The 144,179-nt window shown below is 36.5% G+C and overlaps 1 pseudogene across 1 annotated transcript; it reads right to left on the bottom strand.

Moving 5' to 3' along the window:
• Positions 1 to 25,514: 25,514 nt before the first annotated feature.
• On the bottom strand, positions 25,515 to 136,793 carry LOC308506901 (metalloendopeptidase OMA1, mitochondrial-like; annotated as a pseudogene). Its single transcript has 3 exons — positions 136,605 to 136,793; positions 26,106 to 26,693; positions 25,515 to 25,960 (listed from the first exon to the last, which is right to left on the bottom strand). The product of its transcript is annotated as a metalloendopeptidase OMA1, mitochondrial-like (transcript).
• Between the last annotated feature and the right edge of the window lie 7,386 nt (positions 136,794 to 144,179).

Raw genomic sequence — 144,179 nt, 5'->3', positions numbered from 1 at the left:
GGCTAATTCACATAAGAGAGTCCTTCACTCAGTAGATGGCACATTAGGTGCTCAGCTGGTTTGGGTCAGTTCAGCTGAGAGCATTCAAGTCAGGAGTAAATTTCTGATAATGTTGGTCAAACATCTGGTTATTTTGGCGTTATCCAGACATGTTGGATTGACTCTTCCTTTCCAACCAGATGTAGAATCTTTCACTATCCATCTAGATGTTTGATGTTGTGCAGACACACCAGAATTACATGTTTAATTAGGAAAGGGCAGCCAACAGCACACCGTCTAAATAGATATGCATGCAAAGACAAAAAATAACAAATTGAACCTAAAGCACTTCAGAAGCGCTGACTCTCTTTTTTCTACATGTAAGGGTACCAGGAATTTTAATTTGTGGAAATGCTGAAGAGCACAAATTTGACTTTCAAAGTAACTTGTGTAACACTCAACCTACTGTGAAAAAACTAGGACTCAAACAGGGTGGATAATCTGAAGGACAACGTGGCGCTACTAAGTGCTAATTGTGCATTTCAGACGAGTGATTTGAAAAAGAAAAATATGTATTAGTATAAAGTCATCAACTATAAAATGGTAAGTGACACAATCTTACTTCAAACTGGCTTGAGCCATAAAGAATGTAATGGTTTATGTAAATTTTTAAAAATCAAAAATTAAATGATAGATCTGCAGTCAGTCTTGACTAGAACCAAAGGCTCTACCACTATCACCAGGAAATGATCTTTTTCTCTCAACTTTTTTCCCCCCCATTTAGAACTTTACTTTTAGACACATTCTCCTCTTGTTTGGACAAGACGGCTACCAGGAGCTATTCTGACTTCAACTTTCAGTTGCTTAATCATATCACCAGAAAAAGAAGGATTCCATTTCTCAGTTGTAGGGAAAGTCCTGGAATGTAGCCAATTGTCCAGGCTTCAGTCAGATGCCCTTAACTCTAGGAGTTGGGTGGGGCTCATTCATTGATTGACTCTAATGTTATTTGGCAATAAGTTGTTAACAGAAAGAATATTATGTCCACTTGAACCAAATGGACTGAGAGTAAGCAAAAGATTCTCTAAAAAAAGAATAATGGTATTATCACTACAACAGGTTGAATATATGTCCACTGTAAACTTTTTAACTCAGACAAATATCTTGGGTGAAAACTTAGCACGTAAAAGATACAGAAGTCTAAAGCTGAGCTGATTTAGGAAGGGATGGAGATCTGGAGTTCTGTCCCCTCTGTTACTTGTCACCAGTCTCCAAGATGCCCTTCTGATACACTTGTACCTCCTCAGATCAATAAAGAAATAATTGCAAATGCCTTATCTCACCTTACACTTCTGGCTCGATAGTATTTGCTCGCAATTAAACATGTAAATTGTCTAGAAAAATGCCTGGCATATAGTAAATTCTCAATATATGTTAATCATTAGGGTTATTAAATCTGTGTGATTAACTATGTAATTAATTATAATAATCCTTCTTAATAATCATACTGCTTTATTATTATTTTACTCAAAAACTAATTTCAATATTTCTATGAGTAACAGGTCACTGAGCGCACTCTTCAGCATCTCAAGTAACCATTAGAAGGATAATGCCAATTGGTGCCAGGAGAGCATCTTTTGGGAACATACCATCTAACTTCAACTCTACTATGCGTAAATTACATGCTTTTGCAATCACTAATACAGGCCCTTATGTTTTAAAGTCTTCAAGACATAAACTCTAAAACATGATGCCCTCAACCACCCCAAATGTGCACATACACCATATTTTATTATTCTTTGCTATACATTTTCCTCCAAGATCTTGTGCTTCAGTCTACTTCTTCATACCTATCCTTGATCACTTCACATAAACAGCCGGAGTTTATATTGTTAGATACTCCTGCCAACCCCCAATAAGTCTAGTACTTTCTAAATGTTATTAATTATGCTGTGACTTTTAAAGTCGTCATACCCATCTACTCTCCATATCCTAAAAGGCCCATAAAGGCAAGAGCAAAGTAAACAGAGGTTAAACAAAAACTTTCCCTGTTGTCTGGAAGTTCTGACTGAGGTTCCAATGGTGGAAAACCCTGGTATCAAAGTCTCTTACATTCGATAGAGAAGCTCTCAAACTTATATGCAGAAATTGCTAAGAGGTGGCCCAAACAACTTCTTTAGTCCATTATCTATCACTCACCTCTGTCTTATATAGAAGACAAGCCTTGCAATTCATGAATATTTATGAGTAAGTATTTCTGGGAAAAATTTTCCAGCCTAGTAGGAATTGCTGTTTTGTTTTTTTCCTCTGTTGGGAGTAAGAATACACAGGTTTTATCCCACCATCAAGGAAAGTTAGGTGGGGGGAGGCGTGGGGAGTGTGTGGAGAGGAGGGATGAAGGGACTCATTTGTAGAATGGGGACTATTAGAAAGAAGGAAAGCTAGCATCTCTCTTCTTTTCTGCATATTTGATAATCAAGAAATTTATAGCTTCATTTCAAGTCACCATCAGAGAATACAGTAATAGAAAGACATTTTTGTGAGCAGCTTGCACTTCCAGACTAAAAGGGTAATGTCTTTCTTGACCTAGAGTAATCATAGAAAGTGCAAGATGGATTGCATTTGATCCATCTTGACAGTAATTTGACCAAAAAGCCTGACTTCTATGTCTAGATCACTTTTGCAAAAAGAGTTGATATGATCTGTCTCATTGGAGTAGAAATTGACTGGAAATTGAAAAAAGGTAGCCAGATATGGCATCCCTTCTTTCAGGGAACGGTGAAAGTTCTCAGCTATGGCGGTGTTAGTAGACTTCAAAATCCTATGACTGTGCTAGTGTTTGGATGTCTGCTTGAGAGAAGTCATTCAAAAGATGAGAGAGAAGTGTGACTAACATCATGTAAGTAAAGGCCATTTTTGTCTTTTTACTTTTCTTCCTTATTCTTGCTCAAGACTTAGAGGACCAGGAAATAGTAAGAGAATGGGGCAAGTGGGGATGAGGTGGGGAGTGTAAAAGGCCAGAGAAGAAATCAATCACATTTTCTTTCCCCACAAATAATTGAGCTTGGATCAGACATATGTTGGGAAGAAAGTGAGGGGATAAAAAGCAAAACAGGAGGCAAGAAGAAAGAGCAGGAAATAAACTAAATGTTATATTGAAGTATAACTATTAGAGCACAGTCTACTGGTAATATATTCTCTTTTTTACATACTAAAATAGAACTATTATAATGACAGAAAGTAACTCAACATCTTATTGCATTTTCCTGATATTCTCACCAGGGACAGGGGTTACGTCTGAAGGGCTATGTTGAAGAAAAATAAAACTATCGCTGATTAAACCTCACCAAGACTTCTAACATCCATATGCCACTTACAAATATATCCAGAAATTTTCTAAGAAATGCCCACTACATTCATGATGGTTCTTCAATAATTCACATTTGCTCTCAATAACTTTGGCAGAGAAGCACTTACTTCTCTGTACTATGACATTAATAGGTACAGGTACAAGGACATCTACAACATTTTCGATGGTGAGCTGGAGCTGGCTCACACTGGCTTGCAAGAACCAATTGTTACATTTTCACAAACTTTGCGAACCAATAGTTCAATCCAGCCATAGTTGAAAATTAGATTATGTTAGGTGTAAGCTTACAATCAAATACGTTATATTAAGAACAATGGTATAAACATTCAAAACTCATCACTTTTGAATTATTTTTACTACTTTTCATTATTATCTGTGTTATTGAGTTTATTTATGACAACTGTATTTATATGGTAAAAATACTTTATAACACTGTGCTACCACGCTTCTCTTTCCAAATCCATGTTCAATGACATCATGTTGGTAGCTTGAAATCAGTGGGACCATTTATACCACTGAATCAGCAAATGCTACAAATCAGGATTTGTTTGTTTGTTTGTTTTGTTTTTTCCTGAAAGCTGGTTTTTAAATCTTTACCAGCACACCACTGGTGATTCCTGATTGATTCTCTTTTAAGAGTTCTTTAATAGCTCTCTATTGTTTCAAGCATTGCTCACTCATTTTGTTCTTTAAAAATATTTACATCTCCTTCCACCCCATGCATACTAGATCTCAACATTCCCTCTAAGAAGTAGGTGAACAGTCAGAGATTATACAACAGAGGAAACTTCAGTGAATTAGGAACATTTTGGTATTCTAAAAGTACATTTAAGTGGTTCTTAAAGAAAAAAAATCTTAACTTTTAATAAAGAAACATATATCTGTTATGTTTTACATCATTGTCAAACTACTAAAAGCCCAATATAATTGAACAATCTTAAAAACAAGAGAAAATGATTATCAGAAAAAATAAATAGCAGAAAACATATATAATATAATGTATAATACAAATAAAATAGACAAGTTTCAGAAATAGGCAAAGTTTTGAGTACTGGTTGGAAGAAGTCAGGAAGGCTTTTCTTGACAAGTGTAGTTAGGGTTAGGGAAGAACATCACAGAGTTTGGGAGATCTCTGTGTAATTTGGGAGATCTTAGAGATCTTCCAAGGGGCAATGATAGCAGATCGTCTCTGCAGTGGCTGAGGGAACACAACAGGAAGTAATGAGAAACGAGGTTGGAGGAGAGAAGGGGCTAGAAAAGAACAACTGATGAGTGCCAGACAACCAAGTTTTAAATGAAAGATTCAGGCTATTTCTTAAAATGCTCCTGTTTTAGCTCTAGGCTTGAATGTCTAATTATTAATTGGAAATACTCTAGAAAGAGGTTAGTATTGATTATATAAATTTGAGATTCACTCTTCCAAGGTAATACTTAAAACTACGAGGGATTAAATTGTGCAGAAAAGAAGAGTAGAAAGACAAGAGAATCTAGGGAAGAACTTTGTTGTCGAAGTCATTGATTATGGGGCAGGAAGTGAAGACAGGAAGGGTCCATTAATAGAATGCAAGAAAAGTGGGATGCAGATGTCCTGAGTGGGAGTAAAGAGTGAGAGAATTTGAAGAAAAGAATAGGTTAGAAAAAGCTATATAGGCATTTGCACATTTAAATGTAGAACAAATCAGAATGATTCTTAGACCATGGATATGGACATAGAAATAGTCACTGAAGTAGAGTGACAGTGACAACCTCTGGTGCTGAGAAAGACAATGAATAGAAAGTGTACTGCATTGATAAGTTATTTCTGTCATATCCTGGTAATTCAGGATGATGACAGACTTTTGAGTAAAGTAGTTAGATTTTCTCTATCTTCCATGTTGTTAAAGAATGAATAACATTCACCATATTTAAACTGAGTATTTGCTAAGTGGCAGACCCTATTTTAAGGTACTCTCAATTCAGCAGTAAAGTGGGATGAAAGGTTTCTGATTTCCTTGCACTTATATTTTAAATGCAGAATGAAATAATGCATGAATACACATGAAAAAAGTATCACATGGTAATAAGTTTAAGTAGAATGATGTGATACAGAGTGATAGTCTGGCTTCTTTAAGCTGGTGCTCAAGGAGGCCTCTGCACATATGAAAACGTCCCTTTGGTTGATAAACGACAATGATGGCTTAGGCAGAGTGTGGCAGGAGCCACAAAGAAAGATGGGTTCTGGTCTTCCAGTCCTGCCATGCCAGGAATCATTCCAGGAAAAATGATTCCACCCTTCCTTTCTGAGACAGGACCCATCAAAATTTTCTTAATTTGGTCTCGCTTAGTTGTAAGTTTATATACATACTATTATGTTCCTAACAGAGTGGGACTAGATGACCAAATACATTTCAATCAGGAAGAGGAATAATTGCTCAATCTCTTTAGGAATTCTAGACACCTACATTATCGCAAGTTACATAGTTTGAGTTGGGCACATTTTTCCATTAACTTTAAGAAATGAGGAAATTGAGTTTCTGGGAAAAAAAATAGAGTCATTTAAGGCTGTATGTTGATTCTGGGGCTCAGCCCAGGCCAAGGTTAAGATTTCTGATTCTAGTTTAAAGTGTTGGAATGGTCAAAGTCCTCTAACTAAGCCACAGTGACACTGCTGGCTAATTTTGTATTACATATTGAATGTCCACATTATAGTGGTGATTGGATGGATTGACAGACATTAGACAGGCTATTAGAATATGCACTGACTAACCGCTAAAGTAGAATCAAGGAAAACAATGCCAAATATCCAGAAGTACACAACTTGGATTACATTTTAAAGGCATATTGTGGGCACATCCCAGAGAACCAAACTGGCAGCTTATCAAAAGCACATTTATTTGGGCTTTGGCCACTGAGAAAAATCTGGGTTCCAAATGCAGTCACTCAGAGCACATATGGTTTTTTCCCCTTGTTTCAAACCCTCTCTGTGATTGGCTTAGTTATCAAAGGTAGCATACACCAGCAAAATCCAGCGTGCAAACAGCATCATATAGTAGGTAAACACCAGAATCATGCTTTCCAGATTATTTAGAGATGGTGAAGGCAAAGGCTATCTCTGTTTAACCAAAGACAGTCAGTGCTTTAGCAAAAGTAGTGATCTCTGCTGAGAAAGTGACTTAATTATTAATAATCTGAAAGCCCAGCAGAGACTTAGATAATGATAGAAAGCATGTGCTCTTGATGTTTATTTATGCAGATTTCAAAGGGTGTTTGAAATTATTGTCTTAGGGTTTTTGATGTGCTTGAAACCAACCAACCAACCAAACAAACAAACGAAAAAACAACCAAGGAAATTGGGTATTATTAGGAGCCTTTCATTACACAAGAGAAAAAACGAAAGATTTAAGCTGAGAGTATTTTGCTTGATTCAGAGAAGACCTCTAATAACCCCAGCAAGAGGTATTCATGTTCCCAATTGAAATCATTTAAGCACCTTAAAAGAATGGATTGAGGATGGGAAGTGGTCAACAAATGTATACTCAGGGCTTCCTGTGTATTTATTTGAGTGCTTGTAATAAACAAAAACAAGTTAGACTTGGTCTGTGCCCTTGGGAGCTTACAGCCAAAAGACAAAGGTGGCTTATAAACAAGTATTTTGAATAAAAGATGAACAAGAGGATATCAGAAGTTTGCTGAGGTTGTTAATAGAACCTAGAGGAGAAGATATAACTTAGCTCAGAGAAATCAGGGAAGATTTCCTTGTGACGCCTTGTACTGGTATTAGCAAGAGTTTGTTAATTTTTCCTCAAATTGTTTTTGTATACGTGATATAAAGAAAATTGAAATCATAGTGTCAATCAGTGTTTAGAATAGGGAAGAATATTTAAAATCATATGTTGTCCTCAGGTGCAGGGAGGTTTAATCCAAGAGCCCAAGAGAGTCAGTGAAAATGGCCAAGACAAATTGAGCCATTACATGGCATGTGAGGTTCCAAACACATTTTCACAGGTCCCTCAGGGTAACCAGGCTCACTGCTTAGCAATGTACTACGTTTGATTAAATTTCCTCAGCACTATTATGAAGAGTCAGTGAAGCCAGTGAGGAGAGAATCATCTTTCCCCACTAGGGGTGGGCCTCAAATGTTTGCTGGGGCAAGTCGACTCTTTTTAAAATGTAGAATTGTCTACCCTGTTCCCTCAACAATGTCCCTGTCTGTAGCCTTCAAAACTAACTTCATTCAATCTCATTTACTTAAGTTCTTATTAAACTCTCCCAAATCTATCAGTCAAGAAACAATTTTTTGGCATAGAAAAACTTTCCGCAGATGATCTTTAGTTTAGGTAGAAAGGAAAGCTTTGCATATTGGTTCAGGATCGATTAAAAAATAAATTGATGCCAAAAAATGCGTACACATTTTAAGAAGGAAAAAACTGTATTAAAAGTGTAATACAATGAATGACGCTAGCATTCATTTGATTATCGTCATCTTTTGAGCTAACGTCATACTACACATTGCTACCGTAATTCAATTCAAGTTCGAAAAGTAAGACATAGATAATATCTCCTAAAATGCGTACATTTTTTGGCAACCACGGTATATATTTTTCTCTGTATACTGGTTCTCAGAGGATTATACAAATGTGTTTTTTATACATATCCCAGAATGTACTTGATATCTGCTTTCTCTTTATGGGACTAAAGGATTCCTTCAGCTCAAATGTGCAGGTACAATAGTTTGGTAAGATGTTCACGTAACTACATGAGCCCACTTTGATGTTTTAGGTACATCATTTTGGGGTTTTTATCTGGCTTTTGACTTTGGAAACTGAAAAAAAAAATCCTCTCTTTTACATATTGTATTAGTTTCGTATTGCTGCTATAATAAATTATCAAAAACTAAATGGCTTAAAATAATACAGGTTTATCTTGTAGTGATGAAAGTCAGAAATCTGAAATGAGTCTTACAGGGCTAAAATTAAGGTGTCAGAAGTCTGTTTCTTCTGGAGGCTCCAGGAGAGAATTAGTTTGCTTGCTTTTTTCAGCTTCCATGGCTAATGGCCCTTCCTCACTCCAATTTCTGCTTTAATTGTCACATTTCTATCTCTGACTCTGCTCCTCTGACCTTACTCTTATAAGGATGCTTGTGATTACAGTGAGTCCACCCAGACCATATCCCAATCTCAGTATTTTAAAATTAATCGCATTTGCAAAGTTTCTTTTCTGCAATGAACTATAAAATATCCACAGGTATGGGGGATTAGAATGCAGCCTTTTTAAGGGGTCCTTTATTCAGATACAACACACATCAATAAGAAAAAAAATATTAAGAAGGATGAATAACCTTCAAGGAAGCAATAACTTGGAAGGCAATAGCTAATATAGCTATGAAGGATTTCCTTTGTTCCTTTTTTCCTCAAAAAAAAAAAAAAGGAAAGGAAAGGCATCTGAGTGTCTTTATAACCAACACAATATGAACACAATACAAATGAAATGTAGGATTTTAAGATTTTTCCAAAAAGTAAATGAACTTTTGCCAAGTCATCATTTCTAATTTCTAGTATGGTCAAGGACAAATAAGAAAGTCACCCCACTATGTAAGAAACTATTTAATATACACATAAAGAACAGCTCATTTAAAAACACATTATCTGCCAAAATAAAATTGCAATTTTAACCTACCAACCTGAAATTACACAGAAATTTCAAAAGTAATTTAAAGTCATGAGCTAGGAGGAATTACAGGCAACATAATATCCGAAATGTGCAAGACAGATGCTTCTTTTTGCCAGAGGTCAATGCTCAGTTATACTCTGTGTGTCATCAGCTGAGCCAGATAAAGGGAGGATGCTATCAGGGGGGAAATAAAATGGAAAAGGAAGATCAGATACACACAAAAAGGGAAGAAAGTCAAATAAATTTAAAAGATCTCTAAAAGAAACCAAAGAAGAAGAGGAAGCGACACAAAAGAAAACAATACAGAACAACTAACAATCATTTACTACAGGGACAATTCCTGAATATACAAAAACAGGTAAGACACTGACATTTGGGGCATATTCTACCAGCATTTGACACGAATCCTGCATTACTTAATTTAATTTTTTTGGAAATCCTGTGGGGTAGACTTCCTTATGCCCATTTTATAGATTAGGATCCTAGAGAACAAAGATGTATTGATGGGTTGACAGTCACATAGCAAATTTGGCAACAGACAAAACATTATAAACTGGGTCTTTAGCTTCTACTCTCCTTCTTTAGAATGTTATTTCCTTCCTGTTTTCTTAAATTTTTCTAGAGAAATGCTTCTGTATTATGCTTCTTTTACATCAGAAGACACAACAAAGACATAGAGTATTTTCTCAAGGTAACTAAAGTGAGTTTTTAAAAATTCTTATCAGAGATGATATTGTGGTTGGTAGATAGGATACATAATACTATATGTAAAAAGAAAAAAAGCTGACTCTTGCTTATATTCTCAAAACAAACAAACAAACAAACAAACAAACAAACAAACAAACAAACAAACACAAAAACTATTCAAGAATAAAACAAATCAAAAATCCCTACCAAGTGCCAGGCACTGTTCTGGGAGTTAGAATTCCAGGGATAAACATGGCATACAGAGTTCCTGCCCATTTGCTACCCACTGTTTAAGGAGGGAGTGAAGGCAAATGATTATATTAAATTGATAATGAGGACAGATGATTATCATGATACGACAAATTTGAGTTGTAGTGGGTAAGGAGAGCAAGCACGCCTGACTCAATTTCTAGAGAATCCGGGATGTCTTCCCAGAAGAAATGGTACATGGACTGAAACCCAAAGGGTAGAGAGGAGTTAACTAGGAGTAAAGGCGAAGGTTGGTTAGGAGATATTATCTCATGAATCTTTGTATTTCAAGCATCCCTAGTCCAGTGCCTGAAACTTTTAAGTATTCAATGAGTACTTGACAAGCTGATTTTAAGAAGGAAATTTAAATGGTTTGTACAATTTATCTTGGCACTGAAGAGGGTATATGATTAAAGCCTATGAGGATATTGAAGCTGTGATAAGGGGAAATTCAGAGTTCTTCCGCACGTCCTTGTATAATAGAACTAGGTAGGGCTTGCTACAAGAAACTCTGAAAAACAAACAAAACCCACTTTTTTATGTTTTTAGTGGCATAAAGGGGCCATGAACTTTAAGACACTATAGACCCTCGGCTTAGTAAGACATATTTTACATATTTACTACACATATTTTAAATTTCCAGTGCATCTCCAGCACAAAGCCACGTGCTTAACTGGTATCACTTTGGCTCTTGTGGTACTGTTGTCCAATAAAACGTATTGCAATGATGGAAATGTTCTCTAAGCCTGCATTATTCAGCATGGTATCCACCGATGCCTGTGGATCCTGAACCCTTGAAAAGGGGCTGCTGTGAATGAAGAGCTGAATTGTCATTTAATTTTAAGAAATTTAAACAAAAATAGCTATGGAACAACATCTATCTACAGTGTGACAGGATGATAGAACATACTATTTCCAAGAAGAAGCTTAGGTTAAAAAAATGTAAAAGCGATCAGATGAATTCATAGTTTTGTTGTTAACGTAGTTTCTGTTGAGATCAAGAGAACTATCACGTTCTCCCACAATAGATTTCAAAGTGTCAGAGTCAAGGACAGAGTATTACCTAGGAGACAAAACATATGCAGCCCTGTGGCAATTTAGAAGGCCTAACACTTATCTAAGTGTCCAGCAATACGGCATCATCTTGGATTAAACTCCATACAGACCCTCCGCTTAGTATCTATACATCTTTGGCAAGTCTCAATCTCTCTGAGTATCAGTGCCCTAACCTGCAAAATGGGAATATTAATAACCATAAAAAATAGCATATGTTATTTGACTAGTTCAGTATCTGTTATACATTAGGCCCTTATGAGAAAGAAGTTGATTATCCTTTCCAGAAGTATATAACTCATTTGGAAGAAGAGTAACTTGACCTTGGGCCTCATTTCATATTTGAGGATTCATTTACGGGTACTTTTTGACAAGTCAATGAAACACAAATAGGACTGACTATTAAGATGTAAACTGTGAGGAAAGAACAGGGCAACTGGCTAATTTCACACGACCGTGAAGAGCCAAAATGGAACAATAACTGCATTTATCTATTACAACTCATGACTGAAGTTAAGCTGCTGCTAATCCTTGGAACTATTCAGACTTTCCAAGGGGGGCTGGGGATGGGCGGGAGGATAAAGAAAGAAAGAAAACCCACACAGCTCTAGCTAGGTAAATCTTTGCAACTGTGTATAAGACTAAAAGGAACTCTCTATAGAAACCAAATATAAACAGCATATGTTATTAAACGCAAAACACATGAAAAAATAAAAGAAAGTCGCATATATTTTCTCAATGTGACAGGGTCTGAGGCAAGTTTCGAGGGAAGTTGAATACGGCCACAAAAAAGGCCTTCGCTTCTTTCAAAGATCATTAAAATAGGTAGTACCCTCCTAAAAAATGGAGTTTGCCTCTTTAATATGGTTACCTATCAGAAGTCCACAGAATACGTTCAATTCTTAGAGCACACATCCATTGTCTTGTGGTGGAAAACAACTACAGCTGTATAATGTAAATTTGTAATTGCAGACTGAAGATTTTTCCTACTGAACCCTTTGGAACAGATGGGGATGGTTCCCTGAACTTATTTTTCATTTTAATGGTTTCATTACAACTTCATTAAAGAAGACAGTGAATATTATTTATTTTAGTATTACTTCTTACAAAAGAGTTTATCATCTTATACATCAGTTTTCTACTGTTGTATAACAAATTATCACAAACGCAGAGGTATAAAACAATACCCATTTACTCCTTCATAATTCTCTAGGGTTCTCTGCCTGGGATCTCACCAGGCTGAAGTCAAGTTTGCCTGACTGCATTGTCATCTGGAGTTTGGGGTCTTCTTCCTAGGTGATTCCATTTGTTAACAGAATTCAGTTCCTTGCAAAGACTGAGGTCCCTGTTTCCTTACTGGCTGTCAGCGAGGGGCCCTGTCATGTTTTTAATGCCACCCACCTTCCTTCTCATATGGTTCCCTCCATTTTCATACTAGCGATCGTGAGTCAAGTTCTCAAATTTTGAATCTCCCTGACTTCCTCTTGTCACCATGGGTCAGAGAAAACTCTAACCTTTAAAGTGACTCATCCAATTAGATGAACCACCCAGGTAATCTCCTTATCTTAAGGCTAACTCTCTTGTATAACTAATATAATCACCAGAAAGATATCTCATCAAATTGCCACTTTCCAGGATTAAGGCATTGAATCTTAGGTGGCATTTCTGGAATTCTGCCTGTCATACCCTCCATGGGACTCAACAATTCATTTTCTGTTTAATTCAAGTAATATCACCAGCTTTAAAATACTGTCCATAGAGTTGCTCTTTTATTTAAATAAGTATTGCTAATGTAATCCCTTTTCCTGTATCACATCACTCCCAGATGTGGGTTAGATTGGCTTCTGGGTTAGTTCTTCTAGTTCTGAATATATTAATTTAATCAAAATTATTGAGCTGCACCCGGGACCAAGACATGTGTTGGGTTCTCTGATACCAACTTGAAGAAAATAAGTTCTGATGCACATGAGAAAGTTGTATTTTAGTGCAGGAAATGGATACACAAACCACTATGATAAAATGGGATCACTATTGTGCTGAAGGTTTGTGTGAAGGGCCATCTCTTTGCAACTCTTCATAGGTGAGTAACAGCACCTTTGATAAAATGTGATGGAGTATAAAAATTATGCATCTTGGGGACCACAGAGGGGAGTCGTAGATGAGTTTCACCACTTCCTAGTTATTCAACGTTGGGATATTTGCTTAAGCTTTGAGAGCCTCAATTTATTCAACTCTTTAGTGGAAATAACCAAACATATCTCACGTGTTTTTTGGAGGATTCTGAGTAAAATAATGTATATGAAAGCACACAAGTAGCTCTTAGCAGGTGTATGTCTTTCTCTTTCAGAGAAACTCTTTATAATCTCTACTTCCATGTCAACTACAGACTTTCAGACTGGGTGTGCCAAAAACAAACAGCTATATTTTCAAGCACATGAGAGTCCAGGAGAACTTCCCCATAAACTGCCCTACCTATTGACCCCTCAAGCTCCCATCTGTGGGATTTTGACTAAGATTTAATGAATGGTGTTAAATAAGTTAATTAGAGTATAGGGTGGAACAATATATAGTTGCATTGTTTTGTCTTTCAGAAGCTTTCACATTACTCACAGATAATAACCACCTAGCATGTGATGGCAATTATCTTGAAATAATACAACAATTAACAACACAGATCTTTAAAAGGGACTTCCAAACAGTTGGTCAGATGTCTCTGTAGAACTCTTATTTGCACTGTTGATTTGCTTATCAGGATTTTCTTCACAGACAGAAAAAAAGATATATTTCACACATAATATCTGAATGACACTAGATTGTAAATCAATGGGGCCTGAATCAGTAAGATTCAGTGTACGTGTTCTTTCAAGCAGTTTTTACTCTGGCTTTTTGTGAAATTGCAGAATTCATCCTGTTGAAGACAAGCTCTGAATTAGTCTTAATTCTGAGAATTACAAACTTCCTGTGTTTATAGTAAACATTGGGAATTTGAGAGGACTGGCTTCTTTGTCAATCTCCTAATGAGTGACTTTGAAAAGGTGAACAGATCCAAATGTAAGATAAGGTCTGGAGAGCTAGATCAAATATCCCAATGGCCTATACTTTATCAGTCTGTGAGATTTAACTACAAAGGTTATTCACGGTTAACCACTGTGGGAAGCTAATAGTAACTTGATGGTCCTTAATTTAAAAAGAACTTCAATTAAGAAAAAAAATCTTAAATTTCAATGTTTAATCATATTAAAAATCTTTAATCATATTAAAGATCTTTAATCATATTAAAACACACACACACACACACACACACACACACAGAATTTTTAAAGCAGTATGTAGATGACCGATGAGTGCTGCTCTTAAATTTCAAGGCTCCCTACAACTTCAGTACAGTAGTTTCCCCTTATCCACAGGCAATACGTTCCAGGATCGCCCATGGATGCCAAAATTGGCTGTACAGAACCCTACATATACTCTGTTTCTTTTGCTATACATATTTGCCTTGTCACTGAAAGGAAGCACTTTATGGCTTCTCTTTGGCATATCTGAATTGCCAGCATCACTACTCTTGCACTTTGGGGCCATTATTAAGCAAAAACAGGATGACTTGAACTCCAGCAGTGTGATACCGTGACAGTGGATATGATAACTGAGACAGTTACTGAGTGACGAATGGGTGGGTAGCATACACAGTGTGGAGATACTGGACAAAGGGATGATTCACTTCCTGGACAGCACATGGTGGGATGGTGTGCGATTTCACCACACTATTTAGAGTGGCACACTAAAATTTAAAACTGATGAATTTCTTTAATTTCCCATTTAATATTTTCAAACCACAGTTGACCAAGAGTAACTGAAAGGGAAACCTTGGATTACAGTAGTCTGCAAGGTAATCCCACTGATCTCTTTTATTCTACTCAATAGATGCTCAATAACAGTTTAATGTAGAGCTGTTGAATAAGAAATTAATGTTTCCATCATTTTTATTGCCTGGAGAAAAGTGTTAATCTACCTGTCATTTTTGCTATAATCTTCTACAGATAAGGTTATATGTATGTATGTATATATATATATATATATATATATATATATATATATATATATATACACACACATACATATATGGTAACAAATACCTAATAAAATGAGCTTTAAAAATACATCTCTCTCCTCTAGAAAATCTCTGATTTTTTTAAGGGTTAGTCAAGGCTACACCATGTTTCCATTAATTGTCTCTGAAAACTATCATATCTCTTTGTTTATTTTGAATTATTTATTTGTTGGAGTATCTCTCCTATAATTCAATAAACTTATCCAGGATACCATTTACTTTGTATTTAGAATTCTATCACAAACACATAGCCCAGAGACTTGTTTAGTAAAAGTTTATTGAACTGAAATGAAACTATGGTCAGAATTCTACATAAGCAGCAAATTTTATGTATCTGAGTCAATCAGCCAGTCAAACAATACATACTTATACATTAATTGACTTCTATATGGCCAATTTACCAATACATTTCTGAGTCTAAAATGGAAAAAAATATATATTAGAAATGTGAACTTTTATTATCAGCCTGAGAAGTATATCGTCTTAGATGAGGCTGGATTTTAGACAAAAATGCCCCAGATTCTAGCAACACTTGGTTACAGCTACTCTCTCTTATCAGGGATTGAATATTATCAGTTGCGGTTTAGATAAGCCAAAAGCATTCTCCTTGTCTTTGCTCATAAATTGTGACCACTTCATTGCTAAGTAGAGCATTTTTCCATAAATATTATTACTAGCAACTATAAATACAAAATAGTAAAAATGTGAACTATTTTAAGAAGACAGTGTATCATGGGACAATTGAATGCCCTAGGTAATTTGTCTGTGATACGATTATTTAGCAATACGTACCACAATTTTTTCCCCCTTCTTCCACCTCTCCCCACCCCGCACTCCAGTTCAAGCTGTTGTTTCTCAGTCTAGTTGTGTAGGACACAGCTCCCTGACCCAAGCTTGTATTATGAGCCTTGAACATGACAAGTTGTCATTTATTACTATGAGTATGTTTACATGTTATAATTTTATTTTTAACATTTTTAGTTTTAGATTTTCAACCTAATAACCTTTCAGTTACTAAGACACCCTGATAACCTAGAGCCACATTAATAAGAGCAAGAACATTAGTCTGAAAGTGCGTATTCTTCTTTGAAACGAAACAAACAAGCAAAAAACATGGTTTTGTCAAAATTCCTGGGTCTTCATAGGACCCTTCTGTTGCCACGGGACAGGAGATGAATCTGGTGGTTTTATTGATGCCAGAAAGGGGGGCAGTAATGCTAGGGAAAGAATCTCTTCATCTTTAAGCAGTTGGCATATTGTCAGTCCAGGTTGGGACGAGCGAGCTCATGAGAAGCTTCAAAGATGGAAGCAGGAAGAAGTGGACTCATTTTTAATGGATAACTGTAGTCCAAGCAAAATAATTTCCTCGCAAGGTTAAGTGTTACAGTGGTTTGTTCCATAGATTTCAGACTTTGAGAATTCCTATTTTAAAATATATTGTATATTTATGACATTTGTAAAACAAGTTACCATATTTTTGAATCATTTACATGAGCTTTATTACACAGCTTGTTGTGATTGAGCATTGTGGGAGAGAGGCTGCAACTGTTCCTCTCTTAACTCAGCCCAAGTTCCCATTATTTATTTTTGAAAATGCCCTACGGACTCTCTAGTCATCAAATATTATTGAAACCCCATGTAAAATAACTAGAACATTTGTATTTAGTTTCCCTATGGATTATGCAGGGGTTTCTAAAATAATGCCAAATATATTTGGCTAGTTTGTTTTGCACTTTGTGAACCTAACATTAAAACAAACCCACAAAAATTAACAGTTTTTTTTTTTTTTTTACAATATATAAACCTAATAGACAGCTGCTTTGTCAATTAAGCCACGAATAAGGAGGAGATATAGAACCAAAAGTCCAAAGAATGGATCTTCTTTAAATGGAAAAAAACCCCACAAAATTTAGCACTCATTTAGCAAGTAGAATGATCACAGTCAGAAAACTACTTATAAAACAACATAGTGTAGTGAGTAAGGCCTACATTAGGGTCAGAGAGACTGAGGTCTCAGAACTGCTCTACTTTTTGCGAGCCATATCTCCTGACAAACTTTTTGTACTTTCTAAGCCCCACTGTTATTTTTTCCATGTATTAAACAGGAATAATGGCAATTTTCATTCATTTACATTCCACATGTGCTGAGTGGCTATTATGAGCTACACACTCTACTGGTGCCAGGGAAATAGCAATGAAGAAAATATTGTGTTTCCCCCCAAAATAAGACCAGGTCTTATAGTAATTTTTTCTCCATTAGGGCTTATTTTCAGGGGATGTCTTATTTTTTCATGTACAACAATCTACATTTATTCAAATACAGTCATGTCATCTTCTTCTGGAACAGCGTCGTAATGTACTAAATGTGTCTGTCTGGCTGACAATCTTAACTGGGGCTTATTTTGGGGGAAACACGTTAGACCATGAGTCTCTGACCTTGTGGAAACTCACTTCTTACTGGAGGTGGGAAAATAAAAGATAGGCATAATAATTAAGTGAATGCTCAATATACTGAAAGATGAAAAAGAGCAAGGCGGGAAGATAGGGAGTACTGAGGAAAGGTATTTTAAGTAGTGGAGTTAAAAAGAGCCTTACTATTATAGTAACATTTGAAGACCTGTTTTGAAGATGAGGGTACAGATATACAATGGAATACTACTCAGCCATAAGAAAAAATGAAATAGTGCCATTTGTGACAACATGGATGGATCTTGAGATTACCGTGCTAAGAACAATAAGTCAGAAAAAGTCAAGAACTATATGACTTCATTCATATGTGGGATATAAAATTGCAGGCAGCAAAGGAACAAGACAAACAAAGAAACAAAAACTCATAGACACAGACAACAGTTTAGTGGTTACCAGAGGGTAATTGAGGAAGAGGGGGTGGTAGAAGAGAATAAAGGGGGTCAAATATACGGTGATGGAAGAACTGACTCTTGGTGGTGATCATACAATGTGATAGATACACAGATGATGTATTACAGAATTGTACACTTGAAACTTATTTAATTTTTACTAACTATTGTCACCCCAATAAATTAATAAAAAGAAAGATGAGAGACTGAACATACATTCCCTACATGAAGACATTCCAGTGAGAGAATGTATATCCCCTTTTTTGGCTACTCTATGCTGCTGTTTTCCAAAATAAGAACATTTTGCTCTCAAATGCAATGTCCCATTAGGATCAACTTGGAAGTAAGCCTCAGTAAGCCTGGATTCAAGGACATCCTTCCTACAGGGGGTGGAGTAAGAGGCCTCTCTACGTGGGAGATGGATGTTGCTGTTAGAAGAAAAAGTCACGGCATGTGACCAATATATCCATCACAAGCATCATAGCAGAGAAACAGTTTAGAAATCCAAGTTCAGAAATGGGATTTGAAATTCTTAGGTTGGCATTTCTCCTAATGGATAAATCAGACATGAGAATAGGAAAAAAAAAGAAAAAAAATTAGTAATGTGGTTGTGAATGAGTGTTTAAAATTAAACAGAATCACAAACACCAGGCTCTACTGATTCTTTTTCCAGGTTTTGTCCTTCACAAATAAGTCATTTTTTGATTCTCCAGAAAAATCCACACTATGAAAGTCCACATTCTAGAAAGTCTACTTTATTATCATTAAGTTGAATATTAAATTGATCATTTAATATGCCTATATTATATAGTCGTATTTCATTTTTTCACCTCCATTTTTGATATGTAGGGAAAGCTTGTGAAATCCCAAACTTATTTGGCTATTTCTCCACTGGTTATTTAATGGGACCCTTCTATGAATCACTTTGTTAAAAAAAAAAAAAAATTAGTCTCAAGTCCTCTGAGTGCTTAGATATTTATATCCTGGATGACCACCTGTTTCTCCTGCAGGAAAAGAAAGCTAGTCACTGTTTCTTTTTTTCACTCTCTCCTGCCCAGGCAAGTTACTGTATGGCCCAGGGAGGCACTAAGTTGAAACTGCCACTAGAATACACTGCACCCATCATTGGGGAAGTGAGTGATGGTTGACTCGCTGACTGCTCTGTTTCAGCATCTCACAGAGCCATTCTGGTGAATAAGAGGGTGAGTAAGCAGTCCATGTTGAACAGCTCATGTTCATGACCTTGGGAACACAGGAAGTCTGCTCCACCTCTCCTGTCCAACATGAATCCAGGTATATATGGATTTTGCTCCCTGCTTCCTCATGGATTTCTCTTTCACCTGTCTCCAGGATTATTTTTCCCTCCAAAGCATACCTGCTTGATCCTGTCTTTCTCAAGCTTAACCAAACTCACTTTCCCTGTGCAAGCTAAATTTGAGGGAAGTTCTTCTTGTGCGTGCAAACATGACAGAAGCAAAAGCAGAAGCCACCTTCAACATTGTACTGGAATATTTGTTGTCCCATGCAAATAGCTCTCTGTGAACTCGTACTTAGCACATATAATACTTTTAACAGAGAATGCACAGCATTCAACAGAGAATAAACAGCATGTCAGCATGGAAAACTCAGATTGGTATGAGTTAATATACAGTTTACTGGGTTAATGCCACTTTCATCCATCCACTCACTCCACCTTTTTTGGTCTTAAATGAGCTACCATGGAAAAACCACATTCCATTCGTTGGCCTGGTCTCCAAGATATTGCTCTAATTTTCACTTATTTATAATTTCAAGTTATAAGAATTATGCCTGAATGCTATTCTTAAATTTGAGAGCTATGCTATGAAGATGTCCGCACTTGCTCTAGCCAGGGCAATGATACAGGATGTTAATGCCTTCATTTCACCTGCCTGAAAGCTCACCTGATAATTACAGTTAGTTTACTGGGAATTTGGGATAACGATGGCTGTGAATTCCATGAAGGACAAACTTTCAGCACTTACATACAAGGGTTAACTATATAAGAAATTTAGTAAAAATTCTATTTCTAGTCCATCAAAAAATGTTCTAAAACAAAAAGTTAAGGCAAACCCACAGTCAATTTTCAATAGCCATCGTGTGCCCTTCTTTTTCTTTATTTCCTATCTTTGCTATTACATATGTATTTGATCATACTTGTATGTATGTGATGTGTTGTCCATCAAGAGGAAATTGCAAATTATCCATGAAATTTGGTCTAAGCAGTGTTAAAAACATGACTAGTGCCAGGAATAATGACTTGATTAAGAAAATATTCAGGAAACATAAGATAAAAGAGAAAGAGAGAGTACAAAGAAAAAAGGTAGGGTATCTATTTTTTATTTCTTATTTTTGCTTCTCAATGCAGTTAGAAGGAACAAGTGCTTTCCTGGAGTGACACTCAGCAGAAGAAAGAACACGTTTTTCAATTATGTCATTATCCTTTTTTCATAGTTCTACTCAACACTTGGCTTTGTTTATATGCATGTGTGCTTGCATTTTCTTTTTTGAACAAATTAAGCTTAATATGCAAAGGAAAAGGGGGAAGCAGCAATACTGCCTGGGAAGGGACGGGAAAGTTTCACACAGTAGGTGAAGCCTGGGTTGGATTCCAAACGATGATGCCTCCAGGTGGACAAAAATGGGGAAGGATAATCAAGGGAGAAGGAATTAAGATTCTGAAAGCAGAAAGAGTGAACATTCTAGGCTTGTTCTAAAAAATGATGTAAGTTGAGCCTCAAAATACAGCTTTTCGCTTTGCTGTGATGAGAGGAAGAACTTTCTATCTTACTTTTGGTTAAACCAAAAGAAGATCCTGAGGCAAAGATAATAGCGTACACAGTTTATTTGGCAGGTGATTCCAGGAAACACATTTAGGGGAATGTGAGAGTAAATAAGGAAGGGGGGGAAAGCCACAAAAAGATGAGTTATGTAGTCATTTATCACTGTGGACAACTGGAATTCAATCCTGTTAGGACACTTTGGAAGAATGTGTAGAATATACTTCAGAGTTTGCCAAGGGCTAAGCAAGCTGGGACGGGAATTGACTAATTACCCTCTCATCATTGGATAAAAGCACTAGCTCTGGCACTTCTGGCTTGTTTTGTGCGTGGGTCAAGTATTTTGTAGCAATGAGAAGCAGCCCTTGGTCAGAGTCACTGTGGTGTGTACTAAGCAGCTTGCTGTGTATAGAAGTAAGTTTGAGGTGATATGAGTGGGCACCTACAGTTTCTGCCCAGCCTTCTTTCTTGTTACCTTAACGTTATTCTCCTACTCCTTCCCTCCCCTCCCCATACCAGCTCTCTACATTACTTAGAAAAGCGTCTATCAGGGCTCAATATTGTACTATAAACAGAGATGCAGACATGCTTCTCTCATCTCCCATAACACATTGGTCTCTCTCAGGAGGAGATGAAGAAAATAACAGTCCAATAAACTCCAAACCCCCCAGTCCACAAATTGTTTTGGTTTGCAATCTTTCTACTAGATCCACTCAAAGATCTGTTGAAAGTTGAAGTAATACAATATCTGGTGAATTAAAAACAAATAGAATAAGCTCCCCTTCTATAGAAGACCTCAGAGATTGAGAACTTCCTTTTTATATGGTTTTTGATGGTCCCCTCTGAAACAACCTCTGGTCAAAACACAGTAGCCCCGGTATATGGACTAGTTTAAGAGTAAGGTATCTTATACTATTTTTAGATTTAAAAAATGAAAATGAGCATTTACGTTAACTCCAAATTCTTTTTTATTTCCCCCTTTCTAGTTAAAGTGGGGTTGAAAGATCAAGGGCCCCTGTCTCCCCCTTCCTTGAATTGTTGTTGAGTGACATTTTGCTAAAAAGCTCAAGGAAGCTTCTGGTACGTGATTACATCAAGTGGTTGTCAGCTCAAGTACATCCCAAGTTGACAGTTTATTACTGAAGTAGACAGAAATTTAGAGATCTGAGTTTGAGTCACAAGTTGACTTCAAATCACTTCATCTTCCTAAGGGTCAAGTTATTTATTTATAAATGGGAAGAAAGGTAACACACTCACAAGATAGTCAAAAACACTAGATGAAGTGTTTTATGCGTGTGTGTGTGTATCCACACATTATTTTATTAGTTCTACTTCTAATGCTAGGACTGGCTTTGTTTACCTTAAGTAAGCGGTTTAATCTCATAGCTACTAAATCTGCAAAATGGATTGGGTTAGATCAGTAGTTCTCAACTGGGGCAAATGGACATCTGTCATTGTCTAAGGACAGTTTTGTTTGCCACACTTGGAAGGGGTGTGCTACTGTCATAGAGTAAATACAGGCCAGAGATGTTGCTAAACATCCTACAATGCACAGGACAGCTCCCCACAACAAAGAATTATTGGAGTCAAAATGCCAATAATGCCAAGATTGAAAAATCCTGGATTTGATGATCACTGAAAATATGTATTGAAAATAAGACCTTCCCCACCCCCCACCATGATATTGCTTCAATAAATTACATGTATCTGTTGAGTACAAATGGCTTCCCATTACAGTTGAAGAAAATCAAAAATCTTGGCCACGACTTACTAAGCCCTGTGTGATCTTGCCCTAGCCTACTTTTGTGTCCTCAAGCTGCTCACATTTGTGTTCACTCTGGTCTGATCACACTCGCCTCCACGCTGTTCCTTTAACATGGCAAACACCTTAGGGATTTGGGTGCTGCTATATGAGAAATGTTCTCAGTTTTCTTTTTGTCTTTCACATTTTATTCACATTTGTGCTCAGCTCTCAGAGATGTTCTCTAACCATCTGATTCGAAATGCCACCATGCTTCATCTCTTCATGTTTATCTCCTTATGTTTTGGTCACTTTATTTTTGTGCACAGATTCATCCTTAGTGCCTGGTACTGAGAAGTTGCTCAAGAAACATGTATCAAACTAACAAATGACTTGGGGTCCTACGCCAGACATGTTTCTAATTGTCCATAATATTTTAATCCTTTTCCACTTTTAAACGTTGATTTTAGTCTTATAATTGTAACATGGAAGTTGACATTTTTAATACAAATAAAATCTAAAGGAAAGAGGGTCTTATGGGATTAAAAAGACTGTAGATTTTCTTCTCATGGAGAAAAAAACAGCAGGTTTTCTTTTGTATACTTTTCATATCTACACACATAAAGATGTTTTCATTAAGGAGACAAAAACTTATAGGAAAAGGCTCAAGGTTGTATTGATTTGGGGGATTAGTGATTGATAGAATGATAATTTTCTGTGTGTTTATTGTGTTTTGGTTTGTCTTAGAGTGGAAGTCTTTTTACCCCTGGCAAAACAATTTCCTTGTGATTAGAACTCTTAGGATTCACTCTCTTAACAACTTTCATTAATAGCACACAGTCATCATGTTGTATATATTGCATCTGTGGCACTTGCTTATCTTATCACTAAAACTTTGTACCTTTGGACTACCTTCCTCCAAATCCCCTCCTCACTCCCCCACCCCCTTCATCTCTGGTAACCACAAATCTAATCTCTTTTTCTATGAGTTTTTTTTTTTTTTTTTAAAGAATCTATATCTGGAGATTTTGTATGTCCTTTGAGGTTATAATTTTGACTTCTGTATGCCAAAAATGTCTAATTGTCTTTATCAGCATTCCTACAGATATCGAGAACCAATAATTGTCCAGCTTACTTTTCCAGAGTGAGCCTGGCCTACTTATAACTGCAGAAATATCCTTTATTTTTATTCTGGGATCTTCTAGCTTGTCCTTGCCTTTAGCCTGGAATTAGAGATTCTTTAACTTCCTATAACGCTGAAATTCCTTTAAACTCAATACTAAGAAAATGAACAACCTGACTTTAAAAATGGGCAACAGATCTGAAGAAACACCTCACTAAAGAAGATATAAAGATGAGAAATAAGCACATGAAAAGATGCTTCACATCATACGTCATCGGGGAATTGCAAATAAAAACAATGATGGGATACTCCACACCTATTAGAATGGCCAAAGTCCAGAACACAGACAACACAAATCCTGGAAAGGATGTGGAGCAACAGGAACTCTCATTCATTGCTGGTGGGAATGCAAAGTTGGCACAGCCACTCTGGAAGACAGTTTGGCAGTTTCTTACAAATTTTAACAAACTCTTAAATCATACTATCCAGCAATTGCCCTCTTTGGTATTTACTCAAATAAGTTGAAATGTTGTGGCCACTCAGAAACCTGCACACAAATGTTCATTGCAGCTTTATTCAGAATTGTCAAAATAGGGAAACAGTCAAGATATCCTTCAGGAGGAGAGTGAATAAATAAACTGTTATATCCAGGCACTGGAATATTGTTCAGCAGGAAAAGAGAAAAGAAATAAGCTCTCAAGCCATGAAAAGACATGGAGAAGGCTTAAGTACATATTACTAAGTGAAAGATATCAATCTGAAAAAGCTACATACTGTGTGATTCCAATTACATGACATTCTGGAAAAAGCAAAAGTATGGTGACAGTAAAAAGATCCGTGGTTGCCAGGGGTTATAAGGAATAGACAGAGCATACCGTAGAGGAATTTTTTGGACGGTGAAACTATTTTATATGATATTATAATGATAGATAGATACCATTATACGTTTCCCCAAACACATAGAATGTACAACACAAAGAGTGTATCCTAATGTGAACTGTGGATTTTGTGTGATAATGACGTGTATGTTCATTGACTGTAAAAAATGTACCACTCCAGTGTGGGATGGTGGTGGTGGGTGCTGTGGTGTGTGAATCAGGGCTGTGTGGTGTCACTGTACTTTCCACTTGATTTTGCTGTGAACCTAAATCTGCTCTAAAAATAAGGTCTATAAAAAAATTAAACATAAAAAATAAAGAAAAGGTATCGAAATGGTGGGTTTCTTTTCTCCTCCCCCTCTGGGCACAGCATTTGGGAAAGAATAGCTACCGCCCATTGAAAAGTAATGCAAGAGGAATTTGGCAAACAAAACACATAAGGAAAAACAGGTTCTGGTAAAAACTCCAATTAAACGATAAATATGGTCTCTTGCAGCAGTATGTTTTCACTGAGGTGGTCTTGTAATTGATTAAAAGACTTAATTTTGAACGTGTTCTTAAATATCAAGCCAATACCCCAAGGTATCTTCAGCTTTTCCTCCATTTTCATGCCAGGTATATGGTATATTTTAAATGGAGGCTGAACACTGAGCAGCTTGATTTTTTTCAGTTACCAAGTAACAGGCTTTGTGCAAGGATGGATTATTTTCTGGCTCACTTTCCCCCACAGAGTAATGATTTGCACGTAGTAGGGATGCAATGAGTGATTTTTAAATATGAAATATAAACTTATTCTATGACATTTCCCGCATTGAAGATATTTGTAAATAGATTAAAATACCTCAATATTTCATGAAAAATAAATACCTAGTAGGAGAATTTGGACAATACCTGCAATATACATGATTTGACCTTGAATATCCAGTTTTGTTTTCATTCCAAACATCCTTTTTAAAAAGTGACATAGAAATGATAAAGATTGCTGCATTCTTTATATGTCCTGCGTCTCATAAATTTTAATTCAACTGCCAGTTCTTTTCTCAACTATAAATGTTAACAGTATTTGCTCCTGTTTTTCAATAGGAAGAGTATCCATTTTCTGTTTCTTAACAGTGATATGTAAGTCTCCTTTCTCTAATTTTTCAAGAAAATGCTTCATTCTGAGTTTGAATAGTAATCGAAGGTCTGGTCCTGAAAGTGGTGGGGCAATTACAGATGGCTCTAATTCTGAGAGCCTGAGGTACAAATCTATCCAAGTGCTCAACTTAATTTCCGTGAGAAGGGTAAGTGGATACCCATTTTGGCAAGTTGGGATGACCATGGGAGTTATCTGTAACTTCTGTCAGTTGCCAAAATGCTGAACTAGCTCCAATGTCCACACAAGCCTTTGCAGCAAACTGCAGTTTAACGTTGTCAGCTTCAGCCTCCAACATTCTACTGTATGGTCTACCAAAAATATATGTACTCCTGCGATTTAGACTGTATCCACTATCCCCACACTGACAAACTATCTTGAGGACAAATTGCCCAAATCATTGTGTGAAAAATCAGACCCAGAAATGAACCAAGCTAGTTTTTTTTTTCTTTTTTTCTTTTTTTTCCTCCAGCATGCCCAAATACTGAATGTACTATTTCATGGCCCACAAGGAAAGAAAGTTGATGAATATCAGTTGCACTATTTGAAAGCCTAGGAAAGATAAACACATCCATTTGGAAGTATCAAGGCATTTATATATTTGGGGAATCAACCACATGAATAACCCAATAGATCTCAGAGATCCGTGAGATATCTTTATTGAATTCAATTAGATGATTAACCATTACTTTAACAGTCAGGTATTGGCATCTTTCAGTTAGCATATCATCTTAAAATTCTTCCATCCAGTTCTGATAAAGGCCTGAAAAGTTCTTTCCCCAATAATAGTATTATAGCTTACTCCTTCCTGTGACTGGACTCACAATGCCAGATGAGTAAAATAAAACACTACAAATAGGAATCCTAAACTACTCAAACCAAGGAATAACTTCCATCTATTCTTCCTTATACTTTCTTTAACCAGTTCCTTCTTGTTAAGGGGAATTGCCCACCACCATTTCCTTACACCTCTGCCTACATTGGTGTAAGTAATTTCTGCACTGGTTTAAGAATTATCAAGAAGGGAACAACCAGAGCAGCTTGAAAGCAGGACTTCTGATGTTTCTTATGGGAAAACAGTTTAGAGGACACAATACTGAAAGAGTAGGAATGACTACAACTTTTTAAATCAGTGTCTGTCTTGAAAAAGAGTCATTTCGTATAGCACATTTTGTGGTAAAAATCTGAATTGTCTTGTTTTTGGAACTCAAGAGGCATCCTGTTCTTTTGTTATTAAAAGTCCGATAGAAATAAAAATTTCCAGGCAGAAAAGCCAACCTATCACCAATTTACTCCCAGATCCTGATTCTTACTTACTATAATATATGGTTAATTTGTATTTCATGACAGTGGTGAGGTTAGAGCTTGTGTGCTATGTTTTTCTCCAGTTGGTAAGTGAATTAAATTGGAAGAAAATAGTTTCTAGTTGCAGGCTACAGTCCACAGATGAAGCTCACTTTTCTTTTGCTTGATTATCCTAGCGGTGGCAAAAGAGAAGATGACATCTCCCAATTAGTGATTGTGTGTGCTTGTTTATTTGCTTTCCTGGGCGAGTTATTAAGCATTGCGATTGCCTCTATCTTTTTATCCCCTACTAAAAGCTCAGTGAGGGAAGGGAGTATGGCTTGGTTACCATTATAAAACCCACATTAAGCACAATACCTGCAAATAATAGATGCTCAGTAAATATGTTGCAAAAAAAATGTGTGAGCAAGAAAATCTGTTTCTTGAATGCCCATTAGAGCACGATGGTGTAATGAATTCTATTTTTATTATCTATCCTTTCAAAAATCTTCAAAGTTCTGAGACTTAATTTCCCTGTCTGAAAAATGAGCAGAAATCAATCTGACCTGCCCTTTTAAGACCTGAGAGGCTCTCTCAAGATAACGCAGATGAAAGCACTGTGTGTTTTAAGCTGCTGTATAAATGCATGATCAGACATGACAGGTCACCCTGACACTGATCAGCGAAATGATTTATAAAGTGAGCAGGGAGTGGAAGAAGGTAGGGGAATGCTTAATTTGCCAGAATTCTCAAGGGAATGTGTTATGTAGTTGGAAGAAATGTTTAATAAATGACTTGAGATACTAAGTGGGATCCCTTATCACTTCTACCCTAAGAGACATGCTCCACTTTCAAATACTGCTCAATGAAGCTCTTCTCTAAGAAGGAGACAAGTTTTATTAATTAAAGGTCTTTTGAATATAGAATGGGACAGAAGCATGGAACCAGAGGTGCGTTGCTTGTGGGACAAAGGATTAACTTTTCCTGGAAGTTAATCAGACAAGATTTTATTTCTTTAAATTAAAACTTTGAGTTGATGCCTGCTTACCAAAAATACCAAATTAAAAACGTGGCTGCGATGTACAAATATCTTAATCCAACATAATGCATAATCATGTCAGAATAGCACTGGACTTTATTGGGACTAAAGAAAATCTGCTGGATATTCTATAAAGTCAGGATATGTCAATGTAGGTGGGACCAAGTTCGATCTACTTAGTCAAAAAGTGAATCTCACATAGTAATGTGGGGACAGACCTGGAGTCCGAACTCAGTATTCTACCTCATGGTATACCAAATGTCTTCTAAGGGATGATCTTTTAAATATTGATTCAAAAGCATTGAACAGATCAGTTATTTGCATCACATTTTTCCATCTGTCTCTCCTAATGGATGGCCTATATTGAAATTAGGCAGATGAAAACTGGTAACAGCTTGCTAATGGATGTCAGAATCTTAGCTCATTTTATTTAAGTGTTCCTTCATTTATTCCTTAATTCATCAAGCATGTATTAGATGCCTAAATGGTCCAAGCATCTGGAGTTGCAAAGGGAATTATAGTAAATACAAACAAACATTGTATGTATGTGTGATCTGAAATGTTTACTAGTTGTGGTATGAGGGGAAAAACATACCATTAAAACAAAACATTTGGCTCCTGGGCTAATTTCCAAGAGAGATTTGGAAAAAAAAAAAATGTTCGTTTTCTGTGTTCTCTTTTCATGACTGTGTTGAATCAGGAATACAAAACAACCAGAGATTTGACTGTAATATTTCATTTCTCTTATACTACTTAAATAGAATTCTGATATTCAAATTATGCCTACAGCCATCTTGATACTTTTCCAAGGTTACCTGAAAAGTTTTAAAACAGTTAGAAATAGGCTCTCCTATACATTAATTAATGCAGCAAACACTTATTAATACCATTATGTGCCAGGCACACTGAATTATTACTGGGGAGTTCAGACGTTACAAATAAGACTGCCCCAGAAGAACCCATTATTTGAAAATAAGCAGCAAATGAATATCACAAGTCAGTGTGATAGTACAGCTATCTAAGCTTCATCTAAGCTACAGGGAATGCACAGAGGCAGATGGAGGAGGGAGAAGGTTAATTGGACCTGAGTGTTCAGAAAAGGTTTCCTGGAGAACGTTAAGCTTAAATTATATTTGGAAAGAAGGGATGGGTACATCAGAATGAAGGATCGGCATGCACTAAGGAACAGAAGCCTACAACAAAATGTGTGCCCTGGGAAATCGAACCAACTCATGACTGCTGGAGCAAACATTGCAAAGGGATATTTATGACACGTTGTTTTGGATATCACTAACTCAAGTATGACAAATCCATCTCCATTTGTTGAAATTCACATGTCGTCTGCGACGTTCTCTGTCCCTCCTCCAGACTATGTTACCTTTGTGATCATATAGTTAGGATATGGTGAAAAACAACAATGACTTTGTAAAAAAAAAAGTTTAAAAAAATATATATATATATATGACCGAACTAATTTAAAATTGACTACATGACTACAGAGATAACATTGGGAGGCCATTTTGGAATACCATTCTACAGACACAGTAAGCTTTTTCTAATGTCTTTGTCTCTCCTTAGCAGTTCTCTCTCTAGTGGCATTCCAGGCTCAACTTTCTTCATCCTATCTCTAGCAGTTTCACGTAGATCTGCTCTTTAAATTGGGGCTTTGGACAAATTTTCCTTTGAAAATAAGCTTGTATGTTTCATTTCATTTTAAAATCATGCCTTTTTGCCTGATTCCCCCCCTTTCTTTGTTTGAGGCTAAACTGAGGCAAACAGAAAAGTGATAGTATCAATACTATTGGTATAGCGACCTACATGGAACTACATTCACGTGTGAGTCTTCTATTCTCAGATGCTCGTCCATGAGGTTATTCCAATGAGGTTATTCCAGCACGGGTACTGTTCTGCCACATTGCCCACTGCAGGAAAAGAAATCCCCATCTGGGAAGTGCAGTGACGTGAGGGTCCCATACGCCTCAATCTTCCCCTCAAATGTAGACTTAACTGCCTGCTAATCTCCTTTTAGTTTTAATCACCGACGCTCCGTCTATAATTTTCCATATTTAATTCAATTTAGAAAACATTAACTATAAATTTACTATGCTTGGTCGTGGAAACAAGGTATATATATATATATATATATATATATATATATATATATATATATATATATATATAGACACACACATACATACACATATGGTCTTTGAAATGAAGTTTCTCATCAGCTTCTTTGGGGATGGGGGCCATAGACATGCCTACATCTGACTCCTTTGGTGAAACCATATCTATGCTAGGGACATGTTGCTATGGGTTGAATTGTATCCTCAACAAAAAATATGTCAGAGTCCTAATCCCCAGTACCTCAGAAAGTGATCTTATTTGGGAATGAAGTGGTGGCAGATGTGACTTACGTTAACATGAGGTCACACTGGAATAGGGTGGGGCCCTAAAGCACCATGACTGGTGTCCTTATAGGAAGATGGCCGTGGAGACACAGATTGAGTATCACGTAAAGATGGAGGTAGAGGTTGGAGTGAGGCATCTACAGTTTGAAGAACACCAAGAATTGCCAGCCATCATTAGAAGCTAGGAGAAAGGCTTGCAATTGTTTTCCCCTCAGACGCCTCAGAAGGAATCAACCCTGATTTCAACTGCCTGATTTCAGATTTCAGACTTCTAGCCTGCGAAGCAATAAACTATTGTTTTCAGCCAGCCCACTCAGGATGCTTTGTTACGGCAGCCACGGGAAAGTGACACACATGCACAAAGTTCACAGAGGAGGAAGCCATTATGAACTACGCTAAGTGTCTGGAACACAGCTAGGAGTACGCGACGCTTGAGTTGAGTTCTCAGGGGTTAGTTGGAGTAGTCCTTTGGGAAAAGGAGGGACGTACATTCACAACAGAGAAGAAAGCAGGAGCAAAGGACAGGATTTGGAAAGGTCTTCTGGTGTTTGAGCAATGCTGAATAGCCCTGTACAGCTCCAGTGTGGAACATACGGTGCTTTGGGCAAAGATTGTTGCAATGCCCTTTTGCAACAAGCAAGTTTACTTAAATTAAGAAAAACTCTAAGTTTTGGAATCATTGTGTATTGTGTGTGTGTGTGTGTGCATGTGTGTGTGTGTGTTTAAATATATATTTATCCCCAGATGGCTTTTCTTTCTTTCTTTCTTTCTTTCTTTTAATTTCTTTTTAATTATGGCAGCTATTCTCCAAACATGTTTTTGTTTATCTCAAACTAAGTATACAGTTTCAACATATGGAGCATATTTTGTTTTACTTCAGTTTATCTTAAGAAATCAGCTTTCCTAACTCTTGTTGGCAGTGGACCCAAATGATTTCTTACTTTCTATTTCCTTCTTTATTTTCTCCTTTTCCTTCTTTTCTTTAGGTTATGGGTTACGGCTTATCTGTATCTCTGTCCATCCTGCTTTCTCTCCCTCCCTCTCTCCATCCCTTCCTGTTTCCTTTTTTTCCTTCCTTCCTCCTTTTTCGTTTTCCTTCCTTCCTTCTCTTCCTTTTCCTTCTTAAATGTCACAAAAGATTTCCCATGTTGATGAACTGGCTCATTTAGTGGCAGGAACCAATGGCTTCTTGGCTGTTGGATATTTATTCAGCCTAGAAAATACACAAACTGGAAACAATAATAAACAAGTCAGGGGGGTTATTTGCTCTTTTATTTATAGTGTCATGAACCTGACATTCACCTTTCTTCATAATCTGGGTCCAAACTATTTTATCAGCTTTGTTTTGTGTGATGCAGTATCAAACCTCAGTGCATTTGGTTCCCCTACTCTTTCTTAGAAAGCTTGTTTTCATCTCCTTAGCCTACTGCTCTCCACGTATCCTTCACGATCCAGCTCAAATATCCCTCCCTTTTAACACATTTTATGATGTTCCCTGGCAGAATTCATCATTGTCTCCCCTGGATTCTTCTAGAACTTTGTATATTTCTCTGTCTTTGCTTTATTGGGATTGGTATGTATTTTCATCTGTGTCTCCTTCATTAGACTGAAGTCAAAAATGGTTTCTCATTGTTTTTAAATCTGCAGTGTCTAATAGAGTGGTGCAAAGTGAGCACTTCATAAATTCTCACTGAAGACATGCCTGACTGAAAAGAGATAGCAATCCTCCTACAAGGAGTAAAGGCAAATCATTTTGATCAGGAAGGAGATGGGTCCCCATCTTCATCTTTGGCTATGAAGAGAGGGTGTGCTCCAGTCCTCACTAGAAAGGACACCTGGAAGAAAGGTAGGTGAGACTCCCATGTGGGAATGTGTTGTATTTTTCCACAGGATCAGTCAGGTACCAACCCACCAGCCATCCGCTCCCCCTCTTCTTCTACTTTCCAGTGGGAAAAATTCTCCTCTGTTTTCTGGACTGTGAGACAGCCTGAGTTTCTGTAGCTCTCCTCTCTTCCGCCAGGAAGCACACATTCATAATTAATCAAACTACGAATGCGTATTGTCAGTCTGAGGGTGACTTCTTTACAAACAGCCAGAAGCTGCCTATTGAATGCTCTGAAGCACATTTTCATCCCAGGAGTTAAGCTAACTGTGTCTCGAGCCTTGTCAGTGTTGAAACAGAAGCTCTTCTGTAAACCCCAATTTCACGCCATGAAAAGGTTTTACTTTATGCTAAGCCTTTTAGAATAGTTTGGGGGAAATGTTATAGTCTTGTAAAAATAAGAAACCAGCAAAACTCCCACAAACATTCACATTAACATAGTGCTTTCTAATTTACGGAGCACTCTCCGTTGGCTGGCCTTTGCCTCTCTTTGACTTTAAACCACAGAACAACCGCATTGGTTAGGAAGATTTTGTCAAGGAAATCTCCCCCACGCCCTATCCAGCTCCATTGGCAACACTCAGAGCCTTGAAAAAACCATGCTTGTTTTGCCACCAGCATCTGTTCCCACTACTTTCTCTGTCCAGATTTCCTAAAGGAACCCTTCCCACTTTCTCCCCTTCTGTTCGGTTAACTTCTTATCCTTCAGTTGCGAATTTTTCAGGGAAGTCTTCCCTGACTTTCCCAACTCCCAACGTTCCTTATCTCCATAGGAATGAAACATAAAGTCGTGTTTCTATTTTCCCAAGTATTGGGGATCAGTTTCTAGTTATTCATTTCTTCAGTATAATTATTCAAATATTTGTCCCCCTATTAGGCTGAATGTCATTTCTGTGTCTAGCATACTGTTACTCAATAACTACTTCAAAATGAAATCAATGACCACCATCTTCCTTCCTTTTCAGTTGAGAAATTTCTAGTTCAAAGCAACATGCCACAGGTCATGTTGCTGAGAGTTTTTGGAGTCAGAGAGACTTAAAATTTCAATTTCAAATTTCAGCTTTGCAATTTACTCACTTGGGTGATACTCACTGAGTCTCTGGTTCTCTTTTCTTTTATCTGTTTAATTCAGATAGTAGAAACTAAAAGGATAGTTGTAAGTTCTACAAGAGATAAAGTATGTATAGAGCTTGTGGACTCTTAATAAATCCATTTGAGTCTTTTAAGTTTATTACCTGGACTACTAGTTATAGTCAATGAAACTATTTCTATATTGTTCAAAACATCAATATCTCTTCTTACAAGAGGAAAACTGGAAGTAAAAGGAAATTCAGTCCTAAATGTAGTTGTTTCCTCTTTTTCTTTTCTCCTTTAGCTCTTAACATTATGACAGAAGAGAAGGCATTTGAAAGGGAAGCAAAACTAATATTTATTTAGTTTATTTAGCATCTTCCTAAATGCCTGCTATAAATGCTAACTGCCTTCTCATTTATTCCTATTAATAAGGGTTATTGGAAGTCCAGGCCCAAGATGGAGATGCAAATGTTGTAGAGGAAATGAAATGAGAGATTTCTAATGGTGAAACCAGTGAGTGAACGCACAGTGTTTTTAATGGTGGATTTGCTAAGAGATGGAGCTAAAGAAACAGCCAAGATAGCAGTTAAAGAAGTTGTCCAAAGAGAAGGCTTATGTAATTAACAAAGAAGGAAGGAAGGAAGGAAAGAAAAAGGAAGGAAGGAAGGCAAGAAGGAAGGAAGGAAGGAAGAAGGAAAGAAGAAAATGTGTAATGTGATTTCACTGTGATGAAAGAATGTACTTTTTATTATTGAATTCTTTTCTTTCTTTCTTTCACTTTTTTTTTTCCAGAATGTAGTCTATCTTGGTAAATTTTCTTTGTGCACATTAAAAGAAATTTATTGCACTATTGTTGGGTAGAGCAGTCTAAAAATGTCAATTAAGTCGGTTGATAGTATTGTTCTAATCTTTTATATCTTATTGATTTTCTATCAATTAATGAGGAAATCATCTTGAAATCACTACTCTAGTAGTGAATTGATTTACATCTTCTTGAAGTTTCAGTTTTCTACTAGTTTTTGCTTCATGTATTTAGAATTTCTGTTGTTTGGGTCATAAACATTTAGGATTATTGTGTCCTCTTGATAAATTGTTCCCTTGATCATTATGAAATTGCCTTCTTTATTCAACTTAGGATTCTTTGCTCTGAAATCTATTTTGTTTGATAACAATTAAGCTACCCTGCTTCCTTTTATTAGTGTCAACCTACTATGCTGTCTCCCATCTTTTTATTTTATCATGGATTTGCATTTATACATAAAGTTGTTTATTATAAGATGTATGTAATTGAGTTTTGCATTTAATGTAAATGTTTCTTCACTGTCTTCTCCTTTGCATTGTTTCCAGTGACAAAATGCTGTCTTCCTTTTCCTTGTTACTTTATATGTAATGCATCTTTGTTTTCATTTGGCTGCTTGAAGATTTCTTTTTTTATCACTGATTTTAAGCAAGTTGATTATGATAGGATATGTTGTCATTTTATCAGGTATGTTGGTATTCATCGAACTTCTTAGATATGTGAAGTTACTGTTTTCAGCCAGTTTGGAATATATTCAGCTATTATTTCTTCAAAAATGTTTCTGTCTCTCCTTCTCTCTCTTTTTATTTAAGGATTACAATTATTCATATATTGTGCCTCTTAAAGTTGTCTCACAGCTCATTGATCATCTTTTAATATTTTATAGTTTTTATTTCTATAATATTTAACTTTATATAGTTTCTATTGCTATGCCTTCAAGTTCGCTAATCTCTTTTGAGATTATTAATTAATTAATACTATTAATCCCATTATATGTATTTTTCATTTCTTCATATTTTCCCATTAATTAATACCATTTAATACCATTAATACCAATTATAACCAATTAATATCATATTTTCCCATTAATAAATACCATTTAATACCATTAATACCAATTAATACCATTTCCATATTTTCCCATTAATTAATACCATTAATCCCATTATATGTATTTTTCATTAAAGACATTGTAATTTTAATCTGTAGAAGTTCAAATTCAGTATTTTTAAAATATCTTTTATTTCTCTAAATTATATTTTAAATATCTCTCCTGGCTTCTTGAACATATGAAGCACAGTTATACCATCTGTTTTAATGTCCCTATCTACCAGTTTTATTCTGTATTCATTCTGTATCAGTTTTAATTGATTGACTTTCTCCTCAGTATTTATTGTATTTTCCTGCTGTTTTTGCAAACTTAATTTTTTGTTGGATGCCACACATTGCTAATTTTATTTTTTTGAGTATTAGATATTTTTGCCTTTCTATAAACATTCTGGAGCTTTATACTGAGATGTGATTAGGTTATGTGAAAACAATTTGTTTCTTTGAGTCTTCCTTTTAAGACTTGTTTAGCTGGCATAGAACAGTCCTTAATACAGGTTAATTTTCTCTGCTACTGAGGCATTACCATTTTGAGTATGTCACCCAATTCGCAGAGTATTACAAGGTTTTCCTCTCTGATGGGTGGAAATCCAGGCACTATTAATAGTACTATGTGAGCTCTGGGTATTGTTCCTCCTGATTCTTTCATTGATTTTTTTTCTCTCAGCCTTGGGTACTTCTTTTACATGATGTGCTAATCAGTATTTAGCTGAGTATTCAAAGGAGACTCTTTATGGATCTCTGATGGTTTTTGACAGGCTCTCTCCTCTCTGCTCCTCTGCCTTATGAGCTCTTTCTATCTGGCATTTCCTGGACTTCCTGTTTTATCTCCCCAACTCAGGAAGATACCAATGTTCTGCCGGGGCTCTCCTTTATTGCATTACAGCCTGGAAACTCTCTCCAGGCAATAACCTGAGATGATCAATCAACGCATTCATTACATTTTCCTCCCATCTTTCAGTTATCATTCTCCTTCATTATAGTATGCCCAATGTATTGAGAACTGTAGTTTCACATATTTTGACCAGTTTTCTATTTTTTTTTTTCTGGAGTTAGGATAAATTATGTCCCTTCCATTTGGCAAGAAGTGGCCATCATAAACTAAATCTAGCTTTTAGTTCCAAGTTTATTGTTTATTTATTTTGAAGAGTCAGTAAACACACTGCATGCTTTATTGGTCCAAACGAAGATTAAATATCTACAATATTTAAATTATTTTTTTTTTTTCCAAATCAGATGTAACATTAGTGTGAGTGGCTGGAACCAATTGGCAGGCAAATAATAATACTGGACTCTGTAATGAGTCAATATATTTTATTCTTTCTTCCCTTATTTAGAAAGTTCAACCATCTAGGAAAAATCATTTGAAAACTGAAAAAATTGCAAATGGTTTGAAAACTGAAAAAATTGCAAACTATGCAAATGGTTTAATTTGAAATTAAATTTTAAATCTACAGTTATTTTGGTATTTTGTCTTTATCTTCCTAGAGGAAAATCAGAGTAGCCTACATTGACATGCATGGACAGTAGCAAAGAAACTCTTTGCTGACTGAATCAGGAGTTATATTTCCTGTAAGCACTTCTCTTTGAGTATTTTAAATTTTCAAATGTAAAAAGTAATTATAAAAAGCAACCCAAAAGGTTTTGAAATTTTACAAAATAGTAGATTATGGTACTGTACTGCTTAAATCATCCTAATTCTACCTGTTGAAATTTGAATTCAAATTTCATGTGAATCATGTAATATTGCCCTATTGTTTATCTTAAAGTTTGAAATCTGCGTGACCTATAAGGTCTTCCATGATCCAGCTGCCACCTATCCAACCTCATATCTTATTCTTCTTCCCTTGGTGCGTGAGCCTTCTGTTTCTTGTACTTATAAAGTTATCTCACATAGTAGAGCCTTCACAATTTCTTTCCGTGATTATTATATGGCAACTGCTTCCCAACAGTCAAGTTCAACACAAATATTACTTTCCTAGCAGTCTTTCTTGACTATGCTAGTTAATGTTGTGGACTTACCCAGTGTGGTAGTCAGAATTCTAAGATGACCTACAATTACACATATTCTTGTATAATCTGCTCTCTTTGAGGGAGGATAAGACGTGTGAATGTATTTGGATTTCACTGTCATAATTATGCTATTTATTACCTCTATATGTTATTTGGCACAAAAGAGTATGGAGACATAATTAAGTTCCCTAATAAGTTGACTATAAATTAATTCAAAGGTTGATTATCTTGAGTGACCCTGACCTAACCAGGCAAGCTCTTTGAAAGCAGAAGTATGCTTCTGTTTATGTGGAAGAAGTAAATGATCATTTTTCAAGAGTCTGTGGAGGAGATCACATGACAGGGATCTGAGGGAGGTCTCAAGATGCTGAGATTTCCTTTGGCCAACAGCTATCAAGGAAGCAAGGACCTTAGTTGTACAATTGCAGGGAAATGAATTCTGCTATCACCATGAATGTGATTTGAAGAGGACTTTGATCTCCACAGGAGACTGTAACTCTGCTAACACCTTCATTTCTGCCTGATGAGACCTTGAGCAGATGGCCTAGTTAATTCACACCCAGACTCCTGACCTATGGAAACTGTGAGTTGATAAACTGCTGTTTTAAATCGATAATTTCTCGTAGCTTGTTATGCAGAAGTAGAACATGAAAACACCCAAGGCGATTTTCTATCACACTACAGTATTTTATTTTCTTCATAACTTAAAACTCTTTGAAATTATTCTGTATATCACTTGCTTATTTCAGTATTTACCCCTAGATTATATGTTTTTCTAGAAAAGCAATTTTGGTTGTCATTCTGCCAGGTTGATTCTGGCTATTCTGTTCTTTTAGAGGACGAGTGGAAAGAATGATAAATCTCTTTCTATCAAAAAAAAAAAAGGAAGAGCTAATATAAACTATATAATATTGAGATTTTCTCACTGGGACAAAATAATCTTTCTTTGGTATTCTTCAATTTTCAAAATAATTAAATATGAAGGAAAGACTGAAAATTCTTCGAAATAAGAGAAGCACCCAGCCAACATTTCACATAAGTCACAGGCGTGCAATTCTGTTATTTTTCAAATAATACAATTGTTTGTGGAAGCCATGCAACATTTCAGCACAGAATTTTATTTTGCATTAATAAATATATTTTTTTCATCCTCTGTAGTTATTGTGACCACATGTGGTGATGGTGCCAAAGCATTCCTCTCTTGTGTGTTTCATGACCAAAGTGATCGGCATACTCAGGGCTTCCAGCAGATCTGTGTTTTGTGAATTCTTGCTGCTATCCTGAAAAAGTAATCAGCAACTGCCTGTGCCAAAGAGGAGGGAGGGAGAGTTCTACTGTCGTATTTTGTCCATCCATGGCAGGACCTGAACACCGGGGCACTCTACTGAACTAACTAGCAAGCAAGCAAAAAATACCTTTCCTTGTTTTTAAATCATCATACTTTCAGGTAACATAGTTCCTTGGGTAAAGTTCCTCAGGTCTAGAATTTTGTGGTCCATTATATTCATGTTCAAAATCTTAGAACACAACAAAGAAAGGTGGCATTTGTTATTATTTTTAATTGAAATGTATTGCAACATCTAATCTGTACTCTTCCTGAATATCTAATGTGTGTGGCTGTTATCATCTGTAGATTTGTATCATATGCAATGTCACCTTCAAATCCTAGGTCTTCAAAATGTTGTAAGATTATACTGGATAAACTTTCTGCCTTCAGCTGGTCAACCTGCTTGGTCAATGTCTTAAATCCCAAACTCTCCATCTAAAGCAGTTTCAACAACATCATCTGAATCCATTCCAAGATTTCAAACATGGCAAACAGCTTCAGATATGTGTATAGAAGTATTAGTTAGTGTCTTTTTACTATGAGTTAACAGATTCTAGAAATCACCCCCTTCAGAATTAATGTATCTCCCATTGATATTCATTAGCACTTAAAATTTTACCATCATCATTATTATTTTTTTAAATTTTTTGTGCTCAAGATATACTTCTGACAAAACAATGGCGGTAATATACCAAGTCTCTCATATATTTGCATTTTGTCCCCTGAAACAGAAATTCAGTTTAACCTGGTGGTAGAAAAGCATATTGGAAAGAGAACAGCCAGTGAGTCCAAGTTTAAACCTTATCTCCATCTCTTATTAGAACAGTCATGGAAACTTCTGGGCCAGAGTATCTTCAAATGTTAAAACCAAAACAATAACAATTACCATCCTAGACTATCATAAATATATCAGATAAAGTAAGACAAAGACTAAACAAAACATGATTATTAGTAGCTAGTATTGTTACTATTTTAGGTAAACTGCTAAGGCATTTATTGTCTTTTATATGCAGTTCACTATAGATACATGGAGAGGTAATGGGTTTGTTTTATGTCTTTCAGGATGAAATCAAGAATCAAATAAAGAAACTATAGGGAGAGACAAATTCATTTCATTCTAAAGAAAAGAAAAAATAAATTATTAATCATTTTAGTATTGTTTATGTTATTATTTATTGATTGACCAATTCCTATAGGAAAGAGATTGTGCTAATTGCTTTCATGTATTATTTCATAAAATCTCCACAATCCAATATTTATTACCATTTTATTACCATTTTATGGAGAAACATACTGACCAACTTCACAAAGAGCTATGGAACTATGTATGATTTGATCTCAGGTGCGTTGAATTACAGACAAGATAACAATGAAATCTGTAGGACAACTGACTGGGAAGGACAAGGAAACTCAATTAGACTTTGCATAACTTCTCAAATTACTAAAGATTTATTAAGCTACATAGAGTCTGGATTAGATGTCATGGAGGTCTTACCTGATACCATGGCATTTATTCCACATGTACATTTGGAGAACTTTGGGGGTGTCATATTAATTACATTGTAGCAAAATTCGGGAGTGTTTTGTGATATTGTGATTTATCAGAAATATGTATTTGGTCTTGTCCCCTTTTCTGGCACAGAGCTCCTAAAACCCTTGGAATGTCCTAAGTGATGAGAGCATTAAAGATGTCTTTTGTTATGTTAATGAATCTTAGAGAGCACCTAAGGATGATGGCTGGTTCTCAGTGAAGCCAACCATGTGATCAAAGAGTTGGCACTTTCTGTTGCAACCCTTTGACCCCCTGGGAGGTAAGAGGGGCTGGAGATTGAATCAGTTCCAATGGCCAAGGATGTAATCAATTATGTCTGTGTAACAAAGTCTCCAGAAAAACCCAAAAGGACCAGTGAGGAGAGCTTCTGGGATGGTGGACACGTGGAGATGGGGAGAGTGGCATGCTCAGAGACAGCATGGAAGCCCCTCAAGCTTTCCCCCATACCTTACCCTATGCATTTCTTCCATGTGGCTGTTCCTGAGTAACATCCTTTTATCATCAACTGGTAATCTGGTAAGCAAAATGTTTCTCTGGGTTCTGTGAACCACTCCAGCAAATTAATTGGACCCAAGGAGGGTATAGTGGGAACCTGTAATTTATAGCTAGGTGATAAGAAGTACAGGTAACAACTTGGGCTTGTGACTGGCATCTGAAGTGTGTGTGTGTATGGAGGAGAGGGTCAGTCTTGTAGGATCGAACCTTAACCTGTGGAATCTAATGCTACCTCTGGATAGATGGTGTCGAAATTGAGTTGAATTCTCAGGTATCAAAGAATTGCTTGTTGGAGATGTGGGGGAATGCCCCCACATTGGAATTGGGTCTCAGAACACCGAGAGAATTTGCAAAAATAATTGAAGACAAAAAGGGCATAGTCATGGATCAGAAAATTACCATGAACAACAAAAATAATTATGAATACATATTAAATAACATTTAAAGGCATCCCATGTGATTAGTTAAAATGACTTAGAAAGTTATGAGTGACATTGTAAGAATTATACTCACAACAACCTCTAACAGAATAGTTAACTTAAGGCAATCAATAGTATATAGAAAATAATTTTGAAAACATGTCATGTGGCATGAGATTTGGAGTTACGACACGTGCATTAGAAGACTTATTTTGCTAAGTTTGCTAGCTATGCTGTGCTGTACTATTTTGTTCGTCTGTGTGACCTTACACAAGCCATCTCACCTACCATGACGAAGTTTTCTCTCCTGTAAAATGGAAATATTGTCCTGACTAACTCATGTAATCACTGACAGGGGGAAAAAAAGAGAATAAGACAGTCTATATGAAGGTGTTTTATAAATAACCCAGTGACGTGCCAATTTATGGGGTATTGGAGATGTTGATGAAGGTGGTAGTGAAGCTGCTGCTGCTGCTGAAAGTAGAGACACTGGCTAAGCAATTCAAACCAACACCACCCGGTAATATTAAACTTATTTACCTGTTTATCTATCTATCTGTCTACCTGTCTACATCTATCTACCACCATCTATCTATCATCTATCTATCTATCATCTATCTATCTATCTATCTATCTATCTATCTATCAATCATCTATCTATCTATCTATCTATCTATCTATCTATCTATCTATCTATCTATCTATCTATCTATATCTTCCCATCCATCCATCTATCTATCATCTCTCTATCAATCATCTTGGGGTCCAGAAAGGCCTATATGAATGCTAAAAATTGAGTATGATTCTATCTAGCAAGTGTTTAGTAAATCCTTCGTCAAATTTTATCCACAGAGGGCAAGATACCACCACCCTTGGAGGTTCTTTTCATATCTTATTCCAAATTTGATCTGCACAGTTCTGGCTACAAAGAATAAACTTGAGAGAGCTGGCCTGGGCACTTTTCTTGGAGGATCTTATGAGTTTTTGCACACCTGATTGGGCCATTGCCTGGGGTATGAATGGAAGTACACCTCCATGAACTCACGTCCTGCAGAAAGCCTTATGGTCTGCTGAAATGGTAGTACTGAGGTTATATTAATAGAACTTCAAGTTTTAGGTCAAGGTGCTAATTCTAATAAAGACAGATATGCTTGATTGTTCTTCTGGTCACAAACACAGAGATTTCATTGTTTTTGTTCCTTTTCTAAAAACAATTTTTAGGGGGGAAATGGAAAGTCTAGTGGAGAGGAGAGAATTAGAAAAAGAAAGGAGTTGGCATTTTCAGAATGTAGGTATAGGTGGCAAAACTGGAATTTAGTGGAAAGAAAATACTGGAATCAGACAGCTATTGATGCAATTCAAGTATTTTAGGGTTTAAATCCCTGAATTCTAGCATTGCTTTAGGCTACACAGTAATCTATTAAAATGAAAATTTCTATATCTTTAAAATAAGTAATAATAATGCATATTTTTGTATTTATAGAGATCAAAAGTAATAGTCTATGAAAATTGCCTTCTGCAAAATGTTGTTTACCCTACCTTGCCTAAGATAATTTATTTTCTTCTCAACTCTGCTGAAGACTTAGAAATTATTTTCATGTATCTTACATTCTTCTAACACACAATTTAATTAGGCTATTAATTTTACATTTATTACAAATATATTTTATCCTGTTTTCCTATGTTAACATTATCTTACTTTTAGTGTTATCATTTAATTGCTAAGCATTTATTTGTTCTATTACTAGATGTTGTTGCTGTTGTTTGTGAGTGTAGGATGTGAGAACAGGACATAAAACAGTAGATGTCTGAGAAATATGTGTTTTAACGTGATGATCAGATATTGACAATGACTGAACGAACTTCTTAAGGCTCACATTTGATCATGAAAAATGAGTCTAAATATGTGGTTCTTCCAAATGTGGTTTTTTTTTTGTTTGTTTGTTTGTTTTTGCGTAAGCTGTGAAAACTTACAAAGTCATGAGATTTTAACCTTTAATTTGAAAGACACTTGAAGCATTTTGTATAACTCCTCAATTTATAGGTGAAGAAAAACCAAGGCCCTATATCTATAGATATTATCTATTGTCCAAGTTCCAAGAGAGAATATGTCGTATGATGTACGCTTGCGTATAAATAACCATAGGTAGTAATCTGGAAGACAATATGCAACATGCTAGTTGAGCACAGGGTAACACCTGGAATGCTCATCCCCACTCCTCCCTTGCGTTCTTTAAATAAATACGTAAACAAAGAAAACTGTTCTTATATTTATGATTTCATGATTACTGCTCAATTGTTCTTAGAGAAGTTGTCCCTGGACCTCCTGTCTATGTCTAATCTCCACAAGGCTTTATAGAGTGGAACGCAAATAGAACTTCTTTAGTTTCAGATTTCACTTTGTCTGTCTGTCTGTTTGTTTGTTTACTGTGAAAAGATCACCTTGCATGAGATCAACTCTCTCGGCAAGTATTTATGTGCATACTCTACTATTGTTTACTGTAAATAGTGTTGCACCAGGGCAGATCTCTAGGGCTTATTCATTTTGCTTGACTGAAACAGGATGCCAACTAATTGTAATTTCACCTTTGCATATATTATCCTCTCATTAATGTTTGTATCCCCACTAGGCCATGTGTTCCAATAGAGCAAGAGTGCTGCCAGATGTTTCTCACCATTGAATTCCCAGGGCTGAACATAAATATTGGCTCACCGTACATGCTCAATTAATATTTAGTGAATTAATAATACATAACAAGCAACATGCAATCATATGCCGTTTTGAAATATTCTAAGAATTCTCAAGTTTCCAGAGCAATTTTTCTGACTACATTTGTCATCCTGGTGGTCTTTAGAATTATGTCAGTCTCCAGCTGATTTCGAATCATAAAAATTTCTGGAAGAATACTGAGAGACCTATTCTGTCTGTATCACAGACCATCTCTCTCTCTCTCTCTCTCTCTCTCTCTCTCTCTCTCTCTCTCTCTCCACACACACAGAGAATTCTCAAGTTGAGAGAGAGAGACAGAGAAAGAGACAGAGAAAGAGAGGGAGAGGAAGAAAGAAAACAAGAAGGAAAAGAGGGAGAGAAAAGGAGAAAGAAGAGGAGAGAAAGAAAGTGTTAAGAAGTAGAGATTAACTTCTAAAGAAGGGGTCTGATTTAATAAAAGAAAAAACAAATGTAATTTGTGGTGAAATCCTAATATTAAAGACATTAAAACATAAAGTATAGGGAATCTATAGATAATTGTCATTTGAGACTCACACAGGAACCTATATCATATAGGACAAAGGATGTGATCATACTGTTTTTCTAAATATAAAATAACAGTAATAACTCTTATTTTTAAAAGTTTACTCAGGGATACATATCCATTCTCAGACTCAAATCTCTATTCTTATTAACCCTATTTCAAAACAATAAAGCGAGGTTAATAATAACTCGTGTATTGTTTAGTATATAGTCAGGTACTCTTGCTAAAGTATACACATGTATTCACTTATTTAATCTTCACAAAAATCTTATCATGTAGGTATGATACTTTTCATTATCCTAAAGTAGTGACTGGGCCTTAGAGAGGTAAATTGAGCTTAATGTCACAAAGCTATTTGCCTGCTTATCCTAAATTTCTTCTCTGCCTCCTCCTTCCCACCTACAGAGAAATGCAGTATAGCAACAACGGAACCATCCTTGAATGCAGAAATACAAGCCACATTTTGAGGATCGCAGAGCCCTGCATAATCCTGGAGTTTTGGATAACTTGGTAGAGTGGAAAAATTTATGCACATTTGACCAACCACCTAATTTGGGCTGTTACATGTGAGGACTGAAATTTTGATCTTACTTAAGTCACACTAATTAGAGGTGAATTTATTATAAGACATTACCTGTGCTCTAAAACAAACAAAGAAACAAAGACCTCCCCCCAAAAACCATGGCTTCTCCCCAGTATTTTGGGAGTGGCTAAAATGTCTTGAACTAGATAGAACTGAAGTTTCAACTAAAAGAAAATCCTCATAAGCAACAACGTGGTCTTGTCACAACAGCAAAATCCTGGCTTATCATTTCTTCAAGGAAGAAATATACTCTCTACTGAATGTACCATGTCTGAGAACCTCAATATTGCAGGCTCATATATCTAATTTTGTCATGACACAAACAGATCCCTTTGTTGAGATAGATTAAAATGGGCCAAGATTATGAGACTGTTGTATTTTTTAAAACTATCAATTTTTGAATTTACAATGAGAAGTCATTGTCACACAACCAGAGATACTCAAGTTCATGAAACCAATATAGTTTCTTCATGTAGTCAAGGTAAACAAGATGCCAAATCGTAATCAGAAGCTACTTTACAGTTTTATGAGAACTGGATCTACTCAAAATCTATATAATCAGCCCCTTGAGTCCCTATAGGCAGATGTATACGGGAAGCCAAATTTTAATCAGAGGTTGCTTCATGAGCATGGAATCAGATGTAAGGAGTCTGATGATTCAAATGTCACACAGTGCAGCTCACAACTGTGATGCTCTTGGCAATGGGAGCAAATATGCTATTGTACAGCTTTAGCTAAGACCACCGTCTCAGTGGTAAGCCATCTGCATTTCCAGATTTGGAGTGACCTTTTTCTTAAAGATTATTTTTTTAAATGTATCTTTCAGTTATAGTCGACACACAATCTTATATTAGTTTCAGGTGTACGACATAGTGATTAGACATTTATGTAACTTACGATGTAATCCCCCATTAAGTCTGGTACCCATCTGGCACCATACATAGTTATTAGAATATTATTGACTTAATCATGAGAGTCAGAAAAAGTCAGAACAAGAGCTAAGGATTCCCCTTGACTGCTACACTGTTTCCACATCATGTTTTTGTCTCCATTTCCTAGGATTCGTCTTCTGAGCCACTAATTCTAGTATTTCTTTTTAGCTCTGTTACTACATTGCTTTGAACTAACTTGCCTTGCTTTTGCTCCAAATGAGTAGATTTACCACTTTGTTCTCAAAGGACAATCTTATTTCAATCATTTCTGCATTTTGAGGACCCCTAATTGGAGCTTCCAGGTACTAATTATAAAAAAAACTTTTGAGAAGTTAATTTTTAAAAGAGAAACATTAAGGTCAAGTAGTATAGACTGCCAGAACTTTATCACTCCTTTTTCACCCTATTTTGAGATTTAGCTTTTTAACTTCCGCATTGCATTTGACCATGCATTGCTTTATAATTCGGTAAGTTTTATACCTTTAGAGTTTACACTTCAGTATGCAAGTGGCTTAGGGGAGTAGCTATTTGGGATTCATCATCGCAGTCACTTCAATACTCAGGACAATGTCTCACAAAGACCAGTTCAATTGACATTGAATAATTGATTTCATACAAAAGTTAATGGGAACAATTGAGATGAAAAGTGTGCTAAGTTCTATCTGTCCATACCTGATAATGAGGGCAAGTGGCTGCTAACATGACACTATTTCTTAATCAATACCCATCACCTTAGATAAAACACTAAATGCCTCAGAGGACAATAAAAAAATCATGCTGGCATGTTTCAAATTTCCGGAAAAGTTGGGGGCAATGGTACTGGTGGTGGTAGGGGGTGCAGTTCTCTTCACCTGGCAGCACAACAAATGAAATACACACTTCGATTCAACTATTAGAAATGCTCAGTGAGCAGTACAAAACACCCTAAGTCTGGGTCACATCCAAGCAATAAAATCAGAGTTTCTGGAGGTAGAGCTCAAGCAACATTTTTTGTTTTAAATTTACCTACTATATAGCCAGGTTTCAGAACCATTTAAAATTCCATTCAATCACTCTAAGGGTGTGTTTTTTTGATGCTAAGAAAAGTCATCAAGATATTTCTGTAAATAAATGGAGTCTCTTCACCAGAGAAATGCCCTCTTCTCCTGACTTCCTGCCTTTAATAAAAAGCATTTTCCACCATATTGGGTTGATTTATTGTCTCATTTCTATTTCCTATGGTAGATTCTAAACTCCATGAGGACAGTATTAGGATATTTATTTTGCTCATTATTGCTCCCCAGGGAAAAAAAAATATATCCCCTAGTGCTTGAGGTATATTAGTAACCCAATAAACATTTGTTAAATGAGTCAAAAATGTACTTAGAATTTAAGAAAATTGGTAACAAGAAAGAATATTTCATCCACTTAAAAACTGACGTGGAAAGAAAAAAATGCAACACATTTTTATATTAGTAGATAACATTTTTATTAAATAATATACCTCCATAGGAATTTAGGAATATAAATTTACGTTATGAACAACTTTGATTTCTCATGAAATTATCATACTAGATCACTAAATTTAATTGTAGGCAAAAAATCTAAGAGGAAATAAACTATCTTTAATAAACTGCCTCTAGTCTTTCAAACACTGACTGTTAGAGTGGCTGGAGTAGAATTCAGACAGTGGGGAATCTTATCAAATATATTTTCCCAACAGGAACTAGGCAGATAGATTTGGAAACTTCATCAGGAAGCCTCTAGCAAACATTTGCTGCCATATGAGAACTGGGAAAGAAGACATTGGGCAAATCCTTGTGTGATGTTTATGTGGGTATCCTTAAAAGGGAGGAAGGGAAAGGACTTTTTCCACAGCTGAATTCCAGATGTATCTAAAGGAACACATTTTACTCTCACTGATGTCAACCATCTCCTGAATACTTTCACTAATTATTACAGATTGGGCATTGTAAACCCATGTCATTTCAGGCAACAACTCTCAATGTTCTTGGTGTACAGTGCCAGTCTGATCTCTGTCTCATAGCTTAATGATAACAATAATAACAAATAAGAGCTGCCATGTAACGAGTGCCTGCTGTTTGGCATGACTTTGCGTATACAGGATTTATTGTAATCATCATAGCAAATCGAGCAATAGTGATTGCCATCTACATTTTAACAGATAAAGACACCACGGACCAGAAAGTAGTAAGGAGGTTGTTTGTATTCACAAAGTTAGTAAACAATTTCATAGAGACTTAAACTAAGTGTTTTCTTGTGGCAGTGTTTTCTGCAAAACCTAAGAAAGAAACCCTTAAAGAATGAAGGTCAAGATTAAATGGGAGCATGTTAATTTCAGTTCTATATTTTAACCCCGTGGTCTACGTAGGGTCCAGGCCACAGCTCTACTCAGATCAATCTTTGGACCAGTGACTCATCCAATTAATTAACCAACAAATAAATGATGGTCACTTTGATCTTTGTAGGATCAAAATATATGGTTTATTAACAACACAGTCATCATTTCATTGGTCCTAGCATTGTAGTTGACATAAAATTATTAAATAAATCGGAACTATAATATGATGGTTTTTCTGTCTTCTATACCTTATTTGGTCTGTATTCCTTCAGAAATTTGATGGTTAAAAAATCCATTAATCTTGTCCATCCAGAAACATGTTTCTAACCTACTGTCTAAGAAAGGTTGCAGACATAAGAGGCAGGGAGATGGCCAATTCAAGCCTTCTTCCAGATGTTTGGGCTTTGAAACAGCCAGTGCTTTTGCCAGCTGGAATGTAATTGGATTTGGGAAAGTCTAATTTCCACCATGAAACTTGAATAAGTCATTATGTTAGCCTTCAAGACAGGATCCCTGATAGAGATCTAATCCTAAAACTCTAAAGAAAAGAAAGAAAAGTGCTTCTCCTGAAAGAATGGAGTACACTGGAGGTCTGATTTCTCATAGAAAGTGATTCTGAAGGATAAATTGGTGAGACACAGAAAATTAATTATATGTTGAGTCTCTAACCATGATGGACAATTGTCATTTTCATAATTCAGTGTCCACAGTAGAAGTCTCAGCGAGGCTTCTTGCCCTTTCCTACCATTGCTTTCCCAAACCTGAACAGTTCAGCCTAATTTACAGGCTTGACCTGGCCCTAGTCCTTAGGGATTTTCCTAACTCAAGATAGAATACATGTAACTAGTGCTCTGGGGCTCAGCCTCCAGCTCTGATTATTACCCAGTTCTCCCCCATTTCTAAGACCTGGTCCACATTTGTACCTCATATTTGGTAACCAGATCTCTGTTCTGCCCCGTGTATTTGCTTTTTATTGGGTTTCCTATGCCTCTAAAACTGGGATCTGGATTTATTATTTTCAAGCCAGTTGCCAGCAACTAAAATTCTGGCCCTGGCTCCTTGCCTACTATATGCCTGAGACATTTTTACCCAATTGCAGATTTTCCCTAATATCTACTAGGGACCTATATTCTTGACCATCTCCTTCTCTGAATTCTATACCCTCAGTATGCCTTTATATCCATTTCCTCCAACCCCTATTTCATAATAAATGTCTCCCGAATACAATTTTGTCCTTAACTCTTTGCATTTGGGGTGATGTTTCTGGACCAGACTTACTCCTGGTATTTGTGGCTGTTTTATTTCCTGCTCCCACCTCTCCCAGAACCTTTCTGTTTGCCCCATCCCAATGCATCACTAAATTTTGGGCAGACATATGACACACAGGATCCCATAAATCCCAACTGCCGAATATGCAGACAAATATCTCATTCTGGTCTGTGTGTGGAATTGCATAATTCCACATGCCATATAGCACTGCTGGCACATTTTCTTGCAGGAACAATTCCTCTTCCTGGAAATAATCACAACCAGAAGCATTAAATTTTGCAACACCCTGGGAAACCACTTGAGTTATTCCATGAGAGTGAGAAAGATATCAAGTGTCAGTCCCGGAATCAACTTTTGTTAGAACAAGAAAACTGTGTTTGTGCTCTCTTGATAACAGCAATTTTTCCTGCATATATATATATATATATATATATGCATATATATATATATCATATATATCATATATATGATATATATAATCATATATATATATATGATTGCATTACTTTATATAGTCACTGGTAGGTGTTTAGTGCCTAAATTTCCCAATTCAACTTATGATTGCATTACTTTACATAATTAGGTGTTTAGTGCCTAAATTTCCCAATTCAAATTGTGAGGCTAGCAGGGCAATGAAACTATTTACTTCTTTAGAAGTGTTTAAAATTAGGATAAGTTCTCAATTTGGAAAATTTATTAGGTTGGTGCAAAAATAATCGCGTTTTTTGCAATTATTTTTAACCTTTTAAACCACAATTACTTTTGCACCAACCTAATAGTTCAAAAGCAAAATTCAACCTAAATTTCTGGCTCCATATCAAGTCCTGCATCTCTAGGTTGCATTTTGGTCAAGTTCATTTTGGCTACTGAAGGCCTATTTTACATATAGCACTTATCATTAAAATTATGAGAATTATAAATAAGTAAATATATGTATATAGAAAGACATGTTTATGTAGTCACGTGACATTTTACAAAGTGCATCTGCGTATAATATTTCTTTAAAATACTCAAAATTCAGTGCAGATTAAATATTACTGCCATTTTATAGCTATAGAAGCAGACGTGGCTAAAACCTCTAGGAAAACCAGGATCTGAATTTGGGTCCTTTGGTTCCAAATCTCACACTATTTAACCAGACCCCGTTTACCTATTTCACTACCTTGGTCATCACCCCTTCTTTTGTTGGTCACCACTATGGAGTACATTACACTTTCAAATATATGTTATAAAAGGAAGACACAGGCCCAAAATTTCAACAAAGCATCCAGTCTGGTAAATTATAACATTTTATAATTTACCTATCCTTGAGGAAAATTATTGGCTTCCGAGAAACTCTGCAATGGAAAATTCTATTTCTCCTTACCTAGAATGGCAGAGGAAAGTAGCAGAAACATCAAACAACTGTCTTTGAAAAGGAAGCGTTGATATTTCATTCCTTTACTCGTTTACTCATTGAAACAACATAGTTTGATTGGGTATCTATTAATTGTCAGGCACTGTGACAAAAATTGAGAGTACAAAGATAAAAAAGAGCGTGTCTACTTCAAAGTGTGTCATAGTTTAGTGGTGAAAACTGTACATGCTTTCAATTGAGGTACCCACCAAAGGTGCCTCAGAAAGGGAGAACCCTGCTCTGTTTCTGGAAGCATAAAAAGCTTCATTAAGTCAAAAATCACTTTTAAAAAGGCAAAGGAGGAAAATACACATCTGCTGAGTGAGGAATTCAGATTGAAGGAAGTCTATATATTAAGGCTTAAAATAATGAAATTATAAAGAGTATTCTGGAACTGGTGTGTCATGGAGAAAGAAAGGTTATACATGCATCTAAAAGTTAACTTAGGATCATGTTAAAAAGAATCACAGATGTCACCCTGAGATTTTTCCACTTATTCCACAGGAAGTGGGTAGCACTTCAAGGTTTATAAGTGGGAGCATGGATGGAAATCCTGAAATCTCCTGGCCAACTCCCTGAATTTGATTTCTCTCAAAAGCAAAGCCTATGACAGGGACTTGGGGACCAGTAGTTTATTTGGGATACAATTTCACAGGTCAAGGTGAGGGAATAGAAAAGGGAGATGGGGGAAAAATAGTAAAACAATTAGCGGGTGCCAGAATGAGTGGGTTATATATAACGTACTCCATACTGTGACATCTAAGGCTTAATTCAGCTTGGGATTCACTGAGCGAGCTACAATATCCCATAGTGTTGCCCTACCCGTGTGAGGAATTTGGGCCATTTATCCACAGACTTTACTCTTCACCCATTAAGGGTAAATCTTAGGGCAATAACTCCCTAGAACTTCTGGCCTGACTTATATTAAGAGGACGTTCATGAGAGAAAGCCTTTAGTTGGAGAGAGAGAGGAAATATTAGCGTGTGGGGAAGCCCTGTGTAAATGACCTCTTAGGTGGACCGAGTTTGATAAGTAGGACTAAAAATAGGGTTCTGTCCCTCCCCCCGCCCCCATGAAGTGTGAAACTAGCCTGTTCTGTGTGGGAGGCATCAGTGGAGACCCCTTGAGATGGGGTTTTCTTCCGTGTTGTCTCCTTCAGGGAGTTCTGCCTCCATGGTAAATCTGAAACATGCCCAAACAGTATCCCACTGCCTGTTGTGAGGGTTGGCTTTTAAAAGCTGGGATATCCTAATTGCAGTCAACAGGCTGCTTTTGAATGCCTATGGGGCTTGGAAAAGCAAATTCTGTGGTTGTTATTTGTCTTCCCTGGGATATACAGTGTCAAGAAACAAAGCCCACCTTCCAGGGCTTCAATCTCTTTTGTTGCCTCAGATTGCAAATGACATCTTTGTGTAGGATGCATTAAGATCTTTTGTGTCCCCATATCAGCCCAAGACCTGCTCAATGTACACCCTGGCAGCTCTCATTAGGAGGAATAATAGTCAACATGTTTCTCTAAGATTTGTTATCTTTTCTCACTCAGCCCCAGCCAATGTGTCTGCTGGGCATTTTCTGGGCCCTGCTTTGGTGCAATAATGTGCAAGGCAAGATAGCAGAGCAGCATTTGTTATGGGATCCCAGCTGCAAACCTAACATCTGTTGAGTATTCTGTAACTTTCTTTGAACATAATTAAATACAATCACCAGTCTCCCCCTTGGCCTCCCACCATAGACCCCATTAAAAAAGGGGAAGAATCTGACATGAAACCTACGTGGAAAATGCTGTCCAGTGAGACTAATTAAACCTCGATTTATCCGTCCATTTCTGCGGAAGAAGCATTTGAATCATTATTGTCCTGAAAAGCTTCTGTTTTTCTTCCTTTCTTTCTTCCTTCCGTCTTCCCTCTCTCCCTCCCCTCCTTCCCTCCTTAGCCCTCCCCTCTTCTCTCTCTCTCTCTCTCTCTCTGTCTCTCTCTCTCTCTCTCTCTCTCTCTTTCTCTCTCTCTCTCTCTCCCTCAGCCTTGCTTTAAACAAATAATTATTCAGTACATTCCAGTACCCATGCAAGATAGACATCTGCCCTTATGAGTTTAAAATTATCATGTAAAACAAGCTGAGAAACACAGAAGCATGGTTAGTGGGAAAAGCACTGTCCTTGGAGTCAGACATACCTGGGTATAAAGGCTTGCTTCTCAACTGTTTCCTAATTATTTCACCTCCCTGGGCCTCCTTTCGTCATCTATAAAATCACTAATGCAATTTTTTAACCTTATAAGATTGTTGTGATGTATAAACTAGTTAGTAAATCCTAGCACATAATGCAACACATTATAGCTTTCTTTGTTTTCTACTTGCGTCAGGTAGTACTTAGAAAAGGCTTAGACACTCCCTGTGTTCTGAACTAGCAAATGTCAAAAGAAAGAATATAGGACGGTGGCCAGACTCGTATGTATTCCCATACTCATAGGAGCATTTCAGAGCCAGAAAATACACTGTCATTCTATATAGACTAGGAAATAAACAACTGTAAGCAGTATGCCTAATTGAAGATTTAGAGTTGGCTGACACTGAGTCTCATCATGACTTCTCTTTCCAGTCCTCCTTCCACGTCGCTGCTCTGAAGAGTCAGTTTGAGAATATAGGTAGCCAGCACAAGGGACAAGTGGCAACTCTGCGACTCTGGTCCAATCTCTGTCACCCCTGGATATATTCTGCAACTAGATTCATTATTTTGTTTTCTTTCTTTCTTTCTTTTTTAATATGATTACTACACACTCATTATATTTTTCTGGCAGAGAACATCAATTGCTCACACAGCAGTCCTCCATCCTCTCATGCTTTTCTGAAAATGCCTCCATTCTCCACTGAAGCTGAAAAGGATAGCTGCTTCCTACCCCAGCCTCTCCTGAAATCAGGCCATGGTTATGGAATTAACACAGGCTGGTGGTACATGAGGGGACGTGTTCTGACACTTGCAATGTACAAACTATTCATTAAAAAAGAGAAGCAAAAGTAAGAAACCAACCTATAATCTTCTCATGTTATTATATTTGTTTACATGTCTTTGCTCATGCACATACGTGTGAGCTCACACATACTTATACGCAGATATACGCAGATGGTCATTTGTTAGTAATGTTTTGAAATTTTTTTCATATAGTATTATAAAATTCCCATACAATGTAAAATTCTTCCACACCATTATTTTGGCTACACAATTGTTTAATTTACCACTAATGGATGTTTATTTAAGCGGCTTTCTGTAACAACAGATCATTTAGCTTATTTCCAACGTTTTATATTAAAAAATAGAATTTCCATGACCATCCATGAAGATAGAGTTGATCTTCTTTCCCACAGCACATTAATTTTCTCAAAACACTGCATTTATAATGGCATTGCTTTACTGGCATTGCTTATAATACACTTGGGGAAAGTGGCAAGTAAATTGATATTTTCATTATCTTGTGAAAAATGTAACCAAGGGAGAATGAAGGAATGGCTCTTAGATCAAACAGGAATACTATGAAAAGCTTCCTAGAAAACATAACAATTTAAGGAGAGGTACTCCATATCAAGCTCATAATTCTTACTGAGGTGCTTAAAGTTCCCTCTAATTAATTTAAACCTCACTTTATCTCCACTCCTTTGGAATTAGAATATTATATTTAAATAAGGTAGAGTTTTTCCCTGTCTTTGTCCATCAGCCCCTATTCTCATCCTCGACTCCTTGAAAACACCCATCCTCCTCCCTTATGTATATAATTTGTTGTTTTACGGGCACTGACTCCCACTTTGCACTCATCACTTGGAATCCCATTCAAGGTTTACATCTTTCATGAAATCAGAATCAATTCCCATTGCCTCTGCCTGAGAAATACAGAATTTTTATAGAACGTTGAGGAAGATTATAATCCCATCCTGTAAAATTGTCTATTCTCTGACCACAATTAAAGACACACAATTAAAGATTGCCTACTGGTATCACAATTAAAGAAACACAATTAAAGATTGCCTACTGGTATCAGTTATTGTGCTTTGGACTAAAGTTACAGAGATATTTAGGGTATGGTCACTGCCAAGAGAAGGTCATTGTAATAGTCCAGGGAGAGTGGGATGGTAACTGCTGAAGAAATGAGCTCTAGATATGTCCCTTTTTCTTCCCTCTTACATATTTCTGTCTTTGTAGCTTTCCGATGCATGAGTATTAAATGACATTGGTCTTGCAGCTGAATTTTCTGAATCTCCTCAGAAGCTTAGAAGAGCTTCACAACTAGGACAAAATATCAGAAGGCTGAAGAGATGCCACTCAGAGAGGAGAATGAACAAAGCTGGAGAATAGAAGAATGTCCTTCCAATATGATATCAAATGAGGCTCCCTGAGAAGGTGTTGATTGACAAAGAAGTCCACTCAAGGGGCTCTGCTTTTGGAAGCCACTTCCCCTGGACTCTCAGAGATTTCTAATAATGCTTGGCAACATTGTTGCTATTGGAAATGGTATTTAGTTTTATGTCAATAGACTTTACTGTAATTAAAATCAATCGAAGCATTCAGGGGATTTTGAAAACCTTCCTGTCTTTGGCATGAGATCAATGCAGTAGAGAGAAGGCATTTTGGTTGACAGCTAAACCATGCTCCTAGAAATATCTATCACTCAAGAACTCAGGATTTTTGGCACTGAAAACGAAAGTACTTAAATATATTGCTGAGGGCAATTTCCATAAACTGGATCTGAGTTGCTAAACCATCATCAAGCGCCAAAAGACAGGCAAGTTAGGCAGGCCATTAAAGGTTAACTTAGCAAACGTAAGTTTAAGAATTTAGCTATAGAAATCTTTTGTATTCTGGAGGACCTGACCTGTCCACACAGGGAAATACATTTAATTTTATAATAAGTACTTGTATTTGTTTTCTATGTTGCATAACAAATTACCACAAATTTAGAGGATTAAAACAATACGCATTATTATCCTAAAGTTTCTGTGGATCTGGGCACAGATAATCTGGCTAGTCAGGGTGTAATCAAGGTGTCAGTTGGGCTGCATTCTCATCTGGAGGAACAACTGGGGGATGCAGAATCCACTTCTAAGCTCACATAGGATTTTGGCAGAATTTATTTCTTTGTGTTCAGACTGATGGCTTCAGCCTCTTATTGGCTGTCAGCTGGAGGCTGTCCTCAGTTTCTTGACATGTGAGTTTTTCCAACATGGCTCTTAATACGTCAAGTGAGCAAGGACAGTCTTTAGAGACATAGGAATGATGTCAGATTCCTCCCATTTGCCATATTTTAGTGATTAGAAGCAAGTCACAGGTCCCTCCAACACTCAAGGAGAGGAGCTTGCACAGAGCTGTGATGACCAGCAGCCAGGGATCACAGGTACCAACCATCTTAGATCTGTCTACCACTATAACGAATAAAAAGCTTCATAGTTGCATGGATACACTGAGCTCTAAACCCAAGAATCATCTTTAACTCTACACCTTCCTCTCTGGGCTATTGCTACAGCCTCCCTCCTAACTGGTCTCTTAGCTGCTCGTTTTTCTTCTAAAAATCATCCTCCAGAGAACAAGGTCTATTTAAAAATCTAATTTTTACATGTTACAGACCTGCTGACCCATCACCACAAACTGCCTTCAGGTTAATTCTGGAATTTTTAGAATGGAACTCTTGAATGGATACAATATAGCTCTTCAGTTTTACTTCTAGTCGCGTTAGCACTGCGACTAGAAGTAAAACACTTAACACACTTCTTAAACTCTTAACACACTTCTTGTACTTCCCTGAAACAGTTTGCTATTTCTTTCCTTAGCCTTTGCCTATGGTCACTACTTTCCCTCAAATAATATCCTCACCTCCCCCAGCACTTCCTTCGTCTGGAAAATTCTAACCTGTCCTTCAAGCAATTTCTGGCTTCACTTCCTGTAAGAAGGATTCTCTCCTATTTCCTTGCTGCTTCTCAAATCCTTTAATACTGTTGCATATCTCAACAACTTAGTGCTAAGCCACTATATTATAATGATCATTTGTTTTTCTGTCTCTTCCACTTAGCTCTGGACTAATTCATGGAAGGACTCTGTTTTGTTCACTTTAAACTTCCTGATATTTAGAGTTAGACAATGTCATTTGAATGAATGGATGAATTAACAAAATAGTTCAGGTCAATAAATATATAATGTCAATTTTTGCTTTGAGATTTTTATTTGCATAAACATTCTTTTTTAGATATCAAAGTATTATAAGTTTAGTAATAGTATCTTTTTCCATTTTATTGGGCATTTGAATTTTAACTATTGTTTTCAAATTTTTTTCACAGCTCATGAACATTAGATTTTGAGATCTAAATTGCAAATATTCCCTCTTAATTTATCTATCATTGAATTTTGTCTCTGGTGCATTGGCAATAGTTTTAAATTAAATTTTTCGGAAGGTACATATTTTATTTTGCGTGTTTCCGTGATGTTATCTTTTCTGGTTTACACAGAAAATTAAACTGTTCGTGTGTCAATGTAGAAAAGGGAGATTTATTTGTTCTTCGGTTAACACAGATACAATTATTAGAATAGCCACATGAGATGTAGTTTAAATAAACATATATCTCATAGTGCTTTTCACACATCAGGTACTCAATAAATATTAGTCATGTCCCACTATTATTTACACTGTTTTCACACACAATAGCCATACCTAGAAACATATACAAATATAGAAACACAAACTCACCCATTTATCTCTTCCTAATTCAGAAACTGAACATGTTTAGGGGTTTTCTGAAATTATCGTATTTTGTTTTTCAACATATACGCTTAAAACTAAAATTACTCATCATCTTTCACCATTCAGTGGGTTGAGTCTGCTGGGTAGCTGCTGGGGTCACCTGGGGTCACATATGTGACTGCAGTCATCTGCTTGTTTACCTAGGATTGGATGGTCCAAGAAGGCTTCACTCATATGTCCCGTGATTGGTGCTAATTGTTATATGGCCTCTCTCTCCACATGGTATGAGTGTTCCAAGAATGCAAGTGCAGAAGCTCCGAGGCTTCTTGAGGCCCCTCTCAGAAGTTGTACAAATTCACTTCCACTGTATTCGGCTGATCAAAGCAGATTATAAGGTCAGCCCAAAGTCAAGGGTTGAGAAAACAGACTTCTTGTTGGGAGGAGCTGTGAAGAACTTGAGGCCAATTTTAATCCACAGATTCTTATAGCTGGATTTGAGACTAAGTCCTAACGAGGTTCTGTTCAGTCATTGGAACAAGCATCAGAATATAATGCTTAAAAAAGAGGAGCTTAACTACCACCCTGAGTGAGCCAAGGAAACTCTTTAAAAAGAGAACATTCTCCTGTTCATTAATCATTATGAAAATATTTTGTTGTGTTAGGTGCACCCCACACATAAGGGGAAATCTTCTTAGCTTTTACATCCCACCAACCGGGTTTCCTTTTAAACTTCTAACTTCATCTTATGTATAGATATGTGTATGCTCATATACATAAAAATATATAAACATATGTATTATTTATATATAAGTCTGCTGTTATTTACAAACTGTATATAAATATATTTCCATGGTGAAAAATAGTTTAAAGTTTCAATCCAACTCCTTTATTCTGATTATATAAAAGAGGAAAGTAATTTATATAAATATAGCCTGAAAGCTTTTCAAAAATTCCCTATAGCTCATTTTTTGGGCTTCTCCCATTGTTTGTTGATATGTTGTGTGTGATAAAGACCACACAGAATTTTTTTTAAATCACACACACAAAACATAAATAAATAAAAAGAAAGGTGAAAGACTGTTTTTCAAACTTCAGCATGTGCCTTGCTACCCCTTCATTGTTTCAGACTGCCCTGGTCCGTCTTCTTCGAGTTCCTGTACTCTTAAGTGCCACCTCAAAATACTTTGATCTGCATACACTTTCTTGAGAGTCAAGTAAGCAATCCTGTTAGGCTAGAGATCATCATAAGTTACAGTGAGGTATAGAAAGATGTTAGCAGGAGATTAACAAAGAATGAAGGACTTTTTTAAATGATCATTCATAAGGATTGAAAAAGCATTGACAAAGAGAGAGTTTTAAAGAATGATGGGATAAGCAAAGCAATGACTTTTGTTGTACGTCTTACAGACTACGTATATCAATATATCGCACGTTGTTGTAGATTCCTCCAGCTACTAGGGCTGCAGTTGGCAACCTATGACTTTACTCCAAATCCAGCCCACCCGCAGCTTTTGTAAATAAAGTTTTATTGCAACGCATTCATTTATTAATATATTCTCTACTGGTGGTTTTGCTCTACAATGGCGGGATTGGGGAGTGATGACAGATCATGAAGATTGCACAACCCCAATCATTTACTATTTGCGTCTTTCCAGAAAACTTTGCTGACCCCTCCTCTGGGGTTTTTCATGCCCTCTGGTGAGGTCATTGAGAACAAGTAATAGCCAATAAAGGCAGGAGACATTTACGGTTTACCGAGAAGAATATTTTTTATCGGAGTATTGTCGAAAGTTTTTGGTTAGAGTTTTGGTTGGCCATTTGCTAGCTGGGCAACTCTGGACAAGCTGTTTAACCTTGGAGTCTTCCATTCCAAAATTCCTGCTACCTTTTTCTCTGACCTTAGAATAAAACGATAAACATCCTTGAGTAACTTTGTGAACTGTAAAGATGCAGTGCATGTGTGAATTACTATGATAGCTTTCATTCAGTATCATCAACCAAAATATTTTTATTTCTTTAGGCTCCCATAAACTTTGTAGAAATGCTGTTCCCTATCCTCCTAGAGTAAGGTGTAGCTGCAGAACTTGCTTTGGTCAATGAAATGGGAATCAAAGTGATATGGGTAGCTTTGCAGGAGGAACCACTTGGAAGGATCTTGGACTATAACAGCCAAAAACTAAGAAAATTCAAATGAGGTGTTTAGTTAGTAATAATGTATAATGTCAATATTGGTCCATTAATTGTGACAAATATATCACAGTAATGTATGATGTTAACTATGGAGAAAACTCTGTGTAGGGTTTATGTGAACTCTGTTGTATCTTTGGAACTTTCCGTAAATCAAAAACTATTCTAAAATAAAAAGGTTTATTTTTTTTAAAATTTTATCTTGACAAGAATTCCTAGGGACTCATACATTTTCTCAATAATCAGGGCTTTCAAGGCATGTCAACGTTTAGCACAAAAATGCGTTGTTCAGTGTTCACATTTGTGTCAGTTTTAATTCATTAGTGCATTAATTCATTCAAACAAATATGATGAATAGCTGCCTTGTAACAGACCATTTACCAAACACCATGCCAAATACAAGAGATATGTTGATGAACATCTCAGACCTCAATCAAATTTTATATTCTCTCTTTAATAATAATGATAATAAATAATCCTTGGTTTCATTATATTTGTTTATCTTCCACTATCATTGCTATAAAATATTTAAAGAGTAAATTCCTCAGTTTTAAAGGGAATGAGTTCAGTCATCTGATTGAGTTCAGTCATCTCTCTATGTAAGAGGCATATTTTTCAGATTTTCTTCCTGCCAAAAGGTATGGATATAAACCTTAACTGGCCATCTTGGCTCAGAAGCAGAACACAGAGGTCATTGTTAAGAGAGGAAGATGCAATAGAGAAGGAGAGAGAGCAAAACAGAGCAGCAGGCACACATCAATGCAATTCCCTGGTGATAAGTAATTGGCAGCAGGCATGTTCTGAATGTATTCAAGACAGAGAGAACTTTCTTAAACTTAGTGAATTTTAAACAGAGACCCCAGAGCAGTTAAAGGCAGAGAATGAGAACTAAACTTTCAAATTTTTAAGGAAGCGTATAAAATTCTCAATCCATAGTGTGAAGTTCAGTCAGTATAAAGTAAAAAAGAAAAAAAAATATCTCCATGACATATTCTGTATATGTACAGGCGAATTGGAACACATCTGATGGTTTCTCTTAAAGCTGTCGTTTAAGTTTGCCAGATAACTTGCTATGCTTTGTCACAACAGCACTAAGAGTTTGGAATTACTAGTATTCCCACTTATAAATGAGGAACCTAGTTCATATAAATTAAATGAACTGCCAAATATAACATGGCAAATTAGCATTCAGTCCATATTTAAACCCATCTTCCCAATGGGTACAACTGAGATTCTGGTTATCAGAGTAGGCAAAATTCATTGTGACCCACTTATCTTCTATGGAATGCTGCTTTAACCAGTATTGTTCCTGTGTGGTATACTGCACATAAAATGCATACAGTCTTACCAGTGAAAGAAATCTTAATGCCTTTGTTATAAACAGAGCGGGGAATTTACTTATTTCTTAGGGTTTCTCCTGAAACACTGATCTCTTTAACCTGAAATGCATGGAGTGGGATGGGGTGGAATGACTGGACCAAAAAAAGTATTTCCTTGAGAGACAGCAACTTGACTTAGCAGAATGGTGTCTGGGTCATCCAGTGTGTGTGTGTGTGTGTGTGTGTGTGTGTGTGTGTGTGTGTTAATATTTTTAACCTTTTAAACCGCAATTACTTTTGGACAAACCTATTTTTGTTTTAATCTTCTTTTCCCAATCTACTATTTGTGTTATCCTACCCTTCTCCAGCTTACTGATTTTTCTTGACATTTTATATCGAAATACATGGAACATTAAAAAGCAAATAGGACACATTTGCATGGTTAAATAATAATAATAAAGCAAACACCTGTGTAGCCAAAATCCAACCAACAATTTTGTAGACATCAAGTTATCTTTGCCCATCTCTTTTCCTCCTTGCAAGAAATAGCCCCAATCCTGCTTTTTGTTCCAATCATTTCATTGCATCTTGCTATTTTTTTACCACCTACTTACATATCTGTATTTAATCAATTATTTAATTTTGATCTTTCATGTAGATAGGATAATAAAATATACTTATTTTATCCAACATTAGATGTTTGAGGTTCATCCTTGTTGAAAATGGGTGAATTTTTGTTTCCTACAGTTACTATTTCATCTTATAATGCTTGATAGTTTATTTGCTCATTTAGCTGGTCTGAGCATTTAGGGTCTTTCCCAGTATTTCACTAACATTCCCTCTGTTGTTGTGAATATCCTGGTTCCTATCTCTTGATCCAGAGCACCTATGCAAATTTATGCAGGATATACACCAAAGAAAGGAACTGCTCTGTATTATAGCATGAACATGTTCAAATTTACTGGGTGATTCCATTTTTCCCCCCAAAGTGGTTGTACCAATTTATACTCCCACTAGCAGCGGATAATAGTCCCCATTGCTTCACATTCTCATCAACCTTTTATATAATCCAGCTGCATAATTTTACCAAACTGGTCTGGGCAAACCACGGGCTTAGTGATTAAATTTGTATTTCTCTGACAACGCGATTGAGCAACATTCCATATGTTTATGATCATTTGTTTGAACTTCTGAGAAATGCCCATCTGTGTCTTTTCTCTTTTTATTTTATTTTCATTTCTTTCTCTTTAATAACTAGAAATTCTTCATATATTCTGGATATAAAAAATGTGAAAATGTCTTCCTTTGTGAAGCTTATCTTTTTTACCCTCTTCGTGGTATCTTTTAATGCTTAAGAGTTTGTGTTTTTAATTTTAATGCGGTTTAATTTCTCAGGATTTTCCCTTATGTTTTATATTTTTTATGTCCATTATAATTCCTTTAAATATCACTTTAGGGAGGTTGTTTCTGGTTTGTTGAACTGTGGTTATTGTGTAGGTAGTTGTACTTATACCATTGGAGCTTATACCATTAAACTCAGTCTTCAAGTTTTCCTTTCCGTTTAATCCTTCTCAAAAGTTGTTCAGTCCTTTTTTCCTACTTTCCTGTCTAAACCTTCTTTGTGATATTAACATAATTGAAAATTATTCTAAATGCCCCCAAACTCTAAATTAAGAATCAGCATATTGGCTGAAATATCAGCTTCTTCCCACCAACTTTACTTCACATCCAGTGTACTTCCTGAATGAAACTGAACGTCAACTGACTGTGGTCTGAAATTGTAACAATCAAGCTCTGTGAGTTTCTCCATCTCAGTTGTGGAGGAATATTTTATCTGTCAGTCTATCTATCATCTATCTGTCTGTCTGTCTGTCTATCATCTATCTATCTATCTATCTATCTATCTATCTATCTATCTATCTATCTATCATCTATCTATCTATTTATCTATCTATCTATTTATCTATCTATCTATCATATCTATTTAGAGAGAATAAAAGAAATGTTGTCTTTCTAATCCTACAGATACATTCCTTTTTGTAGCCAGACCCTCATCAGCATGCAATCATTTGTCCTGATTTTTAAACACACTTGAATGATTTGTCTATCTTAAAAATGGTGCAATTAAAGATATTTTCTAGTTTTTATTCAGCCATGCAATGGGGCTCTTGCCCCAGGCTTGCTCTTAACCACAGAACCTCCTACCAAACAATAGATGCAGAGAGATATTTGCAATCTTTATAAAAAATATAATCTCCTAAATATTTTTTTTTCTTGTTAGAAGTGAAAAAGCAGTATTCTGAAGAAATCTTTGGATTGCAATTTAGATGTGTATTCTAACCTTGGCTCTCTTGTTAGAACCGCTCTCTGTGCCTCAGTTTCCTCATCTACCAAAGAAGGGTATTGAACTAATAATTTCAAAGTCTTTTATTTTTTCTTGCTGTTGTTGTTTTTGTTTAAATATCTATTTTGGTTAAATATCTATTCGCTGTTTTAACACTGTTTCTGGAACACTCCACATTTTCAATTGGTAAGTCAGTACATGTCCTTCTTATTGGTTATACAGAGTTATTGCTGAAGGAAGGGTGATAAAACCCCTAAAATCCCAGGTATTTTCAGAACGAGTTGGAGGCAGTTTATCAAGTTGACTAAATATAACTGGGCATAGTATCTTACTCCAGAAACTGACCTTGTTTACCACCGTGGAAGGAAATTACCTGAATTCTGTCCAACCATATTTCCCAGCCTTACTTTCATTGTCACGGAGCTCAGACAAAACCCACAATATTATTTTAATATAAGCTGGCCTTGACTACACATTGGTATATATACTTTCAGATTCACTTTCAAGAAAAAAATGTATTTTGATTAAAGCATGGTTGAATTTGGACTTTTCCATGAATCTTTTTCTTTTTTCTTTCTTCCTCCACACAGGTATATACAACAAATTCTCAAATTCTCAAGACAGAAAGATAATTCTCAAGTTCCTTTTTCTGTATGGAAAGTAGAATGTGAATTAACATACAAGTGGTTACTATTGAATAAGAACTTCGATAACTACTCAAGTCATCCATTGAAAAATTTTATTGATTAACTTATGAGAAATGTGCCAAGCTCTAACTCTTGTCCCAGCTACCATGAAACTTCAAATCTAATGGAGATAAAGACAATAAATGTCTAAGGAGGCATTAGTGCTCAGTCGAGAGGTATCTAAGAAATATAACTTCATTTTTTATAGCTTTGTATTTGTTTCTAAGACCCCATTCTGCTGGAGGAAAATGACCTCAGTCCTTCTGAGGGTTGTATGTCTCTAGAGTTATGCCACTGATCTTGAGTCATGGTGGGGACACCCCTATGGTTCTCAGCCCCGTTCTAGCTAGCCTTAGGATCACCATTGTCGAGCTTCATGGCTCCTTCAGGTCTTATAGTTGTCTCTGGTGCTTCTCGGGCAAAGTAAACTTTTATTAGATTTCCAACTTGCTTAGTCACCCTGTATAAACATTTCAATCATTGGGTCTTTCCTTTTTCCAGCAGAGCTGCAAGGAAGTGGTGCACTGACATCTCCTCCTCCTGCTACTCTCTTTCCCTATACAGGGCCTGAGTGGTAGGTAGGGTGACTGATATTTCTTACTAGTCTTAGAGAAATTTGTCTCACTTTCTGTTTCCAGCCAAGACACCCATTCTCTGAAGAGGTCATATTTAAACCTAACATCTAAAGAAAGAGAAGGATCCAGATAAAGAGAGAAACATTTTGAGTGGGTTCAGCGTGGCCTGGTTGTGTTTGAAATACTATTCTAAATATAGAATTTCTATTATTTCTCCCAATAACCCCAGGAGATAAGCTCTTCTTTTTTCATTATTAGTTTCAGGTGTACAAAACAATGTAATAGTTAAACATTTATACCTCCACCCCCAATCTACTACCCCTCTGACATTATATATAGCTGTTACAGTTCCACTGACTCTATTCCTTATGTCGTACTCCACATTCTGTGACTATATATATTAAATTATAGTTGGCATTTAGTATTATTCAGCTTCAGCTTCAGGTGTTCAGCTCAGTGATCAGGCATCTACACCACCCCTGAAGTGGTCTCCCTAATGAGACAAGTGTCCATTGGATATCCTATAAAATCTTCACAACATTATTGATTATATTCCCCAAACTGTCTGTCGTATCCCCGTGGCCATCTTGTGGTTACTGATTGAAGAACTTCTGACTTTATTGATAAAAATTCAAGTCCATATTGTTAGGTAATTCTAAAAGTCCTCAACGAATACATAAAAAGATGACGATTTTAATTATGATACCTCATAAGATTGAAAAGAAAAATATGTGGGATAGGAAATACTGGGGTACCTGACCTTGGAAGAGAGGAAGAGACTCCCTGAGAATGATAAGTGAGTCCTGAAGAATGAAGAAGCAGCAGCTGAATAAGAAAGTCTCAGGCTAAGAAGATATTGTGTGTGAAAACCCTTATATGATACACGCGTGAAATGTTTGATCAACCAAATGAACTAAAGTCATAACACTGAGCATAAATGTGAGAGTGCCACAAAGTGAGCCTAAAGAATAAGGGCTATAAAAAAAACTGTGGAAGAAGGGATCATCTGAGTCATGGCAGAAGTGGAAAACATTTCTTCACTGGCGGTTGCAGCTGGGAAGCTCCAAGCTCCTTACTGCCAAGCGGCTCATGTAATCTAAGTATTCAGTTTGGCACCTGTGAATTAACCTTATTGCTGAGAAGGCGATGGCATGCAGTGAACCGCAATGTCAGACATGGAAGATCTCCTCTGTGCCTGCCTTCTAGTCCACATTTTAATGTGTGTCTAAATTTACCAAAACAAATTGGAGATCTTGGTAAAATGTAGACTCTTCATAGATCTGCCTTAACTACTGAGATTCTGCATTTCTAACAAGCTGGCAGGTGATGCTGACATGGGCAGTCTGTGGATCACCCTTCAAGGAGCAGGAATCCAGTCAATATAGTTTAGTCCTCTGTTACAATTGTAAGTGAACTTGACATTGAAGTAATATTTTAGGACTGCAAGTCTTGTGAACCCAGACAGCAGGTCTCATTATGGAAACTGAATAAACCAAGATAAAGTTCAAGAATTCTAAAGCTGATAGGGACCTCACAAATTGCTTAATAGATCAACTGAAATTAATAAGGATGGTCCAGCTAATCAGTAACAAGTCTTGGCTGGGCCATGTGTTTGTGTTCTAGACTGTCACCAAGGGATCCAAGAAAGCTAACTTCTTGGAGAAGGGATTATCAAATTGCATGAGAAGGACAAAAGGTCTGATAATGTTCATCCCAGTTTTCCACAGAGCTGATCATAAGCGTAGTGAGAAAAACATAGAGTCATAGTAATATGTTTACAACATTGTTGCATATTCCACTCTGAATTGAAGGACCTCAGTGTATCATTTTTTATTTTCTTTTATGATAATGATCTCACTTAAGAAAAGAGATCTGACATACCCACTTTCTTGTTTTGGCAAGCCACCCATACTGCTCTCTCTTAGAGATGGAAATTAAACATGAGATAGCAAGTCCCCACATAGCCATGCACATCTGGCAGATTCTTTCTCATACACACCTTTTGTGGTGGGTTGAGTATAACATAACCTCAAGCTATCTATCACTCTGCCCCTTAATTAGATGGGAAAATTGAATTGCACATAAGAGTACAAGATCTTACATTAAGATGCGTGTGTTTATTTACCTAGCTACATATCAATGTATTTACCTATCTATATCTTTCTATATCTATATATAAATATATAAAACATTTTTTGAAGAAGACTCTGGAATCTGAATTAGATCACAATAAATTAAGATAGGAAGATAGGTGACTGGGAGACTTTTCAGGTCTGGCTTAGGGAAAAGGAGTTTTTCTGAAGGACTTTTATAGGAGTCAGATATTTGCTTGAGTGTTGTTCCCAGAGGGGGTACTGAGGAAATAAACCCTTCGCTACTCAAATCTATTCAGAATGATCCTCAGCTTTGGTTACTTGAAAAGGATCTGATCGGAGGACTATAATTTCAAAGTGCAGGAAAGGGAACTTGTTTCCTGAAACTTCCTCTCCTATTACCTAGTGCTAACCTTTCATCTCATACTAAGAAACAAATTGCAAAATGCCAACACCCTGTTGATAGCTGACATATTTCACTTCACAGAATCAACTTAACTTAGCATTTCCCAATTTATTGAGAAGTACAATGTGCCCATTTCTGTCCTACCTACTGTGAACTAGGAGTCCGTCAGATGTGCTCTTAGCCTCAGTTCTCTAAAAGCAAAGCTCAGGGCAAGGAGAGAAGCACTGACCCTACATTTGTGTGCAGGGTGCAAGGTCAATTGATGTGCATTGAAAAAAATATAGAACTGGAGTGAGAAAAGATGAGAAATAATTCCTTGAGTTACTCTGCTGGCCGCTTCTTCAGGATAAGTCTCAAAGAGAAACCACTGGATGCTGTGAGGATTGCTTCCTAGCACATAAAACTTCTGTGGATGGACTACATGGAAAACTGCATCTCAGAGTAGTTCACAGAAGGGAGAAGGAGGAGAAATTGATCTGCCTGGCTTCCTCCCATCTCCTTGCCACGGGTAAGATCCCAATGGAGATCTGATTCCTTCTGACGGCCAGTTCACATCATTCGATCCCTCAGTGACCATTCAGAAAGGCAGATGCCGTGTTCCTTAGTATGACATCTCATTTAACTCCAAAGAAGAAGGGCATGTGACATGAATATAACTCAGCCTGAGCTTCAAATTAGACTCATCCAGCTACTTTGCGGAGCTCGGTTAGGTTGCTGGACCAAGTGGCAGTGCTATCAGTGTGATCTGGGAGGCAGGTGAAGTACAGGAAAAATGAAACAGTCAAGGATATCTGAGGTGGAACAAAAGGCTTGTGTTTAACACAGTCGACCCCTTACTGTACCACATCTCAGGCCTTCCAAAACATCTGGCCGTTGTGCTACATTATGAGACATCTGTTTCCTTCCTTCCTTCCTTCCTTCTCTCCTTGCTTCCTTCCTTCCTTCCTTCCTTCCTTCCTTCCTTCCTTCCTTCCTTCCTTCCTTCTTCTCTCCTCTCTCTCTCTCTCTCTCTCTCTCTCTCGCTCTCACTCTCGCTCTTGCTCTTGCTCTTGCTCTTTCTCCTTCCCTCCCTCCATCTCATTCTCTCTTTTCTTTCCTTCCTTCCTTCCTTCCTTCCTTCCTTCCTTCCTTCCTTCCTTCCTTCCTTTCTTATTTATTTATTTTTTCTGAGAGAATAAAGACACTTTTACTCCTTCCCAGAAAGGATAATTACAAGCCCAATAAGATACAGAAGCTTCTTCAATATATTAGCTAGTTGTCATATCCTGGAGGCCTAAGGTGACAAGAGGCTCAAAAACGCTAGTGTCAACTACTTATCTATGGGAATAAGTTGATCTAGAAATCAAGACGTGATTTAAGAGAGTGTCTAGGATCCAGTGACCCAAGGCTGTGTGAACACTCTGGCTATGAGATGGTGCTGAACGAACTTCTACAAACCTCACATTATTTGTGATTCATGTAAAATGGCGATATATGACCTAATCTATCATGTGGTAGGGTTTCCATGCACCACAGACATAAAAGTGTTTGAATACGTAAAGGCATGATAAACATACAAGAGACGCATTTGGTTACTAAATCAGCTGTGCTGGATTTCCCTCTCCCTGGCTCCCAGATGTCCCTTTGTCTAAGAACAACCCATGACTTGTTCTATGAGGGCATTGCTTGGGATAAATGAGATTAATGTGAGGTTACTGCTTATGTTCAGAAATAATACTATGGGGGCCACACGACTAGACAGGGAACACACACTCCTGAATGGGGAGGTCATTTTTGCTGTCAATGTTCTGGATGAAGGTAGAAGGGTCCTCAAATAGGAAACTGGCTCTAAGATGTCAGGGTATTCATGGGCCCGAGGCAGAAAAATAGGGAAACATTGAAGTATTTAAATGTCCAGAAAAGTGTCCTTTTGTCCTAGGGAACTTGGTTCTGCCATATGAAAAATGACTGGGACCTAAAAAGTAGGAATAGGTCAAAAGATGACATGCTAGAGATTAAAGCAAAGGTGTTTATGTTCATCACACTCTTTGCCTTTTCTTCTCTATAGTTATCTTCTCTTTCAGTCCTGTTCTAAGAAAACTAAAGAAATTCAGTGGGAATCAGGAGCCCACTGGAAGTTCTTTCTTTTCCCTTCAGAATAGAAAGACATCCTTCCTGGCACCAACCCTAGCCTTTTACAAGAATTAATCCAAAAAAAAAACCAAAAAAAAAGACAGTAAAGATGTTTGTTTTGGGCCCTAGCCATTGACTAAAACATAATTACCTCACCAGAAAAACCATTGTATATTTGCCAGGAAGTTATATAAAGGATAGCAGTCAAACAGTAAAAAGAGATGAGTCTTATTTTTTCCTCCATGTACAGCAGAGTTGGAAAGATATCTATGGATGGAGGTTCAAAGGTTGTAAAGTTCTGGTCAGGGCAGCCTGATGTCAAATTGTGAAATCATGATTCCCCTTCACTGGCCTCTTACATTTTTGAAATCCATAGGCTTGTCTAACCTCATCCAAAAGCTCACCACAGCTTGCCATGACTTCAGTTTTTCAGATGAGTGAACCAAAGCGAAGGATGACTTGTTCAAGTCATAGAATTGACTGGTCCAAGACATATAACTCTTACAGATAGAGCCAGAACGAGAGCCTAAGCCTTCCGAGTCTGGATTCTGTAAGTTTCACACTGGTAACACATATTTCTACAGTAGTAACTGGGTGGAGGATAAGAGATGAGACCAAACTCTGGGCAGCCACTTAGCGTCAACATTTCCCTAATGTTCCATTAGAGATTCACAAAAAGTAATGCTTCAAGAAATCTTTCCCCACTGAATAGAAACTATGTGACACATAATGAAAGAAAATAGAGCACAAAAGACCTATGACAGAAATCCGAGTACTGACACTGACTGCTGAACCCCAGAGCACAGAGTTGAAAACCTAGAGTAGATTAGAGATAGCCCATCATCACACTCCCCTCTGTTTCTAGATCCCCATACATAAAGGAGAGAGTGAGGAGAGTTGGGAAGATGGGCTGCTTTCAGATTCCCTTTTCAGTCTGGAATGAACATTGCACAAGTCTGTACTGGATGAGCTGTGAGGGATTAAGGTGGGGAACTGAGAAGGGAAATGTATCCTTATTCTGTCACAGCAAGCTCTATTGGCTGCAGTGTGTTGGGGCCCCTGATAGAATCCAAGCTGTGCTATGTGTTGTCATAACGGACGCTCACGAAGCCTTTCCTGACACCTGGTGAAGATACTGAACGCATAGCAGAGGGACGGGAATTTGTTCACGGGTTAGGTTTGGGCGGGTCCCTGACCACGCAGTGTTTCACCAAAAAGACCTAGATGTCATGCAAAAGACATGCTAAAGACCCTTGGCTCAGGCTCAAAAACAAGCAGCAATGATGCAAACGTTTTGTGAGTAATTGTAGTGGATAATAGTTTTCTGGTAGGAAAAAATAAAAAGCATTTGGCAGACCCAGTACCACCGAATCTTAGAGAACAATGGTGCTGTTCCAAAGCAGATGCTAGCTCTGGCAGGGAGTGAAGCCCATGACACCTTCCCCCCTAACGCCGCCCACCCCCCATTCTAGTCCATCACCTGTTCCTGGGAGGTGCATTCACTGAGTGTATTCATCTTGTTGAGCTGGGGTTAACAAATCTGTGTTTTTCATTTTGTGTTAAAGAAAATCATACTTGGAATCTGGCTTTGAAAGTATAGAAGGTAATAACAACAACAACAAAAAAGCCGGCCACTTGTTCTTTAGATGAGGAATTAGAGGCTCATGGGTGTGAGAGAATCGCAAACGGTATAGACCATTCACGGCAAAGCTAACACCAAGAGTTCCTTGTACAGGGGATTTCTTATGCACCAAGCACCGCAAAGCGCTTCATACATGTTTCTTAAAAGTCCATCACATCTACTTCTGCAAATAGCAAACATAAGAATCAGAGAAGTGAAGTGATTTGCCTAAATGAGCCAGTCATCCTAACTCCGTTTATGTTCTAGGTGAGAATTCCAGAGCATTCAACATGCTGGCAACAGAGCTAGAGAGCTATGGTCCCATAAGCTGTTGGTCATGGGGTAAAAGTAATAGTTGAAAAAGAGTGAGAGAAACAGAGAAGTCTCTCTTTGCATTATTCTCTCTCTCTCTCTCTCTCTCTCTCTCTCTCCCCCCCCCCCCCTTGCAGGCTGCAGGCATCCTCAAGCTAGCTGTTCTGGATAAATCATTAAGTTGAAAAACAACAAAAAAAAGGCATACTCCAACATTGTATTTTCAATTTGCTTTGACATCTTTTCTATCTTCATTTCCTTTGGAATACTTAAAAAAAATAATCTAAGACTATTAAGCATCATAACATCCCTTCCATTTTAGAGGTCTTCCTTGTTTTAGGTCCCGGATTATTCTTGGAAAGCATAGCTTACGTTATATAACTCTTCTACTAAATAAACCTTCCATGCCTTTCCCACCTGTCCTCTCTGATTTAGTGCATCACTCTAAGTCCCCACAGCAGGATTTTAGGACCCTCCATGATATGCACTCATTCTCCTTATCATCCTGATCTTCTAGTGCCCTGTGAATGGGAGAATATAGCCAAGCTCGCTGAACTTTATTTTTTCAGATTCACATATCCTATGTTCTGATCTCTGAGCCTTCACTTATTCTATTCCCTTCAATACAGTCATAAATACTTCTTTCCCTACTTCCTGTTTCACCATCTCTTCCAGTGAACACCCACATACTTATCAAACTGCATCACAAATATCCCCTTCCATTTGCAGCTTTTCTTGTCTCATCTTCCCTGAACAGGATTTGCTTTCTTCCTTCTGTAAATTCCCATAGCCGGTATTTTTGTTTTTTGTTTTGTTGTTTTTCCTGATTAATTACCACAAGTCAATTTCCCTGAGAAGCACACTCTGGAGATTAGCATAAAGGAATTCTTTTTTTCATAATTGAGATTTAATTGGTTGGGAACTATGGAATGCTTCATGAATTTGCATGTCATCCTTGCATAGGGGCCATGCTCGTCTTACCTGTACTGTTCCAATTTTAATGTCTGTACAAGTGAGCTCTATGTGAAGAAATTTTACGGGGGAGTTCTCTAGGGACCAACAGACCTGGGGAAGTGAAGGAAGCAGGACTGGGTAAAGGAAAAGGTGGGTGGCTATACTCTCTCTACAAGGGCTATCCCCTATCCCAAGGGGAGGTCTGGAGCTATGACGGCCCTCCAGAATTGTTCTGAAGGGTGAGGGCCTTTACATCACTCTCTCTACCACTCATTGGTTAGGAGAACCTTGGGCAAGGACCAAGGGCAGTAGCAGACAGAGAGTATTTAGCTGTGAACGGTCCAATGCTAACAGTCCTGGAGGAATGAGCACTTCTTCCTGAAAAGGATGGAGGGTAGGGATAGAAAGGTGAGTGGCATGCCCCGGTATCCACTACACCAACTTCCAAGGAATCTGGCATTCTTGCTTTGGAGGTCATGTCTTTATCTCCTGGAAGCTAGCAATTGTGTCCTAAAGATTTCTTGAATTCCTTGCAGCTGTGAGTACAGTACATAAGCGATGCTGGATAATTTGCTGAGATGAATTTATTTTGTGCTCTTTAGCAGAACTTTTACCTGAAACACATTAATGAGGAATGTCAGACCCTCACTATCCTCTATTTTCAAGAGGAGAAAATTGAGACATAGGTGATATTTGGAGTTGGTCAATGGCACAGTTAATTTAAAAGTTTCAAGGGGGGAAAATAAAACCCCTTGGCCTCAGGACTCTCAGGCCAATTGTCTTCGCAAGAAAAAAAAATTACTTAATTAACCAAATACAAATAGTAGCTCCACCTTAGCTACAGTGAGGTCAAGAGTTAATAACCTTGCTCCCTAAACCTCTTCTCAAAAATTCATGCTTCTGGAGCTCCCTGAGGTGCCTCAACTTGATAAGTTATTAGACTTCCTTTTGGCACATAGTCACATGAAAAGAGTCAGAACTTTCAACTGAGATTTAAAACAACTCTGGCCCATTGCCCAGGGCTCATACTGCAGAGAGAGCAGAAAGCATCCTCCAGGAATCTTTCAAACAACCACTGTGAGGAAGACAATGACCTGAAGTACAGTTCCTGAAATCATTTTCCAGAGACTTGCCACCATCATAAAATCAGGTGAAGTCATAAAGACAACAATGTCTCACCTTCCTTCTCCCATCTCTGTATCCTGCTCCACCCTCCATCACGACACTATTACCCTCCCCAACCTTAAATCAGAGTTTTAGTAGAGAAAATCACCTGTGATGTAGCCGATTTCTAGGAAAACACTGGCAAACATCCCGCTGCCTGACCCCCAGCCAGGCACATGAATCTGTTTATGTTGCACAGATGTGGCCTGTTACTTAGCAGGGTTTCTTGTTCACTGCCATGCCTGAGACCCCCAGAAGACTGGGCAGAGAGCAGGCCTGCTTGTACCTCTGAGAAATCCAGTTCTGGGCATTGTCATCTTGGCTAGTGACCGCCTTTTCTCTGGGTTTATTGATATTTGGACAGAGACATGCACATAGAAATTACATGTAAGCACTTCTGCCCTGGCCATATTTACTGAGTTGTTAGAGCACTTCTGTACTTCTTTTCATCGACAGGTCAATTGCCCTTAAATGTGACTTTTTCTAGGTCATACATACATCTGCTTGAACGCCATCAAAAACACACCTGATCATGAGCACTTGACTTCCCGACCCTCCACAGACTAATTTCAAGCTGCTCTTTAAGTTCTATTGTCCACTTCTCCATTGCACAAGTCCTGCATTCCAGCAAAATCATCCTCTGGGCTCTTATGTGAGAAGGATTTCCCAAGATTGCCAATTCAGGTCCCTACAAAACACTCTGGCAATGATGAAGCACTTTATGATTCGCCAAACCTGGGAAGAGCCCTTCAACACAACAAAAGCTGTATTCTGCCAACAGCAACTACTTAGTCGATTTCTGACTTTTCTCAATTTATTGATATGTTTCAGTGTCAATTAATTCACATGCTGGACTGCAGGTGCCACTCACATTTTCACATAGACCATATTCATACTTTATATTTTCACATAGATATTATATGCACACTCTACATTTCACACTTGCACCGTTTTTTTTTTGTTGTTGTTTGTTTGTTTGTTTAATTTCCTGCAGGGAAACATTTTTTTATCTACACTGGTTGAAATCCTACTGAGATTTTGAAGTCCAACTCCATTGCCCTCTCTTCCTTGAAGACTGCTGGTGGCCCACTCTGTAATCCATACATTGTTCCCCTCACTTTCTGCTTTGTATTATTATTTGTGCTCATATATCATCCTGTCTCTATTAAATAGCAAGCTGGACCAGGGCAGAAGCCAGATGTCAACTTTTCTCCTGTTCCAACAATATCTGGCACAATGTACTGGACAAAGTCAATGTTCAATGAAGAACTGGAAAAGCATTCGGCATATCTTCTAATAGTCACTGAGTCTATGACAAAACAATGTGAGGAATAATTCAAAATATTTTTGTTCCTTTTGTATTGAAGTTTACCATATGTACAATGATGACCATTAAGTATATAGGTTGAAAATTTGTAAGAAGTGGTTACAGGCATATAACCATCTCCAAGATAAATATCTAGAACATGATTTACACTCCAGAAATAACCACTTTCCCCTTCCCCAAAGGTAATTACTTTTCTCATTTCTATCACCTTAAAATTTTTTCCTGTTTCTATGAATGGAATGGTATTGGTATCAAATCTTATGTATTTATCTTTTGTTTTGATTTTTGCTCATTATTATGATTATAGGTTGATCAGTTTGGTTACTTTGTAGCCTATTTCATTCTTTTTATTGCTAAATAATATTCTACTGCATAATATGTAATGATTTATTAATGTTGATGGACACTTGGGCTATTTCCAGTTTTTGGCAATTATGAATAAAGCTGCTCTGAACATTTGTGTGCATGTCTTTTTTTTAATTAAAGTTTATTGGAGTGACAATTGTTAGTAAAGTTACACAGATTTTTTTTGATGTAATATGTATGTATTCTGCTACATATTTAGCAAGAACTGAAATTGCCAAGCCACTGTGCTTGCATATATTCAGCTTTAGTTGATATTACCATAGAATTTCCTAAAGTGGTTTTACCAATTTGTACTACTATCAACATTGTATGAGAGTCCCGTTGCTTTATTTTTCACCAACATTTGATATTGTCAAATTTAAAAAATTTCAGTCATTCAGTAGGTAATGATAAGGAAAACACATTTTCTTATGCTTTTTGGCCACTTGGATAACCTTTTTGGTGAAATGCCTGTTTAAGTCCTTTGACATGTATTTAAAGTATACTGTTGTATTTGTGTTACTAATTTGTAAAATTTAGTTATATATTCTAGATACAAGTTCTTTGTCAGTTCGATGATTACAAATGTCTCACTCTGTGGTATTATACTGGTAGCTCTCTTAATGGTGTTTTTTGATATAAAAATTATTAATTTTAATTCAATCTAATTCATCCATCTCTCACTTTATGATTTGTGACCATGCATGTGTGCATGATTGTGTGTGTGTTTGTCTGTGTGTGTGTGTGCGTGTCTGTGTGTGTTCTTGTTTAAGAAATCTTTACCAAATTCAGGATCATGAAGATTTTCCTCTATATTTTCTTTTAGAAGCTTTGTAACTACCCTTCAACTTTATATCTAAAGTATATTTGTGGTTTAAATTAAAAAAGAAAGAAACATAGGTATTAAATAAATTATCAACCAAATTGTCCACCAAAAAAAAAAATAAATAAAGTATATCTGGAATAAATTTTGATGATTGGTATGAGAAAAATGTCAAATTAATTTTTTTCATAGGATACACAATTTTGAGGCATTTATCTAAAAGATGTCGCTTTTTTCATGGCATTGCCATTGTAGTCTACCATAAATCAATGACAACTTATTCTTGCGTCTATTTGGGGGTATTCGATTATGTTCCATTTGTCTCTATGTGTACCTTTGGCTAAAATCATAGTTTCTAATGACTGTTTTATTTATTTTTTTATTTTTATATCTGTTAGTTAATGCCTTCTAACACTGTACATCTTTTAGATTTTCTTTGATACTTCCAGTCCTTCAGATTTCTATATAAATTTTAGGATTTGGCTTGCTAATTTCTACAACAGTAGCCATGTGTGATTAGAGTTTTACTGTATTTATAAAACAGTTTGGGGAAAATTGACATCTTCACAATACTAAATCTTCAAATATATGAATCTGGTATGTACTTCCATCTATTTAGCTCTCTTAAAATTTTTTTCTTTAGTAACTTTTTATAGTGTTCAGTGTAGAAGTATGGAGTGATTTTTTTTTAAGTTCAGTCTGAGGCATTGGTATTTTTGGTGTTATCATATACAAAATGATTTCTCATGTTCAATTTCTACTTGTATATTACTAATAAATATAAATCATTAAAATTTACAGACCACTTTGTATCCAACAATGCTATATTTAGTTATTACATTTGGCTTTTTATCTATAGAATTCCTTTGCATTTGTAATATACACAATTAAGTTGTGCATGAATGACAGTTACGTTTCTTTTCAATTCACACTTTTCATTTATTATTCTTGTTCTGTTATGCTTGTAATGATTAAGAAATATTGAATAGATGAGATATTACTGACCATCCCTATCTCTCACCAGACTTTAGGGGGTATCTTTAATATTCAATAATTAAATAAGATCTAGAGGGTTTTATTGTAGCTATATCTTATCAAATGATTAAGGTAGTTTCTATTTCTATTTTATCATGGGTTTATCATTGGAGTTGAATTTTATTAAAGGCTTTTTATGTATCTATTGAGATAAAGGTTTTTATCCTTTACTCTACTAGTTTGTGATTTATTTTCAAATATTAAACCTACATTTCATTCCTGAAATAAATGTAATGTGATCATAATATAATATTTCTATATTTCTGGATTTAATTTTCTAATATGTTGTTTAGATTTTCTTGCATGCATGTTTATGAGAGATGTTGGCCTATAATTTCTTTCTCTTTGTTGCATGCTTTTTGTCAAGTTTTGTGTTAATGTCATGCTGGGCCCATAAACCAAATCTGCAAATGTTTCTTATTATTTTGTTCTCTGGAAGAGTTTGTTTAAGATTGGTGTTTTCTTTCCCTTAAATATTTAAAATTGACCAATAAAGATATTTGAACCTTCAGATTTATTTGTGGAAATGTTTTCAATTAAGAATGCAACAGTGTTGTTCATATTTTTTTTATTTCTTGCTATGTTAGCTTCAGGTAGTTGAGTTTTCCTCCAAATTGTCAAATGTATTACAATGAAGTTTCCCCAATATCTTCTTTCTTCAATCCGTGATATTTGTAGTATCGTGTTCTCTTCCATTTTTTTAATGAACAAACTGTATTTTATTTTTTTTTTAGAAGTTTTAGGTTTACAGCAAAATTGAGTGTAAAGTAGAGATTCCCCATATCCATCTGCCTTCACACATGCACAAGCACCCCAACTGGAACATCCAGTACAGAGCAGCACATAAGTTACAGTCCAAGAACCAACACTGACACTTCATTATCACCCAAAGCACATAGATGACGTTAGGGTCCATGCTAGTTATTGTACCTGTTATGGGGTATGACAAATATATAATGACATGTATCTACCATTGCAGTATCATACAATGAAACATTGTTTCATTGCCTTAAACATCCTCTGTGCTCTATTCATCCCTCCCACCCCTCGAACCCTTGACAACCACTCATCTCCCTAGTTTTGTCTTTTTCAGAATGTCATGTAGTTGGAATCACACAGAATGTAGCCTTTTGAGATTGGCTTATTTAACAGCCTCCACAGAGGGATTGGTGACAATGTCTCATTTTGAAAGAAATTGTTCTATGGCTATTCGCATAGTACCTTGTAATAGTAGTAATTATAATAACGCATGATAGTTGCATAACCCTGTCTATGTAGCAGCCTTTAAATCAGTGCTTCCTAAGTTATCTGTGATAAAGGCTTAGTTTGTTTGTTTGTATTTACAACATAAAATAAAAATGAAATAAAAAGATACACAAAATACATGTACATTTTTAATTACTAGATGTAACAGACATAAAATTGCTGTGAAACGCATTAAAATTTTACTTTAAATTTCTGTACTTATAAATCAGCACTACCTGGGAACTGTGCTTGGGTAGAGTTGCTCTAAACAGTGTCATATTCATGTGTTTGATCCACGACTGCCTTATCAGTAGGTTCTTTTATTTTCTCAATTTTACAAAGAAGGACAATGAGGTACAAGGCATGATGCGACTTGTTCAAGGTCATGCATCTTATAAATGTTGGGGACAACGTGACCCAAGATCCAGAGTTTACACTCTTAACTACTACACTGTATTGGAAGAAATAAAGATTCCCAATATGCTTCTAATACCAAATAATCAATGATAGTTGTAGCAGTTCTTTACATTGTGTCACACTTTGTACTGTGCAAAGTAATTTTACACATATTTAGCATTTGATGCTGACAGCAACCCTGTGAGTAAATAGTGCAAGAATTATTTCCCCCATTTTCATATGGAAACACATGGGTCCCTGAGATGCTAACTGACCTGTCTAAGGCAAAAAATGTGATTTGAGCAGAATGTCTTAATTCATCATCTCTTGTTCTATAAGAATCATAGAAGAGGCAACATGTGATTCAGACAAGATGAACTCACATATTGAGAATCTCTTCTATTAAAAGTCCCAAAACACTTTGTGGTATAAAATAACAAAACATACATGATGCATAGTTGTGCTTCTAAGAAAAAAAAAATTATACTAAGCCAGAAATATAGATGTTACTTAAAAGTAGAAAGCTGGGCACGTGATCTGAGGTTTGGCTGCCTTGGTGAGTTTGCAGTTGACTTACTCAGAGGCCTATGTTTCAACATGTACATGAAATATGTACAGGGAACATGAAATGTGGAAATCATAGCAATAGGCAATGATGAGGACTTCAAAGAGCTGTGATCTTGGTAATGTGTAGTAGGAAAAGAAATCTAGCAAATTACATGAACACTTGTCTGTGTCTACTGTAATCTGGGTGAATAAAAGCTATTATTCCCTTAAAAAATAAAAATTTGGGTCTCTTTTTGGGTGTGCTTGGCATTCAAATTCACACTATCTGCAAATTTTGAGAAATGACTATAAAATGTCATTCTACATAGGCAATATTTTTGATATCTCTCGAGAGAGCATATGAAACCTCTTTTAGATGTACATTACCGATACTCTTGCCAAAAGAAATTCTGACTCAAACAAAACAAAGAAATAAAAAAAAATCCACTAAAGGTTTGAGTTCTCATGAGTTATTATGACTAAAAGAATAAAAGGAGAAATTTAAACAACAAAAATTCAAAAGAGGGCTGACCCCGTGGCTCAGGTGGTTGGAGCGCCATGCTCCTAACACTAAGGTCGCCAGTTCGATTCCCACATGGTCCAGTGAGCTGCACCCTCTATAGCTAAGATTGTGAACAACAGCTCTCCCTGAAGTGGGGCCTGCTGTGAGCAACCAGAAGTTGGTGTGAGCTGCCGTGGGCTGCTCAGTGCTGCCGGGGCTGCTGTGTGCTGCCATGGGCTGCTGTGTGGTGCCATGGGCTACTGTGTACTGCCAGGAGCAGCCAGTGGCCCGCATGAGTGGCTGGCAGCCAGTGGGAGCCTCCAGCAGTCAGTGAGAGCTGCTGTGAGCTGCTGTGAGTGGCTGAACAACTACTGGCAACCAACTGCCTCAGCCAGGGGTAGCGCAAGGCTCCTAATACCAGCATAGGACAGGGATCTGTGTCCTACACAACTAGACTGAGAAACAACGGCTTGAACCGAAGTGGGGGGAGGCAGAAGAAGAGGGGGAATTTAAAAGAAAAAACATTTGAAATTGAATAATAATAATAATAATAATAAAATTTAAAATATTTGATAGCATTAAAACTTCACTAAAGGTAATACATTTCAGATTAGATACAATGCAGAATGAATTAGTGAGTGGGCAGATGGATCTGAGGACATTATGCTGCAAACAATCCAGAGAAATAAAGGCAGCTTAAGAGACATGTAGATTAAAATAATAATGTCCAAAAAACTCATAAAATGAGCCTAAAAAAAAGGAGAAAATATAGAAATTGGGAAAAGCACAATTGTCAAAAGTGATAACTACTGAAATTTTTCAATAAACAATGAAACACGTGGCTCTTCAATTTTAAGAAGCATGATAAGTCCTAAGCAGGATTAATAAAATATAAATTATCACTTTAGTACATTTTAATGAAAAAGCAAATTTTCAAAGCTGAGGATTAACTTTAAGACAGTCACAAGGACAGATGGCTTCAATGTAAATTTGATTATACAGTGATAGTTGAAATCTGAACAGAGGCTATTTAGAAATGATTTAGATAATGTTTTCCATTATGATTGTAAAAAGCCTTCAGGTAATAATAAGATCCTAGTCTTTACTCTGGAGCAGTGGGGAACCACTGAAGGGTGTTAAGCAGGAAAATGACATGATGATATTTGATTTTCAGTCAGATGACTTTGGATTATTGCAATGCATAGAAAGCTCTTTGGACATAGATTCAGGAAGAATCTTCTGCAATTCACTAGCTGAATTAAAGCTGATCAACTTTCTAAGGTCTTCTGAGTCTACTATTCACTTATAAAGTGAAACTAATGAAAAAAAAATCCATTCTTGCAACATCATGGGGTTGTGATAACACTTAAATATAAAATTTATATAGAATCACTGTTAACTCAGAAATGGTAGAAGCATTATTATGCATATCTTGCATAGGGGAGAAATGAGCAGAGTGAACATGGTAAAAAGGAATAGGCATGACAATCCAGTAGACTTCGTTCCAAATTTAAATTAGATTTTGGACAACAGGGGTGCACCCTGGGGTCCATTATTTTGTGGAGAATTTTGTATTCACGATGTATAAATTATTACTACCTTTCAAAATGGGTTATAGGATTTTCTAGGAAAGCCTGGAGAATGGACCCTTCCAAATTTACAAAAACAATATTCTTAAGACAAAGAAATGCCACTCTAGGTCCTTAATAATGGGGGGGGGGCAGGAAAGGGAGGGGAGGGAATCACTATTTTTAAAATGTTTTAAAATTTATAGAAAGTGTTTTCCAAGATTTAGCACTGAGACCTGCTACTTACAGTTGGTCACTGCAATTTTATGGACAAAATTTTGTCCTGACTAGGAAATTGGCTCAGTTGATAAAATAAAACAATATTAACATTATTAAAACAAAGCATAAAGAACGGCATGGAGGATAATACGTTTGTGTGGAAATGGAAGTGAAGTTTCATAGATATTTCATAGAATTCATAGATAGGCATGAGTATAACTTGAATTAAGACTTCTTGTTTTCTAACAAGATCTAATTTGTATATCTTACATTTGTGTTCATGTCAATTCACTTTTGCAAAAACAATATTAATTAGAATAATTGTCTCCATTTGAGATAAAGATGCCGAATATTACAGTTTGGAGAGAGCCCCACCGCTGAGATATGAAAGAGCTGGGATTGAGTAGCTTTCTTTTGACTTGAATCCCAGATTTTTCCTCAATATTGTAGCAGTGTCTACTGAGTCTTCCTGTTTTAATCTATCATCTCCCGGATCATGAACTGTAAGGACCATGGAAGCAATGTACCAGGAAGGTAGAAATGTATTAGTTAAATTTCAATTTTGATCAGATAATGGTTTAAGAAAAAAGAACCCAAATAATAGAAAAGTACCTTACAAGGGATGTAAGACCTACATTATAGCACAAATTTTGCCATCAAATAATCAGTAACTACAGACCAAATTTTAATTTGTTCATTAAGGAAAACTTGAGAGCTTGTTATATGACAAATGCTGAGATAGGATAGGAGAATAAGATAAATGGGGCATGGATTAACAGTAATGGGGATGTAAAGCACAACATAGGGAATATAGTCAATAATACTATAATAACTATGTACTCCTATGGTGTCAAATGGGTGCTAGACTTATCAGGGCAATCACTTTGTAAATTATATAAATGTCTAATCACTATGTTGCACACCTGAAACTAATATAATATTGTATGTCAATGATAATTGAAAAATAATTTTAATTAAAAAAAGAAAAAAACTATTTAAGAAATGGGACATAGGTTTAGTGGTTTTCATAGGACTAATGGTCCATGGATTGTAGTGGACCTTTAAGATTTTATGAATAACACACTCCTTCAAGAATCTATTGAAACTTTTGGATTCTGTCCACAAAAATCTATAGAGGTGACATAGGCTTGTATATACAATTCTGCTTACAATTTCAAGGGCTAACGCATTGCACCCCCTGTCCAAAAAAAAAAAAAAAAAGGCCATCCACAGACCCTCTAGAAAATATAAACCTCACCAAGGTAAATCATCTCAGCTTGAAGTATTGGAAAAGAGAAATGCAGAAGCAAATCGATAATATTAAAGGTATGTACTGGGCCCAGTGGTGGCCCACACAAGGAATGGTCAGCTCTGTGAACGAGAGAGCTTTTGGAACTGCTTCCAAAAGGAGGAAATCCTTGCACTGGATCCTCAAGAATGAGCTCAGGGGTCAAGAAGTCTCTTTGAAATTTCAATTTCTGAAGTTGTAAAATACAGGGCTAGAAGATCTCTGAAGTTCTTTCCAGCTATGATAAGTTATAATTTTGTGGAGTTCAAAAAAGCACTGATAAGCTGATGTCACTCCACCCACTGGTACTTGTCAACCTCAGTCCTGAACTATTATGCTATGACCTTGCTCCCAAATAAACACAGTCAGAACTGGTTTAGAAGAAAGAGGAGATGTGGGATAAAACTTCCTTACACCTTTGCAAGAAAGAGTCCATGACTCAAGATGTCTCCTATTTAAACAGAGAAACCTGAAAAACCTCCTTTCTCTACCAGCTTCTGCCTTGAGGAAGTGTCCATATATTTTGCCAAAAGTAAAGGAAGCCTCCTAATCATGCTGATGAAATTATGGGCAGGGTCACCAAAGAATGAACACACACGGCAGGAACACATGAAAACATTTCTCAGAATCAGTGTTTCTCCCTTTTCAGTGGAGACAATGTTTTGTTTTTGTTTAGGAATCCTTAGAAACTGTAAATGAACAAGCTGTATTGGGTCATCTAGTCTCCCTCCAGGGAGTGGATGAGTTGCTGCAGTGTGTTCATTCAATTCTTTTCCAGTTTTGAGTGGAGACTCCAGTGGGGATTTTCATCACACTCTCGGGGCTGTGGCTCTGTGCTCTAAGTCACAAGTGTTAGTGTGACATTAGGAGGAAAAGGAAAAAGACCCTACAACACAAACATTTTTTGAAGGGAGAAATTTTTAAACAGTTAACTCGATGTACAGATATTAAATTAAATAAATATAGGGGAATTGAATATGTATAAGTGGAATTCTGAAACAAATGGTGTTTCATAATTTTGATGAACCAAAGACAAAAAGGTAATTATGCTTTCATATCCTAATTGCAAGTGCACTATCTTGTGTTTGTCAAAGACAGTGAGATTTTTTAACTTTGTAAGTTTCTTGATTTAAAAACTTTTTAAAAACATACTGAATATTATTGTAAACATTTAAAGCTTACAAAGAATTCATTGTCATGTGTATGTTCTAAAAGGGTAAATAAATCTATATTGAGTTTTGTTGAGTTCACTCTGTACTTTACATGAATTTTCTGTCACTCCTCATAAAACACTGTGCTGTATTTTATCCCTTTCCCAGATAAATAAGAAAGTAAAAATCAAAAACTGAGCTTTACAAAAGCTAACTAATATACTTAATTCTATAACTGTGTGGCTGGGTTGATTTTTGAGGTCAGATCTATCTGATTGCAAAGCTCTGAACCATTGTTTCTTCTTTTGTACCCCCACTATACCCAACAATGTGTTAAGCAGCCATCAGATATTTTTAAAATGTTTTTCAATGGAATGTTCTTTTAGATTGAGAAGTCCGTGGTTTGCTATTGGATTTTATGTGCGTTGGGAACTTGCTTTTGTCTGGAAATCTTTTTATTGTGATTTTTTTAAATTAAAGTTTATTGGGATAACAATTGTAAAGTTACATAGAAGATGTGGTATATATACACAATGGAATACTATTCTGCCATAGAAAAGATGAAATAATGCCATTTGCAACAACGTGGATGGATCTTGAGATTATTACCTATGCTAAACAAAATAAGTCAGACAGAAAAAGTTGAGAACCATATGATTTCACTGATATGTGGGATATAAAACTGAAAACAACAAAGGAACAAGACAAACAAAAAAAGAAACAAAAACTCATAGACACAGCAACAGTTTAGTGGTTACCAGAGGGTAAGGAGGGTGCAGGGGGTAGTAGATGAGGGTAAACGGGATCAAATATATGGTAATGGAAGAACTGACTCTGGATGGTGAACACAGAATGTGATATATACATGATGTATTACAGAGTTGTATACCTGAAACCTAGAAATTTATGGAGAGTGTATATTGCAGGTTCCAGAACACAACTGACTTGATTTATACACCCGATCCATTTCTTTGACCTTAGGCATGTTACATAATGCTTTTGTACCTCCCTCAGTTTCCCCATCTTTAAAATGGAAATTTTATAAAGTTGTTGTGAGGATTTAATTGGTGGGTATATGAAAGACAGCTAGAATACTGTCTGAAATCTAGCATAAAACTAAATATAATATAAACTATAATATATTTTATATATGTTTATATTATATTTATGTTCATACTAATACCTTTCTTCACTAATGTGTTCATTATTCAGTATGTTTATTATTTTTGTATTAGATGTATATACTTTAATTTATTAATTATTATATATCCCACTTCTGGTCATTTGAACTGAAATCTCTCCGTTATATACTTATTCTTTTAGATCCTGAATCTCTTTAGTGGTGTATGGTCTACTAATTGAATGGAAATACCTCTGAGAGGAAAATTAATTTATTCTTCTTGTGCAACCTAATTGTGAATTAATATACCAAAATGTGTCTTTCTACCGAGAGTCTGGGGAAGGGACTCTGAATGGATGAGTCTAGCATGTGGTAGGCATTCAGAAGATGTAAAGGGAAACAATGGATTAAAATCAGAGTGAATAGACTGCCCAGAAAAAACTAGCCTTCTTCACAATTCGGATGTTGCAGGCCCAGGATTTGCTGCTGTTTATGTGGGAGAGTTGTCCTTTCATGAAAGAAAACATGAATTTTATTCATCCCCTCTAAGGGTAAGATTTTTTTTTTTTTGATTTTTTAGCAACTTCTAAGGACAGACAGTTATTTAAGTGAATCAGCTGATACTAAAATACTATTTCAGTTGGGATTCTATAATTATGTATTGCATATATTTCCAATATTATTTGAAACAAATTTTTAGTTATTTTAATTTAAAAATTATATTTAATATTAGTACTTAAAATTTATGCTCATGATGTAATATTGAGAAAACGTATTAAGTGGAAATAAAGGAAAATAAAATCACTTGTAGTGCCAATATTCAAAGATAAGCACACTTAACATTTTTTTGTATGTTTACTTTTTTCTTTATTTAAATATTAACATTTGTCTTGTTCTTTTGCTCCTTTTATATGCATGTAATAATTTTGTAACTTTTTTCATATAATTAAATATCACAGTTTTTTTATTACGTAGTGTGTAAAACAATTTAATGGGTGCATAAATTAGTTCAGTAGATGTGGTTTCCATATTTTATAACCATTTTCCTATTTGCTGCACATGTATCATTTATATATTATTTCAATTTATTATACAGTTGACCCTTGAACAATGCAGGGGGCTAGGGGCACCAAGGCCCTGCACAGTCAAAAATCAACATATAACTTTTGACTCCCCCCAAACTTAACTACCTATAGCCTACTGTTGGCTAGAAGCCTGACCAATAACCTAAACAGCCAATTAACACATAGTTTGTATGTGATATGTATTACATTCTGTATCCTTACGGTAAAGTAAGCTAGAGAAAAGAAAATGTTATTGAGAAAATCATAAAGAAGAGAAAATATATTTATAATATTTATTGAAAAAAATCCATGTATACGTGGATCCATGCATTTCAAATCTGTTTGTTCAAGGGTCACCTGTACTTATAAAGATAAGCATTTTGTGTCTAAACCAATGCATACTGAGCCCTGAATATATGCCAGGTCCAGAGCTTGTCCTTGAGGAATCAACACAGCTCAGCCTGTGAGGACCTTATAATCCACTGGAAAAGATTGACAAAAAAAAAATCAATAAACATAGTTCTATGTATAACTCAGTAAGAACTTTGATCTCATGTTCAAAAGTTGCTTTGGAAGTGAAAAGGAAGAGAATCTACTTGGCAGGGTCTTAGGACAATCACCTGGATCAGGTAATACTTGAATTGAAATTGAACACTGAATAAAATTCAATGCGTAACATGTAGGGGGACAGAAGAATTTCTTTTCAAGGTGTAAAGAGCTTGTGCAAATAGATTTGGCTTTCTGAGGAATCCTGACTAGTTCAATATGACAAGAGAAGAAAATGGTAGTCATAGGTAAAATACCTTATTTGCCAGATGCTGCATTAACCACTTTACACTCTTTAGCTTATTTAACCCCTACAGCATCCTTCCGTGGTAGATATTATTATTTTCCTACACTTTTAGACGAAAAAACAGAGGCTAAATGACATTTTGTAACTTGTTCAAATACATACAATGAATATGAAATGGGTCCTGGATTTGACTCCCACAATCTGATTCCAGATACCAGACTCAACCATCACTTTATTTAAGTGGTTGGAGATGATATTACGATGGCCTTAAGCATTAAACTGAGTCTCAAAAGCAAAGGGAGCAGTTTAAAGATGTTTAGTAATGCAGTGGTATCACTAGATTTTTTGATTTAGAAATATCGTTAGGCAATTATAAACAATATATTTGAGCCTGTAAAAAATGAATTTAAGGAACAGGTTTTAGAACTGTATAGGAAAAAGTTTAAGAAAGTAGAATCAAATTTACTGAGCTTAGTTACAGATTAGCCATGGATGTCTAAATTCATTTCTTTACAAGAAAGTCCCATAATGAAAGTGTTTGTTCATAAGATACACACATTTTTAAGAATCTTGAGTATGTCTGCAAAGAGTTTTTTTTTTTGTGTGTGTGTGTGTGCCAGTTATTAAGCTATTTTTTTTCTCAGCCAAATCCCTTTTATAATCTGCTTGGTGGTGCTGGGTCTGGTTCTCTGTAAGCCATATTTCTCCTTTACCAGTTGGATTTTTATTAGACTTTTTATCTTGGCAGAAATATTTTGTTCCTGTATTCAGCACTTTGTTGTACATTAATTCCCAGAACCAGCCTCATTTCACACTTTTAGAAGTACCAGCAACCAGATAGATTCATATGTTTTCTGGAAATCTGAGTGTCAGCTTTGTAGGGCCTCTTTTCAAAGCTTCTAGATTCTCAGTGTGTCTCTGTTTTCTCTTGTCAGCCACTTTAGGGATGGTATTGCATCATTTAGTTCCTTATCTCTGTGTTAGCACACTATTTTCTTCTGGCATTTTTCATTCTCTAACTCCTCATATTAAATTTTCTCTGATAAAATCACTGGGTGGCTTCTTTCTGACCAAATCTGAACAGATGAAAATTTCTCTATTAGTAGCAACGTGTTTCTTTGTTAATTAAACAAAAGCTTATCACAACAAGTAAAATATTTGTAGAGGATATTTTAGAGAAAAATCCTCCTAAGAACTCATATCACATTCCATTTTTTCCATTAATCAATACTTAATGATTAACGAATGAAATACCCTTACCAATGTATTAACTAGAAATCATTTACATAGCCTGTATCTTTGAATTACAATTTGTTGATCTTGACTTAACTCAATGGGTCCTTAAATTTTCATACAAATTATTCAGACATCAATCAATCCACTTCTTTAATTTATTAGTGTTCAAAAATATTTGCAAAATAAAGGCTGTTTGGTTTGGAATCTCTAGTAGTAAATTTGTCTTTAGAGAAGATTTAAAGGGTAAAAAAATGTAATTAAAACATCTTAATATTATAATAGGTTCTGAAGTGATAGTAAAATGAATGGATAAATTTAAATTAAACAGAACTAGGAGAGATATCAATAAGTTACTGTTTATCTAAATACTTAAACTGAGTTCAGAAAAATTTAAGACGGACGGCAATGAGGTCATGGATATCAGAGAATAGAAAAATATCCAAGGGTGCTAAAAAGGGAATTAAACTACAGGAAACTATTTTGCCCCATTTTAATATTTCTAAATGGTAAGTGAATTTTAATTTGTGTATGCATTTAATATCGAACTTGTTTCTTTATTTTCCTTCAGAAAATATTATTAAATTGCTGGTGTATTTTAGCATTTAAAGACATTTTAGAGTGGGTGAAATGTGATAAATATATGTATATTTATATATGATTGTTTATCCATCATTTTTATATACATTTTTAATTTTGGCTGCCCACCAAGTCTTATTAATTTGACTGATTCATTAACAGTACATATCGTATTATCTTTTTTCTACCGAGGTGTCCTACAGTAAGAACCTAACCTAATTCAAGGAAAGCAAAAAGAAACTAAAAAGAAATTTTAAAATATTATTAAGGGAAGGATATAATGTGTGTGTGTGTTCGTGTTGGGGGAAGGAGGATTATGTACATATGCAACTTCCCACAAAGCCTGATTTTCTATAAATCTATTTTCCTTTTCCAGTTATTAGGGGTTAAGTTCCTTGTATTAATTATGCTAAGTAAATTCACATTTGAAGAACTAAAGAACTTCTGGTGAAAAGTATAAAGAATGAGCTAAAAATGACTATAAATAGATTTTCTAATATTTTCATCCTTCAACTTAATGATTTTCAGATTTTCACATATCGTCTGGGATGCATGCACCCCACTTTGGAATACATCGAGAAGACCGTGAAAAGATGAGTATAATGACCCTTCTTTATACTATGACTCTAGCATTAACATTAAGAGTTTGAGTTACTTATTGTTAAACATTCCCCCGCCCCCTTAGAACTGATATGGAGGAAAATTTGAGATAAAGGCAAGTTGGGAAGGATAAAAAAAAATGAGTAAAAAGTGATCTCTGTTTTCTTGAAGCCTAAAATCTAGTGCAACAAACTGATAGGAAAACATCAGAGTATTATAAAAAGGGTAATAGAATGCACGAGAAATGGGAGAACAAATAAGTTGTTGCAAGAGTATAAAGGTAGGAGAAAGTCATTCTGTCTGGAGGCGTAGAACAGATTTCAAAGAGAAGAGCCACATTTCCCAACAATATTATCAACCCAGTTTAGTTCAATCCATACACTACTGTAAGTGAGCAACATATCCTAGGACACTCATCATCAGAGATATGGCTTTTTGATATTCTGGAATAGTTCAAAAGAAGCCAAATATGTCAAGATAACAGTATATTGTTAATTTTATTGATGTCATAATCTAGATGAATCCTGCGAGAGTAGAGAAATGGGTAGAATAGTACAAGAGAAATGGATACTCAGCATTAGAGTATTTTTATATGAACTAGAGAAAAACCCTTCTTTCATTGTAATAGTTCACAACCTCACCTCGATTTTAGCCTAGTCTGTTCATTGTGACTGACAATCAAGGTCATCCGGATGAGACAGAAATGTTGGAAGCCTAAAGAATAATCTCAATGCTGCAATATAAGGCCGTGAGGAAAACTGATGAATTAACTTTGATCAAAGACCTTTTTTTAGTGATTTTTCAATCTGTGCCACGCAGTGAACTGCCAGCCTCATCTAAACATTTCACTATAGGTGGAAATGAACATTTTCACACACTTAAAAAAAGAGTGGAAAATGTCAGTTTCACTAAATATTTGTAGAATCCAAAATATGCAAAATAGTCTGATTAGAACTATGAAGAATGTTTAACCCTTTACCTAAGAAGCTTAGAATTTACCCTAAGATACTTAGCATTTAGAGATCAAGTTAGACTGTCTTTGTCTACTATTCCCAGGAAAAGTTGGTGTGGATACTTCGACTTTTGTTTTGACTGTATTGGAAAGCAAGCTCTTTTCATTTAAGTGCCTGCTACTCTTATAGATCCACTCTAGATCCATCTATAAGATGGCCAAAAAGAATATTGTGAAAAAGGGAGAGTGGGGGAACTGAGTCCCAAAAAGAACAGCCTATGAAAGACGTAATTGAGTTTTAAACAAAGCTATTGTTATCCTTAGGTCTAGCTCTTTTGATTTTTAAAAAAAGTTTCCTATTGTTTTCCACCTCCTTGCATATTCTTGCCATAATCCTCAGTTAATATTAACTAGTTCTTGCTAATTAACAACCTTCCACTAAACAGTTAAAATGACGTGGTCTTATAATCACTCTCACTTCCTTTACAAAGTTAGCAACCAAAACTATTCATTTTACTTGTCTTTTGTGATGTGACTTTTTTACCGCTCTCAACTCCTGCTTGTGTAGTTGGCCTTCCAGATCTGTGGGTTCTGCATCTGTGAATTCAACCAACCGCAGATTGAAAGTATTTGAAAAAAAAAAAAAGTTACATCATCGCTGACGTGTACTCCGAAGTCAAGCCTACATGCTTGTGTCTGTAGACTATTTTTTTCTTGTCATTTTTCCCTAAACAATACAGGATAACAACAATTTACACAACATTTACATTGTGTTAGGTATTAAAAGTACTCTAGAGACGATTTAAAGTGTACGGGAGGATGTGAGTAGGTTGTATGGAAATACTAAGCCATTTTATAGAAGCATCTTGAACATCCTCAGATTTTGGTATGGGGGGGGGGGTCCAAGAACCAATCCCTGCAGGTACTGAGGGACAATGTACTTGATTTTATGGAAGAAAATCCAGAACAACTCATGTTTCTTTTGTGCAAAAGAATGAAGATTTACAAGGCCTGCCTCAGTGAGAAGACAGGTACCCATTGGCTGGTTGCTTCTAAGTCGTTTTCATATTGAAACAAGAAATAACCTTTACAAGTCACTGTGGAAGCTTCTTCTCCTCGGTATTTGAATATGCCTCTCAGAGCACATCTGTCTGGCTTTCCTCATGGGCCCCAACCCCTTAGTGCTAATGAAAACCTCATGCCTTCCAGTCTGAGAGTGGGATTTGGAACTATTTCTTCCTTGTTAATGTAAAGCATGTCATCCTGGGCCGTATGCAGTATTATTTGCTTTTCTTATTGCTGAATCTGGCTCATAAGTGGTTTTGATTCATCCAGAAGATTTCCTCTCAGTATCATCTTGATTCTTAATTCCCTGGTCTCCGAATCCAGTGGGAGATATTTGATTTATTAACATACTAAGTCTGTTCTCATATTCCTGATGGGATCTTTAAGAGATGAAGGTGAGACTTGAGAAAAGAAAAGAAAGTTCTTTTGGAAACACCTATCTTTTCCTTGGTCTTACCCGTGATTTTGTTTGGTAAGCGATTAAAGATGGATAGCCAGCAAACACGGGAATAGATTTACAGCCTCTGACACAATACCTTCAAAGATTCTCTTCCAGAAAGCATGGCCCAAAGTCATCCTTTGATTGATCTGAGTCTCTAAGTCAGAAGCAAACAAAGACTTTTTATGTTTCCTTCCTAAGAGACTTTGACATTTTATGGTTTTCCACAAAAATTTGGAGCAGGAGTAAGTAGGACTCTTCTGGCCTATCCTTCTCTGACTTGTAGGCATGATTTGTCCCACAGCTAAATCAGCCACTTTCATGACCTTATAAAATGCATTATCTATCCAATTTACTGTGTCCACAGCCATTACCCACATATACTCCTGTTCCAGGGAGAAAAATGAGGGGAATTATATAGCAGTACAGCCAGATTTGGGAAGGTGATAACTTAGCAACAGGTAAAAATGAAACCGGTATTCTACTCTACACCCAATATCAAGAAAGGAAAGAAAAAAAGAAAAAAAAGGATGTCATTTGGGAAAGCTTTTAAGTCTTAAATATTTCAGAACTTTGCATATAATATTTATTTACAAACTCCATGTAACATTTTGAAATTTGCTCCAGGAAGAGGTGCAATTTTTGAAGTGATCTTGGTTTTTCAGAAAATTCTCATCACTGAAGAAAATTCCATATGAATCATTGTCTTCCGATCATACAGTTATCTTTTTCACCCTCTAGAATGGGACCTCTATTAGAACCAGAAGCACTTAATTTACTTGGTATAGTCTATAGCACCTAACATAATGTATGCCAGGTAAACAGCAAGTTTAAGAAATTCTGGTTGAACTGAAAATCATTGTTCAATTGTTGATGTTTTCTCAGTATTGAATAAAAGCAACATTGTTTCTCTCTATGCAAATACAGGACATAATTCAGTTTTCTGTCTCATTCACCTATCTAATCAGAGAATGGACTCATGGTGACACGCTGTGCTTTATTGCCACTGTCCTGTGTGTCTGTTGTTTTCAACCCAAATTATGATTTTCTTGAGGATAGGAATCACATCTAATTTAACTTTATGTCCCCAGCTTTGAAAAGGTCCATGTAATCTTTGTTAAATGAAGAAGTAGAATGATAGAATAGGATAAAACCAAGGTTCTTCCACAGGGATTCAATTTCTGATGAACTCATTAGCATAAAACTCTAAATAACAGGCATACACAGTAATAGAAGTGACAGTTATGGTCCATTAATTGGTATCATACAAAATGAATACGATCATCACTCTATGTTGTCCATTTTACAATTGATGGTCCTTCAACTACACTCATCTTTGAAGTGTTACAGTATTTAAATATACTTTGTATAAGTTTTGAACAGGCTTAGCAGCACAAGAAGTAAGTGGAGTAAGCAGTGAGAAAGGTGGGGGAAAAATGGCAATGGCTGCATTTTTTTCTGCTTCTCTGCTATTTGCCTCAACTAGAAGAAAGATCCTTCATTTCATCGTGATGATAGTCATTACATATTGAGGAATTACACTATGCCTGCTGACATGCTGAGCACTCGACATGAATACCCTCGTGTAATTTTCATCTCAAACTTCTAAGTACTATTATAATCCCTATTTTCAAGAGGAACAAAACAGAAGCTTTGAAGCATTTAAGTATCTTGTCCATTGCATAGCAAAAAGCGGGGTTGCAATCGGAACACTTTCATTTGTCTGATGCTGCAGTGAAAGTTCCTATATCCTATGCCTGCTATGAAATTTTGTTGGTGGGGAGCTAACTCTTGTGCTGGGTGATCATCGCTAGTATAACCAGGGCCTGAAAGTTACGGAGGGAAGAGTTCCACTTCAAAAAGAGAAAGATGTTTTCAAAGACTAGAGCTCTCTAGACTGGGTTGTCTTTCTAGCACAATGCCTGATGCATTGTAGGTACTCAATGAAAGATTGATTACATGGCTGCCTCTAGATGCAAAGAGATCCCTGTCACTCTGAAAACTGAAGCTGAATAACTCATTTGGATGATATTGGCCTTACATCATAAGATTAAATTAAATGATCTCTTTCCAAATCTGTGATCTAATGAGTTTATGATTATATGATAATCTAGATATTTTAGAAAAAAATAAGAGAGGGTGAGGGAGGGAGGAAGAAAAAATAAAAACATAGAGACAGCCAGGGAAAAAGCGAGAGAGAGAAAGGGAGATAGAATTGAGAATTGCCAGACCTAATAATGTTCAATTATCTCTGGGAGCTAGGAGTAAATAGCCTAACTTCTTATAGATTTACCAAACCTATTCTATGGGGTCATCCTACCTTGAAGGGAGGTAAAGGGGATATATCCCCAATTGATAGAAGGAGAAGTTGAGCCAATGATGGAAATGACCAAGTCTCCCATGATCTCTCCAAATGGATCATAATTAGATTTTCCACACATCCCTGTCCCTATTGCCACATGTAATGCAATGAAAACCAGCACACGGCCTTCTAACCACCCCCAGGGTCAGATTGCCCCATCATCATGTGAAAGAGTGTTCTCCTAGTGGAGTTTCTGGGAGTTTCAGAGTTTAGAAACCAAGTCAACTGTGAGCAAACTTTCTCAAATAGGGTTGAGGTTACATTCAGTCAGCCAACCATTTGGACAACTGCAAATCAGTGATCACTTTGCTACTTCTTTGCCAAAAAGTGAAACATACCTACTCGTGTACTGATTAAGGTGGACATTTATTTAGAGTTTTTGGATCCTCTTCCAAAAGAAGAAGGTCTAGACTTTTCCCATAAAGTGAATTAAGCTGGCTAGTTTGGCATACGTTATAAAGTGCTATATTTTTTTCTTACTCAGCCAATTCATTGGCTGCTGTTCTTGTTTTATTTTGTTTTGATTAAACTGTCTCTACCAGGGAAAAATCTCTTTGATTTAGATTTTTGGAAAGAGTTATCATCCCCTCTAACTTGGGCCGAACTCCAAGGAACTCCCAACTCGTTAGCATATAACGCCACTTACCCTTCCTTAACTGTTATCTTTGTTGTTGGCCAACGGCAGATGTCTTGATCATGATTGATTTCTTTGGGACCATCACTTGATTAAAATTCCAATTGCTGAGTAATAGAGGCAGGGAGGCCTTATCCATTGACTAGTAAAATGTATAATGTGGATATGAATCTTTTTTCCCTTCGTTCCCCACAAGACAACTATAAATGTCAAATGGGCTCAGAGCTAAAGTTCACAAAATAACGAAGAATCCAGTGCTCAGATAAGACGATGCACATTGGTATTGAAAAAAATAAAATAAAATTTTAGAATGGTGAATGCTAAAGCATAAAACTCTACCAACAGTGACCGAGTGGCTGTCATTTGCAGGATGCAGCTAGCTGATGTGACACCCAGATTCCTCCTTTAGCATGAAATACTCTTTCCATAGTTGTTGTGAGTACAGGTTACTGATAACGAGTAGCTCTCCACTTCTTTGGGAATTGCCTTGGCTGAAGGAATTTGTAGGCCCAAGTTTGTGGACCTTCCAAATAGGCCAGCCGGATCCAATAAGTGGTCCATGCAAGGGGACAATGCCTATTCTCTATGCCTCAAAGTGAGACAACTCTTAACGGCCAGCTCAACTTAGAGCTCCCTGTGGGATGAGTGACACATTATAATTGTATCCACAGCCCAATTTTTTTCTCTGTCTAGTCTTGCTGTGCTACCCCTTTATAGGCCTTTTTTGCCACAAATACTGCCCAATTATCTCCTGCTTATCAATCCCTAGTTCATAGTTCTTTCCCAAGCAACTTATTCAAAGAAAAATGCTCTTCTTTCTACTGGACAGTGATGGTTGTTTTGGTTTACAAAGATGGATCCTTAACTGTGTCTCTGCTTACTTACAATATAGTGAGGGTGTCAGAATGACAAGCAATGAACTATACTATTAAAAAAAGACCATCCCTCACCCTGCAAAGCAGAATTCTGTTTCCTCTTTTCTTTGCTTTCATGGTGCTTCATGTAAACGTCTACAACTTTGATTGCATTGTGTGATTATATCATGATTAATCATTATATCATTTTGATATTATATCAAAATGATTATATCATTTTGTAAGTCTCTTGCAAAAGGTTGTCAGCATTTAGGAGACAAGGATTTAGTCTTGTGTACCTGCATTGTCTCTGGCATGCTGCCTGCAATGTGGAAGGTACTGAGAATTTGTGTTGAGTGGTGGAATGAACTAATGAACAAAAATAAGTAACACAATTTGGAAGTTTAATGCAAAATGAGTTATGCCTATAAAGTGATAAAAATTCAGAGGAGAAATGGAATTTGGGTTTGACCTTAAAGAAATTTAGTATGTCTGGGGTACAGGGTATTTCTGAGAAAGCAACATTGACTGTTACCTTCAAGCGGTAATTAAGTCTCATACTTGTAGTCGTGCTAATGAGAACATATTCAAGTTAATTTAAGAAAGAAGGGGTCTTTACTGAAATACAACAGGATATTTCTTGGAAGCATTGGCCAGTATTTCTGCAATGTCTGAGGACTTAGAGACAGGAACTCTAATACCAGTCGTTATGATTGTCTGTCCAGAAAACAAACTCCCCACTTCTATTTGTCTGCTCATTCTTTTGTCTCTCTGCTCGCCTTTACCTTCAGGTCACCTTGACCTCTCCATTCAAGAACTGAAAAGAGACTACATGAGGCTGTGAGTATAACAAGAGAGATACCTGCTTCAGCAGCGGCCAAATATCAGTACCCAAATCAATCTGTTTTGATCTGCAGAGGTTGTAGGAGACCCTTTGGAAATGGACCCTGATGAAGACTCTGAATGGGCAGAGGACTGGATATGACAGATCAGAGACTCTAGGAGGTGTTTGCTGAGGTGCAAACCTCATGGTGGGTTAGAAGAACTCTCATGAAATCGTGGTTGTCCTTATCAAATTCAACAATTTGTTTTGTCAAATTTTGTAATCCAGGGTGTCTGTGGGTGTCTGTGCATTTAGCAAATGAATTCAATATTTAAATTATGGCAGCAGACTTCCGATCATGACTACTCGTATATCTCAATTAAACCAACATGACAATTCCTTGAGTGTGTTCAGTGCTACGGAGAAGTGGTGTGAAGTCAAGAACCTAGCTTTGTAAGATCACTTTGTCCAGGTTTAAGCGCTGTTGCCTACCATCTTCAAAAGGGACAGATCCCAAAACAAGCAGCATCTATCGAAGCCTTATAAGTGTCAAAATCCAATCACGTAATAGTCAATATGACATCATTCTTATCTTCAAAAACTCACAGACTAATGTGTATTAGTGACAGGAGGTTTAGGGAGCAGTAACATATAAACAAAATATTATAATGTGCTCAGTGAAGTGACAGAGGAAAGAACCAAGTGCTCTGGGAGCCTCTTTCCCTGTAGAGGTCAAAGATATTTCAACATAGGAGTGACATTTCATTTGGGTTTTAAATAATAAGTAGCATTAACAAGACGGAGAAACAGAAAGGAGAGCTTAGCAAAGGGAACAGCACATGCAAAGACAGAGCATCATAAAACATCATGAAATGTTTGAACAATGGTGAAAAATCTCAGTAGCAAAAACAAGAGGTTTGCTTTGTGAACATATTGGGGTAAGGAGCAGGTAGAAGAAATGAGACAAGAAGAAGGATTCTGATTGAAATTTGGAGGGATAAAAGAATTTCCATATTTTACCCATGCACTCTGGATGAAGTTTTTTTTTGTTTTGTTTAGGTCACTGAATGCCAATAAGAGGGAAGTGGGAGAAGGAAGGCAGAAAAAGAGAAAAGAAAAAGACAGGCGGGGAGAGATTTCCAATGTGAAAACTCTTTAAAAGAGGGTTGAAAATGGAAGATATTTGGGTGGAGGGGAAGTCTGTTCATTTCCATAGAGCTTTAGGAAAACACACTTTCTCAGTATGTGAATCTCTTTCCTGTCAATGGCAACTTCAGTTTCTTTTGTAATGATGTATATGAAAGGAAATTTATGTGTTGAAGATTTATCTAGAGAATGCCAAACAGCGTGGTCACATATTTTCAGTATCTTCTCTTTAAGATCTTAAAAAAAATAAAATTAAATTAAAAAGTTTAAATGTCCTGTGTGTTTAATTTACCCTAAACACAATTCTTATTTGGAGGGAAAAGGTCCAGGTGTACCATCAAGGGACATTGTGGTATCATTGTAAAGAGCATGGAACCTGGACCATAGAGTCTGGGTTCAAAACCCTCAAGCCACTCCTTTTCTTTCTTTCTTTCTTTCTTTCTTTCTTTCTTTCTTTCTTTCTTTCTTTCTTTCTTTCTTTCTTTCTTTCTTTCTTTCTTTCTTTCTTTCTTTCTTTCTTTTTTTCTTTCTTTCTTTCTTTCTTTCTTTCTTTCTTTCTTTCTTTCTTTCTTTTCTTTCTTCTTCTTTTTTTTTTTTTTTTTATTGTGACTTGGGCAACGTACTTAACCCCTCTTGGCCTCAGCTTCCCATTTATAAAATAGGAAGAACGGTACCTCTTTCATAGGGTTGTTGGGAAAATTAAATGAGTCAGTACATGTGAATTATTTAGAACAGAGACTGACTTATACTAAAGTGTTAGGCAAGGTTTAGGTCAAATATTTAGAAATGCCCCTTGTAATCACTAACTCTGCCACCTCCTCAGACATTAGACATTATCTAAAGAACAGCAACTTCTTCATGGGCAAAGACTCCCCCCAACTTCTCTATATGTCACAGCACATACTGTTGGCTTCTAGGAGGTATTCAGCCGTACATGCTAAGTAACACTTCATTGGAAAGCTCTGGGTTGGGGATCCACTAGTTGACTAATTTGGATATAGAGCACTGAGAATGTCTGTTGCAATGCCTGTTTATAAGTTTTAACACCCCACATATCCTTTCACCACAAACTTAAACTTGTTCAGATTTTCCACAACCTGGGAATCTACTGCCCCTAACCAATGTAATATAATAACGACATAACAGCTAATGTTCCTGGACTGCTTACTAGGTGCCCAGCATTGATCCAAGAAATTTACCTTCATGACCTTATTCACTACTCAGAGCAGTCTTGTGAGTTACATAACATTATTATCCTTGTTTCACAGGGGAGGAAACCGAGACACAGAGTTTTGAAGAAACATGCCCCAGTTAGTTACCCAGTTTAGCAAGTGGTAGAGCTAGAATTTGAATTCCTCTAACCCCAGAAGACTGAATCCAGTTTCCCCCACTAACTTACCATCCCAATGAATCCATAGGCCGATCAGTCCATTTTAGAAATGTACCATTATCATTGTTCTTTCCATACTGTCCCTCTCATTGCTCCCCTGACAAGGAGGGTCAGGATATCTCTATGCCTGTTTTTTGACATCTGCTACTAAGAAGAGTTCCCCTAACACTCAGCCCATATACATTTCCATATTATATTAAACTGTCTGAAGTATACTGTGTTTAATTAAATGCTTTCATATATTGCTTTTATGTGCTTTCCTACCCATTTCATTTTATAGGCTTGTCACTCTGGAAATAGATTCTTCCCTCTTCTGCTTATAGTACTGGGCTCAGTACTAAACGCATAGTCAACACTCAATACAATAAATAATGGATTCCCAGAGTGTAATTAGAAGCACACAGGTTTGGCAGTGAGCTGGGGGAGGCATACATCAGTGAGGGGAGGAATTCAGTGTGATGAAATGCCACCTTGAATAGAGTGACACATAAATTTCCACGGGAGTGAATAGACGAGAAAAATCACTAAGGTTTGGACAGTGTATCTTTTCTAATATTCATTCTAACACGAAGGATAGACAGGATGGAGAGGATGGAAAAAGAACAGCGAAGTCGCAGTGAGCAAGGTACACACACGAACTCTAGCATCAGTTTTGAAAAGTTATTTACCAGTCTTGTCCCAAGAATTTGCCGTCTTCTTAGACTCCAGTGGTAAAGGTCTGAATTTCGTAAATGCCATAACACTGCATCCAGCACGCCTGTTAGAATTCCCTTTGGTAGCAATTAGCATTTATTTTACAAGCTTTTCTCCTAGTTGGGGGCGTTTTGGCTGGAATAAGCTATAGAAGCGAGTAGGGCAAAAATAACTGAATTCAAAGTTGGACAAACAATGAAAATCGACAAAATTGTAAAGCAAACTCACCCACGGTGGGGATGTTTGTCCAGAAGCTTCCATCACTTCTTTATCTGCTGTTTGTTATCTAGACTCAAGGCCAAGACAGAAGGGATTCTCTTTGCTACCCCTGCTCATGACTACTCCATGTGAAGCAACAATCACACAAAATAAAAACTCTGGGTCTGCTCTGTAACAAGGTTGACATGTGGTTAATCAAGTTTAATGTGGATTAAAAAAAAAAGTATATACAACCTGCTCAAAAATAACAAATGAACATATGTCAAGAATCAAACAAAAACCAGAGTTGCAGAAGAAAGAGCTTCAGAGATTCTCTCTTAAGCACATTTATGATGAAGAGGATTAGGTTAGAAAAAAAAAACCACTGGTCTGTGGGCTTTCAACTGAATTGCAATGCAGCCCAGAGCCAAATTCTTCCCCCCTGCCTACTCTACATACTCAGCTCTGTCAGTGACCTTATGCTACTAAAGGGAAATTGAAGAGCATCAATTGGGGCACCAGTTTTTTGAAGAAAAGTTAGAGGTTGATCTTGGTGGTTAGAAACCATTAGGGATTAGAACAAGAGTGTGAATGGGCAGGACATTTAAAAAATGGCCTGTGGGTCCTGCCACTTTGCATCCCATCTTGATTTGATCTCTTTCAATGGGTTATCCATTCTCAGGTCCCATTCCCTCCGAGCAGTGTTCTGCCCTTTGTGTTCTTACACCATCTCTGCTCACATGTGTACTACATAATTGAGGCCAAATAGGAAACAAGTGGGGATGATGTAAAACTCTTATGTTGTTTTTTTTTAAGTTGTACATGATGTAAGTTAAAAAAAAGAAAAGGACTAAGAGAAAGATTCAACCCTAAAATTCACTGAATCAGATTCTCCTACAGTAGATGTGACTTCCTGGCGAAAATGTTTCTCACACAATGAAGTGTACTGCCAATTCCTTTACGTCATCAGAGGTCGCGTATGCCCTAAGAATATGTCATCCACTCTTTCAAATGAAAGAGTCATTCTCATTCACAACTCTGCGTCTCTATTTGTGATACTCCACTTTGCCTATTTTAATTACCCTTCCTAATACGATTCCTTATTCTAGGCAAAAGCTCATATGTTACTACATTTATAATTGAAGGAAATGCTGAATTTTGGTTAAAGACTAGTGAATATTCTACCAGGTTGAGAACCTTCAATTTATTACTTAGGGGAATCCCTTGTCATCTGTCTCATTATTGCAACTAATTGGCAAAATCAGGGCATGGACACATATCGTATTCTCTTTTTATAGCTCCTTCAGAGAATGGACTGTTTCTTAGTTGTTTCTTTTTGTAGTAGGTAAACTAGAAGTTGTAGAGCAACACGAAATTAAATTAAACAGCAACTTATGCGTAGCTGAAATGTGCCAAGCCAACCACAAGCATTCCCAGAGTGAGTTATATTTTCGATGTAATTCCTATTTTGCTTTATAATATAGTCCATTAATTGCATTCCTGTCTCTTCCAGTAAATTGTATATTCTTAAGGGTAGATTCTGCAGACAGTTATTTCTGTTCAGGTAATGAGAGTCTAAACTAAAGTGGCCATAACAGTACATCTGTGGAACAGGTTAACATAACATAACAAGAAGGAAGAATTAATATATTTCTCAAGAGAGTAAAGAGAGCCAAAGTTTGATGCAACATTTTGGACTAGAGATTCTTGGAAAATTAACACAAATAGGAAAGCTAGAATACAATGAGTGTGGTTGGGGCTCCTAACACAATGTTCTTCCATTCCTTTCTAGATTGAAATTATGATGCCTCCTCCCTTTAGAACACAACACAATCTGCAATTGTCTGAAATGTGATAGAATATGAAATAGGACAATACTTAAAATCGGCTTTGAAAATTCTAAAACATTAGTCACATTCCCATATCTTTCGAAGAAATCGTATTTTCCCCCCTTCACTCATAGAAAGCAAAAACAAGATCAGCTAAAAGCAGCATCTTGCAGTGAGATCTATGCTCAGACATTGTGCTTTCCATCTTTATTTCTGGAAGGTGGTAGGTAGGGGTTCTGGGTGGGACTTTAAAACATAGAAGAAAGGGATATTGTGATACTTTCTTCATATGTTACATACAGGATTATCCATGTGGGACAATTAGAATTAAAAAAAATATGTTTCCAGTGAGATAAATTTATGTGTGTTGTTTGCAATGTTGGAAAAACATGCAAATCATTGGGAAGATCAAAATAAAGGAGTAGAATTTCAAAGAGAATTCGATGATAGCTTCTTTGGTCAGGGACTTAAATATTTTTGGTTTGCAAAGTATATTAACTGGAGTTTCTATAATGTAGGACTAAGAGCATAGACTCTGGTATTAAACAGAGTTATATTTCTACTTACTACTTATTAGATAAAACATATAATACACTTAATATGATACCTGGGTCATAAAAGCTACTCGATAAATATAAATGTGTTATGACTGAATAATCAATGAGGTCGTAGGTTGTGATGACATTTCGAAAACCTTTTTTTAAGAGGATGGTTGACTTGTATAAGGAAAAATAAAAAAAGTAATGAGTAAATTTGTTGAGGATATTGTGAAAGAGAATGTAAGAAACCAGATAGTTAACCTTGTGGAATAATTGAAGAGCAAGATAAAGGGAAGCCCTAAGAGAAATTGTAGAAGTTATTGGAAAGCAGAAATAAAATTATGATAATGTGGTAACATTTAAGTCTTATAGAGTCAAAAGTTTCAAGAAAAATTAAAACTGAGAAATTTCTCTGAATTAATAATTGGAAAAGGATTGAGACAAGTGCTGGTTTACTGGAGTTTTGGAGATATTGAGGAAAATGCAGGAAATAGAAGCAGTAAATATAGAAGAAACTTTTTGTTAGTGATTGGAAATAGAAATAGTAGAATGGTGGGTGTGGCAGGGTCATGAAAACTTTGGTTTTGCATTTGTTTTTGACTTTGAGACCAAGCAAAGTTTAGAGAAACCTTTAGAGTAGGGGCAGAAATGACCGAAAACAAAACAAAACAAAACAAAAACAAAAACAAACAAACAAACATATATATGTGTATATATATGTGATGAGATAATCGATGAAGCAAAGTCTCAAAGGGATGGGAAGGAAGTGAATTTAGATTCAAATTGAGGAATAAATTTTAGAAAGAAAGAGGGACAATATTTCTCTGAGTTAAGAAAGGAAGATTGAAAATGGATGTAATTAGAGAGAATTAAAGGATCATAAATTGGAAGATGAAAGGCTCAGACCAGATGACCTGTATATGTTCATTAAGGTGTAAGGTACAAACTGAAAAGAGGAATTTACTGCTGTCCTTGGCCCAAGAACCAACCCTCTAGGGTCAACCTTAGTAACCTTTTCCATAGACATCCGTGAGGCCAAAGAAAGCAGGTTGGCGTTCAGCTCTCCCACTGTGGATGGTGGACAGGGATGAGGAATGACTGAAAGTGAAAAGGATCGTGTGCAAGGAAACACTTAAAAAGCAGGCGAGCGCCGGCCCGGTGGCTCAGGCCGTTAGAGCTCCGTGCTCCTAACTCCGAGGCTGCCGGTTCGATTCCCACATGGGCCAGTGGGCTCTCAACCACTAGGTTGCCGGTTCAACTCCTCGACTCCCACAAGGGATGGTGGGCTCCGCCCCCTGCAACTAAGATTGAACACGGCACCTTGAGCTGAGCTCCCGGATGGCTCAGTTGGTTGGAGCGCGTCCTCTCAACCACAAGGTTGCTGGTTCGACTCCTGCAAGGGATGGTGGGCAGCGCCCCCTGCAACTAGCAACGGCAACTGTACCTGGAGCTGAGCTGCGCCCTCCACAACTAAGACTGAAAGGACAGCAACTTGACTTGGAAAAAAGGCCTGGAAGTACACACTGTTCCCCAATAAAGTCCCGTTCCCCTTCCCCAATAAAATCTTTAAAAAAAAAAAAAAAAAAAAGCAGGCGAACATTCTAAGCAAATGATGCGTGTGTATGGGTGAGTTAAATCTGGTTTGCCTACTTCACAGTTAAATATACATTCTAACAGTTAGTGGATACAAACATTTTGGGTTTGACATTAATTAATTGCATTAGACCCAATGGAGGGATAATGTGATGGAAAAGAGTTACTTTTTTTTTTTTTTTTTTTTTTGTACTTTGCAATGCAGAAGATTTGCAAGATTTGCAAATGCCCCATATGAAATCCAGCTTTTAGGATGCTCAGACCCGTTGGGCCTCAACAGAATTCTGACACATACGTGTAGAACAATTCTAATTCCATCCGGTTGCTCATTCCTTCTCTCACATTATGCAGTGCTGACAGAGCAGCCACATTTCCCAAGAGTTGCCTTTTCCTCAGTGCAGATGTTGCTCCAATTGTGATTTTAAAAATTGAATGTATCAGATTGACCCATTGCTTTCTTTTCATGGTGTGAGTAACTCAAACTATGGCCAAAGGTTGACCTGGTTTCTAAGACAGAGTCACGTATCTGCCTTGTTCCTCTGTCCATAAGCAACTGCCCTGCGACTCAAGGGGACATCCCTCAATTACTACGCACTCTCTTGTAGCTAGTCAAGTACCAATTGACACACATGTTTAGATACAATTCTATTTTTTAATTTTCATTATTCCTAACCTATGCACCATTCTTTTACCTTAGAGGAAAATGCATTCTATTAGATATATACATATTGTAAATTTTGTTTTACTGTAAGTTTTATTTTGTTACCATCTTAAAGAGCATGGATACCAACTTAACAAATAATTAGATGATCTTCAGTGGGAAGGCCAGTGCCACTTGAGACAAATGGTGGTTATATGAAGCTGTATTTTCATTTCTTGTCTATCTCTGTCCCTCAATTTTGTTTGAGGAGAATATATATTCTTAGACATGATCAGGATTCACAAAGACTCCAAATTGCCTGAGCTTTAGACATCCAGGAACTGTAACAAAGATGGCCCAATATCTCTATGTCTTCTCTTCCCTGGGGCTCCCTATAAAAATGGGGGCACAACTCAAGAGCTCCAGAGGGAAGGAAGAAAATGAGATAAAGGAGGACACTATACATAACTAAAATAAGTTCTTGCGTCCAATCAATATCCTTGGAAGCCCATGCTACGTGTCCAGCAAGTGTCTGACACAAGCTTGGAGAAGCTCTGTCAGTTAGTTATATCGCTCAGGTTCTAGATACAGAAACTTGAATGCAGATGTACTCTGTGATCTGATGAAGATCATAGTTCCAAGTGGCAGATGAAGATTTTGGTCACCTGTACTACAATCCCAGTATATGATTCCGCTTCCCCCACATTTGCCTTAGAGCTGGTATCAGCATTGTATTAATTTCATAAAGCTACTGGGAAAAATGACCACAAACTGCATTAAAAAGCTGATATGGGTCTCACTGGGCTAAAATTAAGGTGTCAGCTGTCTGCCTTCATGGAGACTTGGGATAATCTGCTTCCTTGTATATTTTTTTCTCCCAGTTTCTTTGGGCCAAACACATTTTTTTTTTTTTTTTTTTTGGTGTATGGCTATCTTGCACCATCTTCAAAGTTGGCAATGTTGCATCTCTGTGAACTTTTTTTTTTCCCTGATCACATTTCCATTAGACTTGACAACCTGCCTCCTTCTTCCACTTTTAAGAGCAATTGTGATGACATTAGCCTCACCTGAGTAATTCAGGGTACTTTCCTATCTCAAGGTTCTTAACTGAATCACATCTACAAAATTCTTTTTGCCACGTAAGGTGACATATTGACAGGCTCCAATGATTAGAACTTGGACATTCTAGGACATTTTTCTGCCTACCACAACATACAACCTCTCAAGTCCTCTAAACAACCTCCCCTCCACTCCACCACATCTAACACCATTTCCAAGATTCATCGTGCTATTATATTTGTGTCTTTGCTTCTTTTCTCAGTTCTGCCTGCTGACTGTTATTCTTGATTCTTATGTTCTAGAATAGATCGATGGTTAAGGATTAATCCTCTTGATTGTCTTTATGGTGAGTGTGATACTACACAAGGAGAGAGGGCTACAGAATAACTTACTTTCTGTGGATGGCTCATGTAGAGATAGAATACATGGGCAATATTGTTGGAACAGATTGACTCTGGGAAGGCAGTCTCTGAGATAGAGTTCAATGTGAAAGGTATTTATTAAAGAGTTGGAACCAACATTTGAGGAAGGGAAGGGAAGAAAATAGAAGTGGGCAGAGGGAGAAGTCGAGCTGTGAAGCAGGTCTAGAAAATGTCTTGGAAAACCCAAGTGGGGTGCTCCAGAGATAGAATGATTCTTCAGAGACGTCCCTAACAACCAGCACTTAATCAACAAAATCAGTACTCAAGTACTGTAACTCTATGCCTTTCACTGTTGTGTATACCCCCTTGCTAACTTCCCAGTTTAGTCTGTGATTCTCTAACTTTTCAACTGCAGCAACCTTTTTCTACTTCCAATTTCTGCCTATAGTTTTCCCCCAATTATTTCCATTCTACAAGCTACCAAAAGGACAATCATCCTGTTCCATAGATCTAAGCATGCTTGAAAATCTTTAACATTTTTTGTTGGCTATTTTATTTCCACAAAATACCGTGTTTCTATGAAATATTCACCAAATATGTGACCTCATAAAATGCTAGTTTATATGACCCAAATGCATCTTTGGTTGTTTTGTTTCCATGTCTTCATCTATGTAATCCTCTTTGCTTGACATGTTCTCCCTGCATCTCTGAAGTATGACTCCTTCTTATAATTCAGAAGTTTTCTTCATAATCCCTCCTCTCTAAATTCTGCCCTTATTTCTTTCTGAGATGGGCTTCCTCTCTCACTCTTTCCCTCACTCCTCTCTCCTTCTCCCTCTCTCTAATATTGCTAAGTGCTTGCTTTTACTATAAGGTAGCCAATAACACATTTTCTTTGTATTATGTTAGTCAATCCAATCAAAATGTAAACACCATGAGGACAAATTCTCAATCCCTTATATAGCATACTCTCTATAGTATCTTATGCAGCACTGGAAATATGAGATATTGGATACACTACTGTTGAGTTGCATTTAAAATGTAAATACTCTTGCTGATTGTGCTGAGCTTAATTTAAAAGGAGTTGAGAATTGTGAAATAAAAAGTCATTAAATATTTAGAGAATCACCAGAGAAAATACTAGAGCCAGAGTATTCATCCTCAGAAGCCATATTTAGGAACTACTTGGTCCTTTTCTAAGAAACATTCATTATTTTTACAGCTGGGGAAGCCTGAGAAAATGTTCTAGTTTAAGAGATCACCTTTGTCACAGGCTGATGCCAAGCTAAAATAAATTCCATGAAAAAAGAAATATTCCAAAGTGAACCAGGAAATAAACACAACATGCCCTTTTCTTTATCCTTGTAAGTTTTTCTTAGCATTGATCTTTTTCCTGTCTTTTAGTTTGGTGTCTCTTGTCAGAAAACCAAACTAAATTGTACAGTTTATTCTACTCAGATGCCCATTTTTCTTATGTTGCAGGCTCTGTAATGCAATTATTTATCACAAACACTTTGCTACAGGAAATCTCTTCTTTTCCCATTTCCATTTCAATCCAAATTGGGACACATTCCTCCCCACCCACCCACCATCCTTTTTCACACAACAAAATAACTGGGCATCTTATGATATCAGTGGCCATATTTTCTTACAAATAAAATAGTATTTGGTGACATAAATAATATTTAGAAAAAAATAGTTGAAACTATGGACATTCTAGTATATTGGTATAGCTTATATAAACTATATAATAGGTTTTCTAGAACTCTATTCTAAAAAAACACTCATCCTGGTAAAAAGACTCCACAAACTCAGGGCAAACACAGAATGCTATGTCCTTCTTATACGTTCAAGCTATTAACATTCAAAGTTCTGAAAAATTCTACAAAGAGGAAACCTGTTAGAATGTTTACATAACCAGATTTTTTTTTGCTTTATTTGCTCCCTTCTTTTTTTTAAATGTACAACTTGTTAGCATTTATATTTCAGATCTGCAGATCTATATACTAAATTAGATTTAGCTTTAGATAAAAATGACACAAAAAATTCAGTGTTTGGAAAAGTTTGAAGTTTGTTTCTTTCTCATGGGAAAACAAGTCCAAAAGTAGGCATGACACAGCTCACATGGTGGCCCCATAACATCACTGGGGACACAAGCTCCTTTGTTTCCATTTTATCATTACAGCATGTGGTTTTCCTCTCTGTGGTCATTTCATAGTAAAAGATGGCTGATGGTTCTCTGAAGTCTAAGTTGGTGTTGGAGCCCAGAAGAAGGAAGAACGATAAGATGACAAAGTCAAGATGAAATCCTTTTTTAAGGGCTCTTTCTAGAATTAACATTGGGCATTACTACTTATACTACTTTGCTACGTGGTGACATGGCTGCATGTAACTCCAAAGGTAGAAAGAAATGTAGTCTTTAATCCTAAGTAAGAATATTCCCACAAAAATGAAACTTCTGTTTTTAAGGAGAAAGGACAGTCTAGATGCTGTGGTGGGAAACTATCACTCTTTCCAACAATTACAATAAATCTAAAGTTTTAAATGAAATTATCATTGTGTGGATTGGCTTTAATTTTCCAATCTTTACTTATTTATTTCTTCTGGTAGTTCCTTTCTTCAGTGACTCTAGGCTGGACCATGTGAATTGCTTTGGCCGTTAGGATAATTACAAACTTGCCACTAGAGGCTTAAATTGTACTTGTGTGTGTCCCCTTGCTCTTTAGAATCCGGGCCACACCATGAGAACAAGCCCAGACAAGTCTCTTGGAAAAAGAGTGATCATGTGGTACGAGCTTGTCGAGGATACCCTAGAAGAGTTAACCTTTATCCAACTGACATAGATGCATGAGCAAGCTCCGCTGAGATCAGCCACGCCTGGCTCACATGGGCAGACCCACTCAGCTGACTCAGTCTTAGGGGAAATCATAAATAGGTGTTGTTTTAAGTCACTGTGTTTTAGGGTGGTTTGTTACATGGCACAACTAATTGTAGCTAACTGATAGAAAACATCTATGTGAATTCTCTTTGCCAAAGAAAGTAGCTGAGCCGTGTAACAAACCACCCCTCTCTCTCTCTCTCTCTCTCTCTCTCTCTCTCTCTCTCTCTCTTTCTCTCTCTCCAAATAACAAGGAGTCTGGAGATAGCTAGTTGCTGGCGTTGGTTCAATTATATCAGAGTGACTCGCAGAATCTTTTTGGCCTACTTGTTACACGTGGTATATATAACTGACTGATGCAGATTTAGGTATTGTATACACGGATTTTCAAGGCCAAAGGAAGGAGGAATATCTCTAGTGTACTCTCTAAAGCAAACATTTTCCAAGAAGCCTCTCTTTACGTTTTCATTTTTCTAAAAATCTATCCCTGAATGACAGAAAGGAATTATGCAGGATATCATACAAATCTTTAAGGTTGTTGTAAAGATGGAATTATGTAAGGGAAATAAACGGACTGCTTAATACATAATAAACCTGCTGAAAGAGGTGTTATAAAACCAAAAATAACAACAAACAAACAAAAAACACTGTGCTCAGGATTTCCAATTATATAGGAGCAATATCTTTCCTTGCATTACCATGAAAATTAAATAAGGCAACTTCAGAGAGAAATTTACTGGGTCAGGTATTATCCTTGGCTTTGGGGACAAGTTAGAATACTATGGTCACAGCTTCTCTATTCACAGAGCTCACTTTCTAACAGGGGAAAGTAATCATAAATAAACAAATGGCTTCAGGGACTGATAAATCCATGAAGAAGACACAAGTAGATTCATGGTTGTCAGAGGGGGTAGGAGGTGAGGATGGTAAAGTAAGATCTCTCTGAGACAGAGAAGGATCAGATTATTAGGAAGTAGAGCATTCTGCCCACCCCTCTCCCACCCCCAAGAAAAGGTTTAGCTAGGAAAAGGGTCTTGAGCAGAAATGGATTGTGTGTGTTAGAACAAATTTAAGCCAGTATAGCTGAAAATCAATGCATAGAATGAGGAATGAAGAGAGTTCATTTGAGTCAGTGCAAGAGGACCCTGTTTATTTTAAACCCTTATATTTGAATATAGTATAATGGAATGCCATTGGCTGGTATTTTAATCAGTAGTACCAAGATAAACACAGAATTATAATCAGTCTCTCCAAACCAGAAAAACTTAACATAATATGATAACAGGTTGGATTTAAGGCTATGGTACAATGACTAAGAATGATTGAGTTCTGTGGTACTCTATTATCAATTTGATAAAGATGAAGAATTTGCCCTAAGAGTCCAGAAAGAAAAAAAAAAGTGCTGTACGTCAGCTACTTCTTCCAAAGAAAATTGACAGAATTCACAGAGAAAGAAACGAAAGAGGTCGTGAAATGTTCTCCACTTCTAAAACCACGTCAGGGGACATAAAAGTGAAAAGAAGTTTGTGGTTGAAATGATCTTAATCAATATAAAATAAGGGGTCCAAAACTATAGAAATGTAGGCAAAATTCATTATGGCAGATTAGGTTCTTTCTGAAAACTGTTGTGTGAAACTGAAGATGAAGACAAAAAGGAGATCAACCCTAGAGAATCCCATAAAAGTAAAATTAAAAATGTGTGAAGTGTGCATGAAAACACACAATCAGCAAAGAAAACATTTCTCCAGTAAAAGGCATAGGACAGTCTCAAATGAGTTATTCATATAATGAAGCCAATAACTTTAGAAGATGAGTTGTTTCAGGGTTGGTCTAGCCCTTTCCCCAATTTGGAAGAGTTAATACCCAAAATTGCCTCCGCAGAGGTATTATGTGGCAAGGGGACACCCTGTGGCATGCGGTGTGTCTATCACACCAAACTGACAAACTATGTCACAGATTCTGTGTAGGACGTTTGCTGGAATGGCTTTTCTGTAGCTTCTAGCTTAAGACACTTAAATTGATTCAATGTATAAAATGATAGTTTATTAAAACCAATTTGGGAATGATAACTAATTCCCAAACTTGGTTTCCAACCAGTTTGGTTGATAATTTTATAGTCCCAAGCACACAAAGAAGATTCCTCAGAAGTCATTCTGTTTACTTTCTGCATTTCATAACATGTTAGACTTCTGCAATGCTTTTAACTCCTCCAAAGTACTTTCACATGTGAGCTTGCTGTAGACTCAGGGCATCTCAGGGAGGTGGGTAGGATGGTCATATTCATCTGCAGTTTATAAGCTGCTTCAGAATGGGAAGGACTTAACTTTCCATCGGCAAAGAAACCTCCATGAATGGCCTGTGGAGGACCTGTCCTTCCAGTTGGAAGTACCTGTGTCTGATCATATCTGAACTCTTTAAAAGCATGTTCTTTGGCACAATTACTTCAAATATTAGGGACCTGAAATTTCAGCCAAACGTTCTTACACATGCACATACATTGACTTGGCAGACACGTTACAGAAAGGGGGCAAAATGTAAATCCATACAGCAGCCTGTGTAATTTCTCTATTATGCAAGACTGTGCATTTCTCTACAGAAAATAGGGAAATAGTTACTTTAAAATATCCTCAAAGATCACACTTTATTAAAACTAACTGGACTTTTCATTTACAAATATTTTTTTTTCTCCTATACAAACAGTAAAAGCTGCTGCTGCTTCTTTAAAAAAAAAAAAAAGAAAAAAAAATTTGAAAAACATTTTGCCTTCATTTAGGTACACTTCTGGTACCTTTAATTCTGAATTTTTATTGTAATGGTCATAAATAAAATCAATTTCTGATTATTTTTCTCCACAGTCTAAATTTTCTTCTCTTTATTTCTTCTACTTAATTATAATTAGTTATGATTTTTATTTTCTTTTACTTGAATAAGGGAGAAATTTTGAGGTCCTAAAGTATGACTCCAAACAAATATCTACTGCATGTCCTTTCTTGCAAATGAATGTTGAAACAAATTGATCCAGAGACATACAGTCTGAAAAAATTTCTGATCTGTTTTTAAAGTTCACTGCACGCTGCACATTCTAGCCCCTAAGAATGAAGTATCCGAAGGAGAATGCTAAATAGCACATTTTGCAATCTAAAAATCTTTACCTCCGAAAAAGTAACTGATTTGTTGTCTTCTTTTATCACAGTGCGTGTGTGTGTTTTAATATAGAGCCCAATTGTGACGTAATATTTGTTTTCTTTTGTATTCTCCAAATTGGCTGAAAAGTTGCCAGATGAATAAGCTGACGTCAGTGTTCTGGAACTGTCTCTGAAGCCTGGTATTAGCAGTTGAGCCGTTTATTTAACTCCCTCCACTCCGTGTAGAACTGTATATCTCAGCACCCAGTTAGTTGCTTAAAAGGAAAACTTCATTTGTCAAGAAAAACTTCGTCTGTCAAAGAATACACCTAAATACCATCATTTCTGATGAAAGGACCCATTGGAATAGTTTGGGACCCATGCAGCATTTTTCTGTGCTGTGGTGAGGCGTTCCGGATGGAGAGCCCCACAGAAGAGGGGAGAATATCGTTAGCCTTGACAGCACCGTGTGGTCCGGCCAAATCATGAAATAAAGCCTTTTCATTGCACGGAAATTATGTTATTTCAAAGCACTTCCACAGGTGTTACATTATTTTCACGATGATTGTAGGAGAAGAGGAAAGCAGACGGTATCCCTCTCATTTTATAGATGGAGAGACTTAGATTAATTTCCTTATTTGTCTCCAAGCTGCCCATATTCTCGCACACACAGAATATTGGTGTTTCTTTGGAAGTTTATCTATTTATTACTTTTCAATAGAATCCATTGAGCTATTACTAGGATTTATTCTTTTCCCTCCATCTCAGGCCTTAACATTCCAGACCATAAATTCTTCCTTCATGCTTAGATAACTTCTGTAACTTTCCAGATGTCCTTCCTAGCTATATTCTCTTTTCTTTTTTGGTTGTGTTCAGAAGTTAGACAGTTATGGGAGATTAGCTAAGTAAATAAAAAAACCACAAAAAACAAAAAAATGAAAAACAAAACTCCGGAAAAGGGAATGCCAGCGTGGAGTGTTCTGTATTCTTGAAGAATTACAAGTTGTTCAGCAACTCTGGAGGCAGGAGTAGAAGATAAGGACTTGTGTGAGATGAGGCTGGAGAAGAAAATGGGTGCAGGTCCTAAAGACGTTTATATTCTATGTCAAGGAAGGTTTATTCTGAAAGCAAGGACAGTTGATGAGTTTTAGGTATGAAAAAGGCATCACCAAATATGGATGCTTGCAAAATCCATCAAATTCAGGGTATAAAATAAAGATATTAGTGCATAGAGAGACCAATACAGTACAAAGGATGGGAGATGGTTTAGAAGTAGGTGTCAGTAATCTACCCAAGTTGTTATGGTGTTCTATATTAAAGTACCAGCAATGGGGTGAATAAAGGTAGATTGCTTTTAAAAGATACAGGAAATAGACTTCAAATGCCTGGTTAACAATTGGAAGCAGAGGTAACTACTGAAGAAATCAAGAATAATTCATAAAGTCTCTGGAGAACTAGTTTATGGTGGTGCTCTTCCCTAGACTAGATAACACAAGATTTAAGTTCTATTTTTAAAATGATGAATATTAGGTGTTTGGGGACATCCAAATGGGATGTCACAGGGACAGTTTAATGGATGTGACCGAGGTTCAGGAAAGATGAAAACTTAGGTGTCATCTGTATCAATGAAGCTGAGAGAATACATACATGTATATGCCTATAATAGGCATATACATGTATGTATTCCTTGTTTGGCATATCCTTGTTTGGCTGGAATACTAAAAGAGTGAGTGCGGTTTACATCTATCTTCTCTACTTTAGGCACCAATTTGTGGTCAAATATATAAAATAATTTTCTATCCAGAGTGTCATTTAATCTACCCAGAAATTCAATAATAGTCCCCACTTTGCCCTAGGTCAAAGACATAAAATAAAGAACGCTCATTTACTTAAAAATCCAGAGATGGAGCCAAGTTACATATAAAGTTTCTTGAAACAATATAATTACATTTATTGATGATTACTATATGTCTGGTACTGCACTACACACTGTGCACTAAAGTCTCTATTTTACTTATACTGCATTAGGCTACATGACCTAACCCGATCTGATGAATGGTACCATTAAATGTAAGCATAACCACCTGTACACAGGTACCCAAAGTAGACTACAATCCATAGACACCTAACCTCAGTGTATTTTCAGTCCCTCTTTACTGAGACTCACATAGCAAGGAGTGCCATCCACCCGCTCCCAGTGTTCTTGGCCCCTGACCTGGCGGTACATGCAAAGCTAACTCTCCAACACTGAACAAGATTTAGAAAAAAGCATGTTGCTCTCATGCCTCGTCTTCTAATTGAATGAGTCTTTCAGCTAACATTTCTGATTTTCTACCTACATGCCATTTTTAAAGTAATTCTGTTTGGATGATCTTTTCAAAATTGAAGTTTTATATTCCCATGGTATTTCCTCACTGGTCTGGTTTAGTGGGGGCACTCATGGTTCTTTTAATTCTCCTTATCTATTGCCATTTCATAGATGGCATCTCGCCCTCACTGTAAGTAGGCTGGGTTATTCTCAAAGTGACTGTTGATTTGTACATATTATCTAGATTTAGTCCCGGGACTCCTTCACCTTATTCTCTTCTATTCTGTTCTACACTCTCATCCTTTCTCCCTTGGGTTGATTTCCCCACAAAGGCCAGAAGGACTTATTCTGTGGTCTGCTGATCCTTTTGTGTTCTCGGGCATTTCTTTAGTCTCTGGGTGTTCCTCTGCCTCTCTGCTCTGAGATCCATTCTTCATTCTTCCCCATCTTTGCTCTGGGTTTTGGAAGTCTGATCTCTGCAAACCACATTTCTCATCAGTTTTACTAATAAATGGAAAGTGTTAGCAGTAGGTTGGAAACTGGAAGAAAGGGACAATTCAGGGTATTTCCTCCCCTCACTATGCTTTGGGCAGCAGTTCCAACATTGGCTGTGTCTCCTCCATGATTCCAGCTTTTACTGGATGTGCTGGCTCTTGGCCTCTGTGATCTCCCCCTCCTATGGCTCTCCAGCTCAGGGAGTGTTACCAGCTCTCTACGTTGTTCATCTCTGTGTGTTCCCCTGTCCTCAGACTGGCTTTTTGGCTTTTTCAATACCTTCACAGCTATTTTTCTGTACTGAATTTCTTCCATCGAACTACTAGGTATGAACTGTGTTTTCCTGACTGATCTCAGATCAGTACACATTTTCATCTACCTCTATGGTTCTTTTAATTCTACAGAATCTTCCAGCTGAATTTGAACTAATAAGGCTATGATTATTAAAATAAGTGCTTTCCTTATGATCTAGTCCTGATTCTTGTCTTACGATACTTTCCTTGATTTTCCTTAAAATTTAGTCTTTACACCACTTTCTTCTTGACTGCTTTCTTAGGTTTTCCTCTCTACCTTAGCTTGCTTTTGCTTGTTTGTCATTGTTCTTTTGTTTTTGTTGTTGCTGCCACATTGCATCCTTTCCTACAGTGGGATTATTACTTGCTTATATCACATCTAACACATTCGCCAATATTTTTCAGACTCTATATAAAAACGTTAAAATTTAGATTTCGTATATATATATTTTCCATAGCAGATGTCAATGTCTTGAGTTCAAATCTGTTTAATGTGGAAAATACTACTATTTGCTTCCATAGCATTCTCTACAAAACTGTTAGCTACAGCTGTCAGTAAACACTCAAGAATCTAAGAGTAGCTTTTGGATCCCTGCTGAAAGGGTGGCCTTTATTAACCTCCTTGGTTTTTGTAAGGAAATGACTCACTTTCCGTGAGTCTTGATTTGTCACACTTGCACACACACACGCACACACACACCACAAAACAACTTCAAAACAAAATTTTTTTCTGTCTACATTTTCTTTTACATCATTAATCATTCTCTCTGTCTGGGCTTTGCATTTTTAGCCACTTCCAGCAACTCTATATATGGGTTGTAGAAACATGTATCATATCTTAGCTTCTAATGGAACTTCATCTCTTTTTCTTTCTTTCTCAATAAATAATAAACTTTTAAAGACCTTCATCACATCTGAGGCTCTGACAGCCCTTTTATAAGACTTTGCATAGAGTAAATGTACAATAATTGTTAGTTGAATAGAACTAAACATAAAAACACTGAAATATAAACATATTTAAAAATCAGAAGTAATTTGTCACTTTGAGAAATTGTTCGCTATGTATGTATTTTTCTTTCTTTAGTAGATAAAGCTATTAGGATTCTAAAAGTAACAAATACTTTCACATATTCTGCTTGAAAAAAAATGTGCAGCTCAGATTCCATAAGATCATTATGGAAACATCTTCCAGTACAAACTTGATACATGGCAGAAGATCAACAAATGATTGATTGAAGAAATGAATTACCATTCCTTGAGGCTAAGTTTCATTCATCTTTATAACCGCTGTTTTATTCATATTTTTATCCCTTAAAATTCTTGGCACCAAGTATTTTCTCAATATTCTTTTATAACTTGAGTTAATAAGATAATTTTTAGAAGCTGATTCTTACCAGCTTTGATTGTTTTGAAGTCTAAATACGAATTTTATTGGTAAAAGAATAGAAAATGCTATACCATTCCCTAGGAAGTATTATGAGAATCCTACCTTTTCCCAGTGTATCTTACAACAGGATTTTTAATTATTAGATGGCTCATGATCTAATCCCTTTCATGGAGCATAGGTGAGATCCCAGTACATTCAACAGTTATATACCTTTTATATATAGTTTATTGTGAGTACTTGAAGATGGGAATGGCATCCTATTTATCTTTGTGTTTTAGAGCTTCATATCCCACCACACAGCTTCAATGGCACCCTGAGCCACAGAATACATAGCAGTGCCAGGAATATAATTGATGTTTAATAAATGTTTACTGAATGAATGAATAACTAAAGAAAATAACGTATTCATGCAATTGCCCTAAAAAGCAAGGGAATGAAGCAGCCAGCAGTACTTCCAGGAAGCAACTGAGAAACACCCTCTGGCACCCACCATTCAATCATCGTAACATCAGCCTTGAATCTTAAGAAATAAAATTTAGGGCCAAGTAAGCATAGTTCAAGCCAACTACTTTTTCATTCCCCAGGCCACTGATTGCCTCACTAAATCTCTCAGTTTGCTGAATATGTGAAATCAATTATTGTAAGATGTAAGGAACAGAAACTTTTTGGAAAATTGTTTTGATTATTAAAAAAAGATTACAATATCAAGACAGAGATTACCACCATCAAAATCTACATGTTAACATTATTTAAATTCAGTAGAAAATAGACAGAAGTAGATTGGACAAATTACATCTGTAATTGTGTCTCCCATGATTATGAACTATCTCTCTACCCGAACAAATTTAATATTCTTTTTTAAAAAGTTATTAGTGTCAGGTGTACAAAACAATGTAATAGTAATTTAATGTGTTTAATAGTTGCTTTCTTACAATGGGCAAGGCTGCAAGGTTTTATAAAAGTATCTGACTTCCAGGTACCAACAGACCTTGGTACCTGGTCTCTCCAGGTCTAACCTCTTACTCACCTTTGGAAACTTCACTACCATTTTATTTTTCCGATTTCTGTCCAGTTTCCTGTCCCCTGATTTTGGTCCTCCAGACCACAATCCTTTGATGCTTTGCTTCAGACTATCATTCCTTGGCTATGCACCCACCTTGGATACTGCCTTGAAGAGTTCCATGATTTGATCTCCAGCTTGAGAATCAGGTTAGCTCCACTTTTCCTGCTGTGCCCATTTCTGGTCCTTAAAGTCTCCAACTTCATCCCAACAAAGGCTCAGGGCCCTTGATTTTCCGAGGAGTGTTCAAACAAGCGGACGAATCGTCTCATTCTTCTGTAAAGAGTGATCGGTGTCCTTTTCCTCACACACTTTCTCCATTTGAAAGCTCTCTCTTCCCATACTTCATCTGTCCAGTTCTTACTTGTTGCTCAAGACTTATCTCAATTGTCATCTCAGTCAGGAACCTTCCCCTGTACTAACCTACTCAAGCCAAGCATTTCTAGCATACTTGGTCCATGCCTCTCCTTTGTCCTTTATCTCCTCTTACCTCAAATTTTAATAATCTTTTAAAGTAAAACTATATTAAACTCACAATAACCCTGTGAATGATGATGATTATTATTAAAGGTTCTGAAGGACCTATACTCTACAATTCTTGGTATCTCCTACTATACTTCTAAAGTGCTTTGCACGTAAGTAAACTGTAGAATGGTATACAAATGAATATTTAATTGGCCAGCTATTTTTGACCAGTTTTTCTTATTATTAGCTTATACATCATACAGTGACTTACTACCTTATAAAATTTTTTGAGGGCTGTATAGAAAAGATGACAAATTCAGATCAACTCCACCGTTCCCGTATAACCACAGTTATTTTTTAAATGTACACCAATTTAAATGGTATTTGTGAATAATGAATTCTTGATTTGATCTGTGGCCTACGTCCCTGCCCAGGTGCTCAGGAAGCAGACTTTGAGATGGAGATTTGGATGCAGGGGATTTATCGGAGAATAACCTAGGGCATAACACCTGCACTGTTGTAAGAAAAGAAGGATTGGGCAGAAAGAGAAGTTGAACGGCAATGCAAGAGATAAAGAAGCCTCAGCAATCACAGGGCACTCTGAAGCTGGAATGCCTGTTCAGAGAGGTTCTGAGTTGAGGACTAAGAACCACTTATACCCCAACACCAACCAGCCACCCTGTGAAGAGACCTCTAAGGGTGGAAACATACAATCAAGTGGGGTGGCTCTCTTTAGCTGGGGAAATTAACTGGAGAGGGCCTTAGCTTTTATTTAACAGCAGCCTGTATTTCTGGCAGAGAAGAGAAGAAAGACCAGGGCCCAGAAAGGGGAATCTGGGTAGCATACCCAGTATCAACAATAGCCAATCACTGCTATATCTAAAATAGTTTTCACCAGTGTTTCCTACTCTGAGAAAAGTGGAAATCACAGAATAAAAAAACATGAAAGAATCTTAGAGATTAGTTCATCCCACGTTCTCATTCGACTAATTAATGCTCAATGTCTTGTTAAAGACATGAAATATTATATACAGGATTAGAATGAACACTATATAGACATTTTTTTTTTGTGTGTGTGTGTGTGTGTGTGTGACTTCTCCACTTTCAGAAACTACAATTATTCTCTATTTTCCACTTCATTCACACAGAACAGTTTTTCTGAAATGTGGACATCAGTCAGAGATTTGAATTAAAAATGTGTCTTCTCCCTGCCTTGACTCATGATGTTCAACACTATTCTAGTCCAGAAAATGAACTGTCCCCTCTTCTCTATAAAATCACATCTTAAACGTCCTCTCTCCCCTCTTTTCAAGGGAGTCTTTGTGGATTACTCCGTTCCCTAGACTTCTGTACCTCCTCTGCAATCTTTTTGCACTAACTAATATGTGTTACCTTTTTTATTAATCAGGTTTTTGAAGGGTAGTTTATATATAGTAAAATTCTCTTTGCAAGTGAGCCATTGGGTGAACTTTGTCAAAGATAGACTGTTGTTTAACCAGCACTACCATCAAGATATAGAATATTTTCATCATCAAAAAAAGTTCCCTCATGACTACATGTAGTCAATCTTCTCCTCCTCTACCCCCAGTGCCTGGTGATCACTAATCTATTTTCTGTCTCCATAGTTTTGCCTTGTTCAGAATTTCATTTAAACGGAATTAGACAATATATGTTTTCTGGCATAACAACTTTGAGACCCATCCATATTGTTTCATGTATCAGTAATTGATTCATTTTCCTGGCTAAGTAGCATTCCCTCCTATGGCTATACCACAATTTGTTTACATGTTTACTAAGTCGATAAACCTTTGTTTTGATTTCAATATTTGACTATTATGAATCAGTTTATGTAAATATTCACATACCGATTTTCATGTGGAAAGTGTTTCCATTTTTCTTGGATAATAATGCTGAGTGAGATTTCTGGATTGCAATGTATAAATACATGTTTAACATTATGTAAAAATGTCAACTACTTTTTGAAAGTTCCTGGATAATTTTGCATTATAACAAACAACGTATGAGTGTTTTAGTTGCATCACATAAACAAAGTTAGTGTTGTCAGTTTTTTTTTTTTTAAGGTATCTAGTAGATATGTAGCGACATATCATTGTGGCTTTAATTTGCATTTTACTAATGACTAACGATATCAAACATTGCTTCTGCTATCTATATATCTCTTTTGGTGGTGTGTCTGCTCAATCTTTGACTGATTTAAAAAACTGGGTTGTTTATCTTCTTATTGAGACCTAAGAATATTTATATATTTTAAATATGCCTTTATTACACAGCTGTTTTGGCCATATTTTCTCCTAGTTTATAGCTTGTCTTTTGATTGTCTAATAGTGTCTTTGTGAAGAAATTTTTAATTTTGATAAAGTCCAGTGTATCTTTTTATTTTCTTGTCTGTGTTTTGTGTGTGTGTGTGTGTGTGTGTGTGTGTGTGTGTGTCATGCTTAAGAAATCTTTTCCTAATCAAAAGTCACAAAAGTTTTCTTCTGTTGTTTTCTAGAACTTTTATAGTTTCACCTTTTACATTTTTTAAGTCTGAAAAACATTTAGATTTATTTCTTGTATAAGGTGTGAGGTAAAGGGTGAGGTTCACTTCTTGCATTTAGATGTGTTGTAATTGTTTGAGAACTATATGCTGAACAGATTATACTCTTTCTTTGAATTACCTTGGCACGTTTTCCGTAAATCAATAGGAAATACAGAGGGTGCCAAAAATAAATGGATATACATTTTAAAGATGTTAATACTGGTCAGCGTTGCTCAAGCAGTAGTTTGCCATAATCAGAAGTGTCTGGACACTGATGGGAACCACTTTGAGCACCTCTTGTAATTGCAGAAATCAAATGTGACTTGTATTCATCTTTTGTTATCGGTGTATATTAATACAGTTTTTCCCTTTCTTAAAATGTGTATACATTTTGTTGGAACCCTCTGTATATATAAGTGCTTACCTTTCATTTTGGATTAGTGGAAAGATTACAATGTTGGAGTTGTACTAGAGTTTAAATTTTGTCTCTATCATTTTCTAGCTTTGCTTTCTAAGGCCATTTATTATGAATCAGTTTCTTGATTTAGAAAAAAGTGATTATAATGTATAACTTTTGAGATTTCTTTAATAATTCTGTGAAATAAGATATTAAATTTTTATTATCTAGTAATACTCAAAAGTGGTATTTTTGTTTATTTGTTTTTAACAATTTTTTAATCTCTCCTTTCTAGTTAGATTGGTAGCCTCTTAAAGTAAGGGACTGTTTTTGTTGTTGTTGTCTACTTCCACAATCTCCAGCATAGAAATTTTTTTTATGGTGGACAAGATACTGGGGGGAGGGGGGAAGGGAGGTGAAGGGGAAGGAGGGGTGGCGAGGAGGGGTGGAATCCTCAGAGAAGGTAGTGAAGAGCATGATCTCTGACTGTATAAACAAATTCTTAAGCTAATCAAAGTTCAGGAGAGATCAGGAATGTTGGGACATGAGTACGCTCCTTAATCATACATATACTGCTTTGCATTAGCCTCTCCTCTCTTTTTTCAGTAGGACAAGAAATCAAACATGAATCCTAGTGGTGTAGACCAAGGGTCAATAGCATTTTATTCTCTATTAAGTCACTTTATTATTTTGCAGGGTCTCTTATGGCCATTTCTTTAGCCTGAAATGAAATGTTTATTGAAAATTGCCCAAATTCTGAACCATAAGTCAAGCAAAGTTATTGATTGTTTCAGGAAGTATTTTACGAAGATAAGAGGAGGGAGAAGTGTATTGCTTTCAAGAAATTTTCACTTAAACTGGATACAGCTACGCATCAAGGATAGATTGTTGAACTGGGAGTCAAATTAGCTAGCTTCAAATTCCACTTCGGCCTTAGAATAGAAACCAAATTGTTGAACTGCTTTCACTGTCAACTTTATTATCCATAAATTGAAGCTAATTCACCTCAAAAGGCCTTTGCATGCCTGAATGAGATAATAAATGTGAAAGCACTTTGTAATCACTAACATCCTATACAAATATAAGTCATTATTATTACTAAGTCTCAAAGCCAACTTTAGGAAAGAATATGTTATTTGTTGATCAATGAAAATGACCCTTGGAAACCTCTTTCCCCAAATCAACCCACATCCAGTAAGATGTAATACTACCTGTCATTTTACCATGTGTAATGCATTGCTTTATGCTAAGTAAGCCTTCTCGGGTTTCCATTTAAGATGGAAATGCCTCCTAGAAGAGAAACAATTAGAATCATAGCTCAGAGTGAATAGGTCTCCAGGACCTTATGTTAAATACCTGGCACCTGGGCAACCTGTATACTTGTCTATCCCTCCACTCTTTCTGACTTGAGCAGCATAATATAAAGACAGGAATTCCACAAGACTTAAAGAGAAGAAACAAAAACCTGGAAACTGAGGAAGAATTTGCTGGAGAGAGGTCAAAAAGAATGACTCTACTTTTTCCAATTGTCCAGGGTGTGCCCTGTAAATAGCAGATATTAGGCATATATTGCACTGATGATTATAATGACAGTCTGTATTTTTAATAGCTTTATTGACATAATGTTCTGCATGCATTTGAGGGTTTGATTAATTTTGGCATGTCGACTCTCGTGAAACCATCACAACAGTCAAGAAAGTGAACAAATCCATCACTCTCCTTATAAATTTTATCCCCCTTGCTTTTTTCCCCCACTCCTCTCTTTCCAAGCAACCAGTGATCTGCTTTTTGTGGCTCTACATTACTTTGAGTTTCCTAGAATTTAATGTAAATGGATAATGTAGTATATATATATATATATATATATATATATATATATATATATATATATATATATATAATCTAATTCTTTTCACTCTGTGATATTTTGATTAATAAGAAATATATTTGGTCCTGGCATAGCACTCCTAAAATTCTTGGAATTTCCTGTGATAAGAGCAATAAATGTCTTTTGTTATGTTAATGAGGCGACTTTTGGAAAGCCCTTAGGTAACCCAAGGATGGGGCTGGTTGCCAGGGGAACCAGCTAGAGGGTTGGAACTTTCAGTACCTCCCTCCCAACTTTCTGGGAGGGGAAGGGGACTAGAGGTTGAATCAATCCCCCCCCACCCCCCCCACCCCCAGGGCCAATGATTTAATCAGTCATAACTGTGTAATGAAGCCTCCATAAAAACCCAAAGGCACGGGGTGGGAGAACTTCCAGGTTGGTGAGAATGTGGAGGTGCTGGGAATGGGGTCTGTCTGAAGACAGCATGGAAGCCCTTTCCCCACGCCTTGCCCTATGTGTCTCTTCCTTCTGGCCATTCCTGAGTTATGACCTTTTATAATAAACCCATAATCTAGTAAGTAAAATATTTCTCTGAGTTCTGTGAGCCACTGTAGCAAATTAATTGAGTCCGAGGAGGAGATCCTGGGAATCTCTGATTTGTAGCCAGTGGATCAGAAGCACAGGTAACAGCCTAGGCTTACAACTGGCACGTTGAAGAGGTGAGGAGCAATCTTGTAGGACTGAGCCTTCAACCTGTAGAACCTTACACTGCCTTCCAGTGACAGTTTCAGAAGTAAGTTGAATTCTCAAACATCCTGCTGGTGTCCCAGAATGGCTTGGTGTTGTGTGGGAACACCTCTCCTCCCCCAAACACACATATGTTGGTATTGGATCTAGGAACCTAAAAGACTCTGCATAAATATTTTGAGATTGATCCATGTTGTACAATGTATCAAGAGAACATATTCCTTTTTATTGCCGAGTATTCCATTGTTTGAGGACCACAGTTCTTTCACATGTTGATAGATGATTGGATGATTCCAGTGGTGAACTGTTATTAATAAAGCTGCTATGAACATAAGTATACAAGTCTTTGTATGTGCACCTATTTTCATTCATCATGTACTTATCTATAAGCAAAATGGCTGACTCATATGTCTAGTATATGTTTAATCCTGTAAGAAAGTGACAATTGTTTTCCAAAGTGGTGGCACGATGTTGCTTTCCTAAAAGCACTCCATTGAATTTCCAGTTCCTAGATATCCTCTCCAACATTTAGTATGGTGCGTGTTTTTTCATTTTAACCATTCTAATAGTTATGGAGGAAAAGCATTGTGGTTTTGATTTATATTTTATTGACAACTAATGATATTAAGTGTCATTTTATGTGCTCATTTGTCAACTATATAAATCTTCTTTGGTAGAATGTCTAGTATGTATGCATGTATGTATTTTAAACATTAGGAATTTCTTTATTGCTCATGTTTAAAAAGTCAAGGTCCCAGGCTTTTCTATCTCGCTGCTCTGCTTTTTGTGGTTTCCTTGGCTAAGTGAAACTTTTGGACTAAGATGGTGAGTAGAGCTATTACGTCCACATTTCCCCTGCAGGAAAGAGAAAAGAGCGAAGGAAAACCCACTCCTCCTTTTAAGGACGTTCACTAGAAGTTGCAAACATAACTCATAACAACAAATTTACATTGCAAACCACTAGCCAGAACTTAGTCATTTGGCTACACCTAGCTCTAAGAGTGAAATGTTCTCTTTACTTTGGGTGGCCATGCGCCAGACTAAAATCAGCAACTTATTACTACGTAAGTGGGGAAATGAATACTGGGGTCTAGTCAAGGCTTTAGTCTTCAACATAATGTACAAATCTGAACATACCTCCCCATAAATCTGATTTTATTCCATTGTCCCTACCAACTACCAAGTTCCTCAGGCTAGAAATTTGAGCCATTGTAAACTCTTCCTTCTTTCACTTCTTACAGTAGAATGTCTGTTTAAACTTTTGCCTTTTTGTTTTTTTATTTTGTTTTCTTATCACTGAAATTTAAAAGTTTTTTTATATATTCTATTATTAGTTACACGCTTTGCAACTATTTTCTTCCAGTCTGTGGTTTGCCTTTTTCTTCTCTTTATATGACTTTGGTATCTACTTCTGGACTCTCTATTCTGTTCATTAATCTATTTGTTTATCTTTATACCAATATCACATTATTTGATTACTGTAGCTTTAAAATAAGTCTGGATATCAAGTAATCTTCTAACATTTTTTTTTTCTTTCTCTCTCTCTCTCAAGTGATCAAGGCTAATCTAGGTTCTTTGTCTTTCCATAAATGTTTTAACTCAGCTGGACACTTCAACAACAGAAGGAAGAGGAGCAAAAGAATTGTGGTGGAAATTTGGTTGTGGTTTCTTTGAACATATAGGTGAATTTGGGGGGGAGAAGTGATAACAGTGTTGAACCTTCCAATCCAAATTTATCACCAGTTTTAAGCAATATGTAAGGCATTGCCCCTTGGTTTACTTTTTTTCTTGTTTCTCGTGCTTGAGGTTCATTGAGTCTCTTACATCGGTGAGTTAATAATTTCATCAAATTTGGCAAATTTGTAGGCATTATTCCTTCAAATACATTTTCTTTTCCCTCCTCCTTCAGGGGCTCCAATTTCATATATGTTCAACCATTTGAAATCAACTTGCTTATGCTTTATTCATTTTCTGTAATGCTTTTTTTCTGTTTTCCTTATGACTTGTTTCTATGGTGTGTCCTCAGGTTCATTTGTTTTCCTTTTACAATGTCTAATCCACCCTCATCCCATCTAGTGTAGTTTTGATCTCATAAATTTCAATTTTCCTCCATAGAGTTTCAGTCTGAGGTTTTATTATTATTTTTCATTCCTCTACTTAATTGTTGAACATAAGCAATAGGATTATATTCAAATTTTAATGGCTTTATCTGGTAATTCTAACATCTGTCTTTTCTGTGTGTCATTACATATGATTTTTTTTTCTCAATTTGGGGTGTATTTTCCTGTTTTTTTTTTTTTTTTTTTTTTTTTTTTTGTAGGTCTGGTATATTTTAACTGAATGTCAGATGTTGTGACTTTCACCTTGCTTGGTGCTGGATTTTTTTTTTTTTTTTTCATTTCTAATTACATGTTGCATTTTGGAGTTTTGTTCTCAGATGCAATAAGTTACTTGGAAATAGTTTGATACTTTCAGATCTTGCTTTTAAGATTTATTAGGGACAAAATATTTTTATGAACAATGCTCACTCTAGGGCTAATTATTCTCCACTATTGAAGCATGATTCTTCTGTGTACTCTATTTAACATCCTGTGAATCATGATTTTTTTTTTTTTCCCTGTCTGGTTGGTGGAAGCAGGCACTATTCCTGGCTCTTTGATTGTTGTTTATCTTTACCTCTAATTTTTTCAGGTGGTTCTTTCCCTCCCCTCAGGCAGCTTCCTCATGCACAAGTTCTGAACAGTGTTTAGCTGACCGCTGTTTTGTTGGAAAGAAGAGATTCTTTTTAGTTCTCTTGAGTTCTCCTCCCACGTAGCTCTCTCCCTTCTGGTATTCTGCCAGGTAACTCTAATTGTTGCAAATAAACCCTAACATTTCTTTAAAAGTTAGAAATTACTTTTTTCTTATGTAATCCAATGTGGTTATTATCTGCCACGAAGATGGTGCTTCTAGAGTGGTAATTTAGGGATCCAGGTTATTTCCAGAGAATGGCTCTTTTGTTACCTAGGTCCCAAGAGTATTTTGTATCCAGTTGGTAGGCAGAAAAAAATGATCACAGAGAGGATACATTGTTTTTTAATTACCTGGTCCTGGAAGTGACATCACTTCTCATTGATGAGGACTTTAAAGTCTCATCCAGATAGAATGGGGACAAGGAAAAGTAGTCCCTGACTGGACATACAATTCCCACGAATAATTTTATTCTATTGAAGGATTTTTGAGTGGACAATAGTATGCCTATACTCATGGTCTTTTACTTTTTCAAAATACTGACGTGTTATAAAAATGTTCACTTACATTCCTTCATTTTGTCCTGCCAATGTTGTTTGAAGTATATTATCTCCAATGTCTAGTTATAGAAAATAAGACTCTAAAGACTAAGAATTCCTTAAACTCATTTACCTAATGAGTGGCTTTATTTGAGATAAAAGGAATGCCTTCTCATCCCAGTTCAAGCATTGTTCTATCATATCATGCTATTCTGAGTGAATCCTGGGGAATGCAATTCGATCTAATTATTTATACTGAAACCAACCCCCTCCACTAAAACTATTTGAGATGGACTGGAATAAAGTGTATAAGAAGATTTAAACCATACAATTATTATGTGATTTATTTCTACTTGTTCTTGACTAATTTGAGAAAGAAAATTCTGAGACCATATAACCTTAGTTGTCTATTTTCTTAATACTTAGCACAGTGGTTGGGGAAAAACAGACTATTTTTGTTTGAACGATTATTATTAGAACTGAGACTGGATGAGAGAGAAAAGCAAAGGTAGAGAAAATGAAGCATTTGTTCCTGGAGTTGACTGAGGAGTAACATTTTTTTCCTGAGCACAGTTTGAACAAAATACTTCCTAACCACTTTATGTCCAAGTTTCTACTCTTGAATATATAGGTTGGCTATAGACACAGAAAATTGTTGAACTTCACATATAGTTATTAAACCATTTAGGAATCCATGCTCCTGTACATGCTATAAGATGATATAGCTGAACCCTGACTGTCTCTGTGCTGTTCCTGAAGCTCTATTTTGAAGCTCTATTTTTGGGGCTATTTTGTCAAATGGCAGACCGGCCATTTGAGAAGTAATCTTTCCTCTGCCTTGGCTGACTTCTCCAATTTAATAGATTAGTTCCCACTCTACAGGAGAGAAATACAGCTCAATAACAATCCTGTAACCAAAGGAACGTCATGGTCCAATCCAAGTTCTCAAGTAAAAGTGAGAAGTGAGATGTACCAGCATGTCACCATGCTAGGCTTTAGGGATAGTTGCACAATACATTTCATAAACAACGAACAGGCCGATCAACTGCCAAAAGAATTTAATTGTTAAAGCAGTTAAAACCCATCAGCTTGAACTTTATACAGACTAAATAATGTGTTCTCTTCCAACAGCCCAAGTGACAGAAGGACAATGCCCTAAGTTATTATATGCTATACAGAAGCCAAGGTTATATGCAATTCTTTTATTTGTCCCATTAATCTTCTGATGCTCTCTATATGGGATATTCTCAAAAGCATGCATCCATTAAGTACTTATACTTTATCTTTCTATTACTCTATATAGTTTGGAATGATTTTTTTTAAATTATTATTATTGATTGCTTCTGAGTGTATAGAAAAATGGGGCTCAGAAATGATAAATTTGGCTATTGGCTAAAATGGGAATAATAAGCAATGGATTTACCCTGCTACCTGAAACAAGCAATCATTCTAAACAAATAGAATAAAATTTTGAAGACACTGAAAAATCAAGAAACAAAGTTGGTGATTCCTGGAAGATGAGAACCAAACAAGATGAGACAAATGATTGCTCCAACTTACTGGCTGGAGAAACTCTCCAAGTTTCAGTGCAGGAAACAGGAACCCAGTGGAAAAAAAAAAAAAAAACCCAGAGCATTCCGAGTTCAGGAGATAGTGCTGAGTCCAGGAAGACCAAAGTGCTGGAATTTGCAGAGCAAAGTGTCAGAGAGGTGCTAGCTGCACAGAGAAATCTCAAGTTTCTACAGATTGCTGGTAAAGACAAACTAATGAAAAGGGAAAAGGGTGTAGAAGCCTCACACTTTTGAAGCACTGATTCTGAATAAGTGCAAAGGTTTAATTATGAGATTGATTTTTTTGACAAATGTTGTTGAAATGATGAGGTAACCGTATGCAAAACAGTAACTCTGATCCATACCTTGGAACACATAAAAAATGAACTCAAAATGAATTACAGTACTAGTTGTAAAACTCAAAATAACAAAACTTCTATAAGAAAACATGGGAAAAATTCTTTGTGACCTTAGGTGGTTAAGTAGAGATTTTATAGGTATAATATCAAAAGCATGGTTCATAAATACACATGTACATGCACACACACATACACACACACACCCATATACACACACAGAGATAAATTGGGAATTCATTGAAATTAAAAGTGTCTGCTGTTCAAAAGACACTGTTTGAAAGAATGGAGAGACTAACAACAAACAAGGAGAAAATATGCCCAAATCAAATATCTGATAAATGACTTGCACGAAGAACTTCTGAAACTCAAAACAGAAACAACTCAATAAAAAAAAAATAGGCAAAAGATACTAATAGACCCTTCACCAAAGAATATGTATCAATAGCAATTTAGCATGTGGAAAGATAATATCATTAGTCATTAGAGAAAAGCAAATTAAAACCACATTGGATAACCATGAAGCATGTGTCAGCATGACAAACATTTAAAAGACTGAGCTCACAAAATATGGGCAAAACTGTGAAGGAACTGCAATTTACATGAACACTGGTGCAAATATAAAATATAAAAACTATCTTAGAAATCAGTTAGTAGTGTCTTAAAATTTAAATATATACTTACATTGTGGTACAGTAGTCCATTTTATATATTTACTCAAGAGAAATAAAAACAAATGCCCATACAACAACTTGCATATGAATATTTATAGCAGTCTTATTTTTAATAGCCAGAAACTGGAAACAACTCAAATGCCCATCAACAGATGAATCAGCAAAGTGGTATACCCCACAATGGGATACTACTCAACAATCACAAGGAATGAAATACTGATACATATAAAAACATTGAGAAATGTCCAAGTAATTATGTTGAGTCCAAGAAAACAGAGTGGTAAAAAAAGAGTTCATACAATGCGATTATATTTATACAAATCCTAGGTAATGTAAAATAAAATAGCTGTGGGGAAAGGCAAGAGGAAAGCATTGCAAGGAGGCACAAATTTTCAGAGCTGATGGTTACATTCATTTTAATTGTAGTGGTGGTTTCACACAAATATATGTATATGTCAACAAATTATTCACTTTAAGTATGTATGATTTAGTCAGGTATACCCGAGGAAAGTTGTTAAATGTTAAATTTCTTCCATTGAATCAACAGATATTTACTGAGAAGCTACTATAAACTATGATACTGGCAATAGACTAGTGAATAAGACACAAGTGGTTCTGATATCACAAGTTCAGGTCTTATGGAGAATATGGATCCTAAGATGTCACTACAGCAAAAGGTGATACATATAAGTACAAGTTGTTCTAAAACTGTAGTCATCACCTATTATACATGATATTATCAATGCTCAGCCCTAACCCTGCAGATCAGCAAATGCTCTAGGTCAGCTGACTTGCTGGACAGTTCTTACACTCTCAGTTGGGTTTCTACCTCAAGCACCTGCATTTTTCTGCCAGGATTTTTCTTGTGGGAGCATGCCGTGTTGGCACAGTGGACACTCCTGATGTGCCAGGGGGTTAAACATTCAAGGACAACACTCAAACAATAAGCCATGACAATTGCTCCCTTGTCACTCTGGAACAATTCTAGGCTGTGTTCCATATGAGTTCTGAGACTGGCCGAAGGGTTGACATCTACTTACCCACAGAGGTAAACTCTCCATTAACGCACCACTTACAGGCTTTCGTCCCTTCCTGCTTTCACTGCCTTATTCCCTCATTGTACTTTCTGGGATTGCCTTCGATGAAATCTACATGTCCATCAACCCTTGTTTTGGGGTCTGATTTTGGAAGAACCCAAATTAAGACATTTAGTCAGATTTGCATAAAAAAATACACCTTGCCTGCTGTATGGAAAATGGTTTGTAGGGAATGTGCCCAATTTCATGCAGATAATTGTATGGAAACTAAATCTTTTTTCTTTGTACCACACAGCTTCCCTGGGACTATACCACTAGACATCCATTGACTAAATTCACAGACAACTGTGGGTCATGATGGAGGCAAAGCTCAACTAGGAATAAATAAACCCACACATTTATCTTATTACACATGTCTTACACAGAATTCCTAATTTTAGGATGCTGTTTATTTGTAGTAACGGGAGATAATTAAGGTTACAGAAAGAGGAGTATAATTAAAATGAGATATTTCTTTAGAAACGAAATACTTCGATTCGAGCTTAAGTTCTATCACTATGCAGCTGAGATTATGGCATGTCTCCTAATATGTTTTGTGCATCATTTCTTAAAATTATTAATGGAATAATAATAACATTCCCTTTTCAGAATTGCTGTGAGGATCAAACTATAAATATAATTGTTAACCCCTGAAGAATTTTATACACATGAGCTTTTGTCAAAATGTCCACATAAGATAGTTTGATTATTAATTTTTTTGTGTTATGGAAAAAATAGCAAAGATAAAACATAACATGCAGTGAAATAATAAATAAGTTTTGGCTTAGAAAATTAACATAATGGGACGATGAACATTTTACTCTTGGAATTCTGCGATCCATGTTTGAAAATAATAAACTCAAATTTAAGGTGTCATGGGCGTTTTGGTGAAAACAGGACAATTTAGTTTCTATCAGTTCATTCTGTATGGACCAAAGCTCAATTTTGAGTTTAGGTTTGTGTTCTCAATTATCTTTGTAAATCTAAGGGGAGAATGAGATTAACAAATACGTATTTGTAAAAGCCATGTGGTAGAGACATGGCTTAAATTTTACTTCATTCTCATAAAGACACTGTGTGATGGCTGATATGTATTATATGTTTTGCAGGTGAGGAAACTGAAGGTGAGAGAGGAAAAATATTGTATTCAGCATCACAGATCCAGCTGGTGGAACCCAAATTCAAACACAGATCTACCCGACCCTTGCCAAAAATGCATCAAATTCCCGATTAAGGTAGAACAGCATTTTAGATTTATGAATTATGTCTGGAAAATGTACAGACATTATCATTGTACATGGAGGAAATTTCTGAAAGTATTTGTTCTTAAGGTCTCCATAAGAATCATTCTAGGCCTCAAACTCAGGTCCTTTCCGATCCTACTCTAATTCAAGAGCAATGGCAAAAGGAGAGGTCATTGGAGATGAACAACCTTAAGGAGAAGGAACTAACTGAGCCATCGAAGGTGCATTCCCCATGTCCTTCTACTTACACATCCTCAGGCAGATGCCTTTCTCCTCCCCACTTAATGGGTAAATGACCTTAACAGGGCAGTATTCTCCTAGTACTGTTGGACTCAAAAAATTCTTTAACATTTAGAAGCTTGTAAAACCCAGTGTTAGTACTTGAATGTTACTGATCGCAAAATATTACTTAGTCTCTTTGTGATTTTAAAGTTCTATGATTAGCAAACCAATATTGGACATAATCAAGATGTCCAGGAATTTTATTTAATTATGAGCTCTGTAGCTAGTAGTGATGTCCATACAACAGCTGGAGTAGTAACTCAATGCCATATATGTTTTCTCCTTGGTTTCTCTTGAGACATTTTAGGGGGAAATTATAATCGTTAAAAGATTGAAGGGTATAGAAAAACTGGGGGCAATGGTCCATATTGGGAGAAGGAACATCAGATCATATCTGTGACCACTATAACATTCTATTCAATTCATGAAATTTCTTCAATCCATGCATCTATTCTTTCACTTATACAATGAAAATTAACTGAGCATTTGCTCTGTTCCCAATTGCAAGTTTAAATAGGGTACTAAGGGGAAGTCTCAATAAGAAAGTGCCCTGTGAGCAAACGCCTGAAGGAAGTAAGGAAGTAAGTCTTATAGACAGGTGAGTATATGGAGTGAAGGGAGCATTGCAGGCAGGAGAATTAGCAAGTATAAAAGCCCTGAGTCTGAAGTGTGATTGCAATGGTTTGTGTATGAGTGGAAAGATCAAATGTGGCTGGAATGGATTGAGCAAGTAGTAGAATCATAAGAAACATGGCCAGGTGGTTAATAGAGGCCAGATCATGTAAAGCTTGCAATACACTGTAAGGGCTTTGGATTTTAATTTAAGTAACAGGGAGAATGATTGGAAAGTTGTAGTTTAGTTTTAGCGGGATCACTTAAGCAGCTCTGTTGAGATTAGACTGTGGCTGGGCTGGGGAAAGGGCTAAAACAAATAGTTTACTTATGCAGTGTTTGCAGTCATCTAAGTGAGAAAAAATGATGACATGGCCACAATAGAAGCATTTTTAGTGGTATAATGTGGTTAAGATTATGTGTTTCTTTTGACTATAGACTTAAGAGGTAATAAATAATGATAGATTGGATGTGAGAGGTCGGAGAAAAATAAGTCAAAAATCAGATGACTCCAAGTTTTGTAGAACGATGGACTTGTTATAAATTACAATGAGGCAGAGTGGGAAGATGTTTTTTGGTGGGGTAGGGGTATGAGAGGATATCAGAAGTTCGGTTTAGTATGAGACTTAGACATACAAATGGAGATAGTGAGTATATATTGAGTAGAGCGATCTTAAGTATATGGGCGGACGTATACATTTGGCAGTTATCAGTAAGTACATAATTACTTAAAGACATAAAATTTGATCAGGTCATCAAGAAAGTGGGTGACGGTAGAGAAGTTAAGAAATTCTTTGGAGTACTCAGTTGTCAAACATTTTAAGAGATGAAAAGGGAAAAACACAGAAGGCTGAGAATGAGGCGTTAATACTGTAGGAAGAAAATAAGGAGAGCATGATGTCCTGGACGCCATGGAAAGAGTATTTTAGGGAGGAGTCAGCTATGTCAAATGATTTTGGTGGTCAAATAAGTTGGGGAATGAGAATTGACCATTGAGGTTAGCAATGCAGAGGGCATTGAGAACACCGACGAGGGCCGTTTTTTTGTGTGATGCAGTAATAAAGACAAAATTCTGTTTGGAGGGGTGGATTTAGTAGAGAACAGGAGACGAGGACATGCAGACAGCGAGTACAGACAATTCTGTCAAGGAATGTTGCTTTAAAGAGACCAAGAAGTTGGACTGAGAGCAGGAGGGGACACGTGAAATCAAGGGAAGTTCCTCTGCAATAAAATGAGAGAAACAACAGTGTGTGCGATGGTACAATTAATTCAAGAGATAGAAAAAAAAATTAATACAAGGCAGAGAGGGCAACTGATAGCACGGCATTCCTAAGAAAAAAAGGAATAGGATCTACCTTAGAGAGAAAGAGGTCAGCCTTAACTAAGGGTATGGACAGACAATAAAATGGGAGAAAGCAGAGAATGCAGACATTAATAATCCAAAGTGAATAGATATGAGAGCAGGTGTTAATAGAAGTTCTATCCTGAATGACCCCATGGGATGCAATGGTGTTTTATGGCTGCATGTGCCCTACAAAAACAGAGTGGAATAGAGACTCTATGTCCCACAAAGCCTAATATATTTACTATATGGTCCTTTTCATTAAAAACGAACAAACAAAAAAGCTGGCCAAAGAGATTGGAGCTTCTGAGTTGCAGCTTAGTCACGTGTTCAACAGATCTTTAATAAGTGTCTGCTATATACCATGTTCATTGCAAGGTAATAGACAGAAAGAGCTAGTGAAATTGACATTATCTCCCATTCTTTTCTTTGCTCCCGATGTCCGATTATTCTTTCTCAACACACCATGGAAGTAGCTCCTGCCAAGATCATTGCTAGCTCAAATGGCACGTACACTGGACAATCTCTACCTCACTTGTTGTCTTGGCCAATTTTGGACATATTAACATATATATAGATAGGTTGGACCCATGTTCTCAAGACCTTAGAGTCATTCTCCTTTCCTCTTTATGTACAAAGTCTCAGCTCATCTTTCAAGACATCAGGGATTATCACAGATGTCTTCGAAATTACTATTTTGGGAGTTTGGAAGGCATTCGTCAAGATGAAATAATGGAAGAGGTGTGCTGTCCATAGGAAGAAGTTAGAAATAATGAAGTAGGCTAGAAAGAAATGCAAGTTTAAGAATTATTAACATATAGATGACAGTTGAACCCCTGGGAGTAGGAAAAAATGAGAAGCCTCTGGGTTATTTAAGGAGGTTAAAAATAATCAGAAGACAACAGTGTAGTGCAAGTCAATACAATTCAACTAATTTTTCACCCAGTGCTACTTGTCAGGATAGGGTTTGAGTAAAGTAATATAGTCAACAACTAAAGAGGGATAAGGTAGAAAACAAACCCCAACCTGCCATATTACTTGACCCCCAAAAAAGTGTAACATGATACTTCATAGAATTAATTTACAAAATGTACTACGTTTAGCTATATTTTGAACACATTTTTATGACTATAAATTATTTAACGTCTTGTCATTGCATTTGCACAGCCAATCCACCCAAGCAGTATTTTTAGAAAATTCTACACAGTGTCTATTCTTTTCAATTTTTACGCAACTTATTCAGACGATCACATTCCTTATCTGAATCCCCTGGTATTCGAGGTTCCTCAAAACTGTCATCGTTGTTTCCTTCAGGCCACTTTTCATATTTTACATCTGACTTGAACGTGTCAAGAATTGATGTATTTGTTGAATGATGGCCTGATTTTTTTTTTTCAAGTTTACAACTTTTCTACTTAACTTTTTAGCCTTCAGATATTGTTTCCCCCTGATGGTAGAATCAAAGCAATGCGTCCTGAGATAATCTTTCCATCTTCTTGTTTCAATCTATAACGAGCAATAAAACTGTCAGCCTCTTAAGTCTTCCTCTGCCCCCTTCTCTCTTTCTGACCCTGAAGTTCATTTATAATGGGGGGAAGCTGTTAGGTGCACTGTTGGTGGGCTGGGTCCTCAAAGTATACAATTTCACAGAGAAAGCAGACTTTGGCTGTTTCTCTCTTTCAATTTTTAAAAAGTTCTCTTTTTAAATAAAGGCAAGAGAAGCAGCTAAATATGTAGCTGATCGGATGAGAAAATTAGAAATCATGTGACACTGAGTTCAAAAAATTGTATAAAATAAACTAAATTTGTATTTTGACTAACTGCATTTTTTTAAACAAAGCTTTTTCTAATATATATAAGTGCTTTTATAATTCATTACTTAGGCCTTAGCTTCTCAGTTGCAGTATAGGAGGACAAACGGCTATTTTACAAAATGCCATTCATGCCTCTCTAAAATAATGTTAATCTAGTTCAGAGATTTCCAATGTTGACATTATTGGCATTTGGGGCCAGAAGTGTTTGTGAGACGCTGTCCTGTGTACTATAGGATGTGTTTCAGCAAACCTGGCCTCTCCCCACTAGATGCTGTAAGTATCCCCCAATACTTAGTTAAAAATGATAGTTAAAAATGTTTTAGGCAGGTGATGGGGAAGTGTGGGGAGGAGAAAGGGTATGAGAACAATTAATACAAAATTAATAAGACTAATTTTACTTAATGAAAATTATTAAAGAAAGAATTCAATGAAGAGGTTTTGGCTTGTTTCACTTCCTTCTTTCCTTCCTTCTTTCCTCCCTTCCCTTTTTCCTTATTCAACAATTCAACATTCAACCATTCATTAATTCAACCATTATTCAACAAAAATTTTACATGGAAGTCCAATGTGTAAAATTTTACATAAAAGACCTATGTGTAAAAGTCTAACAGATAGGCTGCACCCCTTAAAATGGTGTGGCCCTGAGAATCATGGGTTTTATTTCTGTATTTTATGACATTTGTGAGTTATAACTCATCTATACATATATATTCTTAGAACACCTACCCTCTTGACTCTGCCTTATCTTCTAACTGTCTAGTCCAATGACTGCTGAACAGGTGCTATCTATAGTTTCGCTTCTTTAATCCTGATAAATGAATTAAAATAGGTATTATCACCCCAAAATTACAGAAGCTTGGATATTAAGTGATTGCCAAAATGTAATTACTTTTCCTTTGCAATATACTTTCTCAAATTGTATTTTAAATAAGTGTGAGCCATTATGTTAGTCTTGTGCTATATTTGGTGTGTACACCAATATGAAAAACTAAATGTTGTCATTCTTTATTTTATGGATTACCTTCAACCTCATCTATCTTAGTTCATTTTGCCATTAGTTTGCTTACCACAATTGACTACATTCACACTAAAATGAAAATATAGATGTGCCACTCTTGTTTTTGCTCAGAACCCCATGCTTTCTTTCCATCATTTACCATGTATGAGTTAAGCTCCTTAAGGTTGGATGTGGGGTTCTCTAAAATATAACCTCTGTCTACCTCTCCAGGTTTGGAATTCACTATAACAGCATCTGACTGCTCTGTGTCTAATTTGTGACATAGATGCTTATGAATCTTTGCTTGGAAGAGGCCCTTCCTATCAGCTGATTCCTCTTCATCCTTCATAACTCAATTTATGGATTGCCAACCTCGGTAAAATCTTCCTTAATAACCTTACTCTTAACTCCAGGTTAAATACCCTTCTACTTCTAAAATCTTTATAATAACCTGTTATCTTTCTATCATTACTCTTGGTACATAGCAATATAATTATGTTTTGATGCTGATTTCCTCTACTATCTGATACTTTTTTGAGAACAAAGTTGTATAATTAATTTTACAATCAATGTCTTGAACAGAGCTATGAATATAAGACTCGTTGTATAAATCTTTGTTGGATATGCAGCAGTATAGATAACCTAGGACATGGACAACCCCCTCCAGGATACAATGTAAGGTACTTCACCGGTTACAAAAGTATCCAGCACCTGCAGCTGGAGAAAAATAAGAACCAGTTTCGTCCAGCGAGGTTAATCCCTATGACCAGGGCCTGACCTTTAGCTAATTTTAATGTCATTTGCATTGAGGTTACTACGACTCCCATCATGCATCTGACACCATGACTGTTCCGGGAGAACCAAATAAGGAAGAAAACGTGGGAAACTAAGGGTCCCACTCAGGGGGAGAAGATGAATGAATCAGATCAATGGGATGTCACCAATTCCTCCCCAGGAGGGATAAGTACCCCTGATTGTGATTTTCTCAGCGCCACTCGTTCTCGAGTTCACCCACACTTTCCTCTCAAGTGTGTACTTTCATTCTCAATAAATTGCTTTTGCTTTCCTGCATCTGTCTCACTCTTGAATTCTTTCTTGCATGGAGACAAGAACCCAGTCGCCACTGCTCTGGGTTGAGTCCTCTCTGGGATATTCCCGTGAGCCTCTGGCAACAGGTACATGCATTAATTTCATCGTAGTATCCTCAATTTACAACTAGGTTAAATTTGTATAATGAGGCTGAAAAAAATCATCTTTTGAAACTAGGACTGTGTCCCTGGTTTGCTTAATGGCGCGAGCGCCTGTAAGGCCAGTCGCCACATTTCAGGCTATTCCTGAAAGTCAAGGGGACAGTAACCCCTGTGCAGGGCCCTGCATCCCTGTGTGGTACTCCTGACACGAGTGGGGAACAAAGTCCTGATGCACAGGTTCAGATAAAGTGAGTAACACAGCTTTATTTGGGAACCAATGTCCCTCCAGAAGCCAAAGCTCTGGTAAGCACAGAAGGTTATACAGAATAGGATAGAATTTAATAACAAACCAAGTCCCACAGTCAATCGGGATGGAGAGGGTCCCTGGTCCGGGAGAGGCGACTGGGCCCAAGATGGGTCTGGGGCAAGCTGGTCTTGCATGAAAGAACTTCAGAGAGTCCTGGAATATCGTGGCTTGCACCTTGTAGAGGATCTTAGCCAGAGTACCCAGTCAGACTTCTTACAGCATTGCTCTGGAGTTCTGCTTTTATCCTCTTTTCCTTGGACTTGTTTACTTCTTAGGTGATAACCAGAGTTGTTTACCAGGAGTTGTTTACCTCTTAGGTGAACGTGTTTACAACTCAATTTTGTTATGCTCAGTTTCACCCAAAAACATACACATGTTTACTTTCATGTATATGCTCTAAACATAAACATGTTTACTTCCACTTTACTCTTATCAGTCTCACACATGTGCGGCCATAGTCCTGTCCCTACTAGAAAACAACTTGTTTTGCAAACCTCAATCCAACATATATAATACATTTTATATGCTCTATACACTTAGAAAGTTCTATTGAGTGCAAATCTCAAGCTAAGAAGGTGTGGAGAGATTTACAGAAATTCATCACCTTTTTTGAAAAACAATTATATGACAAGTTTTTGTTTTTTCTTACTGGTTGCCACTGGCAGAGTCATCTTTGAGGATAAGGGTTGGCATATGATATTTCAGAGAATTTTAATAATAAGAAGAAATAGAACATGACTCATTGAGCCTTTTTAGTGGAAGGACACATAATTTCAGTTTGCAGTTTCCAATTTAGATAAATATGTAAGCCACCTGGAAGGCATCTATGTTTTAAACTCTGAAATTAAAGTAAATGAGTGGGGCTGGGGTGTCAGGAGTGAGAGAGTTAAATGATTTGTAGAAAATATTGCTTTAGATGATCTTGTGGAAGTAAATTGTAGTCTTATAAGATCTAAAATGATTAAGTTTCCATTATATAAAAGCTTAGGCAGTCCTTAAATGAAATCAGTGATTACAAAAAAAAAAAAAAAGGTTTGCAATCAGGTAAGCAAAGGTTTTCAGGTGGTGTTTGTTTGGTAATTTAGGATTATCCTAGTCTAGATGCTTTGTCCTTTATGAATCCTCAGTGACTTCTCTCAGTGGTGCTTTCATTCCCTAAAATTCTTGTTATTCCATCTTTTCTCCTGAATACAGTCAGAAGACTGCACTGGAAATTCAAAGGGAAATCATGCCCAACTTAACCAGGTAAATTTCTGTCTTTAACTCTGGAAATGAAATCTAAATTCTCACTTGATTAAACCTGTGAATTAAGGCTGACACTTCATTCGTCAAGGATAAACTTGAAAAGATCTGTTCTCGGAAGGCACCTTTAGGCTACAAGATGAAAGCCCTATGTGTACACAGTATCCGATAGTGATGTAATGCATGAACAATTATAAAATGAGTCACTATGATCCTCTGCCTTTGCACAAGCATTTCTCATTGAAAACTGTGTTTTACAAAATCATCTTTCCTTCCTCTGTTCCGTAGCCTCCAGGCCTTGGTATTCCACTGCCAATCTTCCTTGAGGTAAAAGTAACTGCCTGAACTGGTCATGTTTGTACTTAATTGAAGGACGACACCTCTGCTACAATGATGTGGGAGAGTTGGAATTAGCTTTTCTCAAAAGTCTATCAAAATGTGAATCCCTGCATCACTGTCATAATACTATGAGATAGAATAATTACACCCATTATATAGGTGATAGGAGCAAATATCACTCATTACACTACTGTGATTGTCTTTATCTACTTCTTAGAATACACAACTACCATGTTTCCCCAAAAATAAGACCTAGCCAGACAATCGGCTCTAATGAATCTTTTGACACAAAAATTAATATAAAACCCGGTCTTATTTTACTATAAGACCTGGTCAATATAATAATATAATATTATATAATATTATATAATATAATATAATACCAGGTCTTATATTAATTTTTGCTCCAAAAGATGCATTAGAGCTGATTGTCTGGCTAGGTCTTATTTCCAGGGAAACATGGTAGCTAAAAGAAAGGAACACTTCAAGGTCAGAGGACAGTTAGGCTTTACAGTTTGGGATAGCCAGTAAGGACTGACAGGGATGTCCAGTGCCTCTGTTAGAGGACTCCCAACAGACTCATAAAGTTCATTCACAAACCCAAGGTCATACAGATGATAAATAATAGGAAAAGTCCCTTTAATTCCAGGCCAGTTTGACCTTAAAATCTCTGTTCTTTCTGCTCCATCATGTTGAATTCGTTTCAGACACTCCAAAGTGCATTCATACTTGTTTCATTTGATCCCCACTGCAAAGATTTATGGTCCATTGTGCACACTCTGTTTTCCTAAATTTGGCTCAACATTTGCTATTTTTCTTGTGATTCTAATTATATTTTACATTTGTTATTAAATGTCCCCCAATGTTGGCTTTGCTAGTTATAGAAAAATACAATCACTGTCTCAGCCTTCTGCTCTGAAATCATTTTTATGAAAGATGTTATAGAAGAAAAAAGCTGTTTGTTTTCCCTCAGGAGTTTTGAAATCTCATTGGAGAGGCATAACACAAAAATCTAACAGAATAAGGGAAAATTACTTATGTCACCCACACACAAATTGGTAGAATGGATTCTGGAACTTTAGATTATTGGGAGTAAATTTGATGATGGTCTGAAACTGATATTAAACAGGGAAACTTAAAAAGAAGTGATGCCTTACCAGCTGTCTTTTGAAAACATATAGGTTTATATTTAGCAAATGCATTTCTTTAGACAAACGTTTCTGTGAAGATCTCTGGAAGTATTGGGATGGTGACCATGGAATTAATGAGGTAAGATTAAGACAAAGTTAGGAGTCCAGATATTTTCCAAATTGTATACCGTCAGTTCTGATGTCTTATTTGAATTCTAGACATACTATATTCAACTGCCTACAAGAGGTGGCCATTTCATTTTCTCAAAGGAAACTAAAGTTCAACATATCCAAGACTAAACACCTCATTCTGCTTTCCACACCATGAAACTCCCTCTCTCTCAGGGTTCCTTGTGTTGGTGAAAGCACTGTGTTCACTCTAGTTGAACAAGCCAGAAAGCCATGAGTGAAAGTTGATACTTTCTCTCCCTCATTCTCTCAATAAAATCCAGCAGTACCTAAAGATTTTTACTGCACTTCAATCTCTTTCTCCTATTCATCGCCCATTCATATATTTCTTAATTCAAGTTACCACCATAGCTCGCATAGAATACTAAAACCCCCTTCTAATTGTTCCTCTTATATTCACACTTACCTTCCTCTTATATGTTACAGTGTGACAACAGTTTTTTTTTTTCTTCAAAGTAAACAAATTTAACCCTGAAATCAGTATTTCTGCCAAAAACACTTCAATGGCATCCCAGAGGAAACCTTAACATGCCTATGAAATCACAAATAGTCTGGTGAGGCCTGCATCTCCAGAATCAACTCACTGTCCTTGCTTCTTTTGGTCTAACATCACTTCTTAAGGAAACCCCACCCAGCTCCCTAGATTAACTTGGGTTATTTGCAAAATGAATTAGAGTAAATAGCAACAATAACAACAACTATAAAAGCAGAAGTAGATGCTTAGTGAACTATGAGCTCAAGGTCCAGGATTTAAGTTTCATTTTAATTGTTTTGACATCACAGAACAGTTCAAAGAAAACTATAAATCTTACTAGAAAAACAAATATTGACATACTCAAAAATTTGCATAAGAATGTATGTCTTTCTGAAGACCATATATCTTGTAACCCCGAGTTAAAAATTACCATGATTCCTCAAATTTTGTGGTTAAAATGCAATTTCTCAAGCCCCACCACAGAAACCTGGATTAAGTAGATCTAGAGCGCACTTCAGGAATTGCCACTTTTTTTTGTTCCTCGTACATCTACGTTTCCAATTCTGGTGACCTTCATGCTATATTTTGAGAAATGGTACTCTAGAAAAATCATCTGATGATTGAAATATAAGCAATGGTGCATTCTTTGAAAATATTGTGGTTATAAGATAAATAATTTCTGGGGATATAATGTACAACATGATGACTATAGTTAACAATAGTGTATTGTATATTTGAAAGTTGTAAGGATAGATCTCATGGCAAGGGAAAAAAAATTGTTACTATATGAGGTGATGGATGTTACCTAAACTTATTGTGGTAATCATTTCACCATATATATATATATGATATATATATGTATATATCATATATATATATATATATGGTGTGTGTGTGTATATATTTATGTAGTGTGTACATATATTTATACACTATGTAATCATTTTACTATATACTCGTGTGTGTGTGTATATATATGTATATATATATACACATATATATATATATATATACACATATATATAGTATACATACACACACACAGAGGGTGCCCCAAAAATGTATACACACTTTAAGAAAGGAAAAAAGTATATTAAAATTATAATCCTCAATGTATATCAATAACAAAAGATGAATACAAGTCATGTGTATGCATTTTTGGGGCACCCCCAGTATATCAAATATTATATTATATATCTTAAACTTATACAATGTCATATGTCAATTATATCTCAATAAAACTGGACCGACTGAAAAAACAGAAAATATTTTGGGTCGGTAGGAGAGATCAATAAATTTAGGTTGTCATTCACTTGCTCCTCCATATAAATTCATGTGAAGGCCTTGCAGACCAGCCTGCGCACAGCATAAAATACTGCTTTGTAATATGACTCTTGAGCATCGTGGGCTTTTCTCCTTCCTTGTACACATCCTCACTGTAAACCATCACGAGTTCGCTTTGATTTAGTTGTTACCTCGAGTTGGTGCTCTGGGTTCAACAGACCTTCAAAAGAGTAACCTGTCTTTGTGTTCTGACATGTTTTACTGAAATGTCAAAAAGGGCACTGTTTGCAGGCAATCCAAATCAGCTACTGAAACTTACAAAATATGAATTTCAAAGCAATCCTATCTGCCAGATATTGCTGCATCAGTTCCCAGTTTCTGATTAAGACATTTAAATTGAAGTGAAGAGGCTACTTTACAGGTCCTGTGAAAGTGTGCTGGCTGACTCTAACGCTGAAATTCCTGAGGCATTGTACTACATAATGATTGCCTTTATGTGTAACTACTATCAACTCCACATCAGTGCTGGTAACTTTTCAGAGCAAGCCATCCATACCAGATTTCAGACTTAGACTATCCAGTAATCACTGCTAAAAGCGACCTGGCACATAGTAGGTGTTTCAACATGTTGAATAAGCAAATATGTGCATACATTCAACACACAATGAAGGAATCTAGAAAATGAAGAGTGACATACAAGTGTATTTTTTTCTGCTTTCTACCCATACTCTCCTGACTAGACATAAAAAATGAGTATGGCCAGAGGGCTATACATTAATATTTAATGACAGTCTGTCTGGGTGATCTTGGCAAATCATTTCAGACGTCTGCGACTTGACTTATTATAAACATTTCCATCAGCAGAATTCTGACTAATTGGAAACGTCCATTATGCAGACACTTTGGAGAAAGTGATTGTTCCTCTTTTCCATGTAACTCACCAAGGAGAACGGCAATAGAAAAAGCAAGAAAATAAATTTGAAAATAAACTTCAATGGCCTGCTCTGACTTCTGTACACCTTTAGTTCAATTTCTTATGGCTTTCATTCCTGTGGCTGCAGGCCTGTACCAAGAGCTTTGAATTCAAAATCGTGATCCCTCCTCCCACAAATTACGATAATATATCTACAAACCTTTGTGAAAGGATCATTTTTAGTCATCACCATGCTGTGCCTACTATAGTGGCTGGTATATTTTAGAAAATTTTCATAAGAATAGAAAAACTAAGTTCTCAGTAGTCCTTTACCTACATTGTAGTCCATTTACCTACATTCACAAGTGTGAATTAATTTATTGTTTGTCTTCAGTGACTTGGTGTGTTTGTCTTCACACTGATCACTCACTGTCTTCATACCCAAATCTCTTAGAGGAGTGACCACTTCTCTGTCATGACAGTGAATCTTGATTCCCACATGCTGCCCCTTTTTCTCTTCTGTACCCAATGTTATCCTCTCTTCTTTTGCTTTGATTACTCCCATTGTACTGTCTTGTCCCACTCTACCTTGAAATATGTACACATATCTCCTATGCTGAATAATTGACAACACCATTAGAAAAAAAAATTATTTATCAACTGCTC

Source organism: Rhinolophus hipposideros, assembly GCF_964194185.1.
Source record: "Rhinolophus hipposideros genome assembly, chromosome: 13".
Classification (NCBI taxonomy): domain Eukaryota; kingdom Metazoa; phylum Chordata; class Mammalia; order Chiroptera; family Rhinolophidae; genus Rhinolophus; species Rhinolophus hipposideros.
Note: the sequence above shows the minus strand (reverse complement) of the source record. Positions and strands in the feature narration are given on the sequence as shown.